Below are 144,179 nucleotides of genomic sequence, written 5' to 3'. Positions count from 1 at the left end.
AAATATAATGGTCCGATTTCCGATTACTGCTAAATGGCTCGAGATTATTCGAGAAAGCTGCAATTTTAAGGTTAAAGGGTTTAACCGGCTAATTTTTTTAACCCATATGATCTCTAACACTGTTGACCATACTAGTTCAACTCTCGAAATGCGGTATCTTATCATTTCGAAGAGCAATACTTATTTTACAGACACAATACAAAGTACCGGTACTGCTAAATTTCTTTTTTTTTAGAAAAACAAATATTCCATTTCTCTCCAAAACACAGTATTAATATTTTATACACAATACAATTATTTGAAAATTGTCAAACCTTTCTGAAAGGAAGGTAGCTTTTCATCCCCCAATTTTATATAATAGAAGAACAACTCACGTAATAATAAAAGAGATTTTCGTGAACAAAGATTAAAAATCTACCAGTATGTCTACCTTCTCCTTTGTCACTAAATACATTTCTAGATTAATAATTAAACATTTTAAAACATGATTTAACATTTTAATAAAAATAGTTACCCGACAATCAAATGATGAGATCTTTTGGTTAACATATATAATGGCATAGTAGTGCCTAACACGTGGCTGACCAACTAGTAGACACTTTTCTTGTTTAAGCTTACTTTACTTTAGAAATAAAGCCACATCCGTAATTTTTATGGTAAGCTGTGAGATATGTTTGTGCAATCCTAATTATTTTATATGACTTACCCATAGAGCAACAAAAACGATGTTGTTAGTTATCGGATTGAATTCTTTTATTTTTATTATTATTTATTTGTTTCAAAAATTTAAAGCTGTATAAGAAAGCTACTGATATCTTGTTCCTCCTTACAGGTAATGTCTGTTTTATATTAAATCCCGATTGACCTATATAAAGAGTGAAATCAACGCCTCAAAGAGTAATAATAACCCTTTTAAGATATTGTAACGGATTTCAGCTTCGTTCCAACAGTTAGTGTCCCCTACCCCTTTTCACTTTTTATCAAGTTAAATCTCTGTTTAAACCGTATTGGATACTTATTAATTTTTGAATATGTTTCTTTTTATTAGAATAAGTTATCTTAGATATTTATTATGAACAGTAACTTGAGCAAAGATAAACATAGCGTCATGTCCCTCCCACCTAAAACTGAGTCGCCTTTCTATTTATCTTTGTACACTCAGTGGAAATGCAGAATTTCCTTATACTGGACCTACCTTTATATATTTGTTGATGATTGTATTATGATTTATACTGCATTCGTTCTATTTGAGCAGTCAAAATGCGTTGACTGTATATTTCGTCATATATACAGTCACTGACGCGATATCACTTTTCCTCATGAATATTTAAATAGAAATTGCCGAAATTATATTTAATTATTCAGACGGCCTCTTCAACCTGTTCTTGTTTCCAATGTAAACAACGACTCAAACTTGTTTCGTTTACAATTTTCGGAAAAACATATTACACTTGGTAATATTTTTTGTTTGCAACCTATAAATTATGATGTTTTATGCTCTTAGTTGATATTTTAGTCTAGTATACTAAAACGAATTCGTTCGCCATCGGTTGCGGTTTTCAACAGGTAAATTAATGTACATTTCATCGTGTTGTATATTTCTCCGCCTGTATGATATGTGGCCTTTTTAACGGGGGATTTTGCCAATATTTGATTCAAACAAATAACATTAACACACTAAACAATAATTGAAAATTATTTTTCCTAGATTGTAGTATAAAGACAATAATAGTGCATTGACTTGACATATCAACGACATAAGGATTCGGCACGAAACGGGGAAAAGGCTCTCCTAAGCCTCATCCTTATATCGTTGATATGTCACGTCAATGCACTATTATTGTCTGTGTAATGTCCGCCATGTTTACTGGAGTCGATTTACCGTAAATCGTCAAAGTGCACTATCGTGAACGGCAATATTACGTTGAAATAAGACTTTTTCCGAGTCACTTTTGACGTCAATATGAATTTTTTTTAAGTCTTTTTGTTGTATATATATTGGACTACCATTGAGCGCGTTGGTCGTGATCGTACTACCATGGCAAAAGGTTGCTTACAATCACAAGCCTAATAATAAGTCCTTTCTTCACTGTACCTTACAATTTGAGTCTTGCACATTAAAATGGTTAGGAACTATTTAAAAAAAAACATAGAATTATAATTTTATATTATAAAAGACTCTAAAGATTAGAGATCATTAGACGTACAAAAACTTATATAATGAAAAGTACAGAAAAGCCAGAAATATAAAATATTCCATATTTTATAACGAGACTCACCTATGAAAGGCCGTTCATGTCAAAAACCCGATAAAGTAACGCGTCAACATTTATCGCGATAAAATCACATTTAACGCGATAAATACAGTTTTAACGCGTTAATTGATATTCTAACGCGTTAACCAATTCACTACAAAAAATGACATTAACATTTTCTACTTTCGCCTTACTCAAGTTTTAAGACGTCAGATTTTACTCGAAACCTTATAAATGAAATGGCCGGATGTGTCATATCTTCGTCAATTAACGCGATAATGTTGGGATTAGCAGCACATTACGTAGAAGCATCTTAAACGCGTTAAATGCAACTTTAACTCGTACACTGCAATTTTACATCGTTAAATGCAACTTAAACGCATGAGAGCAGCTTCAACGTGTTAAATGCAATTTTAACGCGTTAAATGCAACTTTAACGCGATAAATGCAACTCTTACGCGTTAAATGATATTTTAACGCGTTAAATGCAACTTTAACGCGTTAAATGCAACTTCAACGCGTTAAATGTTATTTTAACGCGTTAAATGCAACTTTAACGCGTTAAATGCAACTTTCACGCGTTAACTGCAACTTTAACGCGTTAAATGCAACTTAAACTATTCAAATCAACTTTTAACGCATTCAATATTATTTTAACGCGTTTAATGCAACTTTATCCTGCTAATGCAACTATATAACGCATTAAATGCAACTTTAACGCGTTAAATGCAACTTTAACGCGTAGAATGTTATTTTAACACGTTAAATGCAACTTTAACCTGTTAAATGCAACTTTAACGCATTAAATGCAACTTAACTGTAACTGTAGCGCGTTAAATGCAACTTTTAAATGCATCTTTTACTCGTAAACGGCAATTTTACAGTGTTAAAAGCTACTGTTACGTGTTTAAAGCAACGTTTGATTTTATTTAAGCTAACTTATCATATGTATATATATATTGACTGATCATGTCAATTAAAAGGCTATCTAGATTTACATTTGTCAACCTGTCTTTAAGCTTCGTCTTTAATACATTTTGTTTAGATGTCAGGTTTTTCAGATACTTTACTTGGTCTTTTTGCATTATGTGATGTCTGTATCCAACATTATGGTTTACCATAAACTGGAGGTTGGACATATACTTACATCAGTCTCTACAGGTGAAGTTTTTTTTTCTGCAGATGGTGAAAACATGACATATCTTTACTATATCTATCGACCATGCCTCAGTTAAACATTACAATCGAATATTGTTACACGGCTATCAGTCAGATAACAGAGGCTTTTTTTATTTACTTTTTTCATTCGAGCGTCATTGATGAGTCTTATGTAGACGATACGTTCGTTTAACGCAAATACAAAATTTCAATCCTGATATCTGTAATGAATTTATCAGCTAGCAATCATGTGTGTGCCCATGTTTAAAACAAGAGGCCCTTAAGAGCGTGCATCGAGCATCTAGTAAACCATGCCCAATAAGGTAATGAATATGTGCCAAAAAAAAAGGATGACCACTAGATATCCATTGTGGAAGGAGGATGTTATTCTTTATTTTTAATACTTACTAAGTCGGGGTTTCGCCGCGCACTCATTCATTTTCGACATTTTTACCTCTAAATACTGTGTTGTTTTGTAATATGGCTTGACGTACGGAAAACAGATTATTTATCACCCCTAAAATGGGCGCTATTATCAATGCCTTACCTGTAAAGCTGAAAGACACTGTCTCTCTGTCTGTCCGTTATCAGTCCTGAATTTTTTTCAAGGTTATGATTTTCTTTCCGATACTGTTTCACTCTAACCCCATTGTTTTATTTTGTATTAACAATGAGTCATAGATCACATTTATTCGTTCAGTGTATCTTCATTTGTTTTTTTGATATGTCATTTGATTGAGTAAAATCATTTCAGTTGATATTTTTGAGTGTGTCTTTCGACGTTGTGATATTATACTATTGTTTCAAGTTGGATAAGCGTTTAAACCCACTGCATTTGTTTGCACCTGTCCTAAGTCAGGTACCTGGTACCGTAGTTGTCGTTTTTGATGTGCTTCATAAGTGTTTCCATTTGTTTTTATAGATTAAACCGTTAGCTTTCCTGTTTGAATGATTTTACACTAGTCTTTTTTAAGGCCCTTTGTACCTTGCTGTTCAGTGTGAGCCAGGAGTACACAGTGAAGGCTTTAATTCATTTCCGAGTGTGCTAAAATGTTATCGTCTTCATTGGTGCCATCTTCTTGTGTTTGTGGTGGTATGTTTTCATTTGCAGCACTTGTTTTTGATAGTATGTTGTTCATGATACCTGTTTCAAATAGGACATTAGAACTTGTATGGTTTTCAGTTAACAAACCGTGTTTCCTATTTCCTCCTCGTCTGAAATGTTAAATGATATTTTAACGCGTTAAATGATGTTTTAACGCGTTAAAATAATGTATGGTAGCAACACTATTGTGTTGAATTTAACGCGTTACTGTGATTTATTATGACACATGTGGCCAGTGCGATATTTTATCGCTTTAAAAGTCTATTTTAACCTACAGGATAAATCCCAAACTTGATAATTGCAAAGTGTAACGCGTTAAATATATTGATTTCTTTTCTCGTTAAAATCCTGTTTTTACGTGTTAAAACTGTATTTATCGCGTTAAATTTTAACGCGTTACTTTATCGGGTTTTTGACATGATCGGGCTCTCATGGGGATTGTGAAGTCATGTAAACATAATGGCTGCTAAAAATTCGCTCATCTGATTCGGATAGAAGTTTACCAGTTTCGGAAGCATATTCATGAATCAAAGTTTTTCAACTATCTTCATACAGAACAAATACAAATTGCAAGACTTTAGTTCAATTTCAGAAACTTTTCAAGAGTGTATTTCAACTTTATTCAAAGCTATCGTCCGAATCAAAGTTTACCGTCACGGAATTCAGATCTGGACATATCAGACAAATTTACAAGTTGTAAAACTGGATACAAGGTTAACGGTATGAACATTTATACTATTTCAAACATTAATTATCACTAAACATAATTATAGCTATGAAATTCTTTATTTGTTTTTCATAACAATGTCCTACTCGTCATAGTGCAAAATTCCGCGAAAAAGACGTCAACGTTTTCGCAACCTGTAGGTCTATAAACATTGAAAAATTGATGTATACATTGACGGTGCATGTAAAAATAATGGAAAGCCATCAGCAAAGGCAAGCTATGGAATATTCTGGGAGAAAAATAGTACAAGAAATAGTTCTGGTCTAGTTCTAGAAACATGCAAGCAAACCATTAACACTGGAAAAATTATTTGCTGCTGCTATATGCCTACAACAAGTTCATCAACTGAATATAGTTAACATTCACATAAAAACTGATAGCGAATATTTAGTAAGGGGGATCTCCAGTGATATTACATACTGGAAAAACAACAACTGGAAACTCAAATCCAACGGAAAAGATGTAAAAATCAAAGAACTATGGTCAGAGATTGACAATTTGTCTACGAATTTAAATGTATCTTGGGTACATGTTCCGCGAGATTCTGTAAGTGAACAAATCGAGGCCGACAAACTTGCAAAAAATGCACTTAATATTAAATCATCGTCTACTAACATTATGCAAAGTCAACAACACATCCCAATTCATACAATTGATGAAAGTGAATGTAGTGATAATGATGATGAAACAATTCCGATGAAGCTAGTTACCCCACGCCGGAGTACTACAATTACAAAAACAAAGAAAATTAGCAATAAGACCAGCTCGCCATCATTTGGTGTTATTTCCGCATTAAAAATAATTGAAGGTTTACTTCTATCTACATCTGAAGAAGTCTCAAATTTAAACGATACTGTAAACTGTCACATTGACACTTCAAATAAACAATTTCAAGATATCAATGATAAATTTGTTTCCTTGGCAAACACAGTAAAAGTGCAAACTAGTTCAACATCAGCCTCTGTTGAAGAAGTGTTAGAACAAACTCAGATCATAAAAGCCGACATTAACTTTAATAACAAAACGTTCGTTGACAAATCTAAGAGTTTATGGGATAAACTTAACTCAGTATTCCAAGAAGTTAAATCATTAAAGGCATCTAACGAAAATATCGCTATGCAAGAAAAAGTTGCCCAAATACATACCAGAACCCCAAACAGCAAAAGTGAAAACAAAAATTTGTAAGGGTTCCGCGGAACCCAGTGTCTCGCCTACTTTTGCTGTAAATCGCAGGCTCAACAAAACTGAGGAAAAAAGTCAATAAAAATATTCCTCTTGATACTATCTTATGATTGTGAGAAGCTAATCTGTCCAATTTTGGTAAAAATCTATGATAGTTTAATGAATATAATAAATGTTTTGAAAACTTTAACTGCAGACTGTATGTTAGGTAAACTGGAAGAAAATTAAAGTCCATTTAAAAGAAAAATACAGAAAAAATGGAGTTCTGTTTTTACAAAATTTACTTCTGGATACTATCTAATGATCATAAATAAGCTTCTGTCAAAGATTGGTACAAACCCAGGGTAGTTTAAGAAAGTTATTAAAATTCTAAAAACTTTAACCACAGAGTGAATGTAATGTTACCCAGCAGAAAAACTAAGCCCATTTATAAGTAAAATACGGAAAAATGAATTCATTTTTTTACAAAATTTACTTCTGGATACTATCTTATGATCATAAACAAGCTTCTGTCAAAGTTTGATACAAACCCAGGATAGTTTAAGGAAGTTATTAAAATTCTAAAAACTTTAACTATTAAAATTCTAAAAACTTTAACCACAGAGTGAATGTTATGTTTCCCTGTAGAAAAAACTAAGTCCATTTATAAGTAAAATACGGAAAAATGCATTTATTTTTTTACAAAATTTACTTCTGGATACTATCTTATGATCATAAACAAACTTCTGTCAAAGATTGGTACAAACCCAGGATAGTTTGAGAAAGTTATTAAAATTTCAAAAACTTTAACCACAGAGTGAATGTTATGTTTCCCCGTAGAAAAAACTAAGTCCATTTATAAGTAAAATACGGAAAAATACGGACAAATTTACAAGTTGTAAAACTGGATACAAGGTTAACGGTATGAACATTTATACTATTTCAAACATTAATTATCACTAAACATAATTATAGCTATGAAATTCTTTATTTGTTTTTCATAACAATGTCCTACTCGTCATAGTGCAAAATTCCGCGAAAAAGACGTCAACGTTTTCGCAACCTGTAGGTCTATAAACATTGAAAAATTGATGTATACATTGACGGTGCATGTAAAAATAATGGAAAGCCATCAGCAAAGGCAAGCTATGGAATATTCTGGGAGAAAAATAGTACAAGAAATAGTTCTGGTCTAGTTCTAGAAACATGCAAGCAAACCATTAACACTGGAAAAATTATTTGCTGCTGCTATATGCCTACAACAAGTTCATCAACTGAATATAGTTAACATTCACATAAAAACTGATAGCGAATATTTAGTAAGGGGGATCTCCAGTGATATTACATACTGGAAAAACAACAACTGGAAACTCAAATCCAACGGAAAAGATGTAAAAATCAAAGAACTATGGTCAGAGATTGACAATTTGTCTACGAATTTAAATGTATCTTGGGTACATGTTCCGCGAGATTCTGTAAGTGAACAAATCGAGGCCGACAAACTTGCAAAAAATGCACTTAATATTAAATCATCGTCTACTAACATTATGCAAAGTCAACAACACATCCCAATTCATACAATTGATGAAAGTGAATGTAGTGATAATGATGATGAAACAATTCCGATGAAGCTAGTTACCCCACGCCGGAGTACTACAATTACAAAAACAAAGAAAATTAGCAATAAGACCAGCTCGCCATCATTTGGTGTTATTTCCGCATTAAGAATAATTGAAGGTTTACTTCTATCTACATCTGAAGAAGTCTCAAATTTAAACGATACTGTAAACTGTCACATTGACACTTCAAATAAACAATTTCAAGATATCAATGATAAATTTGTTTCCTTGGCAAACACAGTAAAAGTGCAAACTAGTTCAACATCAGCCTCTGTTGAAGAAGTGTTAGAACAAACTCAGATCATAAAAGCCGACATTAACTTTAATAACAAAACGTTCGTTGACAAATCTAAGAGTTTATGGGATAAACTTAACTCAGTATTCCAAGAAGTTAAATCATTAAAGGCATCTAACGAAAATATCGCTATGCAAGAAAAAGTTGCCCAAATACATACCAGAACCCCAAACAGCAAAAGTGAAAACAAAAATTTGTAAGGGTTCCGCGGAACCCAGTGTCTCGCCTACTTTTGCTGTAAATCGCAGGCTCAACAAAACTGAGGAAAAAAGTCAATAAAAATATTCCTCTTGATACTATCTTATGATTGTGAGAAGCTAATCTGTCCAATTTTGGTAAAAATCTATGATAGTTTAATGAATATAATAAATGTTTTGAAAACTTTAACTGCAGACTGTATGTTAGGTAAACTGGAAGAAAATTAAAGTCCATTTAAAAGAAAAATACAGAAAAAATGGAGTTCTGTTTTTACAAAATTTACTTCTGGATACTATCTAATGATCATAAATAAGCTTCTGTCAAAGATTGGTACAAACCCAGGGTAGTTTAAGAAAGTTATTAAAATTCTAAAAACTTTAACCACAGAGTGAATGTAATGTTACCCAGCAGAAAAACTAAGCCCATTTATAAGTAAAATACGGAAAAATGAATTCATTTTTTTACAAAATTTACTTCTGGATACTATCTTATGATCATAAACAAGCTTCTGTCAAAGTTTGATACAAACCCAGGATAGTTTAAGGAAGTTATTAAAATTCTAAAAACTTTAACTATTAAAATTCTAAAAACTTTAACCACAGAGTGAATGTTATGTTTCCCTGTAGAAAAAACTAAGTCCATTTATAAGTAAAATACGGAAAAATGCATTTATTTTTTTACAAAATTTACTTCTGGATACTATCTTATGATCATAAACAAACTTCTGTCAAAGATTGGTACAAACCCAGGATAGTTTGAGAAAGTTATTAAAATTTCAAAAACTTTAACCACAGAGTGAATGTTATGTTTCCCCGTAGAAAAAACTAAGTCCATTTATAAGTAAAATACGGAAAAATACGGACAAATTTACAAGTTGTAAAACTGGATACAAGGTTAACGGTATGAACATTTATACTATTTCAAACATTAATTATCACTAAACATAATTATAGCTATGAAATTCTTTATTTGTTTTTCATAACAATGTCCTACTCGTCATAGTGCAAAATTCCGCGAAAAAGACGTCAACGTTTTCGCAACCTGTAGGTCTATAAACATTGAAAAATTGATGTATACATTGACGGTGCATGTAAAAATAATGGAAAGCCATCAGCAAAGGCAAGCTATGGAATATTCTGGGAGAAAAATAGTACAAGAAATAGTTCTGGTCTAGTTCTAGAAACATGCAAGCAAACCATTAACACTGGAAAAATTATTTGCTGCTGCTATATGCCTACAACAAGTTCATCAACTGAATATAGTTAACATTCACATAAAAACTGATAGCGAATATTTAGTAAGGGGGATCTCCAGTGATATTACATACTGGAAAAACAACAACTGGAAACTCAAATCCAACGGAAAAGATGTAAAAATCAAAGAACTATGGTCAGAGATTGACAATTTGTCTACGAATTTAAATGTATCTTGGGTACATGTTCCGCGAGATTCTGTAAGTGAACAAATCGAGGCCGACAAACTTGCAAAAAATGCACTTAATATTAAATCATCGTCTACTAACATTATGCAAAGTCAACAACACATCCCAATTCATACAATTGATGAAAGTGAATGTAGTGATAATGATGATGAAACAATTCCGATGAAGCTAGTTACCCCACGCCGGAGTACTACAATTACAAAAACAAAGAAAATTAGCAATAAGACCAGCTCGCCATCATTTGGTGTTATTTCCGCATTAAGAATAATTGAAGGTTTACTTCTATCTACATCTGAAGAAGTCTCAAATTTAAACGATACTGTAAACTGTCACATTGACACTTCAAATAAACAATTTCAAGATATCAATGATAAATTTGTTTCCTTGGCAAACACAGTAAAAGTGCAAACTAGTTCAACATCAGCCTCTGTTGAAGAAGTGTTAGAACAAACTCAGATCATAAAAGCCGACATTAACTCTAATAACAAAACGTTCGTTGACAAATCTAAGAGTTTATGGGATAAACTTAACTCAGTATTCCAAGAAGTTAAATCATTAAAGGCATCTAACGAAAATATCGCTATGCAAGAAAAAGTTGCCCAAATACATACCAGAACCCCAAACAGCAAAAGTGAAAACAAAAATTTGTAAGGGTTCCGCGGAACCCAGTGTCTCGCCTACTTTTGCTGTAAATCGCAGGCTCAACAAAACTGAGGAAAAAAGTCAATAAAAATATTCCTCTTGATACTATCTTATGATTGTGAGAAGCTAATCTGTCCAATTTTGGTAAAAATCTATGATAGTTTAATGAATATAATAAATGTTTTGAAAACTTTAACTGCAGACTGTATGTTAGGTAAACTGGAAGAAAATTAAAGTCCATTTAAAAGAAAAATACAGAAAAAATGGAGTTCTGTTTTTACAAAATTTACTTCTGGATACTATCTAATGATCATAAATAAGCTTCTGTCAAAGATTGGTACAAACCCAGGGTAGTTTAAGAAAGTTATTAAAATTCTAAAAACTTTAACCACAGAGTGAATGTAATGTTACCCAGCAGAAAAACTAAGCCCATTTATAAGTAAAATACGGAAAAATGAATTCATTTTTTTACAAAATTTACTTCTGGATACTATCTTATGATCATAAACAAGCTTCTGTCAAAGTTTGATACAAACCCAGGATAGTTTAAGGAAGTTATTAAAATTCTAAAAACTTTAACTATTAAAATTCTAAAAACTTTAACCACAGAGTGAATGTTATGTTTCCCTGTAGAAAAAAACTAAGTCCATTTATAAGTAAAATACGGAAAAATGCATTTATTTTTTTACAAAATTTACTTCTGGATACTATCTTATGATCATAAACAAACTTCTGTCAAAGATTGGTACAAACCCAGGATAGTTTGAGAAAGTTATTAAAATTTCAAAAACTTTAACCACAGAGTGAATGTTATGTTTCCCCGTAGAAAAAACTAAGTCCATTTATAAGTAAAATACGGAAAAATACGGACAAATTTACAAGTTGTAAAACTGGATACAAGGTTAACGGTATGAACATTTATACTATTTCAAACATTAATTATCACTAAACATAATTATAGCTATGAAATTCTTTATTTGTTTTTCATAACAATGTCCTACTCGTCATAGTGCAAAATTCCGCGAAAAAGACGTCAACGTTTTCGCAACCTGTAGGTCTATAAACATTGAAAAATTGATGTATACATTGACGGTGCATGTAAAAATAATGGAAAGCCATCAGCAAAGGCAAGCTATGGAATATTCTGGGAGAAAAATAGTACAAGAAATAGTTCTGGTCTAGTTCTAGAAACATGCAAGCAAACCATTAACACTGGAAAAATTATTTGCTGCTGCTATATGCCTACAACAAGTTCATCAACTGAATATAGTTAACATTCACATAAAAACTGATAGCGAATATTTAGTAAGGGGGATCTCCAGTGATATTACATACTGGAAAAACAACAACTGGAAACTCAAATCCAACGGAAAAGATGTAAAAATCAAAGAACTATGGTCAGAGATTGACAATTTGTCTACGAATTTAAATGTATCTTGGGTACATGTTCCGCGAGATTCTGTAAGTGAACAAATCGAGGCCGACAAACTTGCAAAAAATGCACTTAATATTAAATCATCGTCTACTAACATTATGCAAAGTCAACAACACATCCCAATTCATACAATTGATGAAAGTGAATGTAGTGATAATGATGATGAAACAATTCCGATGAAGCTAGTTACCCCACGCCGGAGTACTACAATTACAAAAACAAAGAAAATTAGCAATAAGACCAGCTCGCCATCATTTGGTGTTATTTCCGCATTAAGAATAATTGAAGGTTTACTTCTATCTACATCTGAAGAAGTCTCAAATTTAAACGATACTGTAAACTGTCACATTGACACTTCAAATAAACAATTTCAAGATATCAATGATAAATTTGTTTCCTTGGCAAACACAGTAAAAGTGCAAACTAGTTCAACATCAGCCTCTGTTGAAGAAGTGTTAGAACAAACTCAGATCATAAAAGCCGACATTAACTTTAATAACAAAACGTTCGTTGACAAATCTAAGAGTTTATGGGATAAACTTAACTCAGTATTCCAAGAAGTTAAATCATTAAAGGCATCTAACGAAAATATCGCTATGCAAGAAAAAGTTGCCCAAATACATACCAGAACCCCAAACAGCAAAAGTGAAAACAAAAATTTGTAAGGGTTCCGCGGAACCCAGTGTCTCGCCTACTTTTGCTGTAAATCGCAGGCTCAACAAAACTGAGGAAAAAAGTCAATAAAAATATTCCTCTTGATACTATCTTATGATTGTGAGAAGCTAATCTGTCCAATTTTGGTAAAAATCTATGATAGTTTAATGAATATAATAAATGTTTTGAAAACTTTAACTGCAGACTGTATGTTAGGTAAACTGGAAGAAAATTAAAGTCCATTTAAAAGAAAAATACAGAAAAAATGGAGTTCTGTTTTTACAAAATTTACTTCTGGATACTATCTAATGATCATAAATAAGCTTCTGTCAAAGATTGGTACAAACCCAGGGTAGTTTAAGAAAGTTATTAAAATTCTAAAAACTTTAACCACAGAGTGAATGTAATGTTACCCAGCAGAAAAACTAAGCCCATTTATAAGTAAAATACGGAAAAATGAATTCATTTTTTTACAAAATTTACTTCTGGATACTATCTTATGATCATAAACAAGCTTCTGTCAAAGTTTGATACAAACCCAGGATAGTTTAAGGAAGTTATTAAAATTCTAAAAACTTTAACTATTAAAATTCTAAAAACTTTAACCACAGAGTGAATGTTATGTTTCCCTGTAGAAAAAACTAAGTCCATTTATAAGTAAAATACGGAAAAATGCATTTATTTTTTTACAAAATTTACTTCTGGATACTATCTTATGATCATAAACAAACTTCTGTCAAAGATTGGTACAAACCCAGGATAGTTTGAGAAAGTTATTAAAATTTCAAAAACTTTAACCACAGAGTGAATGTTATGTTTCCCCGTAGAAAAAACTAAGTCCATTTATAAGTAAAATACGGAAAAATACGGACAAATTTACAAGTTGTAAAACTGGATACAAGGTTAACGGTATGAACATTTATACTATTTCAAACATTAATTATCACTAAACATAATTATAGCTATGAAATTCTTTATTTGTTTTTCATAACAATGTCCTACTCGTCATAGTGCAAAATTCCGCGAAAAAGACGTCAACGTTTTCGCAACCTGTAGGTCTATAAACATTGAAAAATTGATGTATACATTGACGGTGCATGTAAAAATAATGGAAAGCCATCAGCAAAGGCAAGCTATGGAATATTCTGGGAGAAAAATAGTACAAGAAATAGTTCTGGTCTAGTTCTAGAAACATGCAAGCAAACCATTAACACTGGAAAAATTATTTGCTGCTGCTATATGCCTACAACAAGTTCATCAACTGAATATAGTTAACATTCACATAAAAACTGATAGCGAATATTTAGTAAGGGGGATCTCCAGTGATATTACATACTGGAAAAACAACAACTGGAAACTCAAATCCAACGGAAAAGATGTAAAAATCAAAGAACTATGGTCAGAGATTGACAATTTGTCTACGAATTTAAATGTATCTTGGGTACATGTTCCGCGAGATTCTGTAAGTGAACAAATCGAGGCCGACAAACTTGCAAAAAATGCACTTAATATTAAATCATCGTCTACTAACATTATGCAAAGTCAACAACACATCCCAATTCATACAATTGATGAAAGTGAATGTAGTGATAATGATGATGAAACAATTCCGATGAAGCTAGTTACCCCACGCCGGAGTACTACAATTACAAAAACAAAGAAAATTAGCAATAAGACCAGCTCGCCATCATTTGGTGTTATTTCCGCATTAAGAATAATTGAAGGTTTACTTCTATCTACATCTGAAGAAGTCTCAAATTTAAACGATACTGTAAACTGTCACATTGACACTTCAAATAAACAATTTCAAGATATCAATGATAAATTTGTTTCCTTGGCAAACACAGTAAAAGTGCAAACTAGTTCAACATCAGCCTCTGTTGAAGAAGTGTTAGAACAAACTCAGATCATAAAAGCCGACATTAACTCTAATAACAAAACGTTCGTTGACAAATCTAAGAGTTTATGGGATAAACTTAACTCAGTATTCCAAGAAGTTAAATCATTAAAGGCATCTAACGAAAATATCGCTATGCAAGAAAAAGTTGCCCAAATACATACCAGAACCCCAAACAGCAAAAGTGAAAACAAAAATTTGTAAGGGTTCCGCGGAACCCAGTGTCTCGCCTACTTTTGCTGTAAATCGCAGGCTCAACAAAACTGAGGAAAAAAGTCAATAAAAATATTCCTCTTGATACTATCTTATGATTGTGAGAAGCTAATCTGTCCAATTTTGGTAAAAATCTATGATAGTTTAATGAATATAATAAATGTTTTGAAAACTTTAACTGCAGACTGTATGTTAGGTAAACTGGAAGAAAATTAAAGTCCATTTAAAAGAAAAATACAGAAAAAATGGAGTTCTGTTTTTACAAAATTTACTTCTGGATACTATCTAATGATCATAAATAAGCTTCTGTCAAAGATTGGTACAAACCCAGGGTAGTTTAAGAAAGTTATTAAAATTCTAAAAACTTTAACCACAGAGTGAATGTAATGTTACCCAGCAGAAAAACTAAGCCCATTTATAAGTAAAATACGGAAAAATGAATTCATTTTTTTACAAAATTTACTTCTGGATACTATCTTATGATCATAAACAAGCTTCTGTCAAAGTTTGATACAAACCAAGGATAGTTTAAGGAAGTTATTAAAATTCTAAAAACTTTAACTATTAAAATTCTAAAAACTTTAACCACAGAGTGAATGTTATGTTTCCCTGTAGAAAAAACTAAGTCCATTTATAAGTAAAATACGGAAAAATGCATTTATTTTTTTACAAAATTTACTTCTGGATACTATCTTATGATCATAAACAAACTTCTGTCAAAGATTGGTACAAACCCAGGATAGTTTGAGAAAGTTATTAAAATTTCAAAAACTTTAACCACAGAGTGAATGTTATGTTTCCCCGTAGAAAAAACTAAGTCCATTTATAAGTAAAATACGGAAAAATACGGACAAATTTACAAGTTGTAAAACTGGATACAAGGTTAACGGTATGAACATTTATACTATTTCAAACATTAATTATCACTAAACATAATTATAGCTATGAAATTCTTTATTTGTTTTTCATAACAATGTCCTACTCGTCATAGTGCAAAATTCCGCGAAAAAGACGTCAACGTTTTCGCAACCTGTAGGTCTATAAACATTGAAAAATTGATGTATACATTGACGGTGCATGTAAAAATAATGGAAAGCCATCAGCAAAGGCAAGCTATGGAATATTCTGGGAGAAAAATAGTACAAGAAATAGTTCTGGTCTAGTTCTAGAAACATGCAAGCAAACCATTAACACTGGAAAAATTATTTGCTGCTGCTATATGCCTACAACAAGTTCATCAACTGAATATAGTTAACATTCACATAAAAACTGATAGCGAATATTTAGTAAGGGGGATCTCCAGTGATATTACATACTGGAAAAACAACAACTGGAAACTCAAATCCAACGGAAAAGATGTAAAAATCAAAGAACTATGGTCAGAGATTGACAATTTGTCTACGAATTTAAATGTATCTTGGGTACATGTTCCGCGAGATTCTGTAAGTGAACAAATCGAGGCCGACAAACTTGCAAAAAATGCACTTAATATTAAATCATCGTCTACTAACATTATGCAAAGTCAACAACACATCCCAATTCATACAATTGATGAAAGTGAATGTAGTGATAATGATGATGAAACAATTCCGATGAAGCTAGTTACCCCACGCCGGAGTACTACAATTACAAAAACAAAGAAAATTAGCAATAAGACCAGCTCGCCATCATTTGGTGTTATTTCCGCATTAAGAATAATTGAAGGTTTACTTCTATCTACATCTGAAGAAGTCTCAAATTTAAACGATACTGTAAACTGTCACATTGACACTTCAAATAAACAATTTCAAGATATCAATGATAAATTTGTTTCCTTGGCAAACACAGTAAAAGTGCAAACTAGTTCAACATCAGCCTCTGTTGAAGAAGTGTTAGAACAAACTCAGATCATAAAAGCCGACATTAACTCTAATAACAAAACGTTCGTTGACAAATCTAAGAGTTTATGGGATAAACTTAACTCAGTATTCCAAGAAGTTAAATCATTAAAGGCATCTAACGAAAATATCGCTATGCAAGAAAAAGTTGCCCAAATACATACCAGAACCCCAAACAGCAAAAGTGAAAACAAAAATTTGTAAGGGTTCCGCGGAACCCAGTGTCTCGCCTACTTTTGCTGTAAATCGCAGGCTCAACAAAACTGAGGAAAAAAGTCAATAAAAATATTCCTCTTGATACTATCTTATGATTGTGAGAAGCTAATCTGTCCAATTTTGGTAAAAATCTATGATAGTTTAATGAATATAATAAATGTTTTGAAAACTTTAACTGCAGACTGTATGTTAGGTAAACTGGAAGAAAATTAAAGTCCATTTAAAAGAAAAATACAGAAAAAATGGAGTTCTGTTTTTACAAAATTTACTTCTGGATACTATCTAATGATCATAAATAAGCTTCTGTCAAAGATTGGTACAAACCCAGGGTAGTTTAAGAAAGTTATTAAAATTCTAAAAACTTTAACCACAGAGTGAATGTAATGTTACCCAGCAGAAAAACTAAGCCCATTTATAAGTAAAATACGGAAAAATGAATTCATTTTTTTACAAAATTTACTTCTGGATACTATCTTATGATCATAAACAAGCTTCTGTCAAAGTTTGATACAAACCCAGGATAGTTTAAGGAAGTTATTAAAATTCTAAAAACTTTAACTATTAAAATTCTAAAAACTTTAACCACAGAGTGAATGTTATGTTTCCCTGTAGAAAAAACTAAGTCCATTTATAAGTAAAATACGGAAAAATGCATTTATTTTTTTACAAAATTTACTTCTGGATACTATCTTATGATCATAAACAAACTTCTGTCAAAGATTGGTACAAACCCAGGATAGTTTGAGAAAGTTATTAAAATTTCAAAAACTTTAACCACAGAGTGAATGTTATGTTTCCCCGTAGAAAAAACTAAGTCCATTTATAAGTAAAATACGGAAAAATACGGACAAATTTACAAGTTGTAAAACTGGATACAAGGTTAACGGTATGAACATTTATACTATTTCAAACATTAATTATCACTAAACATAATTATAGCTATGAAATTCTTTATTTGTTTTTCATAACAATGTCCTACTCGTCATAGTGCAAAATTCCGCGAAAAAGACGTCAACGTTTTCGCAACCTGTAGGTCTATAAACATTGAAAAATTGATGTATACATTGACGGTGCATGTAAAAATAATGGAAAGCCATCAGCAAAGGCAAGCTATGGAATATTCTGGGAGAAAAATAGTACAAGAAATAGTTCTGGTCTAGTTCTAGAAACATGCAAGCAAACCATTAACACTGGAAAATTATTTGCTGCTGCTATATGCCTACAACAAGTTCATCAACTGAATATAGTTAACATTCACATAAAAACTGATAGCGAATATTTAGTAAGGGGGATCTCCAGTGATATTACATACTGGAAAAACAACAACTGGAAACTCAAATCCAACGGAAAAGATGTAAAAATCAAAGAACTATGGTCAGAGATTGACAATTTGTCTACGAATTTAAATGTATCTTGGGTACATGTTCCGCGAGATTCTGTAAGTGAACAAATCGAGGCCGACAAACTTGCAAAAAATGCACTTAATATTAAATCATCGTCTACTAACATTATGCAAAGTCAACAACACATCCCAATTCATACAATTGATGAAAGTGAATGTAGTGATAATGATGATGAAACAATTCCGATGAAGCTAGTTACCCCACGCCGGAGTACTACAATTACAAAAACAAAGAAAATTAGCAATAAGACCAGCTCGCCATCATTTGGTGTTATTTCCGCATTAAGAATAATTGAAGGTTTACTTCTATCTACATCTGAAGAAGTCTCAAATTTAAACGATACTGTAAACTGTCACATTGACACTTCAAATAAACAATTTCAAGATATCAATGATAAATTTGTTTCCTTGGCAAACACAGTAAAAGTGCAAACTAGTTCAACATCAGCCTCTGTTGAAGAAGTGTTAGAACAAACTCAGATCATAAAAGCCGACATTAACTCTAATAACAAAACGTTCGTTGACAAATCTAAGAGTTTATGGGATAAACTTAACTCTGTATTCCAAGAAGTTAAATCATTAAAGGCATCTAACGAAAATATCGCTATGCAAGAAAAAGTTGCCCAAATACATACCAGAACCCCAAACAGCAAAAGTGAAAACAAAAATTTGTAAGGGTTCCGCGGAACCCAGTGTCTCGCCTACTTTTGCTGTAAATCGCAGGCTCAACAAAACTGAGGAAAAAAGTCAATAAAAATATTCCTCTTGATACTATCTTATGATTGTGAGAAGCTAATCTGTCCAATTTTGGTAAAAATCTATGATAGTTTAATGAATATAATAAATGTTTTGAAAGCTTTAACTGCAGACTGTATGTTAGGTAAACTGGAAGAAAATTAAAGTCCATTTAAAAGAAAAATACAGAAAAAATGGAGTTCTGTTTTTACAAAATTTACTTCTGGATACTATCTAATGATCATAAATAAGCTTCTGTCAAAGATTGGTACAAACCCAGGGTAGTTTAAGAAAGTTATTAAAATTCTAAAAACTTTAACCACAGAGTGAATGTAATGTTACCCAGCAGAAAAACTAAGTCCATTTATAAGTAAAATACGGAAAAATGCATTTATTTTTTTACAAAATTTACTTCTGGATACTATCTTATGATCATAAACAAACTTCTGTCAAAGATTGGTACAAACCCAGGATAGTTTGAGAAAGTTATTAAAATTTCAAAAACTTTAACCACAGAGTGAATGTTATGTTTCCCCGTAGAAAAAACTAAGTCCATTTATAAGTAAAATACGGAAAAATACGGACAAATTTACAAGTTGTAAAACTGGATACAAGGTTAACGGTATGAACATTTATACTATTTCAAACATTAATTATCACTAAACATAATTATAGCTATGAAATTCTTTATTTGTTTTTCATAACAATGTCCTACTCGTCATAGTGCAAAATTCCGCGAAAAAGACGTCAACGTTTTCGCAACCTGTAGGTCTATAAACATTGAAAAATTGATGTATACATTGACGGTGCATGTAAAAATAATGGAAAGCCATCAGCAAAGGCAAGCTATGGAATATTCTGGGAGAAAAATAGTACAAGAAATAGTTCTGGTCTAGTTCTAGAAACATGCAAGCAAACCATTAACACTGGAAAAATTATTTGCTGCTGCTATATGCCTACAACAAGTTCATCAACTGAATATAGTTAACATTCACATAAAAACTGATAGCGAATATTTAGTAAGGGGGATCTCCAGTGATATTACATACTGGAAAAACAACAACTGGAAACTCAAATCCAACGGAAAAGATGTAAAAATCAAAGAACTATGGTCAGAGATTGACAATTTGTCTACGAATTTAAATGTATCTTGGGTACATGTTCCGCGAGATTCTGTAAGTGAACAAATCGAGGCCGACAAACTTGCAAAAAATGCACTTAATATTAAATCATCGTCTACTAACATTATGCAAAGTCAACAACACATCCCAATTCATACAATTGATGAAAGTGAATGTAGTGATAATGATGATGAAACAATTCCGATGAAGCTAGTTACCCCACGCCGGAGTACTACAATTACAAAAACAAAGAAAATTAGCAATAAGACCAGCTCGCCATCATTTGGTGTTATTTCCGCATTAAGAATAATTGAAGGTTTACTTCTATCTACATCTGAAGAAGTCTCAAATTTAAACGATACTGTAAACTGTCACATTGACACTTCAAATAAACAATTTCAAGATATCAATGATAAATTTGTTTCCTTGGCAAACACAGTAAAAGTGCAAACTAGTTCAACATCAGCCTCTGTTGAAGAAGTGTTAGAACAAACTCAGATCATAAAAGCCGACATTAACTCTAATAACAAAACGTTCGTTGACAAATCTAAGAGTTTATGGGATAAACTTAACTCAGTATTCCAAGAAGTTAAATCATTAAAGGCATCTAACGAAAATATCGCTATGCAAGAAAAAGTTGCCCAAATACATACCAGAACCCCAAACAGCAAAAGTGAAAACAAAAATTTGTAAGGGTTCCGCGGAACCCAGTGTCTCGCCTACTTTTGCTGTAAATCGCAGGCTCAACAAAACTGAGGAAAAAAGTCAATAAAAATATTCCTCTTGATACTATCTTATGATTGTGAGAAGCTAATCTGTCCAATTTTGGTAAAAATCTATGATAGTTTAATGAATATAATAAATGTTTTGAAAACTTTAACTGCAGACTGTATGTTAGGTAAACTGGAAGAAAATTAAAGTCCATTTAAAAGAAAAATACAGAAAAAATGGAGTTCTGTTTTTACAAAATTTACTTCTGGATACTATCTAATGATCATAAATAAGCTTCTGTCAAAGATTGGTACAAACCCAGGGTAGTTTAAGAAAGTTATTAAAATTCTAAAAACTTTAACCACAGAGTGAATGTAATGTTACCCAGCAGAAAAACTAAGCCCATTTATAAGTAAAATACGGAAAAATGAATTCATTTTTTTACAAAATTTACTTCTGGATACTATCTTATGATCATAAACAAGCTTCTGTCAAAGTTTGATACAAACCCAGGATAGTTTAAGGAAGTTATTAAAATTCTAAAAACTTTAACTATTAAAATTCTAAAAACTTTAACCACAGAGTGAATGTTATGTTTCCCTGTAGAAAAAACTAAGTCCATTTATAAGTAAAATACGGAAAAATGCATTTATTTTTTTACAAAATTTACTTCTGGATACTATCTTATGATCATAAACAAACTTCTGTCAAAGATTGGTACAAACCCAGGATAGTTTGAGAAAGTTATTAAAATTTCAAAAACTTTAACCACAGAGTGAATGTTATGTTTCCCCGTAGAAAAAACTAAGTCCATTTATAAGTAAAATACGGAAAAATACGGACAAATTTACAAGTTGTAAAACTGGATACAAGGTTAACGGTATGAACATTTATACTATTTCAAACATTAATTATCACTAAACATAATTATAGCTATGAAAATCTTTATTTGTTTTTCATAACAATGTCCTACTCGTCATAGTGCAAAATTCCGCGAAAAAGACGTCAACGTTTTCGCAACCTGTAGGTCTATAAACATTGAAAAATTGATGTATACATTGACGGTGCATGTAAAAATAATGGAAAGCCATCAGCAAAGGCAAGCTATGGAATATTCTGGGAGAAAAATAGTACAAGAAATAGTTCTGGTCTAGTTCTAGAAACATGCAAGCAAACCATTAACACTGGAAAATTATTTGCTGCTGCTATATGCCTACAACAAGTTCATCAACTGAATATAGTTAACATTCACATAAAAACTGATAGCGAATATTTAGTAAGGGGGATCTCCAGTGATATTACATACTGGAAAAACAACAACTGGAAACTCAAATCCAACGGAAAAGATGTAAAAATCAAAGAACTATGGTCAGAGATTGACAATTTGTCTACGAATTTAAATGTATCTTGGGTACATGTTCCGCGAGATTCTGTAAGTGAACAAATCGAGGCCGACAAACTTGCAAAAAATGCACTTAATATTAAATCATCGTCTACTAACATTATGCAAAGTCAACAACACATCCCAATTCATACAATTGATGAAAGTGAATGTAGTGATAATGATGATGAAACAATTCCGATGAAGCTAGTTACCCCACGCCGGAGTACTACAATTACAAAAACAAAGAAAATTAGCAATAAGACCAGCTCGCCATCATTTGGTGTTATTTCCGCATTAAGAATAATTGAAGGTTTACTTCTATCTACATCTGAAGAAGTCTCAAATTTAAACGATACTGTAAACTGTCACATTGACACTTCAAATAAACAATTTCAAGATATCAATGATAAATTTGTTTCCTTGGCAAACACAGTAAAAGTGCAAACTAGTTCAACATCAGCCTCTGTTGAAGAAGTGTTAGAACAAACTCAGATCATAAAAGCCGACATTAACTCTAATAACAAAACGTTCGTTGACAAATCTAAGAGTTTATGGGATAAACTTAACTCTGTATTCCAAGAAGTTAAATCATTAAAGGCATCTAACGAAAATATCGCTATGCAAGAAAAAGTTGCCCAAATACATACCAGAACCCCAAACAGCAAAAGTGAAAACAAAAATTTGTAAGGGTTCCGCGGAACCCAGTGTCTCGCCTACTTTTGCTGTAAATCGCAGGCTCAACAAAACTGAGGAAAAAAGTCAATAAAAATATTCCTCTTGATACTATCTTATGATTGTGAGAAGCTAATCTGTCCAATTTTGGTAAAAATCTATGATAGTTTAATGAATATAATAAATGTTTTGAAAGCTTTAACTGCAGACTGTATGTTAGGTAAACTGGAAGAAAATTAAAGTCCATTTAAAAGAAAAATACAGAAAAAATGGAGTTCTGTTTTTACAAAATTTACTTCTGGATACTATCTAATGATCATAAATAAGCTTCTGTCAAAGATTGGTACAAACCCAGGGTAGTTTAAGAAAGTTATTAAAATTCTAAAAACTTTAACCACAGAGTGAATGTAATGTTACCCAGCAGAAAAACTAAGCCCATTTATAAGTAAAATACGGAAAAATGAATTCATTTTTTTACAAAATTTACTTCTGGATACTATCTTATGATCATAAACAAGCTTCTGTCAAAGTTTGATACAAACCCAGGATAGTTTAAGGAAGTTATTAAAATTCTAAAAACTTTAACTATTAAAATTCTAAAAACTTTAACCACAGAGTGAATGTTATGTTTCCCTGTAGAAAAAACTAAGTCCATTTATAAGTAAAATACGGAAAAATGCATTTATTTTTTTACAAAATTTACTTCTGGATACTATCTTATGATCATAAACAAACTTCTGTCAAAGATTGGTACAAACCCAGGATAGTTTGAGAAAGTTATTAAAATTTCAAAAACTTTAACCACAGAGTGAATGTTATGTTTCCCCGTAGAAAAAACTAAGTCCATTTATAAGTAAAATACGGAAAAATGCATTTATTTTTTTACAAAATTTACTTCTGGATACTATCTTATGATCATAAACAAACTTCTGTCAAAGTTTGGTACAAACCCAGGATAGTTTGAGAAAGTTATTAAAATTTCAAAAACTTTAACCACAGAGTGAATGTTATGTTTCCCCGCAGAAAAACTAAGTCCATTTATAAGTAAAATACGGAATAAATGGAATTTTATTTTTACAAAATTTACTTCTGGATACTATCTAATGATCATAAAGAAGCTTTTGTTCAAGTTTGGTAGAAATACAGTATAGTTTAAGAAAGTTATTAAAATTTAAAAAACTTTAACCACAGAGTGAATATTTGTGGACGCCGCCGACGACGACGCCGACGCCGACGGAATGTAGGATCGCTTAGTCTCGCTTTTTCGACTAAAGTCGAAGGCTCGACAAAAATGTAACCACAACAAAAAATACACCTGGAACATACAGTAATGCAGTAAAAAGTGGATTATAGTATAGAACAAGCCAACCAACTACACCAAACACACCAGAGCCGTTTTTGAGGCAAATGTATGAACAAATACCAAACGTTCATTACCATGAAACAGTATTGGAAGTAGTATCCCAAATATCCATTATTTGAGAAAAACAATAACAAGAAAAACTTATTTCTAATAGGAAGTTCTACACTAAAACGAATGTCGGCTAGAAAAATGACAACAAATAGCATCACAACAAAAGTAAAGACAATCCGGGGAGGAAGAATAAGGGATTTTGAGAATTGCCTTATAGAATATATATCTGAAGGCAAACTCGACTCTGTTGATGTCATAGCTGTGCATGTTGGAACCAACAATGTGTCTGATAGAGAGTCTGTTCGTACTATAATAAATGATTATAAAAATCTTATTCACACGGTACAACAGAGCTTACCGGAAACGCAAATAATTATTTCATCAATTCTACCAAGGCCTACATATTACAAGTCAAACCAAATTATTTCTGAAGTCAACCAGCAGTTACTAACAGTTGAAATCAATAAAGTGAAAATACTGGATAACACGTTAGACTTTTTGTACGGCAATCGTCCTAATCTATTGCTTTTTCAGGACCATGTACATACCAACGTAGACGGTGCTAAAGTTCTAAGCCATAACATTATTTCTTGTGTTAACACAATGCTTAGATTGTACAATTCAAATTCACAATTTGAACAAATTTTTTATTCGGAGAGGATAACAGGGAGGAGATATGCGCCATTAGAGACAACCAATCAAGATTATCAACATCCACATTCATTTCGTCCAAACGTCTGGAATTAGAAGAAACTTTTAAAATCTGCTCTCAAGTCAAGCAAAAGATTGTATTTTATATCATTTTATAGTTATTCTCATTGTATATGTGTGTATTGCTATTTTTCTTCTTGAGCAAATATCAGAATGCTCCAAATATACCCAGATCAATCCTTTTATATTCCCACACAAATACCTTAACATTTGTCACTTAAATATAAACCAGGTTTTACCAAAATTTGCCGAAATACAATACTTAATTTCGGAATCAAAATCAAACACGCATATTTTATGTTTGAGTGAAACTTTTTTGTCAAACAGTGTTAAAAATAAAGAGATCAATATTCTAGGGTACAATTTACATAGAAAAGACAGAATTGATAAAACTGGGGGTGGGCTTTTACTTTATACTTCAAAACAAATAAATACGCTTAGAAGGGACGATTTGGAAATGAAAGAAATTGAGTCAATGTGGATATTAATTATTAATATTCATCAAAAGCCTATTTTACTAGGTTATGTATATAGACCATCTAACAGTTATGCTAACTGGGTTACTATGTTTGAAACCATGTTAAAAGTTGACACTGAAGAAAAGGAAACTATTGTTATGGGAGATTTTAATATTGATATAATGTCAAGTAAAAACCATGCTAAGTGGTCACACATCAAAAATATTTTCAACACGAGTCAAATGGTTACAGAACCTACCAGAGTAACTAAAACTTCCTCTACTTTAATTGACCATGTGTATTGTAATCTGCCAGAAAATATTAATTATATTGCAGTTCCAAAATGTTCAATTAGTGATCACTATCCAGTATGTATTTCTCATAAAAGAGGGTTTAAAACGAAAAAGCAAATCCATGATTATATAACTTATAGATCTAAAAAATATTTCAACGAGACTGATTTTATTCACCATTTATCTCAGTGTCCCTTTGACAGTTTACTAGAAATTGATGACCCTGATGAAGCGCTACTAAGTTTTTTAAATATTTTTACTGAAGTGTTAAATCATCATGCTCCTCTCATTAAAAAGCGAGTTAAGCATGTTTATAAAAATCAGTGGATAAATGATGAAATTATGGAGGGCATGAAAAATCGTGATTATTATCATAAGAAAAAAGACACATATAACTATAAATTTTGGAGAAATAAGGTTAAATACCTCATAGAAAATTCAAAACAAAATTTTTATACTGAAGTATTAGAACAAGAAAAAGGAAATAGCAGCAAATTATGGAAACACTTGCATAATGTAAATGGTAGTGAAAATCATCATGACCATGCAATCTTAAATGACTGTAGCAATAAACCAATTACAGACCCTAAAAGCATTGCTGATACTTTCAATAATTATTTTACAAATATTACTGAAAATGTTAATCTTAATTCAAACTCAAGCACCAGTTGTTCTGGAAAACTTGATAATTATATTTCATGTCGTGTACCAGAAAATGTCTTTTTTACCATACCACAAATAACTAGTGAATTTGTTCTCCATCAATTAATCACACTTGATGAGAAAAAAGCAACAGGTCTTGATAATATCAGTGCAAAGTTTTTAAAAATGTCATCACACCTAATATCAGTTCCATTATGCCATATTTTTAATTTAAGCATCAGAAAATCAGTATAACCATCGTTATTCAAACTGGCTAAAGTTCTACCAGTATTTAAAAAATAAAGGTTCAAAAATGATGTTTTTAACTACAGACCTATTGCAATTTTACCATTACTATCTAAGATCCTTGAGCGACACGTAAAAACTCATTTGATGAATTTTCTAAACAAATATAATCTATTGTATGTCATGCAATCAGGCTTTCGTGCAAACCATTTCTGTCAAACTGCTATGACTTCTTTGTTAGATAAATGGTTAAAAGCCATTGATGAAGGAAATTTAGTAGGGGCAGTATTTTTAGATCTGTGTAAAGCTTTTGATCTTCTAAATCACAAACTGCTCCTTCAAAAATTACAAAAATATAAATGTTCTTATAATTCTATTCATTGGTTTACTTCGTATTTAGCTGATAGACATCAAGTCGTATCAATTTCAAATACTTTTTCAGATGTATCTGCATTAAAAGCAGGTGTACCTCAAGGGTCCGGTTTAGGTCCTATATAATTCTTGATATTTATTAATCATTTGCATTTGTGTAATCCTAATCATAATCTTGATCTTTTTGCTGATGATAGCACTATTTCTGTAATTGGAAAAGACAAAAGGTATATAAGTCAGACACTTAATGTTGTAGTAGAAAATATTTGTCAATGGGTTGATGAAAACAAAATGTTAGTTAATGTGTCAAAAACTAAGACAATGTGTATAGGCTCAAAACAAAAACTGTCTGTGATGTGTAATGACACATTAAATGTATCCATTAATGGCCAAAAGATTAATGAAAGTCACTGTGAAAAAGTCCTAGGTATTTTTGTTGACAAAACTCTTTCTTGGTATGATCAAATTAATCATATAATCAAAAAAGTTAATACTTCATTAGCTTTATTAAAAAGAATCAAGAAATTCTTGAATCACAATGCACGAATTCTATTTTACAATGCGTATATTCTTTCACATTTGGATTACTGTTGTTCAATATGGGGAAATTGTAACAAGTTTTTAGTTGACAGTTTACTAAAATTGCAAAAAAGGGCAGCTAGAATTATTTTAAACGAACACGACATTCGTAAACCATCCAGTGAACTATTTAAGGAATCTGGAATTATTCCTGTTACTAAGAGAATATCTTACCACAAATCATTATTAATGTATAAATCAAAACACCAACTGGCACCAAAATATTTATCAAATCTTATTGTGCCTACAAGTAGTAAACAATCGTACAATACTCGACTTTCACCATCGGATAAATTTATTGTCCCTAAATCAAATACAGAATTATACAAATCAAGTTTTTCTTTTAGTGGTCCAAAAGTGTGGAATTCATTGTCCAGTGAAATTAAAAAATCAAAAAGTATATCTGCATTTAAAAACTCTTACAAGTCATTCTATTTTGAAAAGTGTTAAATTTTTAAGTTAAGCCACAATGTATACCATAGGTGTTGTTGTTGTTGTTATATTACTTTCTATACGTCTATTCTTTACATGTGTGTAATAGTAGATTAATTATGTTTTATTCATATTGTTAACATTGCATGTATATTTAGAGAGCCTTATTGAAAATTGGTTTAATCCAAATAAGTTACTCTCTTTAAATAAAGCTATTATTATTATTATTATTATTATTATACTCACCGACGCAGTCTCGAGTCTTAAAGTCGCTATTCGGATAAGACGTCAATAGAGTTTTTCTTCAGAGAAAGTAACATTTAAAGTTATTCTTGTATTATTTACTTGATATACCAATAGTATAGAAACGGTTATTATCAACGATTCTTTACATATATATTACGAAGTCGAATATTCACAAAAAGTACAGTAAAACCCGGAGTCGCAACTTATACGTTTGAGAAGTCGACATAACTTATTTCTATAATTACTTGTTAAAAAGATCATAGATGTAATGGGTATTACATCTATGATAAGATTCAAATGATTGTTTATTTAATACATGTGTATATAGAACTTGACCAGAGTCCTCACTAGCTTGCATACTATTTAAGTGTTATTTATTGTGTTGATCTAAATTAATGTAAAAAGAGATACAATATTGAAATTGTCTGAATTACATATCTATAATTGATCATAGTAACACTTCATTAAATCATTAACTTGAAACGAATTATTTATTTCTATTTATTGCCGAGTATTAGTTTGTCTGGCGGATTGTTTAATTTTCTTCAGTGGGTCAGAGTTTCACTTCAGGGTAACGAAAAACTATAGCAACACGGAGCGAAAACGTTACAATATAATCTACATATTAAAAATGGTACATAAATGTTGTGTGCAAATAAATATACACATATTTTCGGGAAAATATTACATATTTAAATCCAAGTAAAATGCAACAGCTTTCAATTAGTCGCTGTTCTGAATACCTGATTGTTTATAAGATTGATCCATAGAACAAAAAAGTTTTCAGGGAATAACTATCAGAAGAAAATAATAAGTTTCTGAAAAACTAAAATAACAAAAATTTGCTGTATTAATCTGACCACTGTTGTATATTATGAGCGAAATTCAGAATTACAATGTTTGTAAGTGTGAATTACATCATATTTAAAATTTATTATTTACCCATTAGGTAGAGAGGTCACCTATCGCTAAGGGAAATAATGGAGGAAATCACCCGGTTAAGATTTCTGCAAATATGGTTTGAACAAGTTGCATAATGATTCATCGAAGAACGTCAACGCGTCCGTAAGGGCATACGATACAGTTACAGGGGAAGTAATGACATTGCTAATGTAAAATAATATTTTCGCGACGTCAAAGTATGACATATCGCGAAAAGATGCATTTTTCGACTGATTTGTATCAATCAAACTGATTTAATTTGAAAACAAGTACACGGACCCCTATTTTCTAAAACGACATTTTATTTCATTTTGCAGGGAGATTATGTGGACCAAATTTAATTTTGATAAATATACAGCCCAAAAGTTTTTTCTCAATTCATGACAATTTGAAAAATATGTCATTTCTAAAAAAAAATGCATAAATAATTAGGATACGTATTAAAACACAAAAATTACGAATTATTTAACTAAAAACAATTATTGTTCATCTTTTAAAACAAAAAAGTTATGGCCATATTTCGAAAGAGAAAATACGTCCACAAATTCGAATTTTGAGCAAATATACAAAATTTCGACCTGATTTAACTCAAAAAGTAGCACATGAAGGTATATTTTTTTTTTTATTACATATTGGATTTAATCAGGCAAAAAATAGCCTTTGTGGAAATTTTCATTAAACACTGTAAATACGGGATCAAAACTGTATCGTATTAAGGAAGACAAAATGTGCAAATACCACACAAAAACTTTCAAATAAGATAACCTACGGCCAGATTTAAGAAAAAATGACTTGAGACAGGAACATACACACTGTGGCGGAGTAACATTTAAAATGTTTGATGGCGTGCAAAACCTCCCAATCTGGGACAATGGTGTAGTATTAAATATTCAAAAAACTAAAATATTCAATTGAAAAGGGCTTAACATTTCAAATCGATACTAAGCAACAAATAAACTGGTATCACAAAGATATGTCTCGATTTTTTGTTCTTTTGACAATGCAAATGTTGAAATTACAATAGCAAAACTTCAACATGCAAGCTTTGCAAATATCATTAATCAATGAACCATAACTGAAGGTATATGGCTAAACAATTTCTAAGGAAATAAAATGTGCCATTGTTTATACAACTGAATACCATTGACTAATCATAAGTCGTTCCCTTAAACCAAACTAAAACACGAACATTAACTTGTAAGCTATGTAAAAGTTTCAGAGTCAATGAACCATGATGAAAGGGTGGGGATTTATAATATTTATGGAAATAAGACTTACAAATGCCAAAAAATTTGCATACCAAATAGCATTGTCTTAACATTAGCAGTTCATCTTTTACTGATCTAATCACAAACTAATACATATAAACTAAGTTACTGTTTCAAAATCAATAGACCATGGCTGAAACATTCTCCATGGAAATGACATGTGATAATTCTTATACAACTGAATACCAAATAACATTGACCTACCACTAACGCTTTCCCTTTGAATGACCTAATCACAAACAAATAAATTGTACGTGTAAATTCAGCAAAATGTCCAGTCAATAGACCATTGCTACGGGGATGGATAAAAGAAAAGAATTATAAGTACTTTTCCCACAGGATTAGCCTGAACTATGCTACTTCCGGTTTAGATATGGTAATTTCCGGTTGACCTGATAAATGATGAAATGTCTACAACAAAATGCAGAAAATTTAATTGTTTAATAATAAACCAGTAAGAATTTTTAGAAAAGGTCAAAATCCAGAATGTCAAATTGACCTTTGACCTTGATGTCAAGGTCATAGGTCAGTGATCTCAAGTTGAAAGAACCCAGGTTAATCACATGGTATGTTGATTACGTGTAAATTCAGCAAAATGTCCAGTCAATAGACCATTGCTACGGGGATGGATAAAAGAAAAGAATTATAAGTACTTTTCCCACAGGATTAGCCTGAACTATGCTACTTCCGGTTTAGATATGGTAATTTCCGGTTGACCTGATAAATGATGAAATGTCTACAACAAAATGCAGAAAATTTAATTGTTTAATAATAAACCAGTAAGAATTTTTAGAAAAGGTCAAAATCCAGAATGTCAAATTGACCTTTGACCTTGATGTCAAGGTCATAGGTCAGTGATCTCAAGTTGAAAGAACCCAGGTTAATCACATGGTATGTTGATTTCAAATACATAAGGGGAGAAAACTCCATTGATCAAAACACTTCGACTTAAATGGGTTGAATTGCGCCCTATCGTTAACAGTTATTTGGCATACACATCATATCATTAACTGTACGGTTTCTTTTAAATAAAGATAACAAGCAAAATTTAAATCATGACCTTGACCTCTATTTCCTTCAAATGGACCATGGACTTCATATAAAAACAGTATAGGCTTTTATGACTTATGTATGAATTCATCCAACATATCGCCCATCTAAAATTTTCAAAGGGGAATAACTCCCATAAGATGTCTTCCGATCACTCCAGTCAAAATTAACCAAATTACTCTTAAGAGAAGACTAACTATTTGGTGAAAACAGTTTGTTAAAATCTTTTAAGTTTCAGAGATATAGCGATAACAAGAAAAGGGGGTCTTGGGGAGATAACTCGTATAAGAAAGAGAGTTCTGTTCCACAGGGTGAGTTTTGAAACCCCCATAAATGTACAACATCATTGGCCAAACATCCATTCGATATGTTGTAAAAACAAAAAAGCATCTCAGACGACAGAAGAAAACAAAATAATCAGAAGATAAATAAAAGGTCTTTCCACGAAAAGTGAAAGTGGAAAGACCTAATTATCAAACGTTTCAAAGTCAATAGACCATGACTGAGGGGCAGTGCCAACTAATCTTCATGGAAATGAGAGGTGCTAATGCTCATACAAGGCCATTAGTTTTCTCGTTTGAATTGTTTTTCATTGTCATTTCGGGCCATTTTAGAATAGACTATGCAGTATGGGCTTGGTTCATTATTGAAGACCGTGCGGCGACATATAGTTGTTAATTTCTTTTCATATTGGTTTCTTGGCGAGAGTTGTCTCGTTGGCAATCTTACCCATCTTCTTTTTACTTTTTTCTATTATACAACTTCATACACAATATTACTTATGGTTCACCATAAATATAATCACAAACTAATACAGTGTTGACGCCGTCACCGCCACCGGAAACAGCATATCTATGTCTCGTAACATGTATGGATCCGCATGTCTTGTGATGCATGCACGCTGAACTAGAAATAACAGATTACTTTGTTAACTATAAAAGAAAATCAAAAGACCAGATATCGTGATCATGCAACCTGTCAACATATTTTTCATTTCGAACGTAAAACTATTTCGATCAGTTGATCTGAAATACTGAAGCAGGATTCGTACCGTGCAAGATTTCCATCGCCGCCATTTCAACTGCGTGGAATTGAAACGTTTAAGCACAAGTTTAAAGCAAAAAATATCTCGGTATAGGTTCGATGCTTTTAAATTCAATATGCAAGATATCCTGAAATCATTCTTGCTTCAAACTTGTTGCGTTATAAAGATTTTCACGCAATTTGACTGTCATTCTGAAAATATCAGCCAACGGGTAATGTTATAACAAACGAAATTATAGCAAGCAATAAGATCCCAATGTTTGTGATTTCTTTCTATTAAAGCTAATTTCTAGACTACCTGAAATTAGACATCACTTATCAATTTAAATTAGCACAATACACCTTACTTTATTTCGTTAAAGACCTATAAACTTGAACTTTTTGTAAAAAACTGTTTTAAACGATTCATCGAAAGGTTTTCTTAAGAATCACTGTGGCATTCCACATATTTCCGAAATATAAATTGTTGTCGAAACCCTAGCACATAAAGATGAAAAGCATAATTTGTTAATTTGAAAACAACAACTAATTTTTATAAATTTTTACCACAAATTCTTAATGTCCGCAATAAAATTATAATTGTCCGTTGATGATCTTCCTTTTATAAATATACTGAGTGCCAATGAAAACGCAACACCTTTGTTTTTCCAAAAAATCTTATAACTTTTATTTTATTTATATTAGAACTTTGTATAGTTGGTTTAAAATGACTTTTAAGACAATTGACGACAACTTTACGGTTGAGTGATTTTTGGAAAAAATGCGAAGTAAGGGTTATTTTGAACGGACATAAATCGAGTTCACCGCTTTTCAACATACGCACCATTTTCACGATTGTGTCATTTAAAGCTTAACTAATGTCATGAATTTTCTCGCCCTTATTGTAAAGAAACTGCAATAAACATCTGAGTAAATGCCAGGACTTTCTGACAACCAGCGACATGCAGTTTTGGGCATGATCAAATGAAGCCTTTTACTACATACAATTACGAGAAGACTAAAGTTGTAGCCTCTATAATAACCCAAATCATCCACAAATTCAACCAAAATGGATCATTTAATGATAAGCGACATCCAGGGGTACAAAAAGCAAGAAACGCTCAGCCAGACCGATACATTTGGCCTTAAACATATTCGATATTGACTCTGATGGGTGTAAAAAGGTCACGACAGTTCAATGGTGGTCACGGTAGATCCTTTGGAGCAATTTCAGTAAAGCACCATTTGCGCAGAAAATGTAAAGGAGCTCCACAGTCTTTCCTTAGTTACATCTAAACGGTCGTAAGGCGTAAATATCGAATTCTGTAGACCAAAAGTCATCCCCTGTGTACCAAAAACCGTCAGTGGTGGTTACATAGACATTTGGCGTCCATCTTGGCCAAAAGTCATGTGTTTCGCCCGATTTTGGTCCGATCGAGCAAATTTTGCATCAGATTGGACATGATTTAGACAATGAAAACCACCACCAATATCATAAAGTCAGCTTGAGTTTGATATGCGGGACAAGTGGAACAACATTCCTCGAGATCACATTGAACGTCCGGGATGATTAGTTCCACGGCGCTATCGAGATTGCGCTGCACAACGAGGTTTTGTTAGAACTGTGAGTTGATGATTCGACATTGGATGTTTCGTTTACCTATAGCGTCTGAAAGATGACAATGAAACATTTTTGTTTAATATCGATCTATTGTTAGAATTGTTAATTTTCAAGAGCAATTTGTTTTGAAAGATTATCGTTTTTGATATAAATTTTATTTTTGAAAAACCAAGTGTTGCGTTTTCATTGGCACTCAGTGTATAAATACTGACATCATATATAAAGCAATCCTGGCTTATATTACGAAATAAATACGTTGACGGATAGACGGACGGACAGACAGTAATTGCTAAAGAGCACCATGGCTCTGTCTTAAAATTTACCAAAATGACAAAGAACTGTCAAAGCCAAACATTTCGATTCCCAACAAACATGAATGGGAAAAGGAATGGACAACCAGTCTTTTGCTGTACAAATAACATTGATAAATTTTCATCATTGCAAAACGATTTAAATGGAATCAATGATTTTTCTAACCGACACCAGATAGATCATGATCCTTTTAACGATAAAAAAGAAAAAGTGGTTTTGATCTTTCACAAATGTATATATATCAAATTTATATAAATATTCCAATTTTGCAAAATATTCTGATTAAGTTGTTACAATTAAATTTAGGAGACATTTGAAACCTTAATATAGAACAAAATTGTTTAGAGAATAGTAATTTAATCATACATATGATGATAAACGTGTTTTTACAGTTAGTATGTTCTTGAAATGTTGCAGAGCAATCTGCCTTTTGCAGTTTTGGTAAAACTTGTCCTTTAAACTGATATTCTTAAATTTCAAAATACTAGTTCTTTTTGAAATGGTTTATACAAACAAATCAAAGTATGTCACATCCGGTTGCATACGGAAAATAATTTCCATGAATTTGACACTTGTAGGAAATTAGTCCTACATTTCATTGCAGTTAAACACTTCTGAATAATAAACACATATCTTGGTTGTTTCAAAGCACCATTCTTTTTTTTAATTTAGTATCTCTATTGAATATTTTGGAAACTTGAGGTTACATGGTTACTTATGCTTGTACACTGGAAAAGGGGTGACATTTTGATTGGTTCACTTCAACATTACACATGAACGTTATATATTTACATTCAAGACTATAAACATGATAAAGTAAATTACTTCTCTCTTTATTTCAAGAGTTCGGGGTTTATAATATAAGGGTAGAATAAATGTTGAATTTTTGTTTCCATTACATGTCAGCATTGACATTATTTTTGAATAGTACAATTCGTTTCAGGAAAATATGGTTCAGTCTTTATAATTTATGATCCAATATATAAAAACCATTTTTTGTCGTTACCTTACCATAACCTAAATTATCTCCGCGCCAGAAGACGCATAAAGCCTCCACACTGCAATTCTGCTATTCCACCCTTTTCTTTCTATTGCCGCTGTTCTGATATACGTTCCGACTTGTCCATTCTTGTAGGTTCCTTTCTTTCGCTGTTGTTCTTCATGTAGTTTTTGGTCTTCCTCAAGTTGTTCAGGTGCCCATTGTAGTGCTACATAACTGTTGTCTCTTTCGTGCCCTAATATGTGTCCCATTCAGGTCCACCATCTCCTTCTAATTTCTCAACTGACGTTTCTGGTGTTAGAAATTTCGTTAAGTGTTTTGTTTGATGTTTTACTTTACCATCTTATTTTTAGTAGCTTTCTTAGATATTGGTGTTGTACAGTATTCAGTTTATTTTCTTCGGAGGTTTGAGTTTCCATGTTTCACATTTATACAATAATATAGGTCTAACTAATGATTTATACAAGTGTATTTTTGTTTTTCGGCAAAATTCCTCTTGCTTACAATATACATTACAGTTCTTGGGCGATGGAATGTCCCTCTTGTTTTCTGTATTCTGTTATGATGTCACTACTTCCGTCTCCCTCTTTTTCCATGACTGATCCCAGGTATGTAAACTTGTCTACATCTTCTACTTTCTCTTCGTTTCAAAATATTGTTATCAGCTCCTTATTCATTGTTTGCTTGGATCTCAGAGTTTTGAATTTTTTTGGGTTAAGTTTCTCTTTCAGCTTATGTTGTTAAACTCTACGTTTTTGTTTTGTTTTATCAAGGTCGCTAAGTTTTGAGGAACGAACTGCTTTGTCGTCAGCAAAGTCAAGATCATTCCATCTTATCCCTCTGGTTTTGTCTGCAGTTGTTTTTCGCATGATCTATTCTATGATCAGAAAGGAAAGAACCCTGACATTACACACCCCTGTTTCACTCCTGATTTTATTTCAAACCATTCCGATACTTCTCCCTGATCAATGATTGAACCCTTCTAGTTTTCTTTCTATCAGCATTATGCAGAATACTTTACTGAGAACAGGTAAAAGGGAAAGTCCCCTCCAATTCTTACAATCTGTTTAATCGCCCCTTTTAGAGATCTTGCAAATCAATTCCTTTCTCCAGTCTGGTGGCCATTTTTCTTCCCATATGGCTATTAGATATTTTTGTCATTTTTTCTTCTGTTTGGTAGATGTCTGCCTCGATTAGCTCTGGTCTTACACATCTATTCATGCTGACTTCACATTTTATGTTTTCTTCAATGCTCTTTTAACTTCAACTACTGTCCATTATCCTAATTCAATCTCGTCTATTATAATTTCAGCCAGATCTACATCTTCCTTTGAAATTGGATAAAGAGGGTCTTTCCTATTTAAAACTTCACTAAATTGTTCTACCCATCTATTCATCATATAGTTCCTTTCACTTTTCAGGTCTTCTTCTTTATTTTTTACTCTTGTGTGTTGCCTCTATCTTTCAATTAGGATTTTAGTGTTCTTATATAAATTTTTGCATCTCCCATTTTCTTCATCTTCAGCCATCATATTGTACTTCTTCCTTTTATCCTCACTAGCACTTTTCTCAACACCTTTTTTATTTTCTTCGTTTCGTCTTGCTTTTTATCTTTCTGATCTAGAACCTTCGAATTAATTTAAATTTATTTTCTTTCATCCACCATGTTCCTCGTAATGTTGCTTATCCATGGTTTACTTATCTGTTTACTGCTCCCCAATGCCTGTTTAGCTGCCTCAGTGTATATCTGAACTGCCCTTTCGTATTTTAACACTGAATTTTCTGTCACTTTCTCCCAGTACTTGGAATCTGTTTTTCACTTCAAGATTGTACTTTTTCCTTGCATCCATATTTATAAGCTTGCAAGGTCATATCTCTCTCTTTCGCTTGTTGTCACCTTTATTACTTGCCAGTTTGATTCTGATCTTTGACCTTACCAAGTAGTGGTCAGTATTCACATCTGCTCCTCTCATTACTCTTGTATCTAATATTGATGTACTCATATCCCCATGTACCATAATATGATCTATCTGATTTATTGTCTTTCCATCAGGGGATTTCCATGTTACTTTGGTTATTTCTTTGAGCGGGAATATAGAGCCTGTTATGATGAGGCCGTTGATTTGGCAGAAATTGCACAACTCCCCTTTTTCATTAATTGTCCTACATTCATGTTTTCATTTTCATTATTTGTCCTACATTCATGTTTTCACAACACCTCTTGCATATGGCTATTGTCTCTGTCTACCTTTGCATTCAGGTCACCCATAACTTTAAGCATATCATTCGTATTGCAGGATGAAAGATTATCTTGTAGTTGTTGGCAATGTTCTGATTTCTCTTCCTCTCTTGCATCATTTGTTGGTGCATATAAAATTGAGAATGGAAATGGGGTTTGTTTGTGAATTATATTATAAAAGAGCCAAGACTGGCGTCCAGAATATGAACCAGCATACAAATAATTAAGTTATGTAAAAACGATAAATCTGTTCGGCTAAAATGCATGTTTGTACAACTGTCAACTTCTTATACGTTGAATATAATCTTGCTTTTATCATTCTCTAGTTAATTGGTGTCCATTCCATCAATGATTTCTAAGCTCTTTCATTCATCATTATAGGTACTCCCTTGACTTGAATTTCATCATCCCCGACATAGATCCCGGTCTCCCTTAGAAGCTTGGTTTCATCAGTACCTTTCCCATCTACTCTCACAGATACAATCATTTTTCATTTCCTTTGCTACTTGTGTTGCTTTTGATATGTCTGCCATTGTTCTTACATTCCAACATCATATGTATATATTATGTGTTGGCGCTACTGAAAAACCTACCAGCTTTCCCCCGAAGTGTCATGTTTGATTCCTCAGCAGTACACTAGTTTTTGGTTTTTTCAGCGTTTCTGGTTTCTATAACGAGCTCTTTCACAGAGCTGTGTTATTAGCCTAACGTCCATCCTCCGCTCCAGTGGACCAGGTTTTCGCTCTGGGTAGTCCTTCCCGTAGATGATGGCATTACCATGCTAACGGAGTGCATCTTTCTGGATCTCTTTCTGGGTTGTCTCTTATACCCTTTGACTCACCATGGCAGTAAGGCTATTTACCCACAGCTGGGGGTTTGGTCTACAGGCAACAGGGCATATCCACACACACACACCGATGGGTCTAGCATGCATTGAATCTAGGGGCTAGACCTCCTTCGATACCCGTGTTTAGCCTGGGTCCATGAGGTGCCCAGTCTCCATCTATCACCTATTGGAAGAATCCCACATCGTTGCCACATAGGTCTAACTGCATGAGAGGCTGTAAGTGGCAGGAAAGAATTACGCACTCTGCTCTCCTTTTCACAGCAAGCTGCTAGCCAGTAAATGAATGCTGAAAGCGAGAGTGACAAGCACAGACACAACACACATACAAGTATGCATCAGTCATTTGACATATAAATAACTACAAGAAAAGCACAATTATAGCGTTTTCCATGACATTTTGTTGTCAAACATCTTAATTCTTATAGTAGCCAAAATTAGAAATCATTTTTTTTTTTTTCAAAACTTGTTCTTCAAATTTATTTGTTATATATGCTGGAACTAAAAACATAATACAATACATCGTAATATTTATATATTTTAATCTTTAATGTTTAAACTAGTGGAATAATAGATTCCTAAATACCATTGGAAACCTTTTATGGATCAATGAACATTACCAGCACGAAGCATGGGAAAAAATTATAATGTAAAACCTCATTGAATGCGTTTTTTATATTAGTATTAGTAAAGTATGCAAAACATCTACTGAGCACTTACTTGTTCATCAATTAGAACAAGGGATATAACTCTTTAAGGAGAAGAATTTATGTCATAAGAAATATTATCATCATGCTAGCAAGTTAAGGCTTAGTTTGCTTGCTTGCTTTGTGTGTATTAATGTTTGCCCAAACAAGTTTTTTGAAATTTTTATGAAAGGGTGAAACTAAATATTTTGTCAAAATTTTATAAAAACTAAAGGAGTCAAATTAATTTTCTACAAGGTTTTTGGAAGTACCTAAATTGGATTAGCTTATTGATTTTGGGTCTTGATATGAAAATTTGAAGCTGATAAATTTTCACGATTCATTCCTTTATGTTTCAATATATTCTTAAGTAATAACTTATGCATGAAATGAAAATAAACAAAGCACATATAATTCTTTAATAGCAGTGACATATACGAACGATAAGATCATACAGTTTGACATGAAAACAAAATACACTTATGATAAAAGTCAATAAACTTTGTGTTTAATAAAGACACAATGCTTAATATAAAAAAGATGTGGTATGATTGCCAATGAGACAACTCTCCACAAGAAACCGAATGATATAGAAATTAACAACTATAGGTCACTGTATGGACCTCAACCATGAGCAAAGCTTTACGTATTTGTACAAACAGTGATCTCCACAAACTACACCAATTACAAATTGTATATGTAATATGTTGAAAGACGATTTTAAAGCATGATTGAAATTTAAAAATACTTATTACAGTTCAAATGCAATATTTATGATCACGACATTACCAATCTGATGCTAAAATGAAATGTTGTCTACAACCTTAGTTTTAAAACCATCATAATGGAAAATTGCTTGTAACGGTTGAAGGGTGAAAACTGCAAACAGCAGCAGTAAAAACTAAAAACTCTACAATTAATTGTAATAATTATTCGAATGTATCCCAGTTATGAACAAATGAAAATAAGTTGAATGTTTCAAATTTTTCTTCATGGATAGAATGTATAGAATGTGCTCAATGCATTGTTTTTTGTTATTCTCAAAAGTAGTAATAAAGTCAAAATTATGAAGCCAGCCCCATAAGCCTTCTGATTGCCTGAATGACCCTTAAAGTATAATTCTAGTATAGGAAGCAGATCTGATTTTTCAACAAAAAATAAAAGCAGGTAATTACCGGTACAATAAAATTACAATGTACAATTAAGAAAAATGCAATGGGAAATAACAAAATCCAAACCAGTAGAAATTTTCTCCAAAGTGGCAAATTATCATAAAAGAGGGACGAAAGATACCAGAGGAACAGTGAAACTCATAAATTGAAAATACCCTGACATAAAGTTCGTTATAATTATTTGACCTTTGATCTGTAATTTTTATAACACTGATTACTATTTGATATGGATATCTCTTTTAAAGGATTCAGAAAAAAGCTACTATAACAAAAATGCAAAATTAAACCTTTACAGTGTTAATTTATACAACGGCTGTTAACATGTTGAAATTGGTTTTTTTCCTCAAACTGAAAATTATCTGTAAAGAAACTCAATCAACAGACTAATTCTATAAAGACACCAAAGGGTTAATACTGTCAACACACCAGAGTTTTGATCAAAGAGCATACATGTAGTAATCTCAAAAAATCACAAAGGATCTGCTCCACATATTTTTACAGTAGAACCCATAGCATTCGGATCATCTTCATTAATCTCTTCTGATGTTTTAAGATATAAGGCATTAGCAAAACTGTGAGTTTTAGGTTTGTAATTGTCGTTCTGTCTATTGAATCTTATGATGAATAAAATGGCTGCCACTATTACAATACATCCCAATATACCAATTAGAATTCCAATTATTTGTCCTGTCGTTAAACCAGTGGTTACTCCTGAAACTGAAAAAAAAATGAAATAATAAGCAAAATAATGAAAAGTGCATCTTTACATCAAGAAGGAAATCTTATTGAAGACTTATTATTTCTTCACTTCTGCACAATGGTAGTCTGAAATAACTTGATGAAGTATCACTTCAACATGATAATAAAACCATTTGTTCCTGTTAGCACTAAAGTAAAGATTGCTTTTATTGTGAAGTTGGAACTAAAAACTTTTGCATTGCATTTAAATAAAATTGAGAAAGGAAATGGTGAATATGTCAAAGCGACAACCACCCGACCATAGAGCAAACAACAGCCGAAGGCAACCAATGGGTCTTCAATGTAGCGAGAATTCCCGCACCAGTAGGTGTCCTTCAGCTGGCCCCTAAAATATGCATAATAGTACAATATATCTTAAAGGCAATACTATGAATTGGACATATCTTGTCAATGAAGACACTGTTTACATGGATTTTTCTTCATCCTTTTGTTACTTATATCATGATTGATATTGATTTATAATCTAATAATAACATGTTCTTTCTCTTTCACAAAGAAGAAACTAATGTACTACCAATGAAAAAAATTTCATTGTTTTTTCATGCAGATGAGTTGTAACATTATAGTGACATACTTTTTTTTAACCAAACCTGTCCAGACACAATTTAACTGATAATACAAATAATACAATCTGCGTTAAAAGAGGCTTAGAATATATCTTAAATTATTCAAAAGTTATTTCACAACCAACTTAAAAAAATTAATGAAACTTGTCATTCATGATTTAATACCTCTTTTTTGACTGATGAATTCATTGTCTATTGGTTTTGCTACAGGTGGTGTTGTGGTTGTTGGCAGGTATGTACTTGTTGCTTCAGTTGTTTCCATAGCAACTGTAGTTACTGAAATGAATGAAAATCATTAGTAAAATAACACTTAGGACAATTTGCACAATAATGATCCAGGCGATTCCTGACCTTATTAAGTTTGTCATCTCCTGGGTAATATATAGCATAAGGGTTCCACAAGCAGATACATAAATGATTATAAAGTTTGCATTATTTTCCCAACTGTCTTTTCAAACTGGTATGAGTATTCAAGAAAATAAATCATATATACATGTTATCATAATAACTGATATAAAGATGTTCAAAAGAACAGTTTAGAAAAGATATGGGGCATCTACCAATACCACAAAATAAGTTCATTTGTTTTGTACATGAACAGCAAAAAACATATTAAGCAGTCACAATAAGACCTTCAACATGGAGCAATAACTCTCACCTCAGTGAAAATTTAATATAGCCTCTATAATTTCATGTCACAACTGATGAAAAGATACCTTAAGTTCATGTTAACATCACAACTGCCTGATTTTTAGTCAAATGGGTCCTAAATGTATAAACTTGCATAACAGGAGAAGCAAGGTTCACTCCAACGAGACAGAAACAGAACACAACAACAAAAAATAATTAACATGGTCAATATAAGGTCTTCAAACACAGATAAATGTTATTAAATATTTCAAGCGTTTTTTTGCTTCAAATAAAGAAATAAAATGAGTAGAAATATATTTGTGTGAAACATAACAAATGTTCTCCATCATTTCAATAAAGAAATACAAATCAGACACACTTATCTTAGATAATTTAGAAACATAGGACAGAACGTCAGGCCACAAACATCTCAATCATTGGATGTTGTCAATAACCATATACAGTTTTACCAATTTTACATTGACTGCTTTCAATAAACAGTATTCTTCGAAACAACTTATATAAAATGATTAAGTCCTTCAACAAGGGTTATAAATAATAAACAACAATGCTAAAATTGAATTGTAGAACATAAATAAGTCTCTTTAAAAAATGAATTCAAAACAGTTGCATATCTATTCAATTTAACAAATATGTACTGAATAGTGTCATTTACCAGAAACAAACAATGGTTTGGAACAAACTATATCACTACAAACGACAACTCGACCTGAAATGTTACTCACATTTGTTGATAATGTAAACCAACATCGATTTACAAAAAACGGTAATATGTTACACAGACCTGCCAACTATCCCGATTTTTATCCCTCAACCCGAATCCCGATATCGGGATCGTAAAATTAGTCAAAATCCTGATTTTCAACAGATATACCTTGAAAAATTATTGTTAACCAATTTTGAAATTTTTCTGATCAATTTTAAAAAATCAATCATTTTACCTGGGGACATATTATGACAAGTTAATGACCCTAAGCTAATCAATAGTCACAACAGGTGTCATGATTAGTGGTTGTATGTAATCAGCTTACCTAATGGGTCGTAACAGTCCTCAAAATTAATTTGTATACAAATTTGGTCAAACAGCCTTTCAATTTTAATCAATTTATCATTCAAGCACAATTTGCAACATTTGCCGTAGTTCCACATCAAAATCATAATTAATTGAAAGATGAGAACTGTAAAGAACTCTCAAGAAAAAAGTAAAAACACAAAAATACCGAACTCCGAGGAAAATTCAAAAAGGAAAATCCAAAATCAAAAGGCAAAATCAAAAGTCCAAACACATCAAACAAATGGATAACAACTGTCATATTCCTGACTTGGTACAGGCATTTTCTAATGTAGAAAATGGTGGATTGAACCTGGTTTTATAGCTAGCTAAACCTCTCACTTGTATGACAGTCAAATCAAATTCCATTACATTGTCAACGATGTATGAACAAATCAAACATACTCAAAGAGTAAAAATGTCAAAAATAGGGGTACAGCAGTCAATATTGTGTTATCATCTTAATATCACTATAAAAACAACAAATGTAACGAAGAATCACAAAAAGGCAAACATCAAATTTAACATACTCATTTTGCTTTTCTTGTACCAATTAATATATGTATATAAAAAGTCTACCCGTAAAGGCAAGAAGGTTTTCATTGCTGGTGTTAAAATGCGTGTTTGAAATTCGTACAGGTAGACATAAAAATAATTTTGTCGTTAAAAGTATGAACAAAAATTTACAAGTAATATTAATAAAGACTAATAAAATAATACTATAACACATTATTAAGATGATAACCAACGTCCGTACGCAAAATCTATACTTCAAGACCATCTTGTATTATTTGTGAAGTTGATACGGAATATTTATCAACAAGTTCTGGGTATCTTCCGATGAACTTTTTTAGAAAAAGGATGAGACGTTCTTTGACATACCCCTGGTTCATCAACTTTCTGCTCAGACACTGGTGACGTTTTACAAAGTCTGAATAGGAGCTGCAAGCTCTTGAATACCTAATAAGTTGGGAAATGTATATTCCATTTGCAGGTGAAGTTGGTATATTACTACTAAGGTGGGGGAAATTGATAATTTCAAAATTGAAATCGTCTCGTTCGTCATAGATTCTGGTACTGAGATGACTGTGTATGTCAAATTCGAGGTATAAGTCTAAAAATGAGGCGGAGGAAGCCATGTCTGTGGTCTCTTTAATTTCTAGTTCTGGTGGGTATATTAATAGAACCCAATCAGAAAAGTTCGGATTGTTAATGGAAAGAACATCATCAATATATCTGAAAGTGAAATTAAATAACCTGGCTTCTTTGATCTTCTTGTTTTTAACAAGTGTCTGAAGGAACTCTGATTCATATGAAAATAAGAAGAGATCGGCAAGGAGAGGCGCACAATTCGTTCCCATAGGAATGCCGACAATTTGTTGAAAAAGTCTACCTCCAAATTCAACAAATATATTGTCAACAAGAAACTGTAGCATACTGATCACTTGTTCCTCTGTGTAGTATGTTTCACCCTTTTGTTCCTTATTAACAAAATATGCCTTATGGTATCTAAACGTGATAAATTTATAGCTTATGCTACCATTTTTATGATGAAAAGCATTGTGGATTATTTCTTTTAGACGGTTTTTCAATTTCACATGGGGAATGGTTGTATACAAGGTTGAAAAATCAAAAGTTTTAATAGAACTCATTTCAGAAAAAGATCGAGATTTAAAATTATCCAGAAGTTCTATAGAGTTTTTAAGAATCCACATATGATTAATACCATTGCGTGAGTAAACAGTTTCACAGTATATCTGAAGTCCCTCTTTAACTGCGGACAGAATTTTAGTCAATCTAATGGACAATTCTTTAGTAGAACAAGCAGATGAGCCAGCAATGTACAGTTGCTTGTACGGAATTTTGTGAAGTTTAGGTATCCAATACAAACAAGGTAAGTCTTCCGATTTTTTGTTCAATGTAATGTTCATAGAAGCCATGAAGGACTTAAAATCTCATCCTTGTCAAATGATATGTTTTTGTATGTGGGATTACCTGAGTGCTCATTTATTCTTTTATAAGACACTCGTAGTAATACGATTTACATACAAAGACAATATTATTTGAAGCTTTGTCCGCAGGAACAACAACATACTTATCTTGAAGAGATGATAGACATTTTACAGCCTCTTTTTCACTAAAAATGGACTTGGGTCGATCATTCACACAGTTCTTCAACTTATGAATGCGACGTTTTATCAGAGACCTGATTGTTTTGACCCATTCTGACAATGTGTCCAGTTGAACTTCTTCTCGTTTAGCCCATGCTCTGGCATATTTCTCAATGGAATCCATAATTATTTTGAAGTTATGGTTCCAATTGATGTGTTGGGGTTCTCTAAACTTGGGACCACGAGAAATCACCTTTTGGTGATTTTCATGTTGAATTATGTTTAGATCCCCAGTAATAACAAGGCCAGAGGGACTGTAATTGTAAGGCGAGTGGGAACAGTCACATGTCAGAGGTTATTTTAGGTATTGTTCTAAATCAAGGTTCTGTAATGCTTGTTTATAGTTAAATATTTTGGGTGCAATGGTTTTGGTGTAACTGTAGGATACAATAGGAACAGACTGATTTTGAAAATAAATAGGAATTTTTTATGTTACCTCCTTGTGATGTAGAACGTTGCTGATGTTGATTGCATCAATTCCTCTATTGGTAAAGTGAACAGGGAGGAATTTCCTTTTTCCTCATGTAAAGGTTCCGATCTTACTGGTTTAAAGAGACGGAAAAGAGCTACATCACAAATTATACTGACAAGTCTGTATATTGGAGAAAATGTATTGGTGCCTCCTTTGTCAAGTGCATAATCTCTCAAACATTTTAGAAAATTAACCGGCAGTGAAAAAAGAATAGTTCTAATGTAATGTAACTGTAACGGATGATGTAGATCAGAAGGAAGGTGGTAACGTTTTTGTCCATGACTACGTTGGTTTTGTAAAGTAGTATTAAATAAACTCTCAAAGAAAACATCAAGATACTTTCAAGAAAACATCGTTTATCTTGAAATTTGTTGAAATGTGAAAGTTGGCAGGTCTGTATGTAGCAATTAATAACAATCAAAATGCTGTAGTAAAGATCATCAGTAAATTAATCTGCTGTGCCGCCTGGAGATGCCGATAAGTGATATTTTACAAAATCATGTTTTCAGGGGATGGACGAACTGTCCTTGCCAAAATTACAAATAATTCAGGTATCTAACAATTCTAACATATATTGATACCACGATAATACATTGATAATTCTGCCTTGTTTAATATACCTATTGTCAAAGAATACAGCAATAGTTATGTCGTCAACGGCCAAAGAAACTAGAGGCTCTTAAGAGCCTGTGTCGCTCACCTTGGCATATGTGAATTAAACAAAGGAAGCAGACAGTTCATGACAAAATTGTGTTTAGGTGATTGTGATGTGTTTGTACATCTTCCTTTACTGAACATTCTTGCTGCTCACAATTATCTCTATCTATAATGAACTTGTCCGTGTAGTTTCAGTGGAAAAATATATATACTAATTAATACATTGTCTTTAGAAAACAACTATCTTTATATTGTAAATAATTAAATGCCATACTGTAAATGAAATTTTGTTGTACAAAAATGAATTTACAGGTATCTATGCCAAAGTGTCATCTTATTGTTGAATGTGTGTATGATTGTATAAACTATGATTGTGTATTGGTTTTTAAGTTAGAATTTATCTGCTCAAGTTTGAAATATTGTTTTGTTTTATATGATAATGGATAATATTGTAACAGTTTTGTCTATGAATGTAAGGGGTCTTTTTTCTAATTCAAAAAAGAGAACAGATGTTTTTGATTGGGCGAAGGGCAAAAATGCTTCAGTAATTTGCTTTCAAGAAACCCATAGTAATAAAGATATTGAAAAAAAATGGAAAGAGGAATGGGGAAAAAAATGTTTTTTCAGTCATCATAGTAACAAAAGTGCAGGTGTCAGTATTATGTTCAAATTAGGTCTTGATTTTGAAGTGCATAATTCTATTATTGATATAGATGGTCGTTATATTATCTTAGATTTATCCTTGTCAAGTCAACGCATTACTTTTGTTTGTTTGTATGGATTTAATACTGATGAACCTTCATTTTTTAATGACATTTATAAGAAAATGGCATCATTTTCAAATACTAGCTTTTTATTATGTGGGGACTGGAATGTTGTACAAGATACAAACATAGACACTTACAATATTATTCATAATAGAAACCCAAACTCACGAAAAAAGATTGAAGAAATAGTAGAAAGTCTTGAGTTATTAGATCCTTGGCGGACCTGTTATTCAAACGATAGAAAATATACATGGCGTCAATGCTCACCCATAAAACAAAGTCGGCTTGATTTTTTTCTAGTCACAGAGTATCTGTTTTCACTCATGAAAAATACTAACATTATTCCTGGGTATAAGACAGATCATTCTGCTATAACTTTCACCTTTTCTGCCAGTTTAGCAAGGCAGGGAAAGGGATACTGGAAATTGAACTCCCAACTGTTGCGAGATTTAGACTATATCAAAAAAGTTAAAACATGTATAAATGAGAGTATTTTAGAATATTATGAATCAGGCAACATAGATGATCTGTTAAATGTTAAACTCTCATGCAATGATCAAGTATTTTTTGAGTTGATAAAAATGAAAATTAGATCTTTGTCTATTGGTTACAGTATTCAAAAAGCTAGAGAGGAAAAAGCTGCAACACTTTTACTGGAAAATGACATTCAAAGTTTGGAAAATCATATGAACATATCTCCTGATGGTCAAATTCATGCAGCTTTAAACCAGAAAAAGTTAGAATTAGAAAATATAAGAGAAAGAAAAATTGAAGGTGTTTTTTTAAGATCCCACGCTAACTGGCAAGAGAATGGGGAAAAGTGTTCAGAGTTTTTTTGTAAATTGGAAAAGAAAAATTTTATTAAAAAAACGATAACTGAGCTCATAGATGAAAATGGAAAACATATATCAGATCAATCTAGAGTTTTACAAGAAGAAATGAATTTTTATAAAACATTATACTCAAGTAAAAATCTGGAATGTGATGATGATTCCTTTTTCAAGCACAATGTTAAACTCACAGAAGAAGAGAAGGATTTGTGTGAGGGTAATATTTCTTTTAAAGAATGTGCAGAATCTCTAAAATCTATGTCAAATGGAAAGAGTCCAGGCTCAGATGGGTATACTGTAGAATTTTACAAAGTCTTTTGGCGAGATATTGGACCTTTTCTTTTTAGATCATTATATTTTGGCTATGAAAATGGGGAATTTTCTAAATTTCAGTATCAAAGTGTCATTACGTGTATTCCAAAAGAAGATAAAGATAGACGTTTTCTAGCTAATTGGCGCCCAATTAGCCTTATGAATACTGACACCAAGATTGCTTCTGCCGTTATTGCTAATAGAATAAAACCTGTTTTACCATCTATTATCAGTGACTGTCAGAAAGGCTTTATTAAAGATAGATTTATGGGTGAGAATACACGTCTATTGTATGATTTGATGCACTATTTGGAAAAGCATAACAAAACTGGTCTTTTACTACTAGTAGATTTTGAAAAGGCTTTTGACTCTATTGAATGGTCTTTTTTGAAAAAAGCATTGAAGAGTTTCAATTTTGGGCCATCTATATGCAGATGGTTTGAAGTATTTTATTTGAAAGCATCAAGTTGTGTTATAAATAATGGCCATTTTTCAAGCTTCTTTAATTTGGAGAGAAGCTGTAGACAAGGTGACCCCCTCTCCCCTTATCTTTTTATTATAGGTGTTGAGTTACTTTCTATGAAAATAAGGTCAAACCCCAAAATAAAGGGAACTTTTGTTCATGAAAATGAATCCCTTTTGAGTCAATATGCTGATGACACTTTCCTTGTTTTGGATGGAACTGAAACATCTTTGAGGGAGACTTTAAATTGTTTCGACTCATTCCAAAAAGTATCTGGGTTAAAAATTAATTCTTCTAAAACTAAAGCTGTGTGGGTTGGGAATAAAAAGTATTCAGATCTGATTCTCTGTCCTGATTTAAAACTTCAGTGGTGCTATTCAAATTTTAAACTTTTGGGAATTGAATTCTCTTTAGATCTTGATAGTATGCCAGAAATTAATTTCTCCAAAAAGATAAAGGAAGTGTCAGGCATTCTTAAGAGTTGGCAACATAGAAAATTAACCCTAATGGGAAAGATTACTGTTATCAAAACTTTGGCACTTCCAAAATTAATTCACCTGTTGACTGCACTACCCAACTTGCCAGAATCAAAATTAAATGAGTTGAATACTTTATTTTTTCAATTCATATGGAATGGAAAACCTGATCGAATTAGACGAAGTACTTTAATCGGAGATATTCCACAAGGAGGTTTAAATATGATTAATATACATTATTTTAATATATACCTTAAGATTGGCTGGATAAAGAGGTTTTCATCCAATTTATATGGTAGTTGGCAATCATTATTATTAAAAAACCTTGAACAGTATGGTGGAGAAAGGGTATTGCATTTTCAAAAGGAGAAACTCAGAGAAATCTCTGATAGTCTTAGCAATCCTTTTTGGAAGGATGTATTTTTTAGCTTTCATGTAGCAAGGCCTGCTACCAATATTTCTGTTCAAGATATTTTGTCATTAGATATGTTAAATTTTGCACCTCTAGTAGATTTTCCGTATTTTATTCAGTGGCATAGAAGGGGAGTGCAGTCTTTGTTTGACCTTATTAACTTAGAGACTAAGGACTTTTGTAATTTTGATCAGATAGGACCAAGACTTCAAACAAATAATTTTTTAAAGTATTATGGTCTCATTGCTAACATTCCAAAGTATATGAGAGAATATATTAAAGAAAAGATTGCTCATGTAAATTTTGAAACTTTTAACTGTATTGATATTTTTTTGGAAAGATTATTGTGTAACAAAAAGGCAAAGTTTGTATACAAAGATCTTGTTGACAGAAATGTGCAACTGCCAACAGAAAAGTTCTTACAATGGGAGGAATCACTAGGTATTGAAATTGCAGATTGGTCAGAATATTATGTTATTTTAAGAAAATCATGTAAAGACACTTATTTAAGAACTTTTCAATATTAATTTTTACATAGAATAATTGCAACTAACACTTTCTTATATAAAGTTAAACTTAAAGATTCAAAGCTTTGTACTTTTTGTAAGGTTTCTGATGAAACCATGGAGCATTTATTCTATGAATGTCCAATAACACATTTTATATGGCAAACTTTTTCACAAAAACTGAAAAGATATTTTGTGAACTCTACATTATCTAAGAAGCACATTTTTCTTGGTCTTCAAAATGAGAGTTTACTGTTGAATTTGATTATTATTATTGCAAAGAACTATATATACAAATGTAAATTGTATGAAAAGAAACCAAGTATTATAGAGTTATTAGCAAAAATAAGAAAATATCAGGAAAATGAACATTATATAGCAAAGAAAAATGGTACCACACCTTATTTTCAAAAATTCTGGGCCCCATTAGATTACATTTTTACTGATTAGTCACCATTACTTTTGATTCAAATCATATAAAATAAAAAATGAAACTTACAGTTCATAAAGAGCAGATCTTTACAAAGATAACATTTTTCTTTGCAATACACAAATTGATTTATGTTATGTTAATGCAAGTGCGAGAGTGTGTGTATGTGTGTGTGCTTATTTCTTTTCCACTTTTTATTATAATGTTAATATTTAAATAATATATATTCACATTAGAAGAAAAAAATGTAGTCAATTTTTTGTTGTATATATATATATATCAAACCTCTTAACACCATAGTCAGGTGGTGATGTAAAGGGATTGTAAAAGCCTGACTACTGAAAAACAAATAAAAAAAAAAAAAAAAAAGTTTCAGTGGAAAATGTTAGTAAAAATTTACAAATTTTATGAAAATTGTTAAACATTGATTATAAAGGACAATAACTTCTTAGGGGGTCAATTGACCATTTTGGTCATTTTGACTTATTTTTGAGTCTTTAATTGCTGTACATTATTTATAGATTATCGTTGATCATCTCAACAAGATTGATTTTCTCGCTTGAGTGAGAAAAGCAATCGAGTTGAGATTACCAATGATAATCTGTTTATCGCTATTTTACCTATGACGACGTTGTCAATTTCAATGTCAATTTCGTTAGCAACGCCACGTGGTCTTAGTTTCTAGTGATAATTTTTCCATCTCAAGCGAGAAGCATGATATGAAAATTATCACAAAAAAGATCAAATGCTGTTTACAGTTTATCTCTATCTATAATAATATTCAAGATAATAACCCAAAACAGCAAAATTTCCTTAAAATTACCAATTTAGGGGCAGCAACCTAACAACGAGTTGTCCGATTCATCTAAAAATGTCAGGGCAGATAGATTTTGACCAGATAAACAATTTTACCCCTTGTCAGATTTGCTCTAAATGCTTTGGTTTTCGAGTTATAAGCCAAAAACTGCATTTTACCCCCATGTTCTATTTTTAGCCGTAGTGGCCATCTTGGTTGGTTTGCCCTGTCACAAAACACAATTTTTAAACTAGATAGCCTAATAATGATTCTGGCTATGTTTGGTAAAATTTGGCCCAGTAGTTTCAGAGAAGAAGATATTGTAAAAGTTAACTAAGATTTAGGAAAAATGGTTAAAAATTGACTATAAAGGGCAATAACTCCTAAAGTGGTCAACTGACCATTTTGGTCCAGTTGACTTATTTGTAAATCTTATTTTGCTGAACATTATTGCTGTTTACAGTTTATCTCCATCTATAATAATATTCAAGATAATAACCAAAAACAGTAAAATTTCCTTAAAATTACCAATTTAGGGGCAGCAACCCAACAATGGGTTGTATGATTCATCTAAAAATTTATGGGCAGATAGATCTTGACCTGATAAACAATTTTACCCCATGTCAGATTTGCGCTAAATGCTTTTGTTTTTGAGTTGTCAGCCAAAAACTGCATTTTACCCCTATGTTCTATTTTTAGCGATGGCAGCCATCTTGGTTGGTTGGCCGGGTCAAAAAACACAAATTTTAAACTAGATACATCAATGATGATTGTGGCCAAGTTTGGTTAAATTTGGCCCAGTAGTTTCAGGAGAAGATTTTTGTAAAAGTTAACGACAGACGACGGACGCCAAGTGATGAGAAAAGCTCACTAGGCCCTTCTATCAAGCATGGAATTCGGGAAATTGACCGTCTCCAAAAATAATAAATTCTAAAATTGAGTTATCTTCCTTTTCGTGCCAGACGACTATTGAAATGGCTATCTTTTGATCTCAGTCCTGCATTGGTTAAAAACCAATTATGACAATGATTTTATTTTGCTTTCCTCTAAATTTCCTTTTGTGACGGCATTAAAAAAGGTGACCATACCTGATGACATCACATAGAAAGAATACATCATTTTGCAGATCATTAAAAAACAAGGGGCTGTCTCAACGACAGCAAACCGGATTTATTAACATTTATTTGTGTCCTGGCAATATCACAAGAATCATTACTGATGAATGGTGAAAGTGAAAATCCTCAATATCAAAATTGACCTCCATTTTGTCATCAGTACAACTGTATCAACATATTAAAATTTGAAAAAGTTTAGATTGAATGGTTAATGAGTAAATGCAACATGAATGAAAACGCCATTTTACAATCTTTCAAGAACCTTAACTCCTGAACAGTAAAGTCAAAATCATCATTATTGAACTTGACCTCCATTTTGTCATAAGTAACAACATATTAAAATTTGCAAAGCTTTGGTAGAACAGTCCATGCGTAAATGCACAGACACGACTGGAAACTCCATTTTTCAATCTTTTAAGAACCATAACTCCTGAATGGTAAAAGTCAAAATCGTCATTATTAAACTTGACCTCTATTATGTCATCAGTAACAACATATAAAAATTTGAAAAGCTTTGGTTGAATGGTTCATGAGAAAATGCACGGACACGACTGGAAACACCATTTTTCAAATGGACACGACTGGAAACACCATTTTTCAATCTTTAAAGAACCAGAACTCCTGAACCGTAAAAGTCAAAATCGTCATTATTGAACTTGACCTCCATTTTGTCATCAGTAACAACATTTTGAAATTTGGGAAGCTTTGGTAGAACAGTTCATGCGTAAATGCACAGACACGACTGGAAACTCCATTTTTTAATCTTTCAAGAACCATAACTCCTGAACGGTAAATGTCAAAATCGCTTTGGTTAAACGGTTCATGAGTTAATGCACGGACAACATTTGATTGCCGCGTGCCCGACCGCCCGCCCGCCATACATCCCCAAATCAATAACCGACTTTTTTGTCACAAAAATCCGGTTAAAAAGGATCAAGTTTGCCTGCATATTGTTTGAAAATCATAAGAGAAACAGATTCCATCATCGAATCTTGTGTAATGTGATATTTATCCAATCTCGCCAGTTAAATTTTTATATTTAATAAAACACTTAGCAAGCCTTGAATTTTAAATTTTAAATTTAACTGTCTCCATTTGATAAAATGTATCACACATGATGCAGAGGTAGAATCAATATATATCCTGCAGTTTTAAATCAACTAAAAATTCTAACCTGCTTTTTTTGTTGTGATTGGTGGTGTTACTGCTTCATCTAAAGACAAAAGAAGAAGAAATGGTATACAAAATTAATGAGGGTCAAAAACTTTTTGTCATAAAAATAATAAAAGAATGTATGCAGCAATAAATATCTTTTGTTTATTCCAGAAACATAATTTCATCTTTTTTTTTTTTTTCTAAATTCTTTTCAAGGAGAAGGGGGGCTGTAGGGTATGTTAGGGCCTTATTTTAACCCAAATATCCAGTCATTTTTTTTTTAAATGCAAAGTGTTTGAATTTGATAAATAAACATGCAAGAAAGTGAAATAAAACAATTTTGTTGAATTTGAGCTCATAAGCATCACAACGGGTGCCACATGTGGAGCAGGATCTGGAGCACCTGAGATCACCCCTAGTTTTTGGTGGGGTTCGTGTTGTTTTATTCTTTTGTATGTTGTGTCAAGTATACTATTGTTTGTCTGTTTGTCCTTTTCATTTTTAGCCATGGCGTTGTCAGTTGTCGATTTATTAGTTTGACTGTCCCTCTGGAATCTTTCGTCCCTCTTTTTTAAACATCACATTGGTCAAAAACAGTTAATTTTGTCAAATTTAAAACAACCATTTCAACTAAGTTTAGGCATAGAAAACAAAGAGCTCACAATGCCTTGACAGGCTACAAGTGAGTTATGCTGGAGGTTTTATTAAAAAAAAAAAATTACAAGATTTTCATTGCACTATATGTTTCAGCTCATAAAATCCAATGAAATGTGCTCTTTTACTTCATGGCATTACTTGCTAATGCCTTTACTAAGTCTGGAATATGAGTTTTTTTTTCTAGTCTTTTAAAATGTAAGAGCTTTTGATTTTGAAATTAGATAAGAGATTTTCTGTTGTGAGTTTTCCATGGAAGTTTAGAATTTTATATTTTTACTTTTTTATTCAATTTGTAAAAGATGAAATTGATGGAATTTTTTGTGTTTTCATAAAAAAGAATGCTAAAAGTGTTAATTTTCAAGATTAAACATATTTTCTCTCTTGCTATTGTTGTTTGAACTTTGAATGGATTTGATTTAAAACCATAAAATACAAATTTGAAATTTAAAATGATAATAATATGTGCTCCATACCACAATAAGGTGTATCACAATACTCCCATCTTTTCTTGGCATCAGTTGTATAGCACCATGGACCAAATGGCTCATTATCTGGATTACGACAGTAGTTCTTTTGGTCAGCCAGTTTATCACTAAATTTATGTTTGTGAAAGGTTTGTGATGACCAAGCCTGACATGTTCTCCCTGTTTTGGTTTGACTAATATTTCCTCTATAATTGGCTCCTATTAGATTCATTCTACACGTTTGGCCTATGAATAAGAAAGAATTTTGTTTTCACACAATGCAATTCTTATATTTCAAAGATGGACGAACAACTTGTTTTTAGAGATACATGAAAAGAATACAATGCATTGGTAGTGGGTCTCATTTAGGTCTAAGCCTGACGCGGGATTGCCAATTTTTTGTAAGCGTGACACTTGAAAGTCAAATTATTGAGGTCTAGCGGGACCCGGGAAATGACAAAAAAAATGAGAATTGCTTATGTACATAGTGTAAATGGGATACAGGAATCTGACAAAACAGTAAGGGGGATCTGGGATCGGAACCCCCCAATTGGTACTGTTTCTCATATGTGAACTTATGATAATGCAATCCTTGTGTTTTGATTAAAGAAAATCTGGACTTCTTCAATCATACCGTTGTTTAGGAAACCATGCAGTATTGGGGTCATGATGGATTCATTCTGCTGTAGGCATATTAAGTCACTAACCTCCTATCGGACTATAAAGATTATTTGTAAGGGTTATATTGGGAAAAGAAAAAAAAAAATCACAGGGAATGTTTTAATATATGGTTGAGATTAAAATCTGAATCATTTTTATGATATTAAACAATTAATGAGGTTTTGGAATTGTTGTGAAAAAGGTCTTAAAATCAATCATTTGACCCCAGATATATAATATTACTGCCAACCTGATATCAGAGTTTCACAAGGGTAGTACACAAACCTCGGTCACTACTACAAATAAATGGTCTTTCATATCTCTGACAATTGATATCATTCCATGTCCCATCCAGGTTCATTTCTACACATTCCTCTGTCGTACTACGCCATGTTGTCGAAGGCTCACCACTAGCCCAGTTTTCAAATGTCTTTGGAGATGAATCTACCCAAGACCAGGCTAAAAATATTAATGAAACAAGTTTTAAGATAAGAAAGCATATGAAAACATCTAGACATCAACTATTTAGGTTCACCATTACTTTTCATCTAATATAGCTATATCTACACCACAAAATCTACTCTGGGTACAAAAACTAGAGGCTCTCAAGAGCCCATGTCGCTCACCTTGGTCTATGTGAATATTAAACAAAGGAAGCAGATGGATTCATGACAAAATTGTGTTTTGGTGATGGTGATGTGTTTGTACATCTTACTTTACTGAACATTCTTGCTGCTTACAATTATCTCCATCTTGGCCCAGTAGTTTCAGTGGAAAATGTTAGTAAAAATTTATAAATTTTATGAAAATTGTTAAAAATTGACTATAAGGGGCAATTACTCCTTAGGGGGTCAATTGACCATTTCGGTCAGGTTGACTTATATGTATATCTTACTTTGCTGTACATTATTGCTGTTTACAATATTCAAGACTATAATAACCAAAGACAGTAAAATTTCATTAAAATTACCAATCTAGGGGCAGCAACCCAACAACAGGTTGTCTGATTCATCTGAAAATTTCAGGGCAGATAGATCTTAACCTGATAAACAATTTTACCATGTCAGATTTGCTCTAAATGCTTTGATTTTTGAGTGATAAGCCAAAAACTGCATTTTACCACTATGTTCTATTTTAAGACATGGCCGCCATCTCGGTTGGATGGTCCGGTCACCGGACACATTTTTTAAACAAGATACCCCAAAGATGATTGTGGCCAAGTTTAGATTAATTTGGCCAGGTAGGTTCAGAGGAGAAGATTTTTGTAAAAGATTACTGAGATTTACGAAAAATGGTTAAAAATTGACTATAAAGGACAATAACTCCTTAAGGGGGCAACTGACCATTTCGGTCATGAGACTTATTTGTAAATCTTACTTTGTTCAACATTATTGCTGTTTACAGTTTATCTCTATCATAATAATATTCAAGTTAATAACCAAAAACAGTAAAATTTCCTTAAAATTACCAATTTAGGGGCAGCAACCTAACAACGGGTTGTTGGATTCATCTGAAAATTTCAGGGCAGATAGATCTTGACCTGATAAACATTTTACCCCAGTCAGATTTGCTCTAAATGGTTTGTTTTTTGTGTTATAAGCCAAAAACTGCATTTTACACCTATGTTCTATCTTTAGCCATGGCGGCCATCTTGGTTGGTTGGCCGGGTCAACAGACACATTTTTAAACTAGATGCATCAATGATTATTGTGGCCAAGTTTGGTTTAATTTGGCCCAGTAGTTTCAGAGAAGATTTTTGTAAAAGTTAACGACGACCGACAACAACAACGACAACGGACGCCAAGTGATGAGAAAAGCTCACTTGGCCTTTTAGGCCAGGTGAGCTAAAAACATGTACACCTTGAAATATTTCAAGTGCATAGTTAAAGCTGGATAATCAAATCAAAGGCAATCTAAATTTCAAACTCATAAAATTCAACTAGATTTTGCTGTTATTTTTTATTGTTCCTGCAAAAGGTACAAAAAATAAACTAGGTTGGGAAATATGTTTTAGAGCTCCCCACATATAAATGTAGTTAACTGCATTGATAGACATGGACAAAAGATATCCACTCAACATTTGTTTAAACTGTGTTCAACTGAGTAAATCGTATCAAGTGAAACCAGGGCTATGGTTAATTTTGTCATCACTGCAGACTTGGAAATAAAAATGAAATTAAAAGCCAGGTAAGTTTTTAATTTTCTGAGAAGATTTTTTGGTGTAGATTGTCAATTGTTTTTGATGGACCTTAAAATACTACATGTAAAAAATAACATTAATAAACATGCTTTTGAAAATATGGGTTAAAATATTTAAGTTAAAAAGACAAATGTGTTGTGAGGTCATTAAAATAATATTGAATCTGCAAAAAAAAAATGTAAGTGCAGAAAATATTGTGAAGGTTTTTATTCATGCAAATAATGTGACCGGGTGAGTATCCCATTATCAAGAAATGGCATTATGATATCTGATGGATTTATATGCATGCAGATTTTTCTGAAATCGCAAGAATTAATCTTGCATTGGTGTTCATTCTTAAACAAAAGCCTGAATGGACCTTTAATTTTTTGCTTAAATATTTCATCAATGATTATGGCACCCTCAACGGAGTTGGGGTGACATCTTGTTATTCTACGTTTCTTTTTTTTCTTTTTATTATTTTTATTCTTCCACACATTTTGTCCATGCTATTTCTCGGAATTGGCTAGAACAATATTGATGAAACTATGCCATAATGAAGTCCACTATATGAAATTGTGCAAACGGGGTATGGCATCATCAAGATGGCTGACGTTGCCATGGAAACTAAAAAAATGTAAAAAAAAATCCAAATTTTAAATCTTTCGTTATAAGAGGCAAAGTCTTGAAAGTTTATGTAAATGTTGGCAGTGGTGCCCCGAGGTACCAACAGTACTTGGAATTTTCAAAATGGCTGCCATTGCCATGGAAACTGGACAAAAGTTTAACATTGACCCTATGGGAAAATGCGTTTTAGCTGCATTTTCTTGAAAAATATAACAACAATTCCACGGAAATCGTAATTAGGAGTGTGTGCATATGGTCACATGCAATTGCTGTACTGCTAACATGTACTAGAATATTCTAGAATAAAAATATGTATTTTATTTAATGTGCTTTAAAGAGAAAATCGCCACCGAGAGAACGAGAAACACTCAGAGTACAAATTACTGACATTTCTGCACTTGCGTTAAAGTACATATCCGTGAATGACACACCTGCTAAAATATACACATTAGCTGAAATCAATCGATAAACATGTAATTAAATTGTACACGATAAGTTACATGTATGGTATGATACGCGAGCTATTGAAGAATAAATTGAACAGTTAATACGCCGCTCCGTCAATATATACACATGTTGTCTGTCCAAGGTCCCCTCTAAAAAGAATATTAATATGCTAAGTCCACGATAATATACTTCAGTATCACGTGACACCACCTTCCTACTTGCGCGCGTGTCTAATTTTAGATTTAAAAAGGATTCCCAAACTATGTATAGAACTGAAACGTATTCTACGGAAGAGAAAAAAAAGGGGGGGGGGGGGGGGGGGGGGGGGGTGTTGTTTAGACATGCTGATTCCGACATGTATAATAGATATGCCATTTGACTTTTGTACACTCATAATTGTTGATGCTACTGTGACAATGTGCAGTACGGGGTGCCATCGTCCGCTATTGCTTGCAATAGCAAATCTAGTTATTTTTGCTTTTCAAATTATATTATTGAATGGTTTAAAAATGCCATTTGAATGTTCTATTTTTCTGTCATATATCTTTTAAAAGCAAATAAATGCATTTTACCCATATGTTGTATTTGAGCCATAGTGGCTATCTGTCTTGATGTACAAGGAAATACAATACAAAATTATATATGATTCATTTTAAAGTTAGAAAAACATAAACAAATTGTATAAAATCCTCCTTAAAGGGTCAATTGGACAATTTTGGTCATGTGACTTATTTGTAGATCTTACTTTGCTGAACAATTTTGCTGTTTACATTTTATCTTTATTTATTATAATGATCCAAGATAACCAAAGACTGGAAAATTTCCTTAAAATTACCAGTTCATGGGCAGCAACCCAACAACATGTTGTGTGATGTATCTGAAAATTTTTAGACAGATAGATATTGACTGATGAACAGATTAGCATTAAATGCTTTAGTTTTTGACACATAAGCCAAACCCAATGTTCTATTTTTGGTCATGGCGGCCATGTTTGTTGATAGATAAAAAAATTCAGATAAAATTCATAAACTAGATTCCTAAAGGAATATTCATTCAAAGTTTAGAAGTATTAGGCACAGTAGATTCAGGAGAAGATTTTCAAATGTAAGCAATTAACATGAAGAACAAATTGTGTAAAATAAATTGTCTTTAAAGGGCAATAACTCCTTAAGGGTTGATTGACAATTTTGTTCATACAAACATTTTTTGTACTTTGCTGAACAATATTGGTATTTACAGTTCTAAAGAGCCTATGTCACTCAATGTATCAATCTCTTAATGTTAGTATAAATTATTTAATAATAGGTTAATTTAATAACTTAAACCACAAGTTTTAAAAGAAGTGAACAATTATGTCCTGTAATATAGAAGAGGATTCTACAAAAAAGTAGACCATAAATTGTACCCCCTCTTTTGTTACTTGACATTGACTTACAATAAGAATTTCTATTCAGCTTGCTTAATCCAATCCAAACCTTCAGTCTGCTTGTAGCCAATTTTTGGATCAGATTAATCAAATAATCGATTTGATCAAGGCTCTGTATGCTGGTCAATGTTAATCCTTTGTTATCACATTCTTCTTTTGCTTTGACCCATGTCAATGGATTATGTAGAATTGGATAAAAGCATCTGTCACCAAATACATAACCACCGTCCTTGCAAATGAACTGGTCTGCTTCTGTTGGTGGTGGTACTAAATGGAAAAAATAATGAATGACTTTTTCTCTATTTTGTAATTTAAATTCATTCATCCTGCAGTGTTATTTTACCCTACTTGGAAATTTCAATCTAATCAAGCATACTGTACAAGACTGAAAAATAAATACAGTGAATTTGCATGATGCCCTCCATAGTAAGATGTGAAAAATAACACCTTGATACAGTTTTCTAAGTTTTCTTGTTATTTTTATTTCTCTAAAGACTTTGTATCATCAACTTTTTTCCAAAATTGTTCAGTCTTATAGATGCTTCGATTAAATAAAACTGAAGTGATTCAATGCCATCTTATTGGAGTTATTTCCTTGTTTTTATTACTTTTAAAAGTTATATAGACCTAAAGTCTTTTGGTATGAAGTACTTGGTCCATTAGATGAAATTGAGGTCAAGGTCATATGTATTTAATTTTTTATTTTGTTAGAACCAGAAGTGACATCTTCTTTTACTGTTTTTAAAATTGAATCTTTTAGTGTCCAGGATGAGGTGGAAAGACCTTAAACTGTTCGCCTACAATTGGGTTTCCAAATTTCTTTTCCCCTGGTGTATGAGAATTATTTTTGTTACTTAGACATATCAAAATGATTTTTGAAGATTTCATTATTCACCCTGTGTGACTAGACACTTTGTCTTGCTGATTTCTCTTGGCGACTTTTTTTTCTTGTTGTTCTTATTTCTCTGTAACCATAAATGATATAGACAAAAATATTTCAACAAATTGTTTGTCTACTATTAATGATGATTTCTTTTAAGTTTAAACAAAGTGATCCAGTGACATCTTATGGGATCTACTTCCCTTTTAAAATTTAACATAGGTGATATGCTGAATAAATTCCTACACCAGATGTTATACAGACTTAAGTCTCTTCATATGAAGTTCTCAGTCCATTTGACAGAAATGACTTCAAAGTCAAAGGTCAAGGTTATATTCTTAATTTTGAATGTTGCTTGTTGTCTTTTAAATTGGAAGTAAACCTTTTTACTATCAAAATGTGTGCTGTTAGGGTGAAAATACCTTTAATTTGTTTTTGAACAATTTATTTTGGGAGATAGGAGGGAATTAAAGCTATTTAAAAAAACATTTAACAAATTATTGCTGTCAAAGTAATAATTGAAGGGAGATGGAAGACAGAAAAAAAAAGAAATGTGATTGCTCTTGACTAATAATTTATGTTTGATTCCTTAAAAAACTTTATGTGTGTAGTGTTTATAACTAAAACTTCATAATAATTACATTTTTTGAATGTAGGATCAATAAGTCATTTAGGTTACATATCTCATTTCATAGCATGCAGTTTTGTATTTCTTACATGATTTTATACAGGTATAATTTAGACAAAAATTGTTGCTTAAGCATGATGTGATGTAGTTTCGTTTTGGATAAGGACTCCCAAGAGTTCCAGAGTTTTACTTTTTACAGTTCACAAAAAAAAATATTTGTTAATTTGAGCACATGAATTCCCATCATCTGTATAAGTAAATGCAGCATTCCCTTTACCGGAGACTTTTTAATATGATTTCTGTGATTTGAGGAAAAATTCCATCCTTTAGGGAGCATGAATTATAACAAATATTGTCCCAATGTTCCATACTTTCATTTGAATGTCATTTGAGCAAGGATCTATTCTTACAAATTGAAAAATTATGTGAAACAGCTTATCTGCAGATCAGAATATCTCTAGCCCTGAAATTTAGATAATCTAAAATTTTCTTATAAACATCAATTTAAAAACTTAATTACTTATACTGTTAATATATTTTTGCTGATTTTGTGAGAGGAACAATAATTAGATTTCAAATTGCTGCAAATATATTGAACTTTTATCTTTTCTTACTCAAAAAAACATTAAGACTGCAAAATAATGAAAATTCATGAAACAAAATTGGTTTTAAATACCTTTATTTGATGTTTTGTGCTGACACTGACCTATTTGTACTGATTTACTTACTTTTATTGATTTGACACAAAGCAGGAAGTTTGGTATCACAATCTTTATCTGCCCAGAAATCTTCTCCGACAGCTATACAAGGCTTACTTGGCAAATTATCTGGATTCCAATTCGTGTAAATAACAGGCCAACCATTAATCCATTTATAAGTTATACCATCCTGAAAATCAATTGGAATTGTAGTTACACTAATTTGACAAATGATCAGAAGTTACCTATATATCAAAAACCTCCTTCTCCTTAATGAATCAAGAAACTGTAAATTTATACAATATTTCCATTACTGAAAATAAATTGGATTATAGTTTTACTAATTTGACAAATGGACAGAAGTATTCAGGACCTCCTAAATGAAAAATAAAACTGTAAATTTATAGATCTTTAACTTATTTCCATTATTGAAAACAAATTGTAGTTGGATAGGTTTGCAAAAATAAAGACTTCCCCTTTAAAATTTTAATTGTACTATTTGTAAGAGCTATTTCTTGAAATCTCAATAATAGAAGTGACATCTTGGTCAATGGTATAAAAATGTATAATAAATGCATACAAAAATTGATGATTTGACGGTACACCATGTATTTACTTATCTAATTTAATGTAAAGGTTTATCTAGAAACAAGAATGTGTCCCCAGTACATGGATGCCCCATCCGCACTATCATTTTCTATGTTCAATGGAACTTGAAAATGGGGGGAAATCTCTGATTTGGCATTAAAATTAGAAAGATCATGTGAACTTAGTCTTAAGTTGATTGGACTTCAACTTTATTAAAAACTACCTTGACCAAAAACTTTAACATTAAGCAGGACGAATGAACGGCTGAACGAAAGAAAGGACAAACAGACCCACAGACCAGAAAACATGATGCTCATAAATGGGGCCTAATTCATATCAACTAACCTTAGAATCCATATTGTTGAGGCCGATCCAAAATGGTAGTGATGACTTATTAAAAGTTAGATAACTAACAAAACTTTTCTCTGCAAGATTACGTATGGATGCTAAACTACCTCCATCTTCTTGACATTTTGACAATGAAGTATTCCAATCAGTAGTTGCTTCTAATAATTTATAACACATTTGATCATATTTTGTATATCCTGGTAGACAGAACTCTGAGTCAGATTCAGAAGTATCTATAGGAAATATTGGATCTGCAATAGAAATAAATAGAGATTCACATATTCAGTTTTTTTAGTCAATGTGCCATTCTTAGGAATCCTCAATCAAAACAACAACTGTATCAAACCTTCTCTATAGTCTGCATCCTGTTTGGCAAATTCAATTTTGGAAATTAAAACTGAAGACTATACAAGCCAATACTACACATACTTGATGTTGTTTGGGGATAAATGATGACGACAGCCGACAACTAATGTGAAAAGCTCAATTGGCCCAATTTGGCCAGGTAGGTTTAAAATAATGGAAAGCTGACAGATAGAACAAAAAAATTAAAGTTTATTAGACCTCATTCATTCTGTGTCAATTATTTAATCACAATCCAAGTTCAGAGCTGTATCAAGCCTGAATGTTGTGTCCATACTTGCCAACTGTTCGGGGTTTGACCTCTGCGGTCATATAAAGCTGCACCCTGCGAGCATCTGTTTTTTTTAATCATTAATGAAAGTGAAGTAGGTAAGTGATAATCGGCTTTTAGGAGCGAGTATGGTTCAAATTTTAATTAATAAGCGAAGAAACATTGTTGACTAATTATTCATTTGCAATTGAATAATTGATCTCATTAAGTCTGTATTAAGTTACCTTCAATTTAACCCCTTAGCAAGAGATGTGTTACGCATGAATAAGATGTGTTCAGTTACTAGAACGAAAAGAATGTCAACATAGAAAGTGAAACAAAGGTAAACCATTTGATTGACTGATTGGATCCATAAAACTCATCCTTATAGGTGAATACCATGATGTATACTGCAACTAGTTGTGTTTATTTCCTAAATATAGTAACACAGCTATACATTGTGCAATGTCAATTTTATTATGGAACACCTTTTCCACAGTTAGGGGTTCATTAAGGGATGAAAATAAGTTTGAAATTTGTGTTACAATTTAAAGAGCTATGAATTTATTTATTTAAGCTGCAGTTAAAAACAATATTAGGTCAGAACCTTGCCCTTCCACAGTTTCTCAGCCTCATACAAAAAAGTTGGTATTTTTCTGACATTGACCTAATATTGTATATTAAGAGTGGGGCGCCCATATTCGCTGGGGACACAATTTCGCAGTTTAATGATTTTGAGGTGTAAAAACTTCAAAGGATGGCTGAAATAAGACATATATAGGTAAATGATATTATATAACAAATGTGATTATTTTTTAAAACTGAGACAAAATTGCGGCACCTACTGAAAAGGACTGAAAAACGGACAACAATTTTCGGACAATTTCCTGAAGACTGACTGCTCTAAATTTCAGTTCTTAACACCTTTGAAATGTCTGCTATTCATCTATAATGAAATTGATTTGATCAATGTGTTTAAAGCTGTGGTTATTTGGTTTTAAATAGATGTGTAACAAGAGTGCACACACTGAAATGTCTCGCCTTCTTTACTAATCATTGATATTATGTTGATAGTCCTAAGTATAAAGCTTTATTAAAACTGTCACATAAACTTAACATTAATCAAGATAGCTAAACAAAGACCAACGAACCATGAAAATGAGTTCAAGGTCAGATGAACCATGCCAGACAAACATGTACAGCTAACAATGCTTCCATACAACAAGTGTAGTTGCCCTATTACTTATAGGTTAAGAAAAATAGACCAAAACACAAAAACTTAACACTGTGCAATAAACCATGAAATTGAGGCCATGGTCAAATAAAACCTGTGGTACTGACATATAGATCATAATATATTTCAATACAACAAATATAGTTGACCTTTGGCATTAATATTAGATAAAAAGACCAAAACTTAAAAACTAAACTTTGACCATTGAACCATAAAAATGAGGTCAAGGTCAGATGACATCTGCCAGCTAGACATGTACACCTTACAATCATTCCATACAACAAATATATTAGACCTATTGCATAAAGTATGAGAAAAACAGACCAAAACACAAAAACTTAACTATAACCACTGAACCATGAAAATGAGGTCAAGGTCAGATGACACCTGCCAGTTGGACATGTACACCTTACAGTCCTTCCATACACCAAATATACTAGCCCTATTGCTTATAGTATTGAAATATGGACTTGACCACCAAAACTTAACCTTGTTCACTGATCCATGAAATGAGGTCGAGGTCAAGTGAAAACTGCCTGACGGGCATGAGGACCCTGCAAGGTACGCACATACCAAATATAGTTATCCTATTACTTATAATAAGAGAGAATTCAACATTACAAAAATTCTGAACTTTTTTTTCAAGTGGTCACTGAACCATGAAAATGAGGTCAAGGACATTAGACATGTGACTGGTGGAAACTTCGTAACATGAGGCATCTGCAAACAAAGTATCATCTTTCAGCTTCTAAAATATAAAGCTTTTAAGACGTCAGCTAACGCAGCTGTCGGATCACTATCCCTATGTTGAGCTTTCTGCAACAATAGTTGCAGGCTCGACAAAAACAGCGAATATGTATCCCCCATTGACCAAAAATCAGGAAATTTTGAACACCCTTTAATCTAACTTTTCAGATGATTCAAACAAACATGTTTTCAAGCTTAAGAATATTTTGCATTTGAAGTTATCTTTACATAGAAATATCAGTATACTTATAAAACATTTAGACCTGAACATAAACTGTAGACAACATAAAAAGATGTGGCGAAAATGAGGCCAACCTTAAAAATATGTTTGTTTGCAGTTTTCCGACTGTACCTTCAGACTAAAGGGTCGGTAGGTAGGAAAAATATTTTATTTTATCAGCCAAAATACAGTTTCAAGCAGTCACACTAAACCAAGTTTCTTGTGAAGAAGAAAAAACATTTTAAAATTTAACATAGTGTCATTATCCAATTTATGACATAAAATATGGTATAATTATTAAATACTGGAACACTTAAAACCAAGGAATGTCATTATGACTAGAACTGTTTTAAAGAAATATATTCAGACATGTATGCTTCTTGACTAGAATGTTTTCATGAGTAGAATATTTTCATCAGAAAAATGTATATATTATAGATTTATAAGACAATTATTAAAGAGTGTATTTTTAATTAAAAAAAAAATAACCATTGAATCTTCCTCAATTGAAAAAAAGGCAACTTGAAAAAAAAGTATTAAGACATCCGACTGTTTTCATACTTCAAAAAATATTTAATTATATGTGATAAGGTTATATTTTTGCCAGGCTTTAATGAAAACCAAAGAAATCTAAAGTTTGGGGTGAAATCCATAGCACCCCATTAAAAGTAAATGGTCTGTACTGAAATGTTTTTAATGCATAAAAAAATTGGCAGCATAGCTCCTAAGGGAATGTTTTAATTAAATTCACACAGGCCACACAGTTTGGTATATTTAATATTGTAAGAAAGAGAATAATTGCAATGAGTGGGGCAGCCCCCCTTATCCTAAAGGAGCATACTCATTGCAATCGAAGTTTTAATATAGAGAGTATATTTATTTTTCAAGCTAACCATTCATTTTCTCTACATCTTTGTGTAGTTAGGGTTGCTTCTTATTGATTTGGCATGATCTATATCCATTAACATTTCAAATGAGCCCTTCCTCCGTACAGGCGTGTTTACAGATATCCATGAAGATTTAAGTCACGGAGGAGTGGTTTTATCTTTGTCGTCTTCAAACGATTTGTAGAAAATATGCCATACTTCAGTTACTTAAAGCTGCTGTCGAATTATTTAACCACTGAAATTGGTTCCATAAAGTCAGACTCCACAGATTCTGAACCCGATTTGTTTGAGACAGAATGGTTATCGTGTCAGTTATGAATATCCGCTGCATCATCGTCAATGATATCATCACACATCATTACATGTGCCTGAATCTGTATACACAGTTTACTAATAAACTTTTTTGTATGTTATTTGTCTTAAAATTGACACGAGACGACAGCGTAATGTACTCCTCCGTGACTTCATGGATACCTGTAAACAATTTCCATGTGCTTTATCATTAAATGGTCACATGAACGCTTGACGGAAAGCTAAGAAAAACCGAACTTGAAATGCGTAATTGACCCAGACTTTAAATCATTTCCGGAAAGGACCCAAAGTTCCGGATCGCGTCAATAGAGGTATTAAAAAAAAATTCTTCAAATTTAAAGCAATAAAATTTTCACAGTCGGGAGGATTTTCAAGGGTCGGTCGGTAAACTGCAACAAACAATATTTTAATTTAAGCCTGAATACCCCACTCTACATTTATTTATAACCTATAATATGAAATCACACAGACTTGGAAAAATATAATTTCATGGGTTTGCTATCTATTTATACCTATGTGACTGTCAGAAGTCTTGACGGTTAATTTATAGGTGGCATCTAGACTTAAATACACCTGAAATACTAAGCCACATTATTTATGTATGTGCCTGTCCCAAGTCAGGAGCCTGTAATTCAGTGGTTTTTGTTTGTTTATGTGTTACATCGGGGCCTTTTATAGCTGACTATGCGGTATGGGCTTTGCTCATTGTTGAAGGCCATAGGGTGACCTATAGTTATTAATGTTTGTGTCATTTTGGTCTTTTGTGGATAGTAAATTGTCTCATTGGCAATTATACCACATCTTCTTTTTTATATAATATATATTATTGAGCCAAATCATAATAAACTGCTTATTTTATACTTTCATAATTTTGGCATATGTTTTTAGTATGTTATAAATAAGAGAATTTGAGTCAAATTTGTGAAGATGAATTTTTCAACTCATGCCCCTTTCAATACATCACTATACATACTTTGAACTAAGTAAAAACTTACTTTGTAACCCCTGACAGATGTAATATCTAGATTTACTGCAGGTCTCATCATTCCATTCTCCAAACTTCTCCCTATTCACAAAGAGATCAACACAATGTTCCTATAGAAAAAACAATTTTACATATCAACACATAGCTCCTTTAAAAAAGTAAAACAAAGATATAACCACAGTGCTCCTGTTAGGGGGTAGACCTTTGATCTGATAGATGACTCTTTAATTCAGTGATGCATTTGCAAGTTTTATAATTGTATTTTAAAGGGGCACTAGCTGTCAAATTCATGTTCACAGATTTTAATTGAATTCTCATATTTGATTTGTAACAATGTAAAACATTTATCCAAACTATTTAAAATAAACAATTAACAGGGCACAGACATGAAAATATGTAATTTTGTTTCGTGTGTATTTTGGTCTAGACGCCATCTTATTAACTATCTAGATAACCTCTTAAGTCATCAAATGACCATATAGGCTAGCTAGTGCCACTTTAAACATTAACCTGAAACACAATAATCTATGTAACTTTTCATAATTTGAATAAACATTTTAGTAGGTTATAAATATGAGAATTTGAGTCAAAATGTGTAAGTTTAGAATGTATTCATGAAAGTCGTTGATAGATACATACTGATAATCTTAAGAGTTATTTCCCTTAACCTAGGTCGAACTCCTTAAAAAGGTCAATTAATGTATCAACATAATGCTCTTTTATAACAGTCACCTAAAGTACTCCTATGATGAAAGTAAACAAGATCCCTTCTATTGTATTAGTTGTCAGTCAACAAAAATACTACAATAATAATGCTTGATAGTCAACAAAAATACAGGAAATAGACAAAAATTATCAACACAAGACTTCCTATAAAAGCATTAAAAGTTATATCAGTACAGAAACTATAAAAAAGACAACAAATATATCAACCCACTTTTCCTACAGAAAAGGTAAAAAAATACATAAATATAATGCTCCTTTATAGATGTCACCACAAAGCTCCTATACAGAAGTCACCAAATATATCACCACAAAGCTCCTATACAGAAGTCACCAAATATATCACCACAAAGCTCCTATACAGAAGTCACCAAATATATCACAACAAAGCTCCTATACAGAAGTCACCAAATATATCACCACAAAGCTCCTATACAGAAGTCACCAAATATATCACCACAAAGCTCCTATACAGAGGCCAACAAATATATCACCACAAAGCTCATATACAGAAGTAAACAAATATGTAACCACAACACTAGAAGTTTTTCGTTCCATGACAACAACTTCCCATTCCACACTAGGAAGTTTTTCATTTCATACAAACAGATTTCCATTCCTTCTACAATTTTTTCAATTTGTATCAATAGATTCTCACTTTACACCAGCAGATCCTTATTTCACACTTTCATTACAAATCTAGTGCTAGTAATTCCTATTTTACATACATTATACCCATTAGGCTCCTCCGAGTTCCAGTTAGTGTATGTCACTTCTGAACCATCGTCCCAGTAATACTTCCTGTAGGTATGTTCATCTGTCATACCTATCCAGACCATCTCTTCGCTATCATACAACATACTGCTTATAAACACTAAAAATAGATAATTTGATACAAGTTGGTATGAAAACTTATTTTAAGGCAGACTTCAGACAAATCAAATCATGAGTTAAAATGAAAGTAATACAGAAACCTTGTAAATAATAACAGAATTACCATGCATGTGTGTAACGTTCAAGTTCTCTATGGATTTCACTTGTAGCAATAGAAAAACATTATTCCAAAAATTAAAAAAATATAATCATCAAACTATTTTAAACATTAGTTATGATTGTATGTATGGTTAAAAGATATTACCCAACATTGTTTTTAATTTGCAATTTTAATCCTCTCTCCAAATTCACCTAAAAATAAAGCATTCAAATGATATAGATCATGTTAGGACTTACTTTGTTCTAATTGGCTCTGTATAGTGACCAAACTGTAAGTCTTCCCATAAGCTTCACAAGTTGCTTTTGCTTGGCTCCAAGTTTTCTGTGTTTTGAAAAATCCATAACATTTACTATCTGAAAAGATACAAACAAAATGATTGTCACAAGAGTGCACATGCTGTAATTTCATGTCTTCTTTACTGAGCATTGACTTTATGTTGATCGTCATCAATATAAAGCTTTATTACATAAACTTAACAAGTTCAAGAAAAAGAGGTCAAGGTTAAATTAATAAAACTGGAAATACATGTACACCTTACAGTCATTCCAAACACCAAAAATGCTTTCAATATAGCTGATCTTGAGGTTTTAACATTTGCTAAATATACCAAGGACATACAAACCATTCTTATTTTTTTCTAAATGATTTGTATGAAGTTATCCAACTTAAAGGGGACATACACATTTTGATGAATGTACAGTTTTCTTGTAGACCATATCAAATTTGACCTCTATTTTGTCATCAGTATCAACATATTAAAATTTAAAATGCTTAGGTTGAATGGTTCCTGAATAAATGCAACAACATGAATGGAAAAGCCATTTTTCAATCTTTCAAGAACCATAACTCCTGAACAGTACAAGTCAAAATCTACATTATTGAACTTGACCTCCATTTTGTCATCAGTAACAACATATTAAAAAATTGAAAAGCTTTGGTTGAACAGTTCATGAGTAAATGCACGGACACAACTGGAAAAGCCATTTTTCAATCTTTCAAGAACCATAACTCCTGAAAGGTAAAAGTCAAAATCGTCATTATTGAACTTGACCTTTTTGTTGTCAGTAACAACATATTAAAATTCTAAAAGCTTTGGTTGAACGGTTCATGAGTAAATGTATGGACAACATTTGGTTGAGAGAGAGGAGCTGAATTATATCCATGGAAATAAGATGTGCCACTACTACTACAACATCATAACAAATATCATTATCATCATCTGTTCTCTAGGCCTGGTCCAATCAGGAGTTTTAGCAAGATGTTGCTCTTGCCACGCATGGAAACAGCACATTTAAGTCACACTTTTTTATGCCATCTAGGGCAAGATGTCAATTTAACTGTCTAATGTAAACAAATTCCATTAGAGGTCAGAGCTAGCTTAATTAAACCAACAGTTAACTTTATAAATATCTTACTGAATGTAGATCTGACAAACCCTCCCAAACATCCACCTCTCACTGTAGGCATAGTAGGGGTTGGGGTTGTTGTAAAACTATCTACTCTATAAATATCTTACTGAATGTAGATCTGACAAACCCTCCCAAACATCCACCTCTCACTGAAGGCATAGTAGGGGCTGGGGTTGTTGTAAAACTATCTACTCTATAAATATCTTACTGAATGTAGATCTGACAAACCCTCCCAAACATCCACCTCTCGCTGTAGGCATAGTAGGGGCTGGGGTTGATGTAAAACTATCTGTGTCATTCTTTCTCTTGCAAATATAACCTCCTATACGTCTGTTACAGTTGAAGTCCTCCCAACGACCTGAAACAACAATTACAAAATTTACATTAAGATGTTGATAAGCATAATTTTTTTCTGCTAGACACTGTGGCCAGTGCCAGAAATACAATTAAGCCAGACCTTCAATTTGTTTATCAAATTTAGATGACTTTCTAAACTAGATATTGATACAACTAGAAGTGTGGGTGAACTTAACTAGAGCCGCTGTCGCTCACATAGCTCGATGTGCATAATCAACAACGGACTCCTAGAGCCGGTGTTGTCACATAGCTTGATGTGCATAATCCACAATGGACTCCTAGAGCCTGTGTTGCTCACATAGCTCGATGTGTCTAATCCACAATGGACTCCTAGAGCCGGTGTCGCTCACATAGCTCGATGTGTCTAATCAACAATGGACTCTCCGTCCCTCACATAGCTTGATGTGCATAATCCACAATGGACTCCTAGAGCCTGTGTCGCTCACATAGCTTGATGTGCATAATCCACAATGGACTCCTAGAGCCGGTGTCGCTTACATAGCTCGATGTGTCTAATCAACAATGGACTCTCCGTCCCTCACATAGCTTGATGTGCATAATCCACAATGGACTCCTAGAGCCGGTGTCGCTCACATAGCTCGATGTGTCTAATCCACAATGGGGTCCTAGAGCCTGTGTCGCTCACATAGCTTGATGTGCATAATCCACAATGGACTCCTAGAGCTGGTGTGGCTCACATAGCTCGATGTGTCTAATCAACAATGGACTCTCTGTCCCTCACATAGCTTGATGTGCATAATCCACAATGGACTCCTAGAGCCTGTGTCGCTCACATAGCTCGATGTTTCTAATCAACAATGGACTCTCCGTCCCTCACATAGCTTGATGTGCATAATCCACAATGGACTCCTAGAGCCGGTGTCGCTCACATAGCTCGATGTGTCTAATCAACAATGGACTCTCCATCCCTCACATAGCTTGATGTGCATAATTCACAATGGACTCCTAGAGCCGGTGTCGCTCACATAGCTCGATGTGTCTAATCAACAATGGACTCTCCTTCCCTCACATAGCTTGATGTGCATAATCCAAAATGGACTCCTAGAGCCGGTGTCGCTCACATAGCTCGATGTGTCTAATCAACAATGGACTCTCCGTCCCTCACATAGCTTGATGTACATAATCAACAATGGACTCTCCAACACTGTAGACAAGAATAGAGTTCAAGAATTTTTTTATTTATTTTTTATTTATCTTGAAATGCTGATCATTTAGTCTTTGTAGTTTCTCTATATCTTCTTAAGTTGTGACTCAAAAGCAACAGAGGATGAACAAAATCTTCACTTAAGTTCAAACACTGATATTAAGCCGGAACAAGTCTACTTCTTATATTGACAGAATTGGACTTCTATGTGGATCTTGTCTAGCTAATAAATTTTGTTAATTAAGTTTTTATTTATCTTTTATAATTTTAATCATATAAGGGAAATGCAAAACAATGTACAATCCATATTAATGGATGATTTCTCCAATAAGGAGGTGTCAGAATTTTTTTTTTTTAATAATCCAGCGATTCTGATGAGGCTTTTGCAGACAAAAGTATGTCTGGCATACAAATTGTTATCATGGTACCAATGAGTTTATTTGTCTTAAAACGGATACTCCATGCATTCATGGCTGCAGTATTTTATACCATAATAGAATGATATTTGAATGCCTTGCTATTGTGTAAAGCCAATCAAAATTATGAATTCTAATTATTTCCATTTAAACTGGTTTGAGTCCAAAGATACATAACTGAATCATGCCACCACTAAATTTTGATACACTTGCTGACAGAAGAGAAACCTGGTTTGCTGGAGACAGAAGAGAAACCTGGTTTGCTGGAGACCCAGGATACATACCTAAACCTGACTGTAGCTCGACACACTTGTTGATAGAAGGGTATACTGGTTTGAACCCAAAGATATATACCTGCCCATATCTTGACATGCTTGTTGATAGAAGAGTAACCTGGTTTACTGATTCCCCAGGATGCTAACTGAACACTTCTGTATCTTGACACAATTGTTGAAAGCCTGATAAACCTGGTCTTAAAAAAAATACATACCTGAACCAGACTGAACTTTGACACACTTGTTGACAGCTGGATAACTTGGTTTGCCTGAGCCCCATAATATAAAGTCTACTGGGGAATTATCAGACCATCTAAAATTGGAGTAATATGGTATTAATGATTATAAAAAAATATCAATCCAATGTACATGAATATGAATTATTAATTGGGGCAATCAGCTCACAATTTATCCGAATCATTGGCTTGTAAACTTATCCTATAAACAGCATGTTATATAACCATACTAGACTTGCAATGTTATAAAACAGGAAACAGACATCAGTCAGATCAGAAAAGTGCTCTCCCCTTACCATTCACAACCTTTAAGCTGCTGACAAATATGATGAATCTTACTAGTTTTTAAGAAAAGTATGATAAAATATTTGTTTTCAGGAATGACAAACAAGGTGATTGCAATTTAGCCCCACTTTGAAAGTGGGATCACAATATACCATAACCAATAATAGTTGTACATCTCAAGAAGGGAACAATTTTTACAACATTCAGAAAGCAAGAGACAAAATCTGTTAATCAAATGAAAAAGCAGGGATGCGATGGATCGAGTCGGAATTCATTTGCAAAATCAAATATTACAAACCAAAATTGTTTTCATCAAGAATATCTTTACAAAGTTTAGTACAAATGTTTATTACCTGTAGCCTTCATACTGACGATTCAACTTATTCAGACCAATCCACATGTCAGACTTTTGATGAATCTAAAAAATAACAAATATTCATATATACAAAATTATATAAATTATTGTGAATTTATATATTTGTGGGTACCAATTTCCATGGATTGAGCATAATTTATATTGTCGTGTATATTTGACTTTTCCAGCTCTGCATAACAGCCTATATAAAATGTTTACTTCATGTAATATTTGTATTTATGGTTGTAAAGTTCAATTATGTTAGTATTAGCTTTCCAGATAAAATGAAACAAGAGGCTGTCAGAGAAACAGCAAACCAGATTTTCCTGAAGAGGTCAAACCCTGAACAATTAATCAAGTGTTGACACAGCATTTAAGCTTAAAACAGCTCTGAATTTGAATTGGGTGATTGCATTGACAATTAACAGATGTATCTGTTATCTTATCACTAAGGCTATGTTTTTTTTATTTGTTGGTTTACTGATCCGCCGACCCGACCCTATTTTGCTGATTTTCAGAATGAAAATAAAATTGCCTTTCATGTTATTTTATTCATGCTGACCCTAACAAATACATTACTTCTGAAAAATAAATAAAATATTCTTCTTTATGAAATGAAATGCATTAAACATTTAAAAATTAATAACTCTTTCTGTTGTGAAAAAAAACAGAACTTCCAATTTATGTATCTAAAAATAGACAAATCAATTATAACTGACCTTCAATTGTTTTTTGCACAAATAATTTTTGCAGAACGAAACCTGGGTTTAAACCCCATTACCCTATAAGTTTGTTTCCTGTATTTGTCATCAATCCTTAAGATGCATTATCCCATAGAAATATGGAAAATGGATTTGTCCAAACGTGGAAGATGTCAAGTTAAAGTACTAAATATAAACAAATCATTTGAAATTTTTTGTTTCATAGATAATAAAAAAAATCATCTAATATTTGGATATATACAAAATGGGAATGCATGACAACTGACGAACTCAATATCCTTGTTTTTCCAGTGGACGATTCTATTACATTTTTGACACCTGTGTTGAAACTTAATTTTGGTGCAATATTTTTGCAATTTTTTCTTTATCAATTTTCATGCTTTAAGATCGTTTGCCACCATGGTTCCTGAAATTGATGAAGAGCTACGCGAATCTGTTTTTTTCTTGTATGTAAAATGAAGATTTAATTTTGTCTTTTTGTCCATGGACACAACCCCCCTTTTTTCTTGGGAAATAATTAGACGATGTCATGCGATGTAAGAAATGATGACAAAATAGCATACCAAACATACTGTAAGAAAGGTGAAAAAAATTTAAGCATATTTTTCTGGCTTGAAAGATTTTTTAATTTTTTTTTCCACCCGACCCAACTTTTTCATGGGGAAAGTCCATAAACCAGCAAATTAAAAAAACCCTGGCCCAAGGATAATCTCAAAAACAAACTTTATATATGTAGTTCCCAATATTTTTTATTTCATTTGTAACATACTAATATAGATCTGCAACTTATCCTTATTTTAACTTTTAATAGAAGGCCGTACGGGACGTATTATGGTATAGTGTTGTCTGTTGTCAACATGTCGGATATTAACACAAAAATGCTTTAACCAATTTGCATTCAACTTTGGTTAATTGTTTATGTCATTTGACCTGAGCTCTCTTTGATTTCTACAAATTTTAGATTTTACATTCACAAGTTGATATTACACAACTTTTCAATTTTTCAAGAACCATAACTCCTGAACAGGAAAAGTGAAAAGCACCATAATAGAACTTGACCTCCCTTTTGTCATCAGTAAAAACATATCTTAATTTGAAAAATTTTGGTTCATAAGAAAATGCATGGACAACATTTTGGTACAGCGAGCCCGCCATACCTCCACAAATCATTAACGATTTTTATCGAAAAAACAGTTAACAAGAATGTGTCCATAGTACACGGATGCCCCACTGGCACTATAATTTCCTATGTTCAGTGAACCGTAAAATTGGGGTCAAAACACTAATTTGGCATTAAAATTAGAAAGATCATATCATAGAGCACACGTGTACTGAGTTTCAAGTTGATTGGACTTCAACTTCATCAAAAACTACCTTGACCAAAAACTTTAACCTGAAGAGGGACGAACGGACGGAATGATAGACAAACAGACGCACAGACCAGAAAACATAATGCCCCTCTACTATCATAGGTGGGGCATAAAAATGAACTAGAGGCTCTCAAGAGCCTGTGTCGCTCACCTTGGTGCATATTAAACAATGGACACAGATAAATTAATGACAAAATATGGTTTTGATGATTGTGATGTGTTCGTAGATCTTACTTTACTAAACATTCTTGTTGCTACAATTATCTCTATCTATAATGAAATTGGCCCAGTAATTAGTGGAAATTTTTTTCCAAAAATTTATGACAATTGTTAAAAAGTTACTATAACGGGCATTTTCTTCTTAAGGGGTCAACTGACAATTTTGGTCATGCTAACTTATTTGTAGAATTTACTTTGTTGAACATTATTGCTGTTTACAGTTTATCTCTAACTATAATAATATTCAAGATAATAACCCAAAACTGCAAAATTTCTTTAATATAATTACTAATTTGGGGGCAGCAACCCAACAACAGATTGTCTGTTTTGTCTGAAAATTTCAAGGCAGATAGATCTTGACCTGATATAAATTTAACCCATGTCAGATTTGCTCTAAATGCTTTGGTTTCATAGTTATAAGCCAAATCTACATTTTACCCCATGTTCTATTTTTAGCCATTGCAGCCATCTTGTATCAAACTATAATAAACATATTTGTATTGTATAGATAAATATATTATACAAATATAGCCTTTGAATGAGGTCGATACAAGGATATATTGACCTGAAAGAAGTATATTGACTGAGAACGTAGTCCCGAGGTCGATATACTTCTTTGGGTCGATATATCCTGTATTGACCTCATACAAAGGCTATATTTGTTATATTATTAATTTCCGACCATATTTGTATCAAATTCTTCATTTAGGTTTGTTAGAATTTTATAGATATTACATTATGATATCTCCTTGAGAATACCAACATATTAGTTGTTATTTCATTTACTTTTTTTTGTGTGCATCTTATGTATTTGAAGATTTTCTTCGTCAAATAATCGATCCCAGACATCATGTGTTTCAATATCCTTGAATTCATTACATGACGTCACATAGTATATCGGTTTTTAGATATTCTAAAAATAACCGTGCGATATGCTTTTTGCGGGTCAATATGCTTTTTGCTATCTGCCGTTTTCTCTCTACCTTCGAAAAATATAGTTTAACATGCGACTATCCCTAAACAAATCAAATTTGTTAGAATATACGAATTAATAATATAAAATTGTATTGAACATGAATCTTACTTGTTCTAATAACCAATTACTTTCATGCTGAGAATGTATGCTGAGTAAGCTGGATTTTTTTCCATAACAGATCCCTGACGCCTCTTTGAAAGTCTTTGAATCATATTTTTTTATGAAGTAACAATAGCCATCAAAATATAGCCAATCATTTTCACTATCACAATATTCTGTAAGTAGAACAATAATGTTAAAATTCATAAACAATTCTTTACCAGTAATACATACAAAAACATTAAATGACCATGCAATTACATAGAGATGAATACCTGTAGGTAAGAATAGAAGCCTATCAGAAATCCTTTTGATTTTCTATCAATTCTTTTCAAGTCTCAAATCAAGATTTTGTTTCATAAAATTGCATAGAATTTGTGTCTATCACTATAGAATACCCAACTAGCCAAAGGAGGTTTCAGGTTACTCCAAATTGATTTTTTTTTTTTTTTTACAATTAAAAATAATTCTTTTATAAGATACTTACCTATAGTGTATGTGTCATTTGGTTCTATCAAAGGCATCCCTGAAAAATATCGTTAAGATTGTACTTAGGGGGAACTGCAATTGTGTAAAGTTTCATAAGTACCAGTACCACTAAGGAGGATTTGTGCTTACATGTTATAACAAGGGGCTGTCACAACAACACAAACCCGCCCGCTGTGCTTTATTAACATTTATTTGTGTCCTGGCAATATCACAAGAACCATTATTGATGAATGGTGAAAGTGAAAATCGTCAATATCAAATTTGACCTCCATTTTGTCATCAGTATCAACATACTAAATTTATAAAAGCTTAGATTGAATGCATGGTTCATGAGTAAATGCAACAACGTGAATGGCAACACCATTTTACTATCTTTCAAGAACCATAACTCCTGAACGGTAAAAGTCAAAATCGCCATTCTTGAACTTGACCTCCATTTTGTCATCAGTAACAACATATAAAAATTTCAAAAGTTTTAGTTGAATGGTTCATGAGAAAATGCACGGACAAGAATGGGAACACCATTTTTCAATCTTTCAAGAACCATAACTCCTGAACAGTAAAAGTCAAAATCGTCATTATTTAATTTGACCTCCATTTTGTAATCAGACACAAAATATTAAAATTTGGGAAGCTTTGGTAGAACAGTTCATGCATTAATGCAAGGACCAACTGGAAACTCAATTTTTCAATCTTTCAAGAACCATAACTCTGGAATTGCCATTATTAAACTTGACCTTCATTTAGTTTTCAGTAACAACATATTAAAATTTTAAAAGCTTTGGTTGAACAGGTCACGAGTATATGCACGGACAACATTTGATTGCCACCCACCCGCCCGACCGACCGGCCGCCCGCTGTACATCCCCAAATCAATAACCTCCCTTTAACATGTGGGAACAGTATTTACATTCTTTATGCACATTTTCAGGCAGTTCAAGATCTACAACTGTGTTAAGTTTTAAAAATATTTTTCTAGTCAGTTTAGGAATTTTGTGCTTACATGCTATAAAATGAAGAAATAATTTCTCACTTTTAACATGTGGGAGCAAGATAATATTCTTTCATGCATGCAAACTCATATAGTGTACAATAAACAATTGTGTAAAGCTTCATCCATATTTCTCTTGCTGTTTAGAGGATTTGCACTTATAAAAAAGAGAAGATGTGGTAAAATTGCCAATGAGACAACTACCCACAAAAAGACCAAAATGACACAAACATTAACAACTATAGGTCACCGTACGGCCTTCGACAATGAGCAAAGGGGGTTCTTATACATCCCGACACAAAAAGACACAATGAACAGATCTGAGATTACTCACAACTATATGACAGCTAGTTCAAAGCCACTAACAACTAATAAAAAAATCTAAGGCTTGCACTTGTATGTTTTAATCTCATGTTGCAATATTGAAGCAAGTAAATTGGATTATCTGCCCTTTATTATGTTGGACCCAATTATATTTTTTTAAGCATGTGATGAAGCCTTATTGTGGTCATATCTTTATTTTTATATTTGAGTCCCTCCTGCAGTCAGGTTATTCCCTCTTTATCTGAACTATCATTTTTTGCAAACCTGTCATTCATTTGACATTTTTTGTTAACTCCATGTTTCATAGCAAACCGTTATTTACTGTTTTTCATTGCAATATCAGTATGAAGACTTATAGTCTAGTTTACCTCAAAATATTTGCATTGCTGTGCAATTGTTCATGTATCTTCACAAGGCATGCAACTTATTTGTGTTGTATTGTGTGCACATAATGTAAAGAAAAATCACCAATTCTGAAATAAATAAAGTTGGCTCCAATGATTATCTAATGGGCAGATACATTGGATTGCAATAGCAACTCAATGTATCTTTTCTCCTATCTATAGCTATGTAAAATATTTCATATAAACGTTTTTTTTTACCTTTTTGAATTTTGCAAACAAAATTTTTAGTTTTGTAACAATTATCGTCATTCCATCCATCGCTATATCTATTCAGCATACCACAATCTTCTTGTTGATATTTATCGTTTGGTTCATTTGGTCCCCACATCATGAAGTCGACTGGGGATCCATCAGACCACTCAAAACCTAAATATTTAAAAAGGAGATAAACATTAATAACAGCTTGATATTTGCCTACTCAACTTTTAAAGACAAACATACATAGGTGCCTAAACAAGTGAAACTGCGAGCTACTGCTCACTGATGATACCCCCACCACAAGTGGATAATATTAATAGTGTAAAAATATGCAAGGAAGTTGTCGAGTGATGAATCTGAAAATGCATCACATGGTATAGCTGACTTAGATAAACCCTGAAACCAAATTTCAGAAATCCTTGTATTGTAGTTCCTGAGAAAAATGTGACGAAAATTTTCAACTTGGCTATCATGTGTAAAATCATACAAGTGTTCGGTAAACAGGAAGTTGTCAAGTGATCAATCTGAAAACGCATCACACGTTATAGCTGACTTAGATAAACCCTGAAACCAAATTTCAGAAATCCTTGTATTGTAGTTCCTGAGGAATTTGTGACGAAAATTTTCAACTTGGCTATCATGTGTAAAATCATACAAGTGTTAGGTAAACAGGAAGTTGTCAAGTGATCAATCTGAAAACGCATCACAGGGTATAGCTGACTTAGATAAACCCTGGAACCAAATTTCAGAAATCCTTGTATTGTAGTTCCTGAGAAAAATGTGACGAAAGTTTCATGGGACGGACTGACAGATGGACAGAGGTAAAACAGTATACCCCCCTTTTTAAAGCGGGGGTATAATTATATGTTATTATTACATCGGTTTCATCAAATTACATTGATTTCCCAGTTGAAAACCAATAATTTCACATCTGAAATAAATGGCTATTTCACTCTGTGAAGACGAGCAATAATAGGCGTTGTCAAAACGTCCATAATGGCGGATCAAAACAAATTGTGAATGTGTAGAAAAAAGATATAGTTCCTTACAGTTTTTACATTAATTTCTTTAAAAATAGCCATTTAAGGAATGACTAATATTTTTTCAGTCTATGAAAAATAACATAGAAAATTTGGAGCACACTGAATAACACGTGGAGCAAGTTATTTAACAGTGTGCACCATATTTTTTATGTTATTTGAATAGACAGAAAAAGTATTAGTCATTTCGTATAATTTAATTCTAGATTCCATTTTAAACCATGAAAAAACGTTGATGCCTTCACAGTCACATAACTAAATTATGTCTATGGGCTGATAACAAAATAACATCAGCCAATCAGAATACTTGTTATATCCGAAATTAAATTATTTGCCACTGTAATAAAAAGAATAACTAATTAAAGAATTCAAAAATTGAAAAATATTCAACTGGTGACCAAACAACACTGATAATTAACTCATGTACTATGCACATGCATTCTTCAATTAATGTGTTGTTTTTGGGTCACATGTAGAATATTTTTCTCTATTTTAATTTTTCGATTAGTTATTCTATAATTATATATGGAATACTTTGAACACTCTCAACCAAGTTCTGCAGATCAATTATTAATCATGGGATACAAAATTCCTTGTTTTTTGTGGGAATAGGTAAACAACTTGAATGTTCAAGGAAGTACTGATTTTTACAGTCTTGGTAAAACTTTAAAATCAAATATCCATGAAAATATAATTTAATTTTGGATGTTACATGTCTTCTGATTGGCTGAACTTATTTTGTTATGAGCCCATAGACATAATTTAGTTTTTTCATGGTTTTCTACAGTTTAAAATGGAAATTAGAATTAAATTATAAGAAATGACTGTAATGTTTTTTCTGTCTATTCGAAATAATATAAAAAAAAATTACGGGAAATAAGGTCTTGCGGGACCTGGAAATGACAAAAAAATGAGAATTGCTCACGTACATAGTGCAAGCTGGATACTGGAATCTGACAAAATAGTAATATAAAACAATGTCAAGGAAATCAAAAGTACACTTACCATTTTCTGAATCTCTATCATTTAAACCAACCCATACGTCACCATAGTCACGGTAACTAAAACATATTATCGAATTATATCAAGTTTTGTAAGATAGCATGTTTACAAACACACAATTTTTTTTATGACATGAACCACAACTAGAGTTACAGGCTCCTGACTAGGGACAAGTACAATTTTTAAATTCTCTTATATAGAAGAATAAAATACAACTTAGTACACATACTATATCCCCAATAATCGTCTTTTAGTGTTTATGATTTCTATAAATAGTTAACAATTATGGACAAGCTGACTTATTTGAAGATCTTTGGATACTAATCATTTGTGTTTTATTTATCTATAGAATTATTATGGTTGTCAGGGATATAGCCTCAAATGTCATCAAACTGACAAATCAGGTTTAATGCATACACGCATATCTGATAAAAACTTAAAAAGTTAACATTACTTGTGTGTAGCTCAAGAAATTAACCTCAATTAATAAAACTTAAGTAAATTTGGAATCATGTACATTGTTTTGGCTGTAGAAGACCTTTACTTACAAAATCTATAAAAGAAAGTTAGAAACTACATAATTATATATATATTACCCAATCATTCTGTTTTTCAAAAAGTCACTTTCTTCACTACTGTGAATACTGGCTAAATCAGCTCCTCTCTCCTGACAGAAGTCACGGCTTTTCATCCAAGTTCTTTTTGCTCCATTCCCATTAATATTCTTTAACCAAAAATAGCAGTTAAGGATTAGAACAAACACTGACCATGTCATTATTTACAATGACTCCTAATTTGGAATCGCCACTGCAGATGTCTCCTGAAGAATGTTTTTAAGTGTGATTTGTTGTCTCTTTGACATATTCCCCATTTCCATTATCAATTTTATTGAATCTTGTCAGGCTTTTTTCAATGATTTATGAATTTACATGTCATGTGACTCGGAGTACAGTAGTGATCCTGATGGATTTATTTTTAAAAATTACTTTTTAACCTGATCCTTCAAGACTAAACAATAATTAATCAAGTCATTTTCAGTCTTTCTGTCCATATCTCGACTTATTCACCTCTGCAAATACAGAACTTTTCAGACAATTTTCTGGCAGTCAATTAAGATCTGTTAAGTCTATATTCAGACATTTCTGTAGTATTTCTTTACCAGTACACATCCTCATCATACTTATTTGGCTTAAAAGCTACTATACAGTAAAAAATTGACAGAAAGTGAAAATGTAAGTTGGCCTATTAAATATTCCAATTTCATCTTGTTCAAAGTATGTTAGCAAATTAAATTTAGTATAATGTATTCATGATCAACAATCAAAAATCAACTCAACTATATTGCACTTCTTAAACGCACCTCATATGAAAAACATTGTGGACAAATTTCCAACCTTCAGGTTTATAAACCAGAACAGGATAAAAAGGCTACAACTATATTCATCTTGGTATTGATCATATTTCAATGACATGAAAATTAACCAGTAAGGTTAGTGGGTAGTTATCTTCATTGCTATTTTTTTTTTTGATACACCTATATCTACATCCGCCACATTTTGTGATTTTAGAAATCAAGTCAAGGGCTGGAAAACAAATAAGGATGGAATTTTGAATGCTGCAAGAACAAAATAGAGTGTAATTTATAATTTGGTATGATGTGAAAGTAGGAGAAACTTGACTTGATTTCTAAAATCACAAAAAGTGGCTGATAGATATGGGTGTATGAAAGAAAGAAAATAGCAATGAAGATAACTATTTAAAAGATGAATCAGGATTTTTCGTACCTTGTAACAATAACCATTAAACTCTAACCAAGTTGAAGGACAGAATACAGGTGCTATTGTGGTAGTAGTAGTTGTAGGTGTAGTGTAACCTTCTCTGGGATATTCACAAATGTAAGACTGGTTAAATGAACAGTTTTTCGTTTCCCATAATCCTATAGGATGGGTTGCTGTCATGGCAACACACATAGCATCTTCATCAATACTCCCTGAAATAAATGTGTCCATAGTTTGACCATTTCTTAATATCAATACAGATTGACACAACACTTGAAAGGATGTCTAAAATATAAAATTTTGTCTTATCACAGGTTTTATCACCATACACGAGATTATGTATTTTACTTGACTTCAAAGCTGTTCTGCTAATTGGACATTAGTCTCAATTAAGCTGTCATGAGAACATAATTTGACATTAAGGTGGCTCAGGACTATTCGACTGCGCATAATTTCATGCATGAATTACAAAAGTATTTGTCGTAAATTTGACATAATTTTTCTAAATATTTTGATTGATTAGAAACGTTAAATCATTGTTGTTATGTGACTAATAGAATATTTTCGTTATTATCCGTATTTGTTAAAGGGTCAAAATGACATTTCACCCATTTTCACCATTTTCCCGCCTATGTATTTTATTGGCTCATTCTTTGAAGCTATATTTCAGCTTTCCATATTACATTTTTGGACCAATTGTACAACACTTTTTTGATATTCCAATAAAACTTTGTCAACACCTCTATTTTCCCTATCATTTCATTGAAAAATGGTCCCTTTTACATACCTGTTTAAAAGTAAAATATTGAGCTTAAATGGTTCGTGACCCCCTATTTTTTTTTTTAACAATTTGATTCATTTTGTTTAAAGAATAAAATAACCAAAACAAGAATGTGTCCCCAGTACACGAATGCCCCACTCGCACTATCATTTTCCATGTTCACTGGACCGTGACATTGGGGTAAAAACTCTCATTTGGCATTTAAATTAGAAAGATCATATCATAGGGAACATGTGTACCAAGTTTGAAGTCGATTGGACTTCAATTCATCAAAATCTACCTTGACCCAAAACTTTAACCTGAAGCGGGACAGACGGACGGACAGACAGATGAATGGACGCACAGACCAGAAAACATAATGCCCCTCTACTATCGTAGGTGGGGCATAAAAACGGCACTTCTGATAAAAACTTTGAATAGGCCAGAGCCACCTTAAATACTTATTAATAAGACAACGTTACATCTCCAGTCAATTCTATGGTTGAAAACATTTAAAACAATTTATTACAAAGCATTTTAGTGTAATAGGAATACAATTACTGTATTTTAACATTTGTTACTGTTAACAGCATTTATGTCTATCAAATGAATTCTACTACATTGAATGCAGACACACAAAAAATACCACATTCAATGCAGGCACACACGTAATACCACATTCAATGCAGACAAACAAGGAACACAACCTTCAATACAAACAAACAAATAAACCTTTTTTGATACAGACAAACAATAAAGACTACCTGTATGACTCCTGGACCAAGCTGTATATGATACTGGAAGACCACTAGTCCAAGACACCATGGCACCCGAGTTCACATCCTGGGTAAGACCAACCCAATAGTGTCCAGATTTACCAGCTATCTGACTGGCTAAAAACAACTGGGTGTACCTAAATCAATGAATAAAACTTATGGTTAGAACATTAGTGGAAAAAATCATTTAGTGATAATTATTGCTATTTAGTACATTTTTCCTTTGATCTTTTTTTGTGATAATTTTCATATCATACCTCTCGCTTGAGATGGAAAATAGTTGCTAGAAACTAAGCAGGCATGTGGCGTTGCTAATGAAATTGACATGTCTTCATAGGTAAAATAACGATAAACAGATTATTATTGGTCACCTCAACTCGATTGCTTCACTTTAAGCGTACTGGCTCAAGCTAGAAAAATAAAATTGCTGAGATGATCAACAATAATCAATAAATAAAACTTTAAAAACAAAGAAATATTCTATTAAAGTCTATTTAGATCAAAACCTGTTATTAATACATCATTTATTTTTGTGAGAGGTCAATTAGGTCATGAAGAGTTACGTAATGTATCCCATTTATTTTTGTCATACCTTCATTTAGATCATGAAAAGTTTCTCGGTTGCCATTACTTTTTGTCTGATATTCATTTTGATCAAGAGCATTGTCATTTAATTTTGGTCCATTTTGATCATAACTTAAGATAATGCAGCATTTATTAATTCACATCTTCATTTTGATCATGAACAGTTACTTCACTAACTTGTCTCATTTAATTTTGTGTGATGTCCAATTGGATCTTGAGCAGTTACTATGCCATTTATTTGGTCACAAGTTAATTTTTATCATAACCAGTAGGTTGTATGCATTAATTTTTGTCAAATGTCCATTTCTTTTCACAATCAGAATCCGATACACCATTTTATTTTGGTCCATTCAACTGCGACCTTGTTTTTAGCTCTGTCGATTGGTGTTTAAATACAAAATAAGCACAGCTGATAATTGCTATTTACATTTTGACTACTAATGCCTGATGTCATATAAATAAAGTAGAGCTGTAACTTAATTAATCCTTGTTGCTTCAAGAAGTCAATAATAAATTAGCAAGTTAATCAGATTTACTTACACATTGTTTATAGTTGCCAGATGCCCATATTGAACTTGAGCACAAACACTCTCTGCTGTTGCCCAGTCGGTGGTTTCATCATTGATTCCATAGCAGTAAGCATCATAACCAATGGTATTCTGTAAATAAACAAGATTTAATAGATGGATTTCTTTTATCATTACATTGGCTGGCAATCTCATTAACATGTATTCTGCATCTTTTTTATTCCTACATGACAAGGTAGGTGTTCAAAGGGGAAAAGGTAAGAGTTTATGTATTTCTGACTGGAAACCAAAATTTATGATATATTTAGGAATGATCTCATGAGTTTTCTCTTGAACTGTACCTACAACAGGACATGCATCTACTACTTCCAAAATAAAACTAAGAATAAAATAATGATAATTATTGCTATTTTGTGCATTTTTCCTTTGTTCTTTTTTTGTGATAATTTTTCATATCATGCTACCTGATTGAGATGGAAAATTATCACTAGAAACTAAGGAGGCATGTGGTGTTGCTAAGGAAATTGACATGAACTTGACATCCTCATCAAAGGTAAGATAGCGATAAACAGATTATCATTGGTTTTCTCGCTTGAGCCGGAATGGTAATGATAATCTATAAGTTTTGCAATTGCCCAAAATTTTCCTTTGACAACTTCCTTTCTCAGTATAGCATCTAGAGTGATATGAAAAATTATCGATGAGAATGCAACATTACCAATGAAAAAAACAACGTTGTCACAGGTTTAAATAGTGATAAACTGATTATCATTGGTCATCTCAACTGGATTGCTTTTCTCACTTTCGCTATACATGCCCAAGCCAGAAAATCAATCTCATTGAGGTGACACAAAATAAAAATCCAGATGTATAATCCAGTAGGTCATGTATCTCCAATAATTTTGACTTGATAAAAGTCTGTTGTTAATTCTGTGGTTAACAATTTGAGTCATTGGTGAACCTGTATTCTGGACTTAAATCCCCAATCAATGGTCGCAAATCGTTAGATATAGTACTGATATTCCATTATTGTGATTCATATTTTTAAAAAAAACTTACATTGACGCAACCTATAGCTAGTGGTGACTGTGTAACTTCATTTAAAACTTGCTTCCTCTTCTTACAAATAAATCCTGCATTGGCCATTTCACAAGGAACATCATTCCATTTACCATTCTGTAAGATAAACGTATAACAAAATAAAATAACAAAAAAACCCGCACTTCTGATAAAATCTTGGAATAGGCCCGAGCCACCTTAACAGAATGATGGGTTGGGGTGGTAAATATCAATGTGACAGCAATGCAACAACTGATTATATAACAACTTAAAGTCTAACAGTTTTCAATAAAAAACAAGTGTCCAATTTAAGTGGCAAGAAGTCTAATAATTTTATACCCTTCTTCAAGATAAATTGTGTAGTACTTTTTCATTATGATTAGATCTTTGTTTCATCAATACTAGATCAGGTACTTAAAGAAAGATACACACCTTCAGAAGCATAATAACACAATCCTCCCTTGTCTCTCCATTCCAATTGTTGGGTTCAGTTTTAGCCCACTTTGTATATTTGACAATGCTATCATCTGACCACTTAAAATTCATCTGGAATCCAGTGTCACTAAATCCAATCCATAATCCACCATAGATGGCTTAAATTAGAAAAAAACAACTTTAAAAGCCTGTTTTACCATTTTCTTTATATTCTGCATTAAAAACACTACACCAGAAATGAGAAGACATGGTGTAGCAAATCACGTCACAAAAAAGCACACACAGATGTAAACAAATTTGCACATAAGCAAAGAAACAGCTCTTTTAGAGCAGGTCTTCAATTCAAAGTCATAGATTTGTTCTACCTTTTTACATTTCAAGAACAAAAAAGAAATTGCTAATTAGTTTTAAAAGAACTCGACAATCAGAAGTAACTTTTTATTGTCTAGCCTGGTTTTGTTCCTGATAAATTTGGTTTAATTTGCCCCAAAGAAACTTGATAGAAAAGGTAAAAAAATCAATAAAATCTGATCAAACATCTCACACGAGCAAAAAATCACAATTATAGTTTTGGACAGGCAAGCTTAAAATTATCAATAATACTGCAAAATAATGTCATATTCATGTATTAAAAAAAAAAGTCTTATTTATTCTGATGAAATGTTGGTTGATGGCAGATTTAAAATGCATCAGCACACATGGATTTTGTCACTGTGAGGAATATTTTTTTCAAATGAAAATTAAGGAGGCTTGCGGGTATAAAAATTTCAGAAAAAAATGAAACATTTATTTTTCACTTCATATTTTACTATTACCTTAAGTAAAACTGAGAATGGAAATGGGGAATGTGTCAAAGAGACAACAACCCGACCAAATAAAAAAACAACAGCAGAAGGTCAACAACAGGTCTTCAATGTAGCGAGAAATTCCCGCACCCTGAGGCGTCCTTCAGCTGGCCTCTAAACAAATATATACTAGTTCAGTGATAATAAACGTAGTTGTTACTTTATCATATGGTGCAAAAAACATTCAAAAAATCAATTCATGTTGGCCCCAGATGAGTTTTAAAATGTAGATATCATTAAAGCTCCAAATTATCTCCCTTTGATTAAAATTTGTTGTTTTTTTTGCATTAATATTGAAAGAACTTTTTTAAGTCATCAGTGACCTATGTTTTTTATTATAATTTTCAAATAAGCTGTACTTAAAACTATACTGTTGTAAAATTAAAGCGATTTCTGTAATTAAGTTCTTTTTTTTCTTTCGATAGTACCTCTATTTCTCCTATTAGTTCAACAACAGAAATAGGTACCTTTACAAACAAGAGGCTCTCAAGAACCTGAATTGCTCACCTTAATTCTTTTGGTTAAATCTCTCATCAATGATTATTTTGGCTTTTCAATTTATTTAAATGTTTTTGGATCAACCTATTTTCTTCAAAAGCAAAAAAAAAATCATTTTCTCCTATGTTCTATTTTAGCCATAGAAGCTATGTTTCTTGACATACAAGGAAATAAAATATAAAATTTATACTATATACTATGAAACTCATTTAGCCTAAGTTTGGCTGAAATTGATACAGCAGTTTCAAAGGAGAAGATTTTTTAAAGTAAGTCAACATGATGAACAAATTGTGAAAAAAGTCTTTAAAGGGCAATAACTCCTTAAGGGGTCAATTGACAACTTTGGTCAGATAGACTTATTTGTAGATCTTACTTTGCTGAACATTATTGCTCACTTTACAGTTTATCTCTATCTATAATAATATTCAGGATAATAACCAAAAACAGCAAAATTTCTTCAAGATTATCAATTCAGGGGCAGTAACCCAACAACAGGTTGTCTGATACATCTGAAAATTTCAGGGCAGATAAATCTTGACCTGATAAACAATTTTACCCCATGTCAGATTTGCTCTAAATGCTTTGGTTTTTGAGTTATAAGCCAAAAACTGCATTTGACCCCCATGTTCTATTTTTAGCAATGGCGATCATGTTTGTTGATAGATCAAAACTTCGGATACAATTTATAAACTAGATACCCTAAGGAACATTCAGTTAAAGTTTGGAAGTATTTGGCCCAGTAGTTTCAGAGGAGAAGTTTTTTTGTAAAAGATTACTAAGATTTACGAAAAATGGTTAAAAATTGACTATAAAGGGCAATAACTCCTAAAGGGGTCAACTGACCATTTTGGTCATGTTGACCTATTTGTAAATCTTACTTTGCTGAACATTATTGCTGTTTACAGTTTATCTCTATCTATAATAATATTCAAGATAATAACCAAAAACAGCAAAATTTCCTTAAAATTACCAATTCAGGGGCAGCAACCCAACAACGGGTTGTCTGATTCATCTGAAAATTTCAGGGCAGATAGATCTTGACCTGATAAACAATATTACCCCTTGTCAGATTTGCTCTAAATGCTTTGATTTTTGAGTTCTAAGCCAAAAACTGCATTTGACCCCTATGTTCTATTTTTAGCAATGGCGACCATGTTTGTTGATAAATCAAAACCTCGGATACAATTTATAAACTAGATACCCTAAGGAACATTCAGTTGAAGTTTGGAAGTATTTGGCCCAGTAGTTTCAGAGGAGAAGATTCTTGAAATAGTTTACGACGACAGACGACGGACGCCAAGTGATGGCATAAGCTCACTTGGCCCTTTGGGCCAGGTGAGCTAAAAAACGTATGCTTCTTTCGAAGGCGATTGAAAGCGTAAATGAATGCTGACCATATTTTTTTATTTTGCTTTTCTATTAAGTATAAGATTACGTTCATTTATAGAAAAATATAGCGAAATCCTATATTAAATAAAAACAAGAATGTGTCCAAAGTACACGGATGCCCCACTTGCACTATCATTTTCCATATTCAATGGACCGTGAAAATGGGTAAACAAGAATGTGTCCATAGTACACGGATGCCACACTCATTCTATCATTTTCTATGTTCAGTAGACAGTGAAATTGGGGTCAAAACTTTAATTTTGAATTAAAATTAGAAAGATCATATCATAGGAAACATGTGTACTAAGTTTCAAGTTGATTGGACTTCAACTTCTTTAAAAACTACCTTGACCAAAAACTTTAACCTGAAGCGAACGGATGCATGAACGCACAGACGGACCAACGGAGGCACAGACCAGAAAACATAATGCCCCTCTTCTATCGTAGGTGGGGCAAAAAAAATGATTTAGACCCGCAAGCCCCCTTGAGGTTCCACTAAAGTCAAAATATAGGACACTTCATAAACATCTAAACTCTGCCTGTATTTTTCAACCTATAATGAATAAAGTCATAAACTATGAGAACATATGTTCATTTAAACATACTTTATATATACACATTGTGTAAATTGTAAATAAACTTGAAATTGTTATGTTGTGGCCAAACTGGTTCTTGGGGTGAACACTAAATTTTCAAAAAAATCTACAGGCCTGCAAGACGACTTAATTTGCTTAAAATTGGTATGGACGAATACTGTTACATGTAATGCAGGGCAAGCGGATGCTGATTTGTCGCATACATATGTTTTAATGACATATTTGTCCAATTTCTGTATTGTTCCTTCAATATTCGTTCACTTAGATACATAAAATTAACTGAAACTCGAAAATCAATACATTTTATAAAAAATCAACATGGGCTTGCCCTGCATTCCATGTAATAGTCTTCGTTCATACCAATTTTAAGCAAATTAAGTCGTCTTGCAGGCCTCCAGATTTTTTGGAAATTTATTGTTTACCCCAAGAACCGGTCTGGCCCCAACATAACAATTTCAAGTTTATTTACAATTTATACAGGGTGTATATGTTAAGTATGTTTAAATGAACATATGTTCTCATAGTTTATGACTTTATTCCTTATAGGTGGAAAAATACAGGCAAAGTTTAGATGTTTATGAAGTGTCCTATATTTTGACTTTAGTGGAACCTTAAGTCAGGCAAAATACATGTCATTTAGATAAAAGCATACAACAGTACCTGAATCACAGATTCCACAAGACAATGGACAATTCTTCAACATATAAGATGGGTTTTTGTAACATTCACCAACACTAGCCCAGTGGTCACACTCCACAGAATAATGGATATTTTTACAATCCCGTATACAGTAATTACAGCTCTTATGACACGACCTTGCCATCCATACTGGGTTCTTCTGACATTCGCCTTGATCTCTCCATTTATCACACTGAGTATCATTAGAATGCATGTTGTAACAATGAGCTAAAAATAGAAATCAATAAATAGAGTATAGCCAATGTCATCAACTGCCTATTCATTTGTAATTCTCTAACATTAACTTCATCACACGAAAAAAAAAATCTGTGTGTGTGCTACATGTTGTGTTGTTTACTGATGTTTGCTATTGGATCAGGTTTTTTTGTTGTTGTCATGGCATTGTCAGTTTCTTTTCAGCTAGTTTAAATGTTCCTTTGGTATTTTTCATCCCTTTCAGATAAAGTATTAAAGATCCTTAGACACAACCTTGCAATCTATCCAAGATTTTTCTAACAATCTCATAAGATTAGCTGAATCTGTTAATATATCACATAGAATACCATGTATCAGGTTAATTTGACATCCTCTTTTATTTGCATTTACAAGGTAAAACAGAGCACTGAAATATAAACTGTCAAGTTTTAAATAATGCATGCTTTATGATTATGTGTGATGTATTGGTATTAAAGGCTCATAGAAAAAGATGCAAAACAATTTAAAAAGTGTCCCTCTTGAGTTCCCAAATCAATAGACCACTTTCGAGTTCATCCGTCACCGGCAAAAACTCGTCAATTATGCACGCCTTTATGATGTCATTTACCAGATAGAGGGGCTCGCCTGTATCCCTGCACTATTTACGTTCATCAAGCGTCTTAGTGATCGTCTTTGTGCAGGATAAACTAGAAATAATGGTTGCTCTGTAGGTACTTACTGACAATTCCCTAATGACAGCAGTGTTGATTGTCAATTTTGAGAATTCAATTTGCCGAATAATTCGTACAATATAGAATTATAGTTTTCCAACCACTCGCTCAACATTGGAAGGAAGTGACGACGCCCCTAAACGCACAAATGACCGTGATAAAGGCGCGTATAATTGACGAGTTTTTTCCGGTGACGGATGAACTCGAAAGTGGTCTATTGTTATGGGTTATTTTATGTAAACATACCCTACGAATATACTAATGGAAGGCAGAAATTTACTGATGCACTACAAATCCAGCCTCAACTTGCAATTGTTTTTAAGGCGGTTCAAATGCAGTGTAGACCTTGACCTTCACTCTAGGTTTTCCTTCCTTGTATGCAACACAACTTCTTATTCATTACAAAACTCTAATGGTTATAAAAGTCCCAGAGAGCTGAAATGTTTTGTGTTGATTATGAGTATAGGCCTTCTCCCTGTCAATAATTGAGGCTTTATTTTATCGCACTTACTTTTAGGGATTTGGCTCGTTATAAAATCCTGTTCTCCTTCTTCTGCAATGGAAGCTAAATCAGAGCCGTTCTTCCTACAAAGAGATCTGGCGACATTCCATGTAGTTTTTTTTCTAACAATCAAATAGCAACTTGATCTATAACTAACCCATCCATCTGGACAACCATAGGTTTGACCTTAAATATAAAGGCATTTGCTTACATTTCTTTTTAAATTGGTTTTTGTTGAAAAACACAAAAAAAAAGTGTACAAGGCAAAACAAAATCATTACTCAGGGGTAATAACTCACGAGGAATCATCAAAATATTTAGGTCATGCAATCATATTCTTGTAGGTAGAAGATTGCAATAGTTCACATTGCAGCCATTGGCCCTATATTCCCGGACAGGTAAAAACAAATCAATATATTACCTTTTCCTATTACAGGTGATGTTGGGGGAATTGGTGGCAGTGTTGGTCCAGCAACTAAAATAAAGAAAAAGGAATTATGTCAGATTTTATACAATACAAGGCATTTAAATATTTACTTATAACTTACAAATATTAAAGGCAGTTGGGTTACTTTCCATTGATATATAATAATTATTTCAAATCCTATTGGGTAAATACTGAGCCATTTAAATCAAATAAAACAAAAATGTGTTCATAGTACAAGGATGCCCCATCCCCACTATCATTTTCTATGTTTAATGTTCTCTGATTTGGCATTAGAATTAGAAAGATCATATCACAAGGACCATGTGTACTAAGTTTCAAGTTGATTGGACTTCAACTTCATAAAAAAAAACTACCTCAACCAAAAACTTCAACCTGAATCTGGACAAACAGTCAGAGGAATGGACCCACAGTCCAGAAAACATAATGCCTATAAATGGGGCATAACAAGAATGTGTCCCTAGTACACGAATGCCCCATTAGCACTATCATTTTCTATGATCAGGGAACTGTGAAAATGGGGTAAAAAAACTAATTTGGCATTAAAATTAGAAAGATCATATCATAGGCAAGATGTTTACTAAGTTATAAGTTGATTAGATTTCAACTTCATCAAAAACTACCAACCAAAAAATTTAACCAGAACTTTAACCTGAAGCAGGATGAACAGACAGACAAGCAAACAGACAAATGAACAAATAGACATAATTGAGGCCTAAAAAACAACAGCTAAAGTCTCAATGTTATTATAATGCTGAAAAACATTCAGTTGACTTACAAAGATTTATCTCCCGTGAATGGTATGTAACCACTGCTGTGCAAGGACTTACATTTACTCTTGAGAGGAAAAATGTTATATCCAACTTTTTAAAAATTATCAATATCATTAACTCACCTGTCTTTCTACATACAAATCCTTGTTTGACATCACATGCCTTATCTTCCCATTGTCCTAATTTAGTATCCATAGAAACACAGTCTTCACCATTATCAAGACCATCAGGCTGATCTACAGGGAATCAATACTATTTTTTAAGTTGATAGAATTAACTAAATATAGCAATATCAAAACTTTTTTCTTCTTCTATTTTACAAGATCTGGTATAAAAGGTGTATGTGTGTTAAGTGATCATTTTGGCCCAATTTAATTTAAAAGTTTATTACTGTGGATTCATGATTATTCCTTGGATACCAATTCTTCATGGATTTCATGGGTAAAGGCGAACACTGAAATTAAATGTTCAACGAATGACAAATTTCCTATAAGATTATAAGCAAACTTCGCCAAAGCATAGAAATAAGATATCCATGAAAATGCAAGTTTTCCTCAATCAACGAAAACTGCTACCCACAAAAACTAATGAATCCACAGTAATTTCAAGTTGAGTAATATACATGTGAGAAAGTGAAACAATGATTTATGTGGAGCTTTTGTGATAAATCAGTTACACCCAAAATAAGTCAAACTTAGATAGTTTTGTGCAAGTTGACATAATCTTCTAGATTCACTCCAGTAAGGCCTAAGGAATATATAGTCTTGCTTGAAAAACTAAATTTTTAAATCAAAATAATTCATTTGTTCAAGCCATTAAAGTGATAAAAATATATTTTGTATTGACACATGCACTAGAAGTTTTTTGTTCCAACAACTGCAATGTTTTCATTGTTTGGTGGAAAATTCAAATTGAAGCACATTATTTTGACATCATTATTAGACATTGGGTCATTTTAATACCACTTAAAACTAGAGGCTCTAAAGAACCTGTGTCGTTCACCTTGGTATATGTGAATTAAACAAAGGAAGCAGACAGTTCATGACAAAATTGTGTTTAGGTGATTGTGATGTGTTTGTACATCTTACTTTACTGTACATTCTTGCTGCTTACAATTATCTCTATCTATAATGAACTTGTCCTTGTAGTTTCAGTGGAAAATGTTAGTAAAAATTAACAAATTTTATGAAAATTGTTAAAAATTTATTATAAAGGACAAAAACTTCTTAGGGGGTCAATTGACCATTTTGGTCATTTTGACTTATTTTTGAGTCTTAAATTGCTGTACATTATTGCTGTTTACAGTTTATCTCTATCTATAATAATATTCAAGATAATAACCAAAAACAGTAAAATTTCCTTAAAATTACCAATTTAGGGGCAGCATCCTAACAACGAGTTGTCCCATTCATCTTAAAATTTCAGGGCAGATAGACCTTGACCAATGTCAGAGTTGCTCTAAATGCTTTGGTTTTTGAGTTATAAGCCAAAAACTGCATTTTACCCCTATGTTCTATTTTTAGCCATGGCGGCCATCTTGGATGGTTGGCCGGTCAAAAAACACAAACTTTTAACTAGATACATCAATGATGATTGTGGCCAAGTTTGGAATAATTTGGCCCGGTAGTTTCAGAGGAGAAGATTTTTGTAAAAGATCATGGATATTTACGAAAAATGGTTAAAAATTGACTATAAGGGGCAATAACTCCTAAAGGGGTCAACTGACCATTTTGGTCATGTTGACTTATTTGTAAATCTTACTTTGCTGAACATTATTGCTGTTTACAGTTTTTCTCCATCTATAATAATATTCAAAAATAATAACCAAAATCAGTAAAATTTCCTTAAAATTACCAATTTAGGGGCAGCATCTGAAAATTTCAGGGCAGATAGATCTTGACCTGATAAACAATTTGACCTCATGTCAGATTTGCTCTAAATGCTTTGGTTTTTGAGTTATAAGCCAAAAACTGCATTTTACCCTATGTTCTATTTTTAGCCATGGTGGCCATCTTGGATGGTTGGCCGGGTAATAAAACACAAAGTTTAAACTAGATACATCAATGATGATTGTGGCCAAGTTTGGTTTAATTTGGCCCAGTAGTTTCAGAGGAGAAGATTTTTGTAAAAGTTAACGACGACGGACGCCAAGTGATGGGAAAAGCTCACTTGGCCTTTTAGGCCAGGTGAGCTAAAAAACTAGAGCCTGTAAAGAGCCTCTGTGGCACACCTAGGTCTCTGTACATCTTCAACAATAGTCACTCTATGTGGATCCAAAAACAAATATAACAAAAAACTGTTTTTGTTTATCACCCCCTTAACCTGTTACAGTTTTCTAATAGGTAAAAATGGAGAAAAAAAAGGTAAAGTCATATGAAATAAATTATTATTGAAATTAATAAACCAATGCATTCATATATACTAAATTAAGTCCTTTTTTGTTATATATCCATTATAAAATTGAGAATGGAATCTATAACATACTATTGACAAATACCATTTGATTAAATGATTATTGATCCCAAGATAATTAACTTTTGAGTTTGTTGGTAAAGTTTATCAGATCACAACATTACTAAACAATAACACATAGGACATGGAGGACCTGACAAATTAAGTGTCATCCATGTATATTGGCAGGAGGGGTTAATGGACATATTTTAAGTAGTTACCCAAATGATGGTTGTGGACAAGTTTATGTTAATTTGGACCAGTAATTTGAAAGCAAGATCTTTTTTTTCAGATAACAGAATATGACAAGAGGATGCACACCAAGTAATGAAGAAAAGCTCACTTGGCTCTTTGGACCAGGTGAGCTAACAAAAAGTATGAGCAAACCTTGCATCCAGTGCAGAAAGGAGAATGGTGAACCATCAGACCATCTCCAGCCTTCATCTGTTCCCCGACAATTGGCACCTATCCACATTGACCCGAAATTTCTATTCTGCAATCGTCCTATCAAAATGTAATATAAGAAAATATGTATTAATATTTTTTTTGAATAATAAAATAATATAAATAAGACATCGATAATATGACAGTCTACCAGTATAGGACTGACAAGTTTGAATTCTCTCTTGTGCTTGTTTATCTTCTTCCTTTTTAATGGTTTAGCTTATCTAGATGAAATTTGAAACCAAAACAAACCAGTCTAAAAATGCCAGCTACTCTTTTTATGAGAAGGAAAAGGATGTCAACATGCTTCATATGGTTTTGCACTATGCAATTAATAAACACCATATTGTAATGAATTTGCTATGAATTATTTTTGACAAAAAAGATTATAAGTAAAACTTACCAGCAAGGTAAAGCTGTTCATGAGTTGATGTTATACTAACTAGCTTTCCACCCATCATTTGACATTTAGTTCTTGCTTCCATCCAGCTTGATAACCGATTATCAAAATGATAACAAACATCAGGGATAGGTGAATCTTCCCAAAATAACCCACAATTTTTACTCCATGTCTTAGCCGCAGTTGTCACAACTAAAAGAAAAAGAAAAATGTCCATAAGACACCTTGCTGTACTGGGGTTGTCATATTTTATAGTGAACTGCCAAATCTGGGTTAAAACCTTAATTTTGAAAATATATATTTTTTTAAGTTCCATCATTATATATGGTTCTTATTTTTATGTTTATGTGACCACAATGGTATGGTAATTTAACCAATAAACCAAAACTGTAACCAATATAGGATTCAACAATGGGCAGCTAACAAATGTACAGACAGCTAGGAAAACTTGGTTTTGAGGGTGGCAATGATAACTATATAACCTTTAGAGAGCCTGTGTCATTCACCTTGATGTGTGGTATAAAATGCAAATAAAATGTAAAAAATAGTCATTTGAGGTCAATACCTCTAATAGGAATTTGACAATGTCAGAAACATTGACAAATTTCTAAAACTTGCCGTACTAATAATATTTTCCTTTTAAAGTGTCTCTTTATATTATGTTTTTCAAGATAGCCAATCATCCATTCAGTATTTCAACCTTAGCAGTTTTAAAGGATTTGAAATGTATAATTTAAACTCACACCTGTCCACACGTTCAAATTAAACAATGTGGTTCTGACAATTTTTTGCTTGAAACCTTAATTACTTGATGAAGCCAGGATTGATACCAATTGATGAGAATAGCCCACTTGGGCCTTTTGATTTGGTGAGGAAAAACTCAAACAATGGGTCAAAGTCTATAAAAACTAACCTGTAGTTGTTGTAGAAGTAGAAGTGATGGTGATGGCCGGTGTAACTGCTCCAGCTAAAAACAAAGAAGAGATAATATAAAATGCAGCTATATATTTTAAAGACTTCTTGTGCTAACAATGGTCCAATGATTTACTCCATCCAAAATTACCTTTTTTTTACCATTCTTTTTCAGTATTTATGTCATCATGGTTTCTGATCTCGATTTACCATAAACTTCATAATATTTTCAAGAAAGTAACTTTCCAAAGGTAAATAATTGAACATTTTTTAATTGTATTTATATCCAACTTCAGGTCAAATAAATATTCAATTTGCTACATACCACAATACGGTATATCACAATACTCCCATCTTTGGTTTACATCAGTTGTATAGCACCAGGGACCATATGGCTCATCATCTGCGTTACGACAATAGTTCTTCTGATCCAATAGTTGATCGCTATAGCTATGCTTATGAGGGACTAGTGATGACCAAGCCTGGCATGTACGACCTGTGTTGGTTACACTAATAGTTCCTCTGTAACCCTTACCCATCTGATCCATTATACACTCTTGGGCGACTAGGAAGATAAAAACAAGTTTTCAGTCACAACAACTTCTATTTTTTAAAGATGTGGGGTTTGAAAGTAAGAGTCTAAATATATTGTAATGAACAAATTAAAGTGTCAAATTGCTTGGCTATTCCTGTAATCTGTTCCTTTATGTGTAACTAGGTAGAAGCTTCTAAGGGACACCATCAGCATAAGCATATGCCAAGTTGTAAACAGCAGCAGGTGATAAAAGGAGTAGGGCAAGCAAGATTGTAATATGATAATGACATTTAGCAAAGATTTGATTTTGAGATTTAACAAAAAGCTTGCATATGATTCACATGACCTGCATGTATTATTTTAAGGTATAATCAGTATGATGGGAATTTTACAAGAAATCAGAGTTGACTTGTTTTGACAGAGAGGATTTTTTCTAATTTTACTACATCTTCAAGTTCAGGGGCCAAATAATGGCTTTTATCATAACTAATCCTGTAGACAATTCATATGACATACCCATTGTTGTAGCATCAAACACAGCAGCAGATGTACTGTTTGAACATCCTAATGCATCCATGATCTGAGACAGACCAACAACTTGAGTTTTGTAATTAAAATGCTGTTTGCACTGATCATGCTGCGCTTGTAGACACTTCACTCTTGTTCTAACAGTGATACAATGTGGGGCTTCAGAAAAACGTTTGGCAGCTTGAATCATTGTGGGGCTTTTCTTCTCAAATTCTTTTGCTTGATCAAACAGGTCTTCACACCATTCCAATCTACATGGTACTTCTAAAATGATTAAGTTTGTTAAGTGTCATATTTGGCCCAGAACATCAGGTTTATTGTTTTGAGTGAAATAGGTTATATCTAATCTAGACATATCAGTTATGATTCATTGTAATGTTGGTCAATACATTCTTATATGAAATTTTAGGTAAATAAATACCATAAGGTCCAAGACCACATTTGTCGTCCCTTGATTTTTCGTTGTTCACGAATATAGTCCCTAGTGTTGACAGTGGGTTACTTGCCATTAATTTTTATACCCCTTCCAAATTTATTTCTCCATGTTTAATGCCTCAAATTGCACTGTAAAAAAATTTGGGTTAGGAATTTTTAAGGAAAGTAGTGATTTGGTCCAGCTGAAAAAGGTTAAAAATTTGCACTACAGAAGCTGTCAAAAGATTTCAAGACGCCCTAAACATAAAATTGTCCAGTTAGAGCCAATGAAGTTTTCTATAATTTTGAAATAATTTGTCCTAAAAGTACACACTGTAAAAATTTCATTGAGAAAGCGCAGGTGAGTTTTTAAATTTTCATTTATGTTCTAAAAGAAATGCGCTACGAAATAATTGTGGTCTCAGACCATAAAAGGGTCTTATTGAATCTATTCCTTTGTAAAATATCTACTCATATTTGGATTCTTTTGTGTGGAAACCCTATGTTGAAAACTTTTACATTGCTTTATATTATAAACTTGAGCAACAATCAAATTTTATATAGTAGAATTTTATGAAAAAATGGTACACTGTAAATTTTATTAAATCCTGTAAACTGAACAGAGATTACACATTTATGCACTTCCTCAGGTTGTATTCTACAACAGTTTGTTTATAAAAAAGAAGATGTGGTATGATTGCCAATGAGACAATTCTCAACAAGAGACCAACAGGACCCAGAAATTATTAACTATAGGTCACCTTATGGCTTTCAACAATGAGCAAAGCCCATACTGCATAGTCAACTATAAAAGGCCCCTATAAGACAATGTAAAACAATTCAAGCGAGATACTTACTAACAGCTTCATTTTACATTTATGTACAAAAGATGAACGAAAAACAAATCAGTAACACATCCACAAACAGCAACAACTGAATAACAGGCTCCTGAATTGAGACAGGCACATACATACATAATGTGACGGGGTTAGACATGTTAGCAGGATCCCAACTTCCCCTAACCTAGACAGTGGTATAACAATACAACATAAAAAAGAACTATAAAAATCACTTGAAAAAGGCTCAATTCATCAGATGGACAAAAAAACAAGTGAACGTGGATTATTTTCAGCTGTTCGCCAAAAGTTGTTTATCAGAGACTTTAATCACATATTGCAATACTGAATTATGATTGAAGGCCCTGCCTTGACCTATAGTTACCAACAAGTTCTTTGTAAACTGGGAGATAGTTGTATCAGTAGCATCATACCACATTTCCTAATCTAATACAAGTAAGTTTAGTGATTCCCAATTAAAGAAGTAAATTTGATTATCTCCCCTTTAATATCTAGGACTAGGAATATTAAAACTACATCTTCAGGTTGTATTCTACACATGTGCAATATTTCTTCAATAACTGAACAGCTGCTAAGGGTTAAATGCTTAAAAATATGTTAAGGAGTAATGCTTACAAAGCTGTTAAGGAGTTATGCTTACAAAGCTGTTTAGGAGTTATGCTTACAAAGCTGTTAAGGAGTTATATGCTTACAAAGCTGTTTAGGAGTTATGCTTACAATGCTGTTTAGAAGTTATGCTTACAAAGCTGTTTAGGAGTTATGCTTACAAAGCTGTTAAGGAGTTATGCTTACAAAGTGCTAATTAAGTGCAAAAATTACTCATTACTGCTAAATATGAAACTACTTTATTGTGAATAAAATTATAGGCCTGATAACTTTGGATTGAATAACCCATATATTACTACCAGTCCAATTTGACCTTAAAATTAGTAAAAAAAGTTTTTGGACTAAAGCTTTATATGTTTTTAATTGCTTGAATAGGATATGACGGCAAGATTGATAACAAGAATTTGAACATTTCTGTCCTAATAGCTTATAGTGGGTTATTTCAGCTGGGTGTACATTTTCACTTAAATTCGTGGATAGAACAAAATTTCCAAAATGAATTCCACCAATTTAAATCAGTTAATGCAAATGTATTGATAAAAGTTGAATTCATCAAGATAATAACCGCCAAAATTTTCCATACACCTTATTCAATGAAAATCCCAAAATGTTCCACCCATGAAAATTATATAGTATACAGTAATAAGGAGGCAGTATTGAATGTGTTCCTGACCAAACATTAAACTTACCTGGTACAGCAGTTGAAACCCCTGGCTTGGTAATAGCTGTTGATTGCATAGTTGTAGATGTTCCTCACCAAACAGTAAACTTACCTGGTCCAGCAGTTGAAACCCCTTGCTTGGTCATAGCTGTTGATTGCATAGTTGTAGATGTTCCTCACCAAACAGTAAACTTACCTGGTTCAGCAGATGAAACCCCTGGCTTGGTTGTAGCTGTTAATTTCATAGTTGTTGTAGATGTTCCTGACCAAACATCAAACTTACCTGGTCCAGCAGTTGAAACCCCTGGCTTGGTCATAGCTGTTGATTTCATAGTTGTAGATGTTCCTCACCAAACAGTAAACTTACCTGGTCCAGCAGATGAAACCCCTGGCTTGGTCATAGCTGTTGATTTCATAGTTGTAGATGTTCCTCACCAAACATTAAACTTACCTGGTACAGCAGTTGAAACCCCTGGCTTGGTCATAGCTGTTAATTTCATAGTTGTTGTAGATGTTCCTGACCAAACATCAAACTTACCTGGTCCAGCAGTTGAAACCCCTGGCTTGGTCATAGCTGTTGATTTCATAGTTGTTGTAGATGTTCCTCACCAAACATTAAACTTACCTGGTCCAGCAGATGAAACCCCTGGCTTGGTCATAGCTGTTAATTTCATAGTTGTTGTAGATGTTCCTGACCAAACATCAAACTTACCTTGTCCAGCAGTTGAAACCCCTGGCTTGGTCATAGCTGTTAATTTCATAGTTGTTGTATATTTTCCTGACCAAACATTAAACTTACCTGGTCCAGCAGTTGAAACCCCTGGCTTGGTCATAGCTGTTGATTGCATAGTTGTAGATGTTCCTCACCAAACAGTAAACTTACCTGGTCCAGCAGATGAAACCCCTGGCTTGGTCATAGCTGTTAATTTCATAGTTGTTGTAGATGTTCCTGACCAAACATCAAACTTACCTTGTCCAGCAGTTGAAACCCCTGGCTTGGTCATAGCTGTTAATTTCATAGTTGTTGTATATTTTCCTGACCACACATTAAACTTACCTGGTCCAGCAGATGAAACCCCTGGCTTGGTCATAGCTGTTGATTTCATAGTTGTTGTAGATGTTCCTCACCAAACATCAAACTTACCTTGTCCAGCAGTTGAAACCCCTGGCTTGGTCATAGCTGTTAATTTCATAGTTGTTGTATATTTTCCTGACCACACATTAAACTTACCTGGTCCAGCAGATGAAACCCCTGGCTTGGTCATAGCTGTTGATTTCATAGTTGTTGTAGATGTTCCTCACCAAACATTAAACTTACCTGGTACAGCAATTGAAATCCCTGGCTTGGTCATAGCTGTTGATTGCATAGTTGTAGATGTTCCTCACCAAACAGTAAACTTACCTGGTCCAGCAGATGAAACCCCTGGCTTGGTCATAGCTGTTAATTTCATAGTTGTTGTAGATGTTCCTGACCAAACATCAAACTTACCTTGTCCAGCAGTTGAAACCCCTGACTTGGTCATAGCTGTTAATTTCATAGTTGTTGTATATTTTCCTGACCAAACATTAAACTTACCTGGTCCAGCAGTTGAAACCCCTGGCTTGGTCATAGCTGTTGATTTCATAGTTGTTGTAGATGTTCCTCACCAAACATTAAACTTACCTGGTACAGCAATTGAAACCCCTGGCTTGGTCATAGCTGTTGATTTCATAGTTGTTGTAGATGTTCCTCACCAAACATTAAACTTACCTGGTACAGCAGTTGAAACCCCTGGCTTGGTCATAGCTGTTGATTTCATAGTTGTTGTAGATGTTCCTCACCAAACATTAAACTTACCTGGTACAGCAATTGAAACCCCTGGCTTGGTCATAGCTGTTGATTTCATAGTTGTTGTAGATGTTCCTGACCAAACATTAAACTTACCTGGTCCAGCAGTTGAAACCCCTGGCTTGGTCATAGCTGTTGATTTCATAGTTGTTGTAGATGTTCCTCACCAAACATTAAACTTACCTGGTACAGCAATTGAAACCCCTGGCTTGGTCATAGCTGTTGATTTCATAGTTGTAGATGTTCCTCACCAAACATTAAACTTACCTGGTACAGCAGTTGAAACCCCTGGCTTGGTCATAGCTGTTAATTTCATAGTTGTTGTAGATGTTCCTGACCAAACATCAAACTTACCTGGTCCAGCAGTTGAAACCCCTGGCTTGGTCATAGCTGTTGATTTCATAGTTGTTGTAGATGTTCCTCACCAAACATTAAACTTACCTGGTCCAGCAGATGAAACCCCTGGCTTGGTCATAGCTGTTAATTTCATAGTTGTTGTAGATGTTCCTGAACAAACATCAAACTTACCTTGTCCAGCAGTTGAAACCCCTGGCTTGGTCATAGCTGTTAATTTCATAGTTGTTGTATATTTTCCTGACCAAACATTAAACTTACCTGGTCCAGCAGTTGAAACCCCTGGCTTGGTCATAGCTGTTGATTGCATAGTTGTAGATGTTCCTCACCAAACAGTAAACTTACCTGGTCCAGCAGATGAAACCCCTGGCTTGGTCATAGCTGTTAATTTCATAGTTGTTGTAGATGTTCCTGACCAAACATCAAACTTACCTTGTCCAGCAGTTGAAACCCCTGGCTTGGTCATAGCTGTTAATTTCATAGTTGTTGTATATTTTCCTGACCACACATTAAACTTACCTGGTCCAGCAGATGAAACCCCTGGCTTGGTCATAGCTGTTGATTTCATAGTTGTTGTAGATGTTCCTCACCAAACATTAAACTTACCTGGTACAGCAATTGAAACCCCTGGCTTGGTCATAGCTGTTGATTGCATAGTTGTAGATGTTCCTCACCAAACAGTAAATTTACCTGGTCCAGCAGATGAAACCCCTGGCTTGGTCATAGCTGTTAATTTCATAGTTGTTGTAGTTGTTCCTGACCAAACATCAAACTTACCTTGTCCAGCAGTTGAAACCCCTGACTTGGTCATAGCTGTTAATTTCATAGTTGTTGTATATTTTCCTGACCAAACATTAAACTTACCTGGTCCAGCAGTTGAAACCCCTGGCTTGGTCATAGCTGTTGATTTCATAGTTGTTGTAGATGTTCCTCACCAAACATTAAACTTACCTGGTACAGCAATTGAAACCCCTGGCTTGGTCATAGCTGTTGATTTCATAGTTGTTGTAGATGTTCCTCACCAAACATTAAACTTACCTGGTACAGCAGTTGAAACCCCTGGCGTGGTCATAGCTGTTGATTTCATAGTTGTTGTAGATGTTCCTCACCAAACATTAAACTTACCTGGTACAGCAGTTGAAACCCCTGGCTTGGTCATAGCTGTTGATTTCATAGTTGTTGTAGATGTTCCTCACCAAACATTAAACTTACCTGGTACAGCAGTTGAAACCCCTGGCTTGGTCATAGCTGTTAATTTCATAGTTGTATATGTTCCTGACCAAACATTAAACTTACCTGGTACAGCAATTGAAACCCCTGGCTTGGTCATAGCTGTTGATTTCATAGTTGGTGTAGATGTTCCTTACCAAACATTAAACTTACCTGGTACAGCAGTTGAAACCCCTGGCTTGGTCATAGCTGTTGATTTCATAGTTGGTGTAGATGTTCCTGACCAATCATTAAACTTACCTGGTCCAGCAGTTGAAACCCCTGGCTTGGTCATAGCTGTTGATTGCATAGTTGTAGATGTTCCTCACCAAACAGTAAACTTACCTGGTCCAGCAGATGAAACCCCTGGCTTGGTCATAGCTGTTAATTTCATAGTTGTTGTAGATGTTCCTGACCAAACATCAAACTTACCTTGTCCAGCAGATGAAACCCCTGGCTTGGTCATAGCTGTTAATTTCATAGTTGTTGTATATTTTCCTGACCAAACATTAAACTTACCTGGTCCAGCAGTTGAAACCCCTGGCTTGGTCATAGCTGTTGATTTCATAGTTGTTGTAGATGTTCCTGACCAATCATTAAACTTACCTGGTCCAGCAGTTGAAACCCCTGGCTTGGTCATAGCTGTTGATTTCATAGTTGTTGTAGATGTTCCTGACCAATCATTAAACTTACCTGGTCCAGCAGTTGAAACCCCTGGCTTGGTCATAGCTGTTGATTGCATAGTTGTAGATGTTCCTCACCAAACAGTAAACTAACCTGGTACAGCAGATGAAACCCCTGGCTTGGTCATACCTGTTGATTTCATAGTTGTTGTAGATGTTCCTGACCAATCATTAAACTTACCTGGTCCAGCAGTTGAAACCCCTGGCTTGGTCATAGCTGTTGATTGCATAGTTGTAGATGTTCCTCACCAAACAGTAAACTTACCTGGTCCAGCAGATGAAACCCCTGGCTTGGTCATAGCTGTTAATTTCATAGTTGTTGTAGATGTTCCTGACCAAACATCAAACTTACCTTGTCCAGCAGTTGAAACCCCTGGCTTGGTCATAGCTGTTAATTTCATAGTTGTTGTATATTTTCCTGACCAAACATTAAACTTACCTGGTCCAGCAGTTGAAACCCCTGGCTTGGTCATAGCTGTTGATTTCATAGTTGTTGTAGATGTTCCTCACCAAACATTAAACTTACCTGGTACAGCAGATGAAACCCCTGGCTTGGTCATAGCTGTTAATTTCATAGTTGGTGTAGATGTTCCTGACCAAACAGTAAACTTACCTGGTACAGCAGTTGAAACCCCTGGCTTGGTCATAGCTGTTGATTTCATAGTTGTTGTATATTTTCCTGACCAAACATCAAACTTACCTTGTCCAGCAGTTGAAACCCCTGGCTTGGTCATAGCTGTTAATTTCATAGTTGTTGTATATTTTCCTGACCAAACATCAAACTTACCTTGTCCAGCAGTTGAAACCCCTGGCTTGGTCATAGCTGTTAATTTCATAGTTGGTGTAGATGTTCCTGACCAAACAGTAAACTTACCTGGTACAGCAGATGAAACCCCTGGCTTGGTCATAGCTGTTAATTTCATAGTTGGTGTAGATGTTCCTCACCAAACATTAAACTTACCTGGTACAGCAATTGAAACCCCTGGCTTGGTCATAGCTGTTGATTTCATAGTTGTTGTAGATGTTGTTGCCGGAGCTGGAGCTGAAAAGAGTTTAAATTCACAAATTATCAATTTTTCAAATTTTATTGGATGAAAAAATAACTCAAGATGTTTGTTGTTTGCTTTTAGATCTCAAGGATAATGGTAATATGTTTACCATCATTTGCATTGTATAATTATACTTCAAATAAAAGTATAGAATTCAAATTTCTCCCACATAGCAATTATTCTGTCTGTCAAGAGCAATAACTTTTAAAAATATCTTGCAGAGATAAAAGCTTGAAAAGGCTTTAAATACAATTTTCAATAACTCTTAAAATAAGTTGATAGACAGGGATTTTCAGAATCGTCTCAGACATTGGTGATATAAACCTTTGATTTAAATTGAATAAAAATCTAGCAAAGGTCGACACTAAAATATGTTTTAACAATCAAATAATTTTGCAAAAATGAACCTACCATTGAATAAAATAAATTAAATAATTTGAAACCTTGAACTTTAAAAGTTTAAAAGTGTAAACAAGCCTCGACAGACTTTTTTTTTCAATTAATGAAAACATGACTCAAAAAATTTGTTAAATACTTGTAGTTTTTAATTAACCAAAGCATGACTATGATTTGTTAAATACTTGTACTTTTTAATAACTGAAACAATAATTATAATTTATGTTCAACACTTGTAGTAGTTGCTATAATTTGATAAATACTTGTAGTAGTAGTAGGTGGTGCCACTGTTGTAGTTGTGAAACTTGTTGTAGCAGGTACCTCACATACAACTCGTAGTGTTCTATTACATGGCAAGTTTCTATTCCATCTACCATCATCTCCTGTCAAAGTACAAATCAAATTTCAATTTATTTATAATGATGCAAAACATAATACATAATGTTGGAGAATGTCAATGCTTTTATCATTAATTTTCCATTTATCATGTTTATACTCTTCTAAAATTCAAAGACCTAGTAATGTACAAAATAAAGTTACAAATGTATTTTATTGACAAAGAATGAGAACTGGGTGAAAACTCAATGATGTCTAAATCCTAAGGAAAAATACCTCAAATTACTTAACAACAATAATAACAATCAACCCAGGTATATCATTGATAATTACATCTATTGACATAACTCGAGACTGACCATGACTTTATTTTGCCATCATTAGTTTTTTACCAATTAAGCAGCACAAAAAGGCTGTTTATTATGATTGGTCTATTTTGGCTGAATAAGCATACAGTTCACATCACCCAAAATAATTGTTTGCTAGTAAATCAATACAAAAATAGTGTGAATATAATTTTGGGCCATGATTGTGATCCATTGTTTCTAAGACTGTTCTTTTTTTGTGTGCTATTTTGGCACTCTAATTTATTTCTGTGATTTCATGTGTGCATTTCCATTATAACGAGTAAATTAAAACTAAAACAAAAATTTGAGTCTGGTTATCAGGCTGTTTGAAACACATTTAATACAAGGGCCAATATTGCATGCTCAAAATCATTCATTCTTTTCAAATACTTCATACATATTCTGTATAAGAACAAATTGAAAGAAATATCAATAACTTTAGTCCTTCAAATTGTATTATCTAGATGGAATCCATCAACCAACTAGACTCAGGTTTTTAATCTAGGTTCATAACATCACTGGTATATCTTACCAACATTCATGTAAACACAATCATACATGGTTTCATTGCTATTTGGAGATATGTATGTCCAGTATTTTGATGATGGAACATCGCCTGTGCTAGGCCAGTACCAGTTATTAGAACTCTGTTCTAAAAAATACAAACAACTGTTAAAAAGTATTTTCATTCTTGTGGTACTAATTTCAATGAAATTCATGATTGTAGTTAGAGTACAATTAAAATTTGGAACAAATAGAATGGACATTAAATGAAAAGGTTCACAAAGGGTTCATAATGTCCATGGAAATCAATGATCTTAGAAAAACAACCATTTCTACAAAAACAAACGAACGATATACATTTTGTTGTTAAAGTCATAATTATTATTACTGAATTAAAAAATAGATCAGATCGAACAGAGTACAACTTTAATTCTTGAAAAATATGAAGAGTATATAAATATTTTTCAACTCCATCTTGATATATATTAATAGATTTTGTGACAAGAAATTCTTCAAGAACTTACTTTTCAATCCAATCCATATTTCACCAATATCCCCTTTCCTCTTTAACAAATTGACCAGATAGGATGATTTACTATCACTGTAGAGAGATTAAGCAGAAATTGACAATTTTTAAGGCTGCCACATAATTCAATGTGTATGCAAATGTACCACTAAATCTTACAGCATTTAAATCATGTACATCGGGCACCAATCATATATATATTTTTTTAATTTCTGTTAAATTCTAAAGATTTCTAAGGAGGAGCAAATACAAATATCAGTCTTCCTTAATCTCAAGTGAGTTGGGTGTATATGAAAATGATGACTACCAATGTACATCAAAAACACTAGACATGGATTCTCTTTTCAACCAATCAACATCGAGACAAATTTGGCAAAAGGTAAAAAAAGTCCTCCCTACATAAAGAGTTAAAATACTTTTTCTTGGTTTTATTTGAGTGGCTGAATGGTCCAGGTAGTTCAACTACTACTTCACCAGCTCTTTAACACTTAGGTTGTGAGTTAATAAAGGGCTACGCCCGTTGCTCTTTTAACTTGTCTTTTATGCTTTAAATGAATTTATATGATCAACTAGAAATAGTGTGAGCCCTGTCAAATACCCCCCCCAAAAAAAAAAAAAATAATAAATAAAAATGCACAAAAAAATTGGCACTATAAAGGCTACCTCAAATTTAACTAAGTTTGTTGTCTTAATTTTTCATCCATACATAAAATTTTGTGAAAGTGTTAGTTATTGTCCCAAAATTGGAAAAATCCCCCCTTTTTTAAGCATAACAATTCATAACATGGAAATGAAAAATCTTAAATTTATAAAAATTGCTTTCAATAATAGAGAGCTGCTCATGAGCACATGATCAGCCCATCACTCTTTCAAAGATAAAGTTCCATAGCTTCACAAAGTCATATCAAAAATTTATAAAAAAACAAGAATGCATCCCAAGTACACGGATGCCCCATCCGCACTATCATTTTCTATGTTCAGTGGACCATGATAATGGCATAAAATCTCTATTTTGGCATGAAAATTAGAAATATCATATCATAGGGAACATGTTTACTAAAATTCAATTTGATTGGACTACAACTTCATCAAAAACTACCTCAACCAAAAACTGTAACCTGAAGTGGGACAGATGGATGAAAGAAACAAACAAGTAAACGAACAAATGGATGCACGGACCAGAAAACATAATGCCCATAAATGGGACATAAAACTAAGGGAAAGTTATTTCAATACATGTTATGTAGATATTAAGCAGTCAGCAAAGTTTCATGAAAACTGCTCAAAGAACTTTTGAGTTATTGTTTGAAAACAGGAAAAACATGAATGTGCCCATAGTACACAGATGCCTCTATCGCACTATCATTTTTTATGTTCAATGGACCTTGCAATTGGGATAAAAACTTATTTGTCATTAAAAATTAGAAAGATGATATAGGGAACATATGTACTAAGTTTCAAGTTGTTCAGACTTAAACTTTAACAAAAACTACCTTGACCAAAAACTTTAAACTGAAACAAGATAGACAAACAAACAAACAGACAGACGGACAAACTAACAGTCTGACGAACAGACACACAAACCAGAAAACATGATGCCCCTCTACAATGGTAGGTGAAAAACCTTTTGGATTAATAAAACCCCAACACTCTGAAAGTCCCTCAAGTATGTGTACAAAAACTAACTGCCATAAAATAGCCAATTGTTCTTAAGTGCTGACATTTTTTTTTTATTTATCTTTGTTTAATGAAAAGATTCACAGGTAGAATCTGATGTTAAAGGGAGACAACTGGCAAGTGGTACATTTTATCTTTGATCTTTCTGCCCAATACTTTACTATATTATGGACAGGACTCTATACTAAACTAGAGGCTCTCAAGAGCCCGAGTCACTGACCTTGGTGCATATTAAAAAATGGACACAGATAAATTCATGACAAAATTGTGTTTTGGTGATTGTGATGTGTTTGTAGATCTTTCTTTACTGAACATTCTTGTTGCTACAATTATCTCTATCTATAATGAACTTGGCCCAGTAATTACAATGGAAAACATTTTCTAAAAATTTACAACAGTTAATGAAAATTTATGAAAATTGTTAAAAAATTACTATAAAGGGCAATAACTCCTTAAGGGGTCAACTGACAATTTTGGTCATGTTTGACTTATTTGTAGATCTTACTTTGCTGAACATTACTGCTGTTTGCAGTTTATCTATATCTATAATAATATTCCAAGATAATAACCCAAAACTGCAAAATTTCCTTAAAATTACTAATTCTGGGGCAGCAACTTGACAACAGTTTGTCTGTTTTGTCCTAAAATTTCAGGGCAGATAGATCTTGACCTGATATGCAAATTAACAGGTCATGTGAGTTAAAAAATATTAGGCAATAACATCACATATCAGTGCAGTGGTGCCATATTTTTGTCATACATATAAATTTATCAATTAAGTGCACAAAACTTCTTTCATACAACTGAACAACTATCAAAGCATTTTATACTTTTAAAAATAAGTTTTACTATTTCATTTTATTTCATATTATCATCAAAAAATACTATAAAAAGACTAGCATTTTTTTGTATACTGACTTCTTAAAGCTCAAATATCAGCTTGCCCTCATCCTTGGACATTCTTTCCAATAAAGTCAGTAACAAAAACAAAAATACTATTATTCTATATATGCTCAATGTTTCTAAATGAAATGACAATTAAATCTTGAGTGGACACAAAAAAGTTTGGAAGAAGTGTAAAAACCTACCTAGTTATGTCTACCACTGACATTTTCATGGCTTGACAAAGTGTTTCAGCACGAGACCTGTTGTGTTCTGAGTATGACGTATAGTAACACATTGACTGATGTTGTTGATATCCAGGTCTACAAAGTCCTGTAACGATACTCTTTTACTTTATAAATAGCTACAAGCTTATATAAATAAACAAGAATGTGTTCAAAGTACACGGATGCCAAACTAGCACTATCATTTTCTATGTTTAGTGGACCGTGAATGTGGAATAAATACTCTGAGTTTGGCATCTAAATTAGAATGATTATATCATATAGTCCAGTCAAACTAAGATTTAACCTCAAACTAATTGCAACAGAAAATGTTTTAGTTCTAATCTATAGCATAATGCCCTTTATATACACAGAAAAAAGTCCCATAAAATCTAACTTGAGGAAAACTCAAAATCAGCATTTTTAATTTCCTATGGAAATTAACATTGGAAGGAGAGATAACTCTTGTAAAAATGATTCGCTTTTGGTCAGTTTTTGGTGGTTTTTCTTGAAATTTATATAAAGTATGATACTTTGATGGGGTTATAAGGTTGTATTTGACTAAATCATAAAATCTTCTGCTCATGAAATGTACAAAACCGGAGTGTTATGGGTAGTTTTATTTTTCTCGTGCATTTTTCATTAAAGAAATTGCAAATTTGAAGCTTTGTAACCATTTTGAAAAAATAATGTGAAAATTTGGTATTGTTTATATCTGTATATTATATTTTTTCAGCAACTTACACAAAAAGAAGAATACATGCTTAATTATTTTTTATTTAATTTGAGATTCTTTACCTTGACATGTTGAAAAATTCAATAAATGGTCAACTAATGCATTACGAAATCTAGATTATAGCTTGATAAAATATATGATAACACCTTCAGAGTTGTTTGTTATACTCTAAAGACCGCTTAAAAATCAAGAAACAATATATTCTGATGAATAGATGCGGTAAAGTTATAATTTAGTATCAATTTTTATTGATATTGTTGCCTTTTTTGCAAGAGTTATCTCCCTTTTCAATGCAAATCTCCATTGGAATTTTCAATGGTGATTTTTTTAAGTCTTCCTCAAGTAAGATTTTATGGGACTTTTTTCTGTGTATATTTGGGGTAAAATGCTAATGATTAAAACTTAAAAATCTTCTGTTGCAATTACTTTCGGGTTAGGGTAAAATTTGTGCTAGATTGACTGGACTAATAGGGAACATGTATACTAAGTTTCAAGTTGATTGGACTTCAACTTCATAAAAACTACCTCGACCAAAAACTTTTACCTGAAATTTGCACTTTAAATTTCTATGTTTAGTGAACCTTGAATTTGGGTCAAAACTCTAATTTGGCATTAAAATTCGAAAAGATCATATCGTAGTGCACATGAGTACTAAGTTTCAAGTTGATTGAACTTCATAATGTTCGCTGTATAAATGATGGATATAATGTTCGCTGTATTAATGCTTGGATATAATGTTCACTGTATAAATGCTTGGATATAATGTTCGCTGTATAAATGATTTGATATAATGTTCAGACAAACCTTCTGGTTTTTGACAGATGTATGGTTTAGGAGTTGTACAGCGATCAGGGTACAAGCCTTTTGCTGCGTCTTTAACTGTACTGTTTATATTCAAACAGGCAGGGTTGAAATTGCTGAAATAAAATGTTACTGAATTAATTGTTGTTTATCTTTAATTAACAGTTACTAGGACACACCCACTGTTAGAAAGTATGTTAACTGTTGTAGCATGAATTTTTGTAAAAGATTTTATGACTGGAGAATTTCAGGAAAGGCATCAAAAGTCATAGGTACTTGGGGACAGAACAATTTACTTAGTACTCCCTTTTTTCGAATATGGACCATAATTTACTATTGGGCTCCATTTCCTATAACTATAGAAAAGTGATAAAATGTGAATTACTGTAAAAAAAGTTGCAACTACATCTAAAGATGCCATTATTTTTATCAACATACAAGTGTATGCTACTCTTTCCCAGAAAAAAAATTAAAATATACGAATTTCAAAGATTCTACAACCGTATTTTTGTGTCGTTTCTCGCGTTACTTTTTGCTTCCGAAGAGCATAACGCTGACTGATCTATAGGAAAATTCGTAACTTTTGCTTTCAAATAACAAAGAACATCGACTAATAAGAATAGTGAGAAGAAAATGCAGAGAACTATAAGTATTTATGTAGCAGATGTAAGAACAGTGGCGTGATTTTTGTGTCCGATTTCGTAACACAATTTTTAGATGATGTAATCTGCTTTGTTGTAATAGAATTCTTAAAAACAATATGCAAATATGAACTCTCGCGAGATGTTCAAACAGGTAAATCCGAGATGATTACATTCTTGTTTTGATCTTCGTAATAATTAAGTAAGAAAATTACGTTATCGTTATGCGTTACATTTCACACGAAACAGAAGTCCAGTTATTTATTAAAATTGTTTTTGTCCTTAAGTTCTAATCATTTCCGGTCATACGTGAAACATGTGACTAACATGTGATAACGCCATTACGGCCGGATGTATGAAATACTAGGTCTAAACATTGTTTTTGTTTCCAACGGGATGTTAGCAAACATAATCTGTAGACTTGTTTCATCTTGTTTAAAAGAGGAAAATACAATTGTCAAAGAGATTGCGCCGGTGGTCTGTTATTTTTCCTATGTGCATAATGTTACATACGATCCTGTGTGAAAATAAATGCCCAATGACTTGACAAAATCGATTTCATATTTGACAGACGTTAGAACACACTTCGTTTCCCGATAATGACGTGAAGAGTCCTTGGAAAAATCAATCGAAATTACGTCTCTTATCATTGTACCAATGCTCGTTGGATTGATTTAACTTCAGCAGTAAATATTACTGGATATTTTAGGTGAATAAATATAATTTAATAAAAAATACATGTTAATATACTGTTACACTTGGAATGTACAAAGTTGGAATCTTTGTCACAGTTTTTAATTAATATTTTTTATTCATGTTCTGCAAACACTTATCAGAAACGCAATAAACTTGTCAAAGGAGAAGTAAACTTTTACCATGCATGACTTGAAAGGAAGTACTTTATTGATTTTAGCCCACTAAAGTAGGTTAAAATGTGGAAACCATGTAGATGGTGTACAGGTCACAAGTATCACATTGTGCCTATTTTAAAGATTTTAATTCCAAGTTAAAAGTTTTTTTCTTTACTGGATTTAAAGAATGTTACATTGCCAATGATTTGGAATAAATTGTATATAACTGGAACATCAAAACCAAATATAAATACATTTTTTTGGCTTAAACATCAAGATACAACGATTATAGTATCCTGTATCAATGAAGAAAATATGGAAAATTCTGAATAAATTGCACTAATTGTTTTCAAAACAAGCACATATTTAGGAGTTTTATAATACTGTTACATTTAAGATGGATTTTAAGAAAAAGTATACTGTTCAGATTATTTTAAGCAGATTTTGCAATAAAATAAAACTAAAAAATGCTTTCGGTTTCTTATGGTTTCCTGTCAGGTTTAAAAAAACCTTTAATATAACATTGAAAATAGATTTTAAATATTAACATGAAGCAAGTAACACTAGTAATGGTGTTTATTTATGCCTTTTGAATTATATTGTGCAAAATAAAGAAAATAAAGATTGGTTTCCTGTTTGGTTTCATGTCACGTAAACGGTGAATCAAAATGTATTAATTTTTTCTCGAAAAACTCAATTGTTCCATTCATACTATTCTAACACCAACACAACCCACAAAATAAAAGTTAAAATTTTAGAACTTATAAAAAAGGATACAAAAAGAAACCAAAGGCCGAATACCAAATTATGGTCCATATCCTTTATTTTTGGTTTTCTATTAATTAAAAAAAAACAATCATGTTTTTCTGCATGCTATGATCAGACATATATTATAATCTCTGTATAATATATGACCGCCGTTGATAGCAAAAAGCAAATACTTAATTTATAGTATATGTATGTTCATAGTATACAGAAAAAGCAAAATTGTCCAGTCCTCGAGTACCTATAAAAATTATGTGTAATATTCTAAACAGTCCATAAGCTGAAACTGCCTGAAATTAAAGAGAACTTAACATAGAAAAGAAAAGGAACCATCAATAAATTCCTAGCCACATTAAAAAGGCATGTCTGCTGTTGCAGGGGAGATCATTTTAGAACATATTTTTAGAACATATTTTAACAAGCAACATAAGGAAACACCTTACAATTAATAACATTTTAAATGCTAGTCAGCATGGGTTTAGAAGCAAAAGGTCTTGTGAGACCCAACTTATCATCAGCATACAAGATCTTGCTAAATCATTGGGATATGGTAACCAAATAGATGTCATACTTTTAGATTTTTCCAAAGCTTTCGATAAAGTCCCCCATAAAAGATTAGCCCAGAAATTAGAATTTTATGGTATAAGAAATCAAAATTTAAATTGGATAAATGACTTTTTAGCTGACAGGCAACAGCAAGTACTACTAAACAGTGTAAAATCTTCAAAATTAGCAGTTGATTCTGGTGTCCCTCAGGGAACAGTTTTAGGCCCAACATTATTTTTACTCTTTATAAATGACCTACCCGAACATGTAACTTGCAATGAAAGACTTTTTGCAGATGACTGTTTATTATATAGAAATGTAAATAATAGTTCTGATGCACAATTACTTCAAAAAGATTTGTCTATTTTAGTAAAATGGGAAGAGGATTGGCAAATGAATTTTAATCCTGAGAAGTGTTATGTAATTCATATTTCTAAAAAAAGTAAACCTTCCACTTTTGATTATATATTACATAATCATATTTTAGAAGCAGTAAAAGACAGTAAATATTTAGGCGTAACTATAAGCCATGATCTTGATTGGGGAACGCATATTAACAATATTACTTGTAAGGCAAATAAAACCTTAGGTTTTCTTCGTAGAAACTTAAAAAACTGCACACGTAAGGTTAAAAACCTTACGTACACATCACTTGTCCGTCCGGTCGTCGAATACTCTTCCCCTGTCTGGGATGCATACAAAAAACAACACATCACTCAGGTTGAGCAGGTACAGCGTAAGGCAGCCAGGTTTGTCTTCAATGATTATAAAGATAGATCACCTGGAGCAGTTTCAAATTTAATAAAATCATTGGAATGGGAAAATTTAGAATTAAGAAGGAAAAAGGCTAGATTAACTATGCTGTATAAAATAAATTGGGGGTTAGTTGAAGTTCCTAAGGACAACTTAACAATTTTTGATAGACGCACTAGGGGGAAACATAAATTTAGGCAAATATCCACAAATAAAGATTTCTATAAATTTTCATTTTATCCTCGCACTATTTCGGACTGGAACTCACTACCTGAAGCAATAGGTATGTCTGACACCCTGGAATACTTCAAAAGTGGCATATCCACTCTAACACTTGAAGGATCCACAGCAACTTATTAAACTTTGAAGCCACTGTACATAATGTATATATGTTATTGATAATGATTTTTCTTTGTCATATTATTTTTAAATTAAGTCCATAGCACACAAGTTCCGGGAAGTTTTACACTCCTACCTAGGAGTCTACTCCCGTATTCGGAAGAAGGAAGAAGAATTTGATTGTGTTTTCCCAAAAATATGACAGATTCAGAAATTTGAAAAATTAAAAATTTTAAAGTCAGCCTTTCAGTCATTCTGATTCAGGATTGCTTACATCTCTTTTAAAGATTTTAGCAATGAAGAAGTTAAACATGGTGTATTTTATAACAATTCAAACTTCTTAAAGTTGACAAGTTTTTAGATGAACCACGAATTATGTGAGTGCGGGATGTGCAATAACTGAACCCATTATTATTGTACTTACTCAGATGTTTTACTAGGCTGTATATAACTTTCAATTCCAATGGCTTCAGAGGAATTTGTATAGAAGTATGTCTGAAAAAAAACAAAAATTCTCAATTAAGAGATATATCTAAAACAGACAACATTGTTTAAGTGTCAATAGGTACTTTTTTTACAAAAGGTTACATATTATAGTATCACCAATTATAAACACATATTGCTCTTATTAACTTTTTTGCTGTCAAATTAAGATATAACGATTTTGACCCTAGTTTACATATTTGATTTATAACATTCTGAAATGACAAATTACAAAAAGCCAACAAAAAAGAATTACCAATACATGGACTTGTTATAATGTATCATAAATTAATGCAGACTAGAAACCATCTAATTATTTCTAAAAAGTACATTCAAAAACTGCCAACAGTCATTAAACTTGATTTACCAAAAGTCAGCAGCATAAAATTCAGTGTTTGACGTTTGATGTTGTTTATTGTATTTTGTTTTTTCATTTGCTGTTTTGTACATTTATCATTAATTTTCTAATTTGAATTGTTTTACATTTTGTAATGCAGAGGCCATTTAAAGCTTGCTATGCTGTATTAGTTTTCATTGTTGAAGGCTTTTCAGTGACCTAAAGTTCATAACATCTATGTCATTTGGACTCTGGTAGATAGTTGTCACACGGGTAATTATACCACATCTCCTTATTTTTTTTTATAGCATATGCATTTTATTTCTCACTTATAGTAGTAATGACCATACATAATTCATATCTTTAAATCCATCTAGTGTATCATGAATGAAATAAGTAGATTGATTATTGGTTGTTTAAAGGGAAACTTCGCAAAAAAATCAAAAATTGATATTATGTCCATTCTGTATAAAAATGCTCAAATTTATAAATATTAAAGTTTTATTCCGCTAGATAAGAGATCACCATCGATTTTAAATTTTGAGTACCAGTTATCTTCGTTCCGCCATTTTGTTATCTTGTCCAAATAAAAATCACGATATGTCTATAAACCACAAAGAAACAAAACTACAGTAACCGATGTAGTCGTAATTACGTGTCAATCGTACGGTTGTTTTATCTGACTAACCATGGAAGTATTATATTACAATATAATACTTCCCAGGACTTACTAACTTGATACGGAAAATGTTCTTATTTTTTTTAATAACCATATAGTCAGTTATTTTTAAACTGTAAATATTGGAATTAGTTAAAAAGTCAAAGTTCAAATCATAGATAAGTGTTCCGTGAAAATTGTTTTCGAAAATCTAATTCGTTCATAATTCAAGTAATATACTTTATTCAAATAAATTAGGATCTTCGCTCCACTGACCACCCGCATGGCTTAAGGTATTACTCCCAAAGGTATTGTGAGGGGTGTAAGGTGACACGTCCAGGTATTCAAGCGATTTCCTGTCGGACTTTCAAGTTCATGCATCGTTTCACTTCTGTAGGTATTGATCAGTGTACACGGCCGATAACTTATAAATTTCCATTTTGAACTATCAGGTGCATGTATAATATACATCTCTGTCTTGCGTGTCCGAAAGTGATATAATATACTAGTCATTACTTAACTCATACGCTTGTTTATAAATAAAATTTCTGGTGTAAAGAATATTATTTATAAAAAAAATGATACCAAAAAAAAAAAAATAGACGTATTTTTTCCAAGGGTTAATTTGGGAAAATCACAATTATATGTCTCAGGGAAAATGTAATATTTACTCGTTGTCAATAGCAAAGGACATAGTTGGATCATTCCAGAAATGTTGATTAAAAAAAATGTGCGCACTTGTCGACGATTCGTTTATACGCCCGGATAGAAAGTTACGGAACTACAGCGCAATTTAAAATATATACATGTATACATTGAACATAAGAAAGAAACATACATTTTGTGCAAATTGGGGTAAAAGTTTTGTAAATAGACTAGTCCACGTATACCAACAGTATGTAATCATCCAATTCGATAGACTATTGTATACCAAAAGAAGAAGAAGAAGAGGACCAATTTGATTTAAATACAGGTCGATCTATAACTTGCTTTGGTTCATCGAAGTTATGAACATAGTAAAATCACAGATTTATATTTCAATTAGATTGTTCTCGAATAAAGAAAGAAATTCGTCATCACCACAATTGTTCCGACATATGCAACTGGACGTACACTAATAATCCCCGAGGGATGTGAATATTTTCTAGGAAAGCTATTGAGTATTAAAGTTTCAAATCATTTTCGGGATTTATTTTCTTTCTTGATATTCAATGACAGCAAATTTAAAGAATAAACTGCTTGTCAGATATTTGACCGCTTTAGGGGTATTCTTGCCAGTTGAACAGACTTATAATTACATTAAAAAATTGGGAAAGATGACATTAAATTCGTTGTCTTTTGTTTTTAAACATCTTTGGTCAAATAGTTATTAAGTATTGTACGTTGTGAGACGAAGACTATTTTAATAAGGACGTCCCCGATTATGATTAAATTTGGTTGACGTTTTTCACACTTGATGAAGAATATCTATTCGTAATTTTTCGATTCCATTCCAAGAAGACCTTAAATTTGCTGTCAATTTTTTAAAACTTCTCAAGTACAAAAGTATTTTTTCTTTATTCGTTCATATTATATTCCGCTTCGGTAGAGTTATCTTCAGTGAGTTCCAGTTATTAATTTATACGTGGCTTTTAAAAAGTCTAAATCTAAGTGTTCTCATTCATTTATTTGCCTAATAAAGACAAATAAAAGTACTTTGGTAAAGCTATTTATAATTTCTAAGTTCTCCTTTTTATTAGACATCAATCAAGGACAAAAGGTGTAAATCATTTCAATCGGACATATGAATTAAGTTTCCCGTCTTTAACCGAAAATTGTGTATTTCTTAGTAAATTAACTTATTTGAATTCAAATAAATAATAGCATCAAATATAATTAAATAATTCCACGGCTATCAATTTTTATTTGTCACCAACTTGAATATATATTTTAAATATGTGTATTGAATGGTCCGTTGTCTTATAATTTACTGATCCGAATAGACAGTCACACCTGGCAAGGTGTGCCCGAGAGGCGTGGTTAAATACCGAAGTGCAAATAACAATTTACCTTTTCAACAAGCCATCTACGAGTATTGCCACAGAACCGTGAATACACACATCGTGTCAACCAAGTCATAGCAGAGATAGTAAAAGCTCAATAAGAGTACACCAACATATTGTCTTTACAGATTATTGTACCTTACTTTGTTCACCTTATCAGTCCGAAAATACATTAATTAAAAATAAATTTATAACTTTTTGTGTTGTCTACAAAAATAATTCGAATGTATACGTTTAACATAGAAAATTTATCTCATGAATATGTACAATTGAACGTCTGTGCGTTTAATCTTCTTATTATCGGATGGTTATTAGATAAAGCATAAGTCATCGGCGCGCTTACGATTACGTTAAAATATGATTAAAAACCAAGACTTTTAATGATTGTATTTTAAATCACGGCATGCAAAAACCAGGAGAAAACGTCACGACCTACAGGAAGTAGTTAATATTTTTTCATTAAATATTGAATTTCTCCTTTATTACTGCACATATAGCGATAAAACTTTGTGAATATATATATTATGTCATAATGAACATATTTAAACCATAAGTAAAAAATCGTGAATTTTCCCTTTAATGTCAAGTGGAAAATATTCCATGCATGTTGGGGACAAATAAGAAGAGATTATAAGGTTTTATACATATTGATATCTGAAAATATTAATTGTGAAACTTTTTTTTGGCAAGTGGGCACAGCTTAACGTTGTGTCAAGTGGCTGATATTTTAAGATATCCAGTAACTGAAAAATCTATCAGAATAAGTTCGAGTAAAAATAGGCAAAAGGAAACCAGTATACTTTCAAAGCATTTAAATTTAACTGTTTATTACCCTGTAATTCCTTATAATTCCAACCCATGAATCAAACTGTTGGAAGCTAGCTATTGTAGAAACTGCATGCAGGGGACCAATATCTGCAACAGCAGCCAGGTTAGAGTCTAAAGCTTTACAGTCTGATCTGCAACATAAAACATACATGGTAAAGCTTAAACAAACAAGAGTGCACACGCTGAAATGTCTCGCCTTCTTTACTAATCATTGTTATTATGTTGATAGACCTAAATATAAAGCTTTATTACAACTGTCACATAAACTCAACATTAACCAAGAAAATGAAACATTGATCAATGAACCATGAAAATGAGGTATAGGTCAGATGAACCATGTCAGGCAGACATGTACAGCTAACAATTCTTCAATACACAAATAAAGTTGACTTATTGCTAATAAATTAAGAAAAACAGACCAAAACACAAACACTTAGCAATGGACCGTGAAAATCAGGTCAAGGTCAAATAAAACCTGTGTAACAGATATATAGGTCATAAAATATTTCTGGCCTACTTATACTGTTAATCGCAGGCTCAACAAAAGAGGAATAAATCAATAAAAATATTCCTCTTGATACTATCTTATGATTCTAAGAAGCTTCTGTCCAAGTTTGGTAAAAATACAGTATGTTTTAAAAACTTTAACTGCAGACTGTCTGTAATGTAAACTGGAAGATTTATAACCAGTAAAATACAGATACAAAGGTACAAAATATTAACAAAATTTTTCTTATAGATACTAGCTTTTGATCATAAACAAGCTTCTGTCCAAGTTTGGTACAGGTCCAAAATAGTATAAGAAAGTTATTAGAATTTTAAAAACTTTAACCACAGAGTGAATGCGTTGTTTCCTGGCAAAAAATCTAAGTCCATTTTTAAGTAAAATATGGAAAAAAATGAATTTTATTTTTCCAAAATTTCCTTCTGGATACTATCTTATGATCATAAACAAGCTTCTGTATAAGTTTTGTACAAATACAGTATAGTTTAAGAAAGTTATTAAAATTTCAAAAACTTTAACCACAGAGTGAATGTAATGTTTCCTGGCAGAAAAACTAAGTCCATTTATAAGTAAAATACGGAAAAAATGGAATTTTATTTTTACAAAATTTACTTCTGGATACTATCTTATGATCATAAACAAGCTTCTGTCCAAGTTTGGTAGAAATTCAGTTTAGTTTAAGAAAGTTATTAAAATTTCAAAAACTTTAACCACAGAGTGAATATTTGTGGACGCCGCCGACGCCGACGGAATGTAGGATCGCTATGTCTCACTTTTTCGACTTAAGTCGAAGGCTCGACAAAAATCATTCCATACACCAAATATAGTACACCTATTGCATATAGTATAAGAAAAACAGACCAAAACACAAAAACTTAACTATAACCACTCAACCATGAAAATGAGGTCAAGGTCAAATGACACCTGCCAGTTGGACATGTACACCTTACAGTCCTTCCATACACCGAATATACTAGACCTATTGCTTATAGTATCTGAGATATGGACTTAACCACCAAAACTTAAGCTTGTTCACTGATCCATGAAATGAGGTCGAGGTCAAGTGAAAACTGTCTGACGTGCATAAGGACCTTGCAAGGTACGCACATAACAAATATAGTTGTCCAATTACCAATAATAAGAGAGAATTTAACATTACAAAAAATCTTAACTTTTTTTTCAAGTAGTCACTGAACCATGAAAATGAGGTCAAGGACATTGGACATGTGACTGACGGAAATTTCGTAACATGAGGCATCTATATACAAAGTATGAAGCATCCAGGTCTTCTACCTTCTAAAATATAAAGCTTTCAAGAAGTAAGCTAACACCGCCGCCCCGGCCTAAGTCGAGCTTTCTGCAACAAAAGTTGCAGGCTCGACAACAAAACAATAACTCCATTCCAATGTCCCCTGCCGATGCACATATTTTATCTGTTAAAGGGCAACAATTTAAACAAAAAATATATCCCCCCCCCCCCCCAAAAAAAATATTGTAATTAAAAGTATCAGAAAATTGCTCAACACAAACTGTTGTTCTATAAAAACAAATTGATTAAAGAAATTTGTCCAATTCATTTAATTTATTGAATAAATAGATGTGCCTATAGTTATGATAGTTATGATGCATGATATTTTGATTCATTTGTTTAATATAAAGCTTTTATCAAATAATTTACTCTGCCTGATAGCAATACCTGTTTCCCATACTGTGACTTCTGTCGCAGGTGAAACAAAAAAAATCATCGATAACACCATACATTTATTTTCCCTTCCCGAGGGAGATATGAAGATTTTTTCATTCAACAGTCTACACTTTTTTTACTTCCAGAACATTAACAGTTAATTTACATACACTTTTTCTTATCATTTTACTAAAGATGACATTAACTGATAACAATGATAAACAGTATCAATGTCAATGAAAATTAAATAGTATAGATTGACCTCTCTAATTTTTCGTCAATTTATCCCTTTCTGCATCCATTGTATAAAAAAAATTTAATCAACGTGTGGTTCGTTTGATCTCAGTACTTCATTGGTTAAAATCTGATTGTGACGTCGAATTTTCTTGCTTTCCTCTGAATTTCCTATTGTGACGGCATAAAAAAAGGCGACCATGCCTGACGACGTCACATAGAAAGAACACATCTTTTTGCAGATCAATCGAAAAGAAGAAACAAGTTTGCCTGCATAATGTTAGAAAATCATTAGAGAAACAGATTCCACCACCAAATCTCGTGTAATACGATATTTATCCACTCTCGACAGTTAAATTATCAATTTTAACTGTCTCGAGTTGATAAATATTGTATTACACTCGATACAGTGGTAGAATCTGTATTTATTTATAGATTATCGTTGATCATCTCAACGAGATTGATTTTCTCGCTTGAGCTGGAACAGCGAAAGTGTGAAAAGCAATCGAGTTGAGATGACCAATGATAATCTGTTTATCGCTATTTTACCTATGACGACGTTGTCAATTTCAATGGCAATTTCGTTAGCAACGCCACGTGGTCTCCTTAGTTTCTAGCGATAATTTTTTCATATCAAGCGAGAAGCATGATATGAAAATTATCACAAAAAAGATCAAGGGGAAAAATGCACAAAATAGCGATAATAAATTTTACGTCTGAAATCATTTTTGGGACAATAGTATATAATAAATACTGCAGTACCTCTATACTTCAGGTATTCCTTTTTTAAAACCTTTAAAACCATATCTACATTGACTTTGCACAACATTGCCAAGGAATGTCCCAATGTTTCAAGGGGCATATGAAGTTAGGTCCTATGTAGTGTGGGATAATCTCAACCAATCAAATATTGATTAAGCTATCAAATTCAACATACAGTTATATAATATATTCTATCAGTGGCTTTTAAATGCTTACTCAGACTCGTTCCATGTTTTGAATTTTTGTACAAATTTATAACATGATCCCTGGTGGTACTCCCATCCGTTATCTGCATCACATGTCAAAGGATTTGTCTCTAGGAAAAGAAATAAAATCAACAAACTTTATATGTATGAGATATTTGCCACTGGACATTGAACAATTACCAATCAATCAGTCAATTAATTAATGTTCATGTTTTAATTAAGAACAGAATTACACTGTTCTATTATAGCTAAATCGTATTTTTTTCCATTTACCTTTTTATATATATATATATACATGTATTAGGATAGCAAGTTTTAATTTTTTGCTGACTTTCAAATATGGCACCATATTGTTAACTGATTGCATTTGGAAAATATAGTGACTTAAAAATGATACAAAAAGTTGACATAATTGTGAAATGTTAGCAGGCTTAATTTTCCTGTTTATATTCAATCTATGAATCATAATCTTAATCTTAGCAAAAGGGTCAAAACATCATCTGATTTTTAATCATCAGACTAATGATCCAAGGTCATGACATTAATTGCTCTTGAAATCTAAGGGTTGAAATATGAACCATTATAACCTTCTATTTGAAGAGTCTCTTTACCATGAATAAACATGTGTGGTTACTGTGACCTAGCTGCATAAATTGTGTTTCTTTTTTTCCATATTCAAAGAATAAGACATTATATATTTGCATGATTTTGCTTGGAGCTTTTATTATTATATGGTATGATTGCCAGTGAAACATTAATCCCACCTGAAATTGTAAATATACCCCCTATAAACATACCTTACCTTTATCAAGTTCACAAATATAGTTGATCCTTTTTTCACAATTGATATCATTTAAATAATGTGGACAACAGATTTCTGCACAATGTTCCTTGTTCATATGATTATTGGGTTCACCTGAACCCCAGCGACTGAAAATTAAAAAAATAACAATTGCTATATATTACAAGTTCATTTGGTACTGGAAGGTCCAGGACCTTTGACACTCCATACAATTTAAAGGTCCACAACCTAAATCCCTGGTTGGGCAAAGCTAATAACCAAATTAATAAACCAACACTAATTTGAAACCCTGTAAATGCATACATTGCTAGTAAATATCAGGAAAATAAAATGCTTGTTGTCCACTAATCAAGCGCTTTATCTAACTACATTAACAAATTCTGAATGACAACCAGGTCCATTCCACCATCAGTTCAACTATTATATAAAGGTACATTGTCTAGAAAAAAAGACTTGACTTAGTTTAAATACTGTTTTCCTGAATTACTCAAATCCATTCTTTGCAAAGTTAGAAGTATATAAACTGTTGACACAGACTTATGTCTTGACTGTTGGCATTAAATTCAGAAAAAATAAGACATTCTGATGGACAGTAACATTGCTTATGAATTCAAAGTAGCAGTATGAACTAAGGGACAGAGGGCCTCAAAATGGTCTCACTGACTATGCAGTATGGGCTTTGCTCATTGTTGAAGGCCATACTGTGACCTATAGTTGTTAATGTCTGTGTCATTTTGGTCTCTTGTGGGGAGTTGTCTCATTGCATTCATACCACATCTAATGGCAAATGCAACTTTAGAGAAAATATTATTCATATATCACATGCAAGTACTATCAAACTGACTTAATCAGACAACTTAACATTGAAAATTTGTAATTAATTGAAAGTCATTGGACCACAACCTACAGGGGCAAAGCCTTGAAATACTGTAGTCAAACTGATTTGTTCTGATTGAAAAGCAACTTTATAGAAAAATATCATTGATGTATTGTTCCTATCTAACTCAAGCAGAAAACATAACAAGTGATGATGACGACAATGTCTGATATCTGATGCTTTTGTAGCAGGTAAGACAAATAGAAAGATCTTTATGATCAAAAATGAAAACTACAGCCTCCAAGGAGCACGTGTCTCTACCCTGTTATTTTTGTTTACAATTGGTGCCTTTTCGGCCAGGCTAGCTAAAAAGGGCAATCTGTGTATTTTGATTACTTGCTTAAGGTGGCTCGGCCCGTTCGAAGTTTCTATCAGAAGTGCTGTATTTTTTGTTATTTTATTCTTTACAGAAAGTGAATCAAATTGGTCGAAAAAAAATAGGGGGTCACGGACCATTTAAGCTCAAAATTTTACTTTTAAACAGGTATGTAAAAGGGACCATTTTTCAATGAAATGATCTAGGGAAAATAGGTGTTGGCATATTTTTATCGGAATATTAAAAAAACGTTCAACGACACTTGGTCCAAAACTGTAATATAAAAAGCTGAAATGTAGCTTCAAAGAATGAGCAAATAAATTATCACCGATAAGGAAAAAAAAATATTTTGCCTTAAATCCCAAATTTTGGCGGGAAAATGGTGAAAATGGGTGAAATGACATTTTGATCCTTTAACAAATAGAGATAAAAATGAAAATATTCTATAAGTCACATAAAAACAATGATTTAACATTTCAAATAAATAAAAATATCTTAAAAAATTATATCGAATTTACGACAAATACTTTTGTAATTCATGCCTGAAATTATGCGCAGTCGTATAAGTCCCGAGCCACTTTAAAACATACTCAACAGTGCTCACTAAGGGTATATTGTCGTTTATAGTCAAGATGAATAAGTAAGTAACTGCAAAATCATTAAACCCGATCGACCAGGGGTCAAATTTAAGCTTTTTTGTGTTTGGGTCAGCCAGACCAGTGGACGAAAAATCTACTGATCCGGCTCTTAATGTACAGTACTGGTCTAGCAAAAATTACATTCACTTGACAAACACTTATATAAATGATAGATGTTTACTTTTATTTTCATGCATTTCTTTTATGTGACTTACACAATAGTGTCATCTAATGCAATATTATTGCTCCAGTTCCAGACTGTTTCATTCTTTTGTAAACTTGTCCACCATTCTGGAGTACCGGTTGCCTTTGCCTTAACTCTACCCAGTTCTTGTTTAATCCACGACTTCAATGGAAAACATGATTTGTAAATCTTTCATGAAATATTATTTTTATTGGTATTAATATGGATTCCTCACTAGTAAATTTTAACCAAATTAATAATGTTTTTGTTATTCATTACTAAAAATGTCTATCTAACACAAGTATAAAATTATTTTTCAATGATTTATGTCATGTGTGAAATATACTTGTTTGGATTGTTGACAAACATGATTACGACAGTTTGTCAAATGTTATGAAGTTTATTATTTGTACTGCTAAGAATTGTTTATAATTTCTTCTTAATGATAGTTTAAGAACTAAACATCACAACATTACAGTTATGACAATTAATTTCATAAATGTGTTTACCGCAAGTATGATGAAAAATAAAATCCGCTATGACTAAAATAAGTGTCGGAAATACCACAAATCATGAGACATTAACACAAAATCACATTATATACAAAATAAACAGTAAGTTCATGCATATTCAGAGCAAACAAATTAAGAAAACAACAGATAGGTCTTTCAGAATGAAAGGCAGAAAATTTCCCTGAAATTTGAATTTCACTGGAAAATAAGAGTGCTTTGGTCATATGTTTAACTGTTGACCTGCAACAGCACACCTAACCAGTGTCCTCTCAATAGTTATTCTAAAGGTTTATGGTACATGCTACCTTCCAATCAAATTGATGTAAATACTTCAGTTAAAACCCTAATTTCGCATTTTTTTAAATTGACATTGTACATGTCACATAATGGACAAGCATAAAGTACAAATGATGTGACCACATCATTGTCGCTATTAAATAAATTACTTTATACCTAACTTAAATCTGCATGATATAAACAGGTGGACAAAGGAACATACAAACTAAGTACTGGTCAAATGGAACCTAATAAGATTCATGGAAAAGTACCTTAAGCAACAGCTTGAAAAAGATAAGGATCAGACTAAACAAATGCTCAGAGAGGAAAACAAAAAGGCCCCATTGATAATTTAAGATTGACCAAAATAACAGACACAAAAGATTGTTAGAAAAGGGTAAAGATAATGACCTGTCAATTTTTCCGTGTAAAGATTCCATATAAATATTATTCATTTATTTAACCATACCTGCCAACTTTTCAATAAGCCCATGGTGATTTTGTGTGCAAGATGGCTCTATAAGATAGTCCTAAATAATCTTCAAGAGGGCCTTCAAATGTACCTTAATGTTGCTTTTTTACTTCTTCATACCTTTTTCAAGCCTAGAGCCATTGTAAAATGAACTGTTTTGTTTAAAATTGTGGACAAAATTGCTCTTTCAAAATTTCCATTAAGGAAGGTATGTTTAATGTATATAGAAAATTATGTGTTAGTTTTCATGCAAGCATGGTTCAGGCCAAAACATAATGTAAAATTCCAGTAATGCATCCATTTAACTGTACTCTACCACTTTTTGGTGGTCTTTGCTCAATGTCCAGTGACCTTGGGAAAGACTTAAATTGTTTGAATCCACCAGAATTTGGGAGAAAGAAATAAATTTGAAGGTTTCGGTATGTAGGTTAGAAAAAATTTCAAATTTGGCAAAATATTTCATACATTGTATACTAGTACTTAATTTGCAAATGTTCTGGACTTGACCCCAAAATTAATAGACTTTGAAGGACCTAACCCAAATATTTTCATAAAATGTGTTAGCAAAAACAGAATTATATTTTTTTTGACCTAATGATTTGAAAGTAGTGAAACTAATACGCTTAAAAGCAGCATAATAATTATAGTATTGTTAGATAAAATAAACAAAATGATAATATCATATGCACACTTACCATCTCAAGAGAGTCCTCAATTGACAACAACTGTGCCCGCATAGAATTACATACATATTTAGCTTCAAACCAATTTCTTTTGTGGTTATCAGCAAAAAAGTAGCACTTCTTACCCATAGGACCATCAACCCATCCAGGTGGGCATACTTGTCCATTGGCTGGAAAAGAATATATATTTTAAATGAAATTTTTTTCACCATTAATGATTGTTCTATGTGCAAAACTGTGCAGGCCTTAGTATAAACAATATTTTATTTTCAAAAAGTGCACAAAATATAATTACCCATTATACAATAAATATACAGGGATTTGGAAAGAAGAAAAACTTAATATATAAATCTGTCTCCCTTAATCAACTGATGATCCCAGATTCAAACACTGAAGACAGCAAGGTTTCAAAAACAAAGAAAAACAGAAGTTTGCTTAGATAGCAATTTATCTTAACCATATTCAAAGGTGCTAGTTCACAAGGCAGCTAATACTCAACTGCATTGGAGACTTTTATAACTAGAGGCTCTTAAGAGCCTGTGTCGCTCACCTTGGTCTATGTGAATATTAAACAAAGGACACAGATGGATTCATGGCAAAATTGTGTTTGGCGATAGTGATGTGTTTGTACATCTTACTTTACTGAATATTCTTGCTGCTTACAATAATCTCTATCTATAATGAACTTGGCCAAGTAGTTGTAGTGGAAAATGTTAGTAAAAATTTACAAATTTTATGAAAATTGTTAAAAATTGACTATAAAGGACATCAACTCCTTAGGGGGTCAATTGACCATTTTGGTCATGTTGACTTATTTTAAGGTCTTACTTTGCTGTCCACTATTGCTGTTTACAGTTTATCTCTATCTATAATAATATTCAAAATAATAACAAAAAACAGTAAAATTTCCTTAAAATTACCAAATCAGGGGCAGCAACCAAACAACGGGTTGTCGAATCAATCTGAAAATTTCAGGGCAGATACATCTTGACCTGATATACAATTTAATCCAGTCAGATTTGCTCTTAATGCTTTGATTTTTGAGTTATAAGCCAAAAACTGCATTTTACCCCCTATGTTCTATTTTTAGCCGTGGCGGCCATCTTGGTTGGATGACCCAGTCACCGGACACATTTTTTTAAACTAGATACCCCAAAGATGATTGTGGCCAAGTTTGGATTAATTTGGACCAGCAGTTTCAGAGTAGAAGATTTTTGTAAAAGATTACTAAGATTTACAAAAAATGGTAAAAAATTGACTATACAGGGCAATAACTCCTAAAGGGTTCAATTGACCATTTCAGTCATGCTGACTTATTTGTAAATCTTACTATGCTGAACATTTGCAGTTTATCTCTCTATCTTTAATAATATTCAAGATAATAACCAACAGCAAAATTTCCTTAAAATTACCAATTCAGGGGCAGTAACCCAACAACAGGTTGTCTGATTCATCTGAAAATTTGACGGCAGATAGATCTTGCCCTTGTTAACAGTTTTTTTTTTGGAGTTATAAGCCAAAAACTGCAATTTACCCCTATGTTCTATTTTTAGCCGTGGCGGCCATCTTGGTTGGTTGGCGGGATCACGCCACACATTTTTTAAACTAGATACCCCAATGATGATTGTGGCTAAGTTTGTTTTAATTTGGCCCAGTAGTTACAGAGGAGAAGATTCTTGTAAAAGTTAGTGATGCAGGACGCTGGACACAAAGTGATGGGAAAAGCTCACTTGGCCCTTTGGGCCAGGAGAGCTAATAATAAACTGGAGGCTCTCAAGACTGAAGAGCCTGTGTCACTCACCTGTATCTACTGTGGTTTTTGAAATCATGTAAAATAAGGTTAAAATCATATTAAATAAATAGTATTAGATACCCCAATAATGATTGAGACAAAGTTTGATTCAATTTGGCTCTGACAGTAGTTAAAGGCGTATTTGTTAGTGCAAAACCAGTTTCAGTTTTGTTAAACTTTCCATTTTTTAATGAGAACCAATTTGAAACTAGTTTCGAACCTAAACTGGTTTGCCGTTTGTTAATCTCAAACCCAAACTGGTTCCAGAAACTATTCAAACCATGTCGAAGGGTGGTTTGTGGTTTCGGTTTAGGGTTTACAATGGCGTCAATGATCATGCAGTGTAGTGGTCGCGAAAATTTGTATGCAGATTCTATGGTCAAATTGATCTTTTTAGTGGATTTTCAATATAATTTACTAGCATAACCTTTTTGAGTTTGGTCTTCTTCACATATCTGAACACTACATGTATTTGTTTGGTCATTTATTTGTTTCTGTTGTGATCTGTTATTGCTATTTTTCTCAGTCTGGCAGTTACCTTCTTGTAAAAATTGGCAATTAAAAACAGCTTTAAATTGTTAATTTTTTTTTGTTGTAAATTGGAAAATACTGAGATGACGATTCATGTTTATGAGATAACAATCAGATAAAAAAAAGTGTAAGCAATACTAGAATTCATAACTAAATTAAATTGAAATAGCCTATGAGAACAAAAGCGGTACCACGATTTCTAAGCAAAAATACACCTTTCTCTCTGCAGTGTCAAGGAGTATTCAACAAGTTTAAATTGATGCTAATTTTTAACGCCCTGTGACAAATATTTCATGCATGTTCAGGAAAACACGAGATTAAAAGTCAGGTATATAATGAAAGAATGAAGAGATGTGATGTTATTGCTAATGAGGCAACTAACCAAATATGAAGTGGATGTAAGCAATTATAGGCAACCTTAAGGCCTTCAACAATGACGAAAACCAGATACTGTAAAGTCGTCTATAAAAGGCCATGAAAAAGAAACATTCAAATGAAAAAAACTATCGGCCTAACTATACAAAACAAAACAATTTACAAAATATCAAATATGAGTTGAGACATGAACCAACGACAACTACTAAACAAGTTCATAAAGAATATGGCAGGGGGTGATATCATAACGAAGATGTGGTATGATTGCCAATGAGACAAGTCTTTAAAGAGACCAAATGACACAGCATAGGTCACCATACAGCCCTCAACAATAAGCAAAGCTCATACCACATAGTCGGCTATAAAAGAATCAGAAATCACAATTGTAAAACCATTTTAAGGAAAAAACTAAAAGCCTAATAAATGTACAAAATAAAGTGAACGAACACAGTAACAAACGACAACCACTGAATTGCAGGCTCCTGACTTGGGACAGACACACACATACAGAATGTGGCGGGTTCAAACATGTACAAAGCACTCAATCCTCCCTAAAGCTGAAACAGTAGTGTGGTAGTACAAAAAGAAAAGAAACCGGCCAACTAACATTAAGACAATAGACTCAAAGCATACAAATAAAAGTATTTGCAATTATTAGAAGTTTGTTCAAAGCTAGCTGCAAGTTGTACTGAAATAAATATTGTTCCCCCAGACTGAAGCGTCTGCTGTACGTTGTATCCTTACATATAAATTCATCTTATACATTCATAACAATGAAAGACTTTGAAAAGTCGTAGTGCAAAGTGTTACCATCGGATTTTTGCATAAGAAATAACAGTTAGAACTAGAAGATTTTCTTCTAGGACCATCAGAGAAAAATGATTTTTGAGAACTTTCTGATAATTTTGCTTTATACAAAAAAAAATCACTTCGGTTAATACTTGAAAATAAAATGGATAAACTAAGATGTCCTCAGTTTTTGATCAGTCATTTTCACAGGCACTTCTCTCAGTTTCATGTCATCGAACATAACAAAATTTTTATTTTATTGATCTTCTGTAGAATATCTTCAGAAGTCCAAATTCATTTTTTTGTATTCTTCGCCAAAAGACATTCTGGAGATGTACTGAAGAGACCAACGTGATGCCCCAGTAGTTTTGGCATCATGTTTTTTAGATAAACTTATGATTTGTTGAAAAATATCAGTTTTGAAACCTAAACCAAAACCAATCAAAACCAGTTTTAAACCAAAACCTAAAACTAAAACCAGTTTTTCTGTAACAAATTCGGCTTAAATTAAAATAGGGATGTAACGGTGAAGTCTAACAATAGTTACTGAAGACCCCTGATCATTATTAGGTGGGTCTCATTGGCATGATTGGGGTCTAAGCGTGACACAAGATTGACACATCAAAGTCAAATTATTGTGCTGTGAAAACGGAAAATGAGGTCTAGCAGGACAGGAAATAAAGAATAAATGAGATTTGCTTACCGGTACATACATAGTGTATTTTAAAGCGGGATGCTGGAATCTGACAAAACAGTAAGCAGGGTCCGGGATCAGAACCCCCCAATGGGACCCCCTATCAGATTAGTGTTAAAGTTGTGACTATTTGAAATTGTTCTGAACACTTTTAACACTTCTCAATAGAGGTCGGTCATTTAAAGACGTACCAACCGTATCATATACGTTGACGTATCCGCATCTGCAGATATACCAAAAAACAGTATGTGATCCCGAAAATTAAATTTTATGTACTTTCAATAATGCAAATGGGCGACTGATTAATTTCTAAAGCACAAATTTACAAAACAGTAAGGAATTTTCGACTTTTTGTGGAATATGTAATCCGACTTTTAAAGATATTCCGGAAAGTTGGAACAGTTTGCATGAATGATAGGAGTGAATACGGTAAAATTGTTTGTTTCACGGTGTATGAACTTGTGCTCACGTTGAACCAAATTGTTATTTGACAAATAGAGTGATACTCAGTACTGTTTTATCAAATGTACATGTATTTATATGACATCTGACAACTCGTATTGCTATTACCTCTTATGATAACATAGCAAATGAACAATATTCAAAGTTCCCTCTACATGTATTTAAGTAGTACAATTGATTTTTTTTGTGTTTATTCATTGTAAGATCTTGAAATGTTTTTTTAACTAGGTTATTAAGGATTGTGTACGATATTCGTGTACCTGCCCTACATTGGCTCCTTTTTAACGGCATGTAAAAGTAGTTGATAGAACCCCCCCTTTTTTTTTATTTACAAAACGGTGACCACTTTCATAAATATTGAAAGTGTATGTTTGATTGTTTCAAAGGGATTCAAATTAGTCTTTTTTTAAATGAAGCATGGTCTTAAAATAAGCTCGGGATCACATATTATTTTTCGATATATCTGCGGATGCAGATACGTCAACGTATACGATACGGTTGATACGTTTGTAAATGACCGACCTCTAATAGTAATGATAGTTAACCACTATGTTCTATTTTTAGCCATGGAGTTCATGTTGGTTGGATGTCAGGGTCATAGGATACATTTTTCAATCCAGATACCCTACAAAAAAAATGTTAGAAATGGACTATAAACATGATAAGGCAATAACTTCTTTTAAAAGGGGTCAATTGACCTTTTCAGCATCGTTCTATATTTAGCCATGTCAGCCATGTTGGGTGGCAGGTGGGATTATTGGACACAATTTTTGAACTAGATACCCTAATGATCATCGTGGCCAAGTTTGGTTAAATTTGCAATTAGTTTTAGAGTGAAAGATTTTGGTAAAAGATGACAAACTTACCAAAAATTATCAAAAAAGACTATAAAGGCAAGAACTCCTTAAGGGTCGAATTGACAATTTTGGGTTGTTGACTTATTTGTAGACCTCACTTTCTTTAACATTATTGCTGCTTACAGTTTATCTATCTCTTTCTATAATAATATTCAAGATAATAACCCAAAAACTGCAAACTTTCCCTAAAATTTCTTTTTCAGGGGCAATAACCCAACAACATGTTGTCCAATTCATCTGAAATTTTCAGGGAAGATCTTAACCTGATGAACATTTTGCTTATGTCAGATTTGTTTTAAATGCTTTAGTTTCAGAGATATTACAGTCAAAAACTGCATTTACCCCAAATTTTATTTGATGACAACAGTACAAGACCAAATTTTTCATGAAAAATAGATTATTTGATAAATCTAAGTGTGTATTTTTGATTATTTTATTATCTCGTTTAATTTTTTTAATAATTATGTTATTAATTTATGTTGGCAAAATATTTGTGATTATATGATTAATTGTACACCCCTATGAGGGGCCTCTTCAATATTGTGCCATAACCATTGCTTTGTTTAAATAATTATTAATTGTTGTTTATTTAGTTTGCAATATTTGGTCAAACTTTAAAACTGAAAAAAAAACAATAATGTTCAACTTACCAGCATAACAGTGTTCACCAATCTAAAGAAATGTTGTCAAGACGAGGTTTTATAAATATCCAAGTCTGCATGGACACATGCATGAACATCGTGCAGCACGAGATAAATTCCCGCGTAAACTCTAAGAAATGTATTAGCTGGCGTTATAAATAGAAACAGGGGATTTACCCATAATCGTAATACATCACCAAACACAACAGAACTATACCAAAATAACTAAGATATACAAGAACATTAAACTCTACAAAATCCTTAAAATGATTAAGAATTGTATTATTTCTAAAATTCTTCAGTTGCATACTATAAGATTTAAAAAAAAATAACGGTAGGGGACCAATGCACAGGCAAAAGATGGTATACCGCAAACATGAGGTGCAAAAATTTGAACTACCGTGACATCCGGATGTCCACAATAATGTCTCTTTAAAAATAGTGCGGTAAAAATTGAGAATGGAAATGGGGAATGTGTCAAAAAGACAACAACCCGACCATAGAGCAGACAACAGCAGAAGGTAACCAACGGGTCTTCAATGCAGCGAGAAATTCCCGCACCCGGAGGCGTCCTTCAGTTGGCCCCTAAACAAACATATATACTAGCTGTTCAGTATAATGAACGTAAACTCCAAATTGTAAGGCTGGAATCATAACGGTATTTGGATGGCCATATAATGTACCTGAGGTCCTCAATTTAGGATAGGTCACTTTTCAATTTTGAAAGAGTTGAAATAGGACTATGATGAACGGGTGCATATAAACCCGAGGGCAAAAATAAAACAAACCCAAACGAAAAAGTATTAACAAGCAACGTTAAGGATGTATTCTTCTGACTTTTCAGTCTCATTTAGTCTCGTTGAAATCTCGTTCTTGAATTATTTCCAAAACATGTGTTACAAGTGAAAAATATCAATGTATTTTAAAGTTATTAGAATCAAACATAACTCTGTGAAAAAAATGTGCATTTACAATGAATGATTTTTGAGTAATCCAGTTTTCAAATTTTATGACCGATCAAGTCAGTATTTTTAGCCAAAATTTTGAGAAAATGGGTTAGGGATACAAAAAATGATTTTACAATAATTATGTGCATCCGATATCTTTTTGGTCTTTTCAAATTTCATAGATATGTGTTTTTTCAATCATTTATAACAAAAAAGTTGAAATAATATGCATTTTGTTCTTAAAAATTGAGAAAAATCACAAAAATACAAAATTGACAGCATGGTAAATTTTACACAAAAAAGCGTCAAAATATGATAAAACTTTCTTATATTAACACCTACCTATAGTTTTTTTGAGTAAAATTTATCCAGATTGGTCCACTTCATCTTTATAGAAAGTATGAAAAAAAGTTTAATTGTGGAACTGTGATTTTTTTCACGACTATAGACCAAAAATAGGTAAAAATCGATGAAAAATGGGAAAATCATCAAAATTGGGCATTTTCTAAGGGCTGTAGCAAAAAAAGAAGTGCACCACCATATGATTTTTTATTCACCAATTATTTTTTTATAGTCTTATAAACCCAAAAATCAGGTTAAGATAAAAAGTTTAATTCTAGAAATTTTTGGCTTCTCAGAGGTGTACATCCTTAAACCCTATTATTGCGTAACCGTTGGCTAAAAATGTGAGCCTGCAAAACAAATTTCTTGGTAGAAGGGTCTAAATTGTGACAGCAGAAACAACATTTTTCAAAAGACCCGGCAAAAAAGTGAATAAAATTAAGAATGGAAATGGAGAATATGTCAAAGAGACAACAACCCGACCAAATAAAAACACAACAGCAGGTCACCAACAGGTCTTCAATGTAGCGAGAAATTCCCGCACCCGGAGGCGTCCTTCAGCTGGCCCCTGAACAAATGTATATTAGTTCAGTGATAATGAACGCCATACTAATTTCCAAATTGTACACAAGAAACTAAAATTAAAATAAAACAAGACTAACAAAGGCCAGAGGCTCCTGACTTGGGACAGGCGCAAAAATGCGGCGGGGTTAAACATGTTTGTGAGATCTCAACCCTCCCCCTATACCTCTAACCAATGTAGAAAAGTAAACGCATAACACTACGCACATTAAAATTCAGTTTAAGAGTCTGATGTCAGAAGATGTAACTAAAGAAAATAAACAAAATGACAATAATACATAAATAACAACAGACTACTAGCAGTTAACTGACATGCTAGCTCCAGACTTCAATTAAACTGACTGAAAGATTATGATTTCATCATATGAACATCAGGCACAATCCTTCCCGTTAGGGGTTTAGTATCATACCATCATAACATATATGAGAAGAACATAACCCGGTGTCATGCCAACAACTGTTTTTAGAATAAATGTGTTTAGTTCCGACGCAAAGACCTTATCAGTGACTCAATATTAACTCCAAAATATGCAATCTTTAATGACTTGACAACAGTATCGTAATTATATCCCTTCTTAATAAGTCTATTCAAAGGTTTTGTAAGTTTCTGAGGTGAATACTGACACCTAAAGAAGTATACTTTAACATGTGTAACAAAACGTATTTGACTTGCAGGTCGAATAAAAGAAAATGTGACCGTTTCTCTTGATCTTCCATGATTATTTAAAAATCACAAGCTTGAAAAACTCTTGTAACTTACCGTCACATTGGATGTTGGTTCATTTCATTGGTACAAATTAGTATACGGTATCGCCTCTTTGTTTATGATATTTAAAATGGGCGATTGCAATAGTTTCACTTGATAAAAACATTCGTACCACTACGTCTAGTAAAATTCAGAGAAAAGTATAATTCAACTTCTTTATTAATTCAGTTGACAGTTACTGCGTTCTTTTACATGTATTCTGTGAAATTGGTAAATTCCCTATTGTGTTTTGTATATAATATTTTGTAAATGTACATAATGTATTTGTTTAAATTAACAATTCGTTGAATGACAGTTGTAAACTAAAAGAAGAAAACATGTCATTTTACATCGTATTTAATTTTTCACTGTCAAAAGAACTTACCACTGAGAATAATTGTGAGAATCACACAGATGAACGCCTCCTTTTTCATCCTCATAGATAGACTATAACACATAATACATACGAGAAGTGAAGTAATTCTTTTAGCTGTTGTCCTTAAGAAGGAAATATGTACTTAACAGTGAAAATAAAAGTAAGATAATTAATCTGTGCCGACAGTACGATTCGTTAAAATATTTGAGATGTTCTTCCTTCGTGTGTATCCGTGTTTGTCGGGACTTTGAACAAAAGATATCAAGCCTACTCAAGTTAAAGAGCATGAACTTGGGTTTTTATATTTTGTTGCCTGGCTTTTGTGACAGATGCACACTCATTAGATGTCTTATTGTGAAATCGACACAGGATTCTAGTCTTTACTTGGAAATCATAGTCACTTTTTGTAGAATCGTGTGTTGATGTAAATGACTTCCAGTGAATCACTTGTAATTGCGATTTCAACAACATGTAGGCTGTGGTGAAACTTTCATCAATTCACTTACAACCCAAACTCCAAAGTTAAGAAGATTGTATAGATATAGTCATATAGACCCCCTCTCCTCCGGCTAGTAGTAAAACTATGCCAGACTGAGGAGGGACCGGTTGGAATATGGATGTTCAATTTTATATAGAAATTAAATTTTGTAGGGAGAGTTTCTCACACTCGTGCGATCGACTAGCCCAGGAAATCTTGCTTCAAGTATTTCAAAGGTCTATATGTGTTCTGTTGCAAGACAGAAGTTCTGTTATTTATTTGTATCAGTTACAGTAACCGCTCAGTTTATCGATCGATTATTAAAGCAAATTGTGTACACTCATATTGTAAAATATTTCATATCCCAACCTTTGATTTGAAAAACATATGTTTTTAGCGTTAAACCCGTCAAAAATTGTGTTATAAACCCTGGCGGAACTCGGTAATAATATTTTATTTTTAAATTAATGGAATTACACCCAGCCTTTCAAAATCCAGGGTCCGCCCCTAAAAGTATGAGTACTTTCGAACTGTGCAGTGTTAACAGCATCTTATTAATCAGTGATATTGTTTGCCTTGAAATAGTGGAGAATTAAGGCTTTTCCCCCTGGAGAATTCGAAGAATTCCAATTTGAAAAAAAATGGCTTAAAATTATTCACAAAAAGACGACTTTGTTTCCCAAACAGAACAGTCTCAGTATGAATACAAACTGAAAAAAACACTTATTTATACATTGTTCATGCCTTTAAAGACTATATGTGCAGATTTGAGGGTCTATTTATGTATCATCACTGTCAAAAAGGGGTATGATTTCAAAGCAAGGTTTGACTCTTGAAAGGGGGTCTGGAAATTGAAGTTTCAGTCAAATTCATGGTTCTTAATTTCCCAATTTGATGAAAATGACGCATATTTTCCCAATAAAAAAGGGTAGAGGTAGTTTTGAAAAAAAAAAACCAATATCGCTGTTAATCATAAGTGGTGCTTTCTTTGACGTTCTCTAGCACTACAGCATTGTTTTAAAATTTCATTTAAATCTGCTAAATATATAGTTTGTATTCAAAATCCCAAACCCAGCGGACGGAAAATAACCATCAACATGTTAACTAATTGAATTATTATTAATAAGTTCCCTTGTTGTTTAAAGATATATAAGTACATTGCTCCGTTTAAGAACGTAAGTTTTCAATGTTTTGATGCTGTCTACGACATAACAATAAAAGGTAAATAAGAGGACAAATACAAACTTTATATAATATCATGCATATTATCCTATATTAGTCTTGATACCTTGTCACGATGTTTAGTGTTTAGAAAGTGACAATCTCTGCATGTTAAAAAGCCCATGAACTTACAATATATGTAGTGTCAAAATATGATTCACTTAACTTTAAAACTAACAATCATGTTACATAAATTAATAGTTTATCGTATCCTTAGTATACAACTAGAACACACCCGTGATATCGCGGGTCTGTGACTGAATTAAGGTATATAACTATGCGCAAGCCTTATTTTAGTATTAGTATTGTCATCTGATAAAGTCATGCCGATTATAAGATACACAGTTTTTCTCTGCTTTCAAATCTTTCTGTTTGAACCCGTCGAACTGGAACTTATCAATTATTGGTAATATTAATTATTTGGAAAGCAAAAGGTCCTTGAATGGAGTATTTTTTAATTAACAACATTGTCCTATATTAGTTATAAATAAAGATGAATTCTTTGATTCGCTGTTTTACGTCATGTATGCCCACTAACAAATTGAAAACTGTTCCTCATTTTTAGTCTTGTTATCTTAGAAAGTCTTACTGATTAAAATACTACAATAGGTAGCTATTTGACAATATAGTAGTGTCAACCCTGTGATTATGACGCGTGTATTTAGCATATTAACCCTGAATACACCGTTTGGTGGTGTGCCTGTCAGATGCGGAACGTACAGATTAGGTAATAGGTAACAGGTGAATATACTATTGTTATCGGTATCGGACTCGACCCGGAACTTCTTATTTATTGGCAATATTAATTACGTGGAAAACAAAAGGGCCTGCAGTGGTGTAATTTTCAATCTACACCTTTGTACTATATTAGTTTTATATAAAGTTGAATTCTTTGATTCGTCGTTTTTACGTGATGACGGCTGAAAAATTGGACTTCGTAATTTTAGTATTATAGATACTAGTATAATATTTGACACTGGACATTTAGTAAACATTTTTTTCTTAACCGTTAGATATATCAGAGACATATAATACAATGTGTTATATGTCTCCGGATATATTAATTTTGTACAACATCAAGGTATATTTTAGACCAAAAAGTACGAAATAAGATACTATATATATATCGTTTGTTATCAATATATCTTATCGGTGCTAAAGAACTCTCCTAAATATGTACATGTGAAAATGGTCAAGCATGATAATGCATGTTAAGCCAGCTACTATGTTAGTTTATTAGACTCATATATACTGATTCAAGAATGCTAGTTCAAGTATTTTCCCCCGTGAAACTACATAGTTGCCGAATTGAGTTATGCTGTGGCAAGTACTTTTAAAACGCATGTGCCGTTTCGACTTTCGGCTAATTCAACCAAACACGAATGTGTCCATAGTACAATACCACATAAATGAAAACATTAAAAATAAGTATTGTCCTTTCTCTGGAATGAAAGATATTCTTAGTTTTACAATCTATAAATTTCCTTATTTTTTTCCCTTACATGTATGACTCTATGATAATGAACTTGTGTATACTTAAAATTTCTACTATTTTTTCCTCAATTTGAAATAGAACAATAAAACCAACGGCTCAACTATTAGAAGGAGGGAAAACCCAAAATGTTTAAATACGCAAATGATCTATTTTAATTATTGTTTGTTGTTTAAAATGATTTTGATTCATCACAAGAATTATTTTAAAATTAGTTCCCGTATTCAACATATAATGTCCCCTCTCCTCGTTGACAGTTTATTCATTAAAACAGCACAAACAAAGTCTATGTATCTCTGCGTATCTTTCCATCCTTGGAATACCACGAACGTAACAAATAATTTCATCATCGATCGTCCGATTTTCTAATGTCTCTAAATCTGTTGACGTAAAACATTGCGTTTTCATACCCCTTTTTGTCAGTTTCTAAATTACATGACGAGATTCACCACGTTTCCCTATAGTACAAACTTGCAGACTCATTTTACTAATAGATTTCCACTAATAGTGGCTAATATTGCAGGATCGGGTGAGTACACATGACTACCGTACGCCTCACCGTACGTGTCTCACTTTTTTCAATTTTCCTATATTATAACTTCCCTCTGATCGTCTACTAAATACAAATTTCTGAAAATGACTATCTGTAAAACGGCGGATTCTTCCATATTATTATTAAGGCGTTTGGTTAGCTGTTCTTGATATTTTTGTGTGAAGATAGTTTGGAAGTCCTCCCGCTTATATTGTATTGGAAAAATAGCAGAAACATTCGACATGGTTATTTACGAAAATGTGCAAAATTTTTAATAGAGAAGAATGCATT

General features: G+C 32.6%; 1 protein-coding gene across 1 annotated transcript; it reads right to left on the bottom strand.

Moving 5' to 3' along the window:
* Window positions 1-40,912: 40,912 nt before the first annotated feature.
* Window positions 40,913-140,392, bottom strand: LOC134722873 (macrophage mannose receptor 1-like). Its single transcript, XM_063586504.1, has 46 exons — window positions 140,175-140,392; window positions 131,045-131,202; window positions 129,121-129,251; window positions 127,075-127,202; window positions 126,283-126,382; window positions 122,886-123,012; window positions 118,958-119,028; window positions 114,642-114,754; window positions 113,084-113,210; window positions 110,317-110,393; window positions 109,821-109,940; window positions 108,869-108,988; window positions 108,122-108,202; window positions 100,537-100,812; window positions 99,811-100,050; window positions 99,487-99,540; window positions 98,577-98,765; window positions 98,117-98,233; window positions 95,401-95,514; window positions 94,482-94,535; window positions 94,070-94,246; window positions 92,615-92,860; window positions 88,624-88,784; window positions 88,192-88,308; window positions 87,146-87,264; window positions 86,009-86,157; window positions 84,491-84,696; window positions 83,303-83,430; window positions 82,710-82,765; window positions 80,665-80,832; window positions 78,746-78,784; window positions 78,268-78,434; window positions 74,871-74,935; window positions 74,212-74,309; window positions 71,992-72,141; window positions 70,611-70,727; window positions 70,109-70,254; window positions 68,668-68,767; window positions 63,657-63,910; window positions 62,754-62,913; window positions 60,527-60,784; window positions 56,124-56,297; window positions 55,188-55,424; window positions 54,077-54,115; window positions 41,959-42,069; window positions 40,913-41,185 (listed from the first exon to the last, which is right to left on the bottom strand). Exons 1-46 carry the CDS (start codon window positions 140,245-140,247, stop codon window positions 40,938-40,940), a joined length of 6,360 nt encoding a protein of 2,119 aa, XP_063442574.1. The 5' UTR covers window positions 140,248-140,392; the 3' UTR covers window positions 40,913-40,937.
* Between the last annotated feature and the right edge of the window lie 3,787 nt (window positions 140,393-144,179).

This window comes from Mytilus trossulus, chromosome 6, assembly GCF_036588685.1.
Source record: "Mytilus trossulus isolate FHL-02 chromosome 6, PNRI_Mtr1.1.1.hap1, whole genome shotgun sequence".
NCBI classification, from domain to species: domain Eukaryota; kingdom Metazoa; phylum Mollusca; class Bivalvia; order Mytilida; family Mytilidae; genus Mytilus; species Mytilus trossulus.
The sequence above is the reverse complement of the archived record's forward strand: the minus strand, read 5'-3'. Positions and strand labels throughout refer to the sequence as shown.

Coding starts and splice junctions, on each gene's coding strand:
- LOC134722873 (XM_063586504.1), bottom strand. CDS start 140,247: ATGTGTTATAGTCTATCTATGAGGATGAAAAAGGAGGCGTTCATCTGT. Junction 42,070..54,076: donor AATCACAACAAAAAAAGCAG/GTTAGAATTTTT, acceptor CATTCATTTCAG/TAACTACAGTTGCTATGGAA. Junction 41,186..41,958: donor ATTCATCAGTCAAAAAAGAG/GTATTAAATCAT, acceptor TTTTTTTTTCAG/TTTCAGGAGTAACCACTGGT.